General features: G+C 44.2%; 10 protein-coding genes across 11 annotated transcripts; 5 read left to right on the top strand and 5 right to left on the bottom strand.

The window, feature by feature from the left end:
• The first annotated feature begins 31547 nt into the window (after positions 1 to 31547).
• Positions 31548 to 37988, top strand: LOC131284202 (uncharacterized). The gene is made up of 2 exons (XM_058313057.1): positions 31548 to 36459; positions 37918 to 37988. Exons 1-2 carry the CDS (start codon positions 31548 to 31550, stop codon positions 37986 to 37988), a joined length of 4983 nt encoding a protein of 1660 aa, XP_058169040.1.
• Positions 37989 to 39966: 1978 nt separating this feature from the next.
• On the top strand, positions 39967 to 62491 carry LOC131288666 (integral membrane protein DGCR2/IDD-like). Its single transcript, XM_058317825.1, has 4 exons — positions 39967 to 40027; positions 53020 to 53168; positions 60523 to 60603; positions 62324 to 62491. Exons 1-4 carry the CDS (start codon positions 39967 to 39969, stop codon positions 62489 to 62491), a joined length of 459 nt encoding a protein of 152 aa, XP_058173808.1.
• Positions 62492 to 74556: 12065 nt separating this feature from the next.
• Positions 74557 to 75072, top strand: LOC131288055 (large ribosomal subunit protein bL34m). Its single transcript, XM_058317156.1, has 2 exons — positions 74557 to 74691; positions 74767 to 75072. Exons 1-2 carry the CDS (start codon positions 74669 to 74671, stop codon positions 75014 to 75016), a joined length of 273 nt encoding a protein of 90 aa, XP_058173139.1. The 5' UTR covers positions 74557 to 74668; the 3' UTR covers positions 75017 to 75072.
• Positions 75073 to 75511: 439 nt separating this feature from the next.
• On the top strand, positions 75512 to 76364 carry LOC131288053 (zinc finger protein 239-like). The gene has a single exon (XM_058317153.1). It carries the CDS (start codon positions 75525 to 75527, stop codon positions 76344 to 76346), a length of 822 nt encoding a protein of 273 aa, XP_058173136.1. The 5' UTR covers positions 75512 to 75524; the 3' UTR covers positions 76347 to 76364.
• Positions 76365 to 76532: 168 nt separating this feature from the next.
• On the bottom strand, positions 76533 to 78424 carry LOC131288052 (small ribosomal subunit protein eS6). Its single transcript, XM_058317152.1, has 3 exons — positions 78327 to 78424; positions 77746 to 77953; positions 76533 to 77666 (listed from the first exon to the last, which is right to left on the bottom strand). Exons 1-3 carry the CDS (start codon positions 78330 to 78332, stop codon positions 76717 to 76719), a joined length of 1164 nt encoding a protein of 387 aa, XP_058173135.1. The 5' UTR covers positions 78333 to 78424; the 3' UTR covers positions 76533 to 76716.
• Positions 78425 to 79119: 695 nt separating this feature from the next.
• LOC131284201 (histone H4 transcription factor) lies at positions 79120 to 81176 on the bottom strand. The gene is made up of 4 exons (XM_058313056.1): positions 80886 to 81176; positions 80172 to 80817; positions 79787 to 80103; positions 79120 to 79707 (listed from the first exon to the last, which is right to left on the bottom strand). Exons 1-4 carry the CDS (start codon positions 81174 to 81176, stop codon positions 79120 to 79122), a joined length of 1842 nt encoding a protein of 613 aa, XP_058169039.1.
• A 387-nt stretch (positions 81177 to 81563) lies between these two features.
• On the top strand, positions 81564 to 82727 carry LOC131288054 (large ribosomal subunit protein eL36). Its single transcript, XM_058317154.1, has 3 exons — positions 81564 to 81636; positions 81921 to 82052; positions 82363 to 82727. Exons 2-3 carry the CDS (start codon positions 81930 to 81932, stop codon positions 82579 to 82581), a joined length of 342 nt encoding a protein of 113 aa, XP_058173137.1. The 5' UTR covers positions 81564 to 81636; positions 81921 to 81929; the 3' UTR covers positions 82582 to 82727.
• A 2650-nt stretch (positions 82728 to 85377) lies between these two features.
• On the bottom strand, positions 85378 to 88485 carry LOC131289685 (secretory carrier-associated membrane protein 5A). Its single transcript, XM_058318983.1, has 6 exons — positions 88292 to 88485; positions 87965 to 88191; positions 87585 to 87842; positions 86328 to 86662; positions 85998 to 86250; positions 85378 to 85924 (listed from the first exon to the last, which is right to left on the bottom strand). Exons 2-6 carry the CDS (start codon positions 88019 to 88021, stop codon positions 85775 to 85777), a joined length of 1053 nt encoding a protein of 350 aa, XP_058174966.1. The 5' UTR covers positions 88022 to 88191; positions 88292 to 88485; the 3' UTR covers positions 85378 to 85774.
• A 632-nt stretch (positions 88486 to 89117) lies between these two features.
• LOC131289684 (bystin) lies at positions 89118 to 90938 on the bottom strand. The gene is made up of 4 exons (XM_058318982.1): positions 90639 to 90938; positions 90439 to 90568; positions 89570 to 90370; positions 89118 to 89499 (listed from the first exon to the last, which is right to left on the bottom strand). The coding sequence occupies exons 1-4, from the start codon at positions 90907 to 90909 to the stop codon at positions 89247 to 89249; spliced, it is 1455 nt and encodes a 484-aa protein (XP_058174965.1). The 5' UTR covers positions 90910 to 90938; the 3' UTR covers positions 89118 to 89246.
• Positions 90939 to 96870: 5932 nt separating this feature from the next.
• LOC131289971 (protein tweety-2-like) lies at positions 96871 to 138514 on the bottom strand. Of its 2 annotated transcripts, XM_058319328.1 has the most exons (8): positions 138392 to 138514; positions 109431 to 109703; positions 107540 to 107764; positions 104790 to 105032; positions 100767 to 101164; positions 100391 to 100696; positions 99405 to 99574; positions 99281 to 99339 (listed from the first exon to the last, which is right to left on the bottom strand). In XM_058319328.1, the coding sequence occupies exons 1-7, from the start codon at positions 138512 to 138514 to the stop codon at positions 99448 to 99450; spliced, it is 1695 nt and encodes a 564-aa protein (XP_058175311.1). In that variant the 3' UTR covers positions 99281 to 99339; positions 99405 to 99447. The 2 variants fall into 2 exon arrangements, with proteins under 2 accessions (XP_058175310.1, XP_058175311.1); XM_058319327.1 differs by lacking the exons at positions 100391 to 100696; positions 100767 to 101164; positions 104790 to 105032; ... (1 more) ...; positions 109431 to 109703; positions 138392 to 138514 and having other exon boundaries at positions 96871 to 99339; positions 99405 to 99557.
• Between the last annotated feature and the right edge of the window lie 3841 nt (positions 138515 to 142355).

Genomic DNA, 142355 nt, shown 5'->3' with positions numbered 1-142355 from the left:
GTTCCTCCAGCTAGTGCAGGTGAGTTACATTGCCAGTAATCCACTGTCGCAATGCAACAAAAGGGATGAGCTTCGTTTTTCACGACGAGTTGGAGCACCCCGGCGCGAGTTAGGTGGAGAAACACAAATAAATTTTCCCATTACGGCACCGTCCGCTATGTCCACGAGACCAGGCAGCTCTTACTGGCTGAACGTTGGGCCCACCAATCGCTACACTAAACATCGGAAAATTGACCGGATGTTAACCCTCGCTTGCCGACAGCCGGACGAATAGCGGGAAAGAGGAACATTGTTGAAAATTGATAATAAAAGCTCGCACGTGATTGGCATCAACGAACGGGGAGGGTTTTGTATGAGAAATATATTTAATACGGCTACGGCACGTTTGTCTTTCCTTATCTTTTTCCTACACCCATTAACGTTTTCAAAACTTAAAGGGATCAGTTTTGTAAAGCTCATTGCTTTTCACATCGGATCGTGGTGCTTTAATGATTAGATAAAGTCGAAAAGTATTGTATACCTTTTGGTACGATATTTCGAAAGCTTTGCTTTATTCACAGAAATTTGCCGTTTCGGTGAATTCTTAACTACTCATTCCATTTTATATCTTGTTAAATCACAAGGTTTTTTCTATGAACATATGTTAGTTCAAAACCAATTCAATTGTGAAAATCGAAGTCCAAAGAGTGATTACTATGCGATTTCAACCTGAAATGAAAAGCTTTTGTAATCGGGTATTTAAATTCTGTATATCGTAGTATGATTAAGACGATCCAACAAACATTCTATCAGAAATGATATCACATTGGTTCAACGATATTATTTGAACTATTTGACAGCATCGGCTTGAAATGCTGCATGCAAACAATTTTTCTTGATTGCGAAACCAATAAATCATCTCGACATGACCTGTTCAGGAAACATGCATTAATCATCTTCATTGCAACTGCAGATCTGCAGAAGACCCACCCACTAAAGAGACATTGCGCCTCTAGGTAACATAACTTTGCATATTTCTCGATTTGCAATTACAATACAAACGTCCTATATTTATAATGTATGAAATGCCATAAACGATAACGATTTAATTGCATTCATTGTGACAATATTTACCTAACCTCTATTGCACACATCGTAGTGTTTGCAATAACGATAAATCTAAAGGCTGAAAAATCTTTGTGATCGTATCGACATTGTAAGCATGGAAACATCGCTTTTTTGTAGCAGTTGCATGCATGGTAACGATTTGAATATTCTCGTCAACATTCTGCACGTTCTTTCCTTTTCCAACCACTCAAGTCCGGAGAAGCAAACCCTCGTTCTACCGATGGAAATTTTAAAAATAACATTCCCTCCCTCGAAAGCACTGCAAAAGATCAAGAAACTTTCCGCCCGACGATGTTTGCTCTCGAGTGGCATTCCATTTGTCTTCCCATCGGAGCATGGATGGAGAACCACCTAGGGAAGGGGTGTTTGGCGGAGCAACCGGTTTGGGTGCATCCGGGATGGAAAAATGCTTTCGCAAAGAATGTCGAACACCCCAAACAAAACCCACACCGGGGTCCAAGAAATTCTTCCGCAGTAAGGATGCAAACCCTTTTCCGCTGCTGGCCCGCTTCCAGTTTCTTTCGTTTTACTTCCGAGCGGGGTTGTGGGTTTCCGTTCGGACCGTTCGGAAACAATAACGCATCCGGCGTCTTGATTTTTCACTCCACCCCTTCCGCGCCTGCCAAGGGAGTCGTTTTCCCAGCAGAACCATCATCGTATTTTATTATTATGAATTTGATTTTCTCATGGCAGTGTCTTTGAATTATGTGATTTGAATATAAAGTGCCCGAAGTGGGCAGGGAAAAGTCGGGAAAATGGCCCGGCCCGGAAAAATGTGCCACATTCGTTACCCGTTCCGCTCGGTTTGCTGCTCGGAACAAATTTATCATCACCCCATCCCTGCGCCGGTCCGCTGACCACATCGCCACTACTCTACCGCTGACCGGAAACGTCCATCGATGCTCGATTCCGTTCCCAAATCTAACTATGCAACGATTTTCCTGATGGCACCCGCACTGCAGGCTCGTACGTGCAGTGCTTGGGTGGTTTATTCTCCCGTTCTTAGTTTTCCCAACTCCTTCGAACCGTTTAAAAGCTAAAGAAATGCATTGGGACATGCATCGATTTGCGTGCTGGAACGGTGGATTTCTTCTGCCAAAATCCACACGCACACACATACACATACTCCAAATAGTCACCCAATTTGAGTAAGACAAGCGTCTTCATTCGATACCATTGAAACCGATGCTGTGCACGTTGAAGTTTTCGCAAACGATCGAACCCCAAGCTCCTGCCTGCCATTCTGCACTCAATCAGTTTCAACCTCACAAACGACACCCTACGAGTTAATGTTTTCCACGAGCGAACGGCACGAATGGAAAAGGGATGGGAAAAGAGCGACACACCTCTGACACGACATCCTGTGCGCTCCCTCCTTGGTGAAATCGTTTAATCGTCGGAAAAATATTTGAATAAATCGAATTTCGATTGGTGTGAAGTTTATCTTCTCCCTCCTTGTCGAAGGGTATGAATTTTCCAATTTCACAGCAGAAAGATATCGTACCCTTTGACGATCCTCCGATTGCAGAGACATATGCAGTACAAAGAGCATAGCACTTTGCCAACGGAGATGATAAAATAAAATAAAACGGCAACTATAAAATAGAGGTATCCGTTTCGTTGCGCTCGAGCGAGACGCAAAATCGAATCGGTCAAATTGGAAAACGCCAGGCCAATTGTGTGCCACTGTAAATGTGACCCCCGAGCTGCTCATTCGTTTGCAAAAGGATGCACTTTTCAAGCCCGTCGGTCCAGCATAAAAGAATAGATGAATAAAAAACGATAGCAATAAGACCACCGGGCTTAAAAGGGAAAGCTGGGAATTACAATCGCCCAATCGTCGTCGTTTTGTTTCCCCATGGTAGAAACCGGTTCACCGGAGGAGAAGAGAGAGAAAAACTATGCAAACGATTGCCGGAAGAAGGGAAAACTTCACCCTTGTTCGATGTTTCCGACAGGTAGTTCAGGAACCGGGCAGGCAAAAAAGGAAGCTACCGAACAAAGGAGTTAAGTTGTAAATCTGTGAGAATTACGTTCGCTTCGATCGATGTGCCGGAAGCGTTTTGGGGAAAGTCCATCGCACACGGGCTGAATGCGGAACCTCCGGGAAACCTCATGTGCCAGCAGGTTAAGATTGTGGCCTTTTCATACTCTTTCACACACAATCGCCCAACGCCCGCACGCCTTTTGTTTCCGACAATGGAGCAAAGGGATGTTCCTGGCGTGGGTTTTCCATTTCCTTTCCCCCGCATCGGACGATAGAGAATGGACATCAAAAGCAGATGTGTGTGGTGTAGGTGGCAAACCGATCAGCAACAGTTTTCTATGAATGAAAACGAGCCATCAAAGAAGTACTTATGTATTGCCAGTACGATGAAAAGTAAATGTGAATAATTCTTACATTACAAAAATAATTTCAATAACTCGCGTTGTCCTTCCTTTGCTTTTTTCCTGAAACCATTTTCCTATAAATGTTTAATTCGATAAATTTCCAGTCATTTTGGCCGTGATCAAAATTGCTTACAGTTCCGAAAATCACTTCCATTGACACCTAATAACATCACATCCACATTTGCCGATGTTGGTGAATCCGCAAAACCGTACTCCTCTGCTGACCAAACCAGAAAGTCGAGTAACATAACCGTTTTTCCCCATACATGTACCAATGTTAACCCGTCTCTGCCTCATTGAACCAGTTTGGAAATTCACCATAACAATCGGGAGGGATCTTATTTTCACCCGCTCGTCCGAATAATTACGCCTACGCCAAAAACCGAGATTTAACGAGCTTTTCCGCTCTCCGCAAACCGATCCTGCGAAAAGTATCCTTTATCCATTCCAAACGCAGAATAAAACAAACAACCAGCTCCACTGAGCTTGTCGTTGGATAGTTTTCGCATACCAAAATTTATCCGGTGGTTTCACGAGCACACCAAAACCAAATGATCATTAAAATATAACATCTGCAGCACACGCGACCCCATCCGATGACCTTCCCACTCGCCAGTCTGGTCCGCGATTGATGTGAACCGCACGAGCATGAGCATAAAATGTTCCCGATTTGATTGGCTGATACGATTCCCACTTCAACGTCGATGGATTTTCGGTTCGTTCCAGCTGAACAGAGGGAGTTGATGGTTTGATTCGCTTTATTAAACGAATGCGCCGGGAGGGTACAGTTTTTCGGTGCATCAATGGCACGAATTGGCTCAATTTCGATCATGCAGGAATTTTTGTTCTATTATGGAGCTAAAATGTTCATACACTCTATCGGCAGCCGAGTGCTAAATGAGCCATGCAATGGATTCCACAGATTTCGATCTGTAAATTTGACTATAGGCTCTGCAATTACTCGTGTGGTATGAAATACTTCTAGAAACATTTTTGTTTCCATAATGAACTATAAATAAATGTATAAATGTTGTTGAATAACAATTAAATCAATTCGGAGAGTTTTATTTGATCAAAGTCCAGGATTTGCTATTATTTTTCGATGAATCTTCATGCATCATTTACGAGTTGCCCAAAACTGTGTGTCCAGGAAAATCAGAGGACATTGATTGCCTTGGCAGAAACCGACTCTCGTGCTCTGCTTCAATGAATGCCCAAATTATTCCTGGTTTCAATTCCCACTTATTCCAACAATAGCCCTTCCTACAACAGGTGAACGAAGCGTGAAAGTACATAAATTACGTGCGTGTTTGTGGGTTTTCTTTTCCGCAACATCAAACGGCCATCATCGTTTCATATGCAATGCGGAACGAACTCCATCAAGGGACTGTTGCTGTTTTTCCTCGAATCAGCAAGTTTATGGTCGAAAGGCCGACCGTTTACGATTCATCTCGTCATGGATCAAGCAGCTTTCCTAATGGACGTTTGATTTTTGCCAACGAAGAGTATTTCAATGTTCGCCCCCTTTTCTTTTACGTTTCACTCTGTAAAGTACTTCGAAAACAATATTACAGGGATTTGATAAGGGATTTCTATTTCTGAAGCTTTTTATTACCACGGTGTGGCATGATGTAAGAGTTATGAAAACAAATTACTTAAACTGTAGGCTGTTTCAGCTCTCCATTAAAGCTAAATTAAGAAGATTTCGAACTATTTCGCTTGAAACCAAGGGAATCAAATTTCAATCTACATCTGGTATCTGACCATTTCTGACGAATTTTTTACATCCATTCCTCGAAGATAGCGATCGATCATATCGGAAAAAACAAAAATACCTTCTTCAAGCTTTCACCTTAATCCATGCTCCCTCTTAAGATAGGAAATCAATTTGGCCAGACCACAACTTCCGAAAAGCTCCTTTAGGAGTGGTACATCCTTTCCCTAGGTCTAGACACGGTTTAGCTTTCGTTCGATCTGACAAATGGACACGAACAAACTCGGGAGGAAAAACACATTAATTTTGATTTAGGTCCATTTTATGCGATTTCCCGCCCTTCGAAAGGACAATCCGGCCTATTGCGCTCCCCGAGGGCTTCGGCGACCATGTTTAGTCGGTCGTAAATCAACATTTGGTCGGTCGTAAATCGGACGCCCCCCTTTCGCATCGGAAAATCCTTTAAACTGGAGCGTGGCGCACGCGGCGACCGTGAGGAAAGGTAATGACAAACTATTACGCTCCCAATAAGTCCCGCTCCGGGTACTTTTCGAGTAGTTTTTTCGCTGATGAAAATATCATCAACCCATCAAGCAGCCAACAAGCTCCAAAGAGACTCTTTCCGGTCCACTTACCCTCGGATTGCGCACGGTGGAAATTCATAACGGAAAAAGATTCAATCTGCCGGTTCACCGAAGGGATCCAAAGTCCGTCGGCCGGTAGAGTGGAAAAGATTTGTGACGCGGCACCGGCAGCGTTCCGGTTGAGAAAAGCCCCCGTGAAGGATGATCCAACTAGCGTAAGTTATGTGACAACAGCTTCGAGGATAAGAGCGCTTGGGGCTCGAGAATACGAATTCATAAAAGCGGCTTCCGCTCGTGCTGGGAAGGAAAAAAAACAAGCTTTCCTCCGCTGCAAAGATCGATACGACCAATCAAAACGAATTATCACAAACAGAGACCAATCCTCGGACGTACGAGCGACCGAATAACGAAAAGACTTAAGGATAGAAAGAGCAAAATTCCGAGGGTGAAATGAGAAACCGAACCTTGCATAGCGCACCGTCCATCTGCCGGCATTCTGGTCGAGCTCGGATTCGGAAGGAGTGGAATCTCGTAAAACTTCTCCTTTGCTGCTCGGCTCGCTGTAGGTGGGCGATTTTTATGATGATGGTCCCAACGGCGAAAGATCAGCCCACCGTTTTTGCACAAACCACTTCATTTTATGCTTTATGCTTTGCACAATCTAGGATGAACCGGTTCAAAGCGTAGCTCGACGTTCGACTAACGGAATCGGTAAATTGAAAGTTATTAAACGTAGAGCGAATGCTAGTTGTCGTACACTTCTTGCGAAAGGACGAAATTTACTCGTTGCTGGACAAACATTCCAGAGAATCAGCAGATCAAATTATAAAGATCTCCTGCAAAACACCGGAATCTTCTTGTTTCCACGCCATTAATCCTCGGAGAGTGCTTCGCACAAATGACTTACCCGGTTTTACCGCAGCGCAAAGTTATATTCAAATAACGCTCCGTTCAAATGAGTCAGTTTTCTAACGGTAATGAAGCCATAAATATGCCCTAGCAAACCACTCGCTCGCACCGCTTATTTATGCGCCTGTCGACGACGCTGGATGGCGCCGATTGTCAACGGGACGAACGAAGAAATTGCGACTCTTATTTCCACCCATTTGCATCCAAGATTGTCGTCCCTTCGGGATCACCTTGTTTATGGTGCAATCGCTTCCTAGGTGTCACTCGGGCTGCAACAATGTTCCTCAATCAATCTGAAAGGACTCTTTCCATCTTCCTTTCGATTGGGACCAGAGTGTGGGTTTGTGTATGTGCTAACTTCCGGCGGTAAAAGTCATTCGATAAGCTGCAATTTCAACGGTAACGTTACGACCACCATTGGCCATTAGCTGATGGAAACTAATTAAACTCTTCCGAAGCATAAACATGTTTAGCAACGGGTGAATGCCCTGGGAAGAATAATTGATGCACTGCAGCAGATGAGAGGTGGAAAGATAATCTATTTCTTGTTGCGAGTAAATTAGTATTATTCCTGTTCCAGAAAGGAATATCTAGTTCCGTTTAGTTAATCTTCAACAAACTAGAATGTTACCTGGTACTGGTAACTTGAATTAAATGTTATTATTTTTTGCTTACGACTACAATATCTGAAAAAATATATTAACACGACGTTCTTAAATCCGAATAAAATAATCAAGTGAAATAAAGCAACATAAGAATATTTAAATACCAGATAAAACCTTATACAAAACAGATATTATTGAAACAAACATTGTCTTCATCTATTTCAAAGAATCCTACTCAGCCCGTGCCACGCTTCGGCAACGCAACCATAAAAACCCTTGCTTGGCATCGAAATCAGCGTCAAATGGCGTGCAATAATTAAGTGGATGCATTATTTAGCAGACGTTACACGGTTGGGTCGGCACGGAAACTATAATCATTTTCCTACACCAACGTCCCGGACTAGTGGCAAGTCTGCCCGACGTTATTTGCATCAGGGATTTACCCCCCCCCCCCCCCCCCCCCTATTCCACCCGTTTTCCCTAACCAAGTCCGCGTTCCTTCCAGTCCGGATTCAAGGCGCTAATCAATGGCGAGTCACATTGTCACGAGCGTAAAACAGTTTTTCACCAAGACACTGGCATTGCCAATGGAGTCGCGGTCTAGTGCATCCAAAACCCGACAAAAAACAGTGCAACGGTCGTCGATCCGTCTCGGGAGGAATTTATCTCCGCAGCATTTTCGGGACATCCAATTTTCATTCGAGAAATATATCCAAATTGTGACACCGTAAAATCAAAGATTCAATCACAGGGGATGCCTAAACTGAGCATCTATAGCTACTTTAGAAAAAAAGAAACCTACTAAGAAAGATGGTTTGCCTCCTTCGAACGTCATCGGACAGACGGAAACGAACGGAAAAGGGTGAAAATCCGCATAAAAATATGATTGAACTACAACAAATTGATCTTGAGGTCAGAGAAAAGCAAACGAAATTGAACAATGAGCAACCAATTTATTTTCTTCCCCTCCGACGTACATGTATGAATATCTTTGTGCGTTTAGCCAGTACAATGAAAGAAACCCCAACATACAACATTCGATATGAGAAAAATATCTTCTGAAAAGAGTAAAATCAATTTCAGTAAGCTGCTCCACTTAAGACGGCTGTGGTTTTCTTCATTGTGTGTCCTTTTTTGCTTTGCCTACTTTGCCTTTCGGCACGTGTTGAAAGGCGGTGAAGCCAAGAGGTCCTGGGGAAGAAAAGTACCGGCGCGTTGACTCGCTTTCCCGGTACAGGTGAACAAAGCATTGATTTTCTATCAAAACCATGTTCACACAAATGCGTTCCTGACAAAAGGTGATTGAGATACTGTTTACTTCCCTTGCTCCCGGCACGCCAACGTTCTCCACCCTATTTTCCACAGTGGTAATGCCGCAAGGAAAAATTATATTTCCTTTACATGCATGCGATCTCGCTATGAAAAGGAAATTGCTTCAAAAAGCAAACCCATGCGAGGCGAGTCGTATCCCATCGCGCGCGTTTGGCTTCATTCGAATACCCCGTATCCCATCCCCTTCAAAAGGATTGCTTCCCTCCACAACTGACAGAGACCTTAGATATTTTTGATTATTTTCCATATTTTCACGGGACGTCAACAACTCCAGCTAAGCTACCGTTCACCGCGGCATTGCAGGAAGCGAATGAATCGAAAAGGATTACAATTTTTCCGGGGTTTTTCTTATCGGCGGAGTCTTGGATTACACAATGGGAATTACGCTTCGTGGCCTTATGCTAACGAATTGCTCTATCATAACAACAACCCACCGGTCGTACTTGCCAGAGGCAACCGTTGAATTGTTCGGCTTGAAGCGTCTTCGTTTCTATTCGTTGGAGAACATCATTTGCCAACAAGTCGATGACAACGACATTGAAGCAAACATATCGCACTATGTTGAGCCATGTAACGGTAACCATGATGAATGTGAAACTACCCTTTGCTTTAAATTCCTAACATTCCATTCGATAATGCAAAATAATTTCACTCCTTTAGCATGAATTTCACAATGCGGGAGAATGGTTCCTATGAACAACCTGAATACCTCGCTTTTTTCTTCGGTCATCGTTGCGTCTCATCTATTGCTGCAGCAGCTGACCTATCTCCCAGACACAATAATGATGGCCATTACAAAAGGGTCACCGCAGTCTCAGTCATGATTCAATTCTGCGGGTTTTCTTCAGACAATCTGGGGAATAAACATAATGAAGATGGATTGGATGCCAGCACTCCCAGTCCCTGGCGGCCAAATAAGGTATGCCATTTTGGATAGCAGAGTTGTTTAAACAAATTTTCGGAAAATTCGTCTGATGTTGGAAAAACGTGCCCAAGAGTAGAGTCCAGTACGGACACACCAACAAAGTAACCGACGAAATAATCATCAGAGCAGATAGAGTTTAGACAAAGTGCAGGTTATTTGATGTCTTGGGAAGCATTAACAAAACAAAACTCACATGCGACGAAGTTGGAGCTTACAGAAATGTTTTCTTCTTTTACCATCACTGCATTATCGTTCAACTCTAAATAAAATGAGGGCTTGTTGTTGTTTGCCATAAGATTTCCATCTTTTCCAGCACTTCGACACTCTTTCGACAACGTCAATGCACGTCGAATAGGTCGATGAAAGTCGGACGTAGGCCCCCGAGGGCCAACCTGTGACAAAATAAATCACAGTTTTTGCATCTTCTGGTGGTTGTAAACTTCTACTTCACTTTCTCCAACACAAGTAGTCCACTCTCCTAACTGTCCGGTGGTGGTCGACAGAAAGTACAGAAGGGAAAACAATAGCAAAAAAAAAACACGCATCCACTTTATGTTGTGGCGACTGTGCCCTTTTGTGGCCGGTCAGTGCTGGACAAAAGATGAAAAGCGAATAAATTTCACACAATTTAGTTTGCTCCGGGGCCCACACGAGTGGACCGTTATCGCTGGCAAAGGGTGTGGAAAACTCAGCGCCTGAGTGCTGCTTGAGAGATGCTTTGCGAAAAGTGTATTCTCGAGTAGGAAAATAACGTTATCCAAGCAAAGGGTAGCTGGAACACAAAAATATTCCGCACGTCTTGGATTTTCATTTCGTTTTTATTTGCAACCCGTTGTTCAGCTGTTCTCGCTATCCCTCCCTCTTTCTCTCCGTGCATTTGACCAGTTTTTCCCCGGCGCTATCTTGCGTTTTGATTTTATCTCGCCACCCCCTCGAGCACTTTCTTCGAGCGCCCTGAGGTGAATTATGGCGAGCAGTGTGACCATGTTTCGAAGCCGATGCATTCATGCACACACACACACACATACATGGGGAAACCCCCGTTGGGGACAACTTTTCTGCACTGGAATGTGCAAACGCACTCACCATAAGCAGTCCAGCAGTCCGTGGACCACCTACTCGGGTGACTCTCGACGAAAAGCTGGAAATATGGAAACTAACAATCTTTCATATGCAAATTTTTGCTACAAACATGAAAAACTGCACCACCGCCTCAAGACACACGACGTTCCATACGGCCTGCCCCTGTTGTGCCTGCATAGGAGAAACCCTCTCCGGTACGGTGCTTTTCCGAAACACACCACATCCGGGAGGTGGGCTCGTAAAATAATCAAAATATTCTCCATCCGCCCTCTTTCGTGCAGTGCGATCTTGGATTGGGGTTTCCGGTGCTTTCTTAAGTTTTCTTCGTTCGCCTTGACGACCCGTTCTAGTTTTCCTACCCTCCCCCACTTTCCCTGATCAGTATGTCGTTCTCCGGTCGGGACCACATTCAATTCAATTGAAAGGAAGCTGTCAGATTGAATTCTACTACCGCCAGTCGAATGACACGGGTACGGTTTTCCTGGAGTAGATATTTTTCCACTTTACTGTGTTTTGTTGCTTTTCTTTTGCTTTTCCTTTTTTTTTTTATTGTGCATCAAATATATGCGCAGCAAAACACTGCGGCAAAGAAAAGTGTCAGGCAAAAAAAAAGGCGAATGGAAAACAGTACGAAACTTTCTACACCGACACACATATGCAAACTGAGGTCGTTTAATTAAATTCAGAATTTTCAAGCGAAAATTCAATTGAGGGTTTCTACCAGCACTCTCTCTCTCTCTCTCTCTCTGTTCCACCCCATGCCATTCTGATTTTCCCTAAAAACCCCCCTTGCGTCTGGTGCGTTTCCCGAGTATCACGTTTTTTGATACTCGAAAGAAAATTTATGAAGCACGTTCGTTGATCTGCCGCATGCCGATATGCATATATGAACCGGCGGGTCCGAGGTTCGAGAGTGATTTTCATTTGCGGTTTTTATCTCTCCCTCCCCCACCCCTGTCACTCTCCCTCGAAAACGGATTTCCCCCACCGAGCAATAAATATCAAATCAGGTGGAAAAAGAATAGCTTCCGACTGAATGGGCTGCTGATTGCCGGAAAAAGGCGGCTCATCGTTCGAAATGGTGAAAAGCTAAAGCTTGATGTGCGCTGTTTTCCGATCGGGTGAAGCTGCAGTAGTGAAAGTTATCATGTGAGCTGATGGAAATGTAATTAGACCGAAAAGCGCTCTCTAATTGACGGACACATTTTGGCAAACATACATGCAAAGGTTTTTCGTTCCGCCAAAATAGTGAGTCTTGCACAACAAAATTATGTTTAAAAGGAAGTGAATCATGTGCCAGACACAAGTTCGGAAGAGGATCACTCACTCTCGTCACAACAAACAATTGAATAACCGAAGGGGAACAAAGCAAAAGTAAATCCCTGTTGCCGTTTAACTGTGATGTGAAGAAAAGAACATATCATTATAATGTGACCTCCCCTGAGCCCTTGACCCCTTCCCATCGCATGTAGCAAATGGGGAAAACCATCTCCATTATCGCACGAACGCGCTCGGGGAGAGAAATCCCATCGCCCACGGCAGGACACGTTTCTCGTGTCTCCTTTCGCCCTTTTACCTTCACCACCGGCTCGCTGCAGCTTGTTGCAGCATGCTATTACTAAGATAATAAAAACTTTCTGCTGCTCTTCCCGCCGTTTCGTGGCGGCGAAAAAGCCAACGAACCTCGTCGGCATCTCCGCAGCTCAGCTTAGTGGCTGGTAAATGGACCAGAAAAAAGGATCGCCCATCGTTTCGCAACACATTCGAGTGTGCTTGTGATCCTGCCTTTGTTGTTGCATTCCCGCACACCATTTTCCCAGCAACACCCGCGCAAAAGGCGAACAAATGCAGATGCACTCAACTTCTTCATACCGTGGTTTCCATTTTTCATGAGTTTCCACCCCCAACCCGAAAGAGGGGCTCGGCAGAAGAGAAAGGGTGCAACTTTCCCCGTGGCACGTCCGAGCGTGGACTTTTTCGTGCCACATTTATTCCGTGCGCTTTCCCTTCGCCGCCCCCTCCCCCGGTTGTGGGTGGGCGAAAAGGCGATGGAAGGAAATGATGTTACAAACTTTTCACATTTGTCATTTCTTTTTGATGTGTATATATGCACTTCGGTGCTTTGTAGTATTATTTTCATTCTGCCGTGTCTTGTGCACCAAAGTGAATGAATAAATATGATTTGGGCCATTTCTAAGTGCCCTCTAAAACGGGGTATGCATAAGATAGAAGTTCGTAAAACTTCCTTATCAACCGCGTCATAGAAAAACGATTTCTCATTCGGGCACATTTTGAATAATAAATATCCATTTGCCGGCATCGGAAACAATGCACACATATCCTCGTGCAAGATGCGCGTACGTAATTCAATCCGAGCTGTTTAAATTCCCAAAATTGTGACCACAAATTTCGGTTGAACGACATACATTTTTGGGTAGCGCTTTCCCGGGAAAATCGGAAGCCACCACGTGCGCTCGGTGGATGGAAGCCAAAAGATGGCTGATGTTACCCTTTTTATGCGCTCTCACCACTATCATAATCCTTGCATGCCTTCCGAGTTCCTTGCCTTTATCGCTCGGGAACCACCATTAGTCAACAATCAGCAGGTTCCGTGGCAACGCCTTTCGGGATGCCCATGTCTAGCCATGGGCTATGGGAAATATACCGAGGCAACGCGTTCTCCTTCCCCCTAAAGCGCCAGATGCAAATTTTCACCAACAACCTCGACGGTACGACGGATAAACGGTGCGCGTTCGGACAATGTATTAAAAAATTCATTAATTCTGTCCACATGAATAAATGGTTATGATAATGCACTGTGTCCGGCGATAATTTCTCGGAGCCCCGACGATCGGGGAGATTTGGTACGCTGCCAAAGCAGCATCGGAGGTATTCAAAGCCGCACCAGGCGTCGTGTCGGTGTCGTCATCTTCGTCGTCGTCGTCGTCGTCATTGTCGCCGTGTATCCCTCGGAACGTGGACGCGTTCCCCTAAGGACCATCGAGAGAAGAAATCAAACGAATGGCGAAAACGCAAAAGGGCTTACGACACGCTCTGGCGATGGAGGTACTGGCGGGGTGATGATGATTTGGTCGCTGGTAATCACATCGTTCGGACCAAGGGTTTCCCATGAAGCAGGAAGTGTTCATCCAGGGAGGGCCAAGGGGTACTGAGGGGATAAATCCAGGATGCTACTTTTTCTCTGGACTTTTCTCCATCACCAACCTTGGTCTCATCCACCGCCATTTTCTCCTACCGGAGCTACACTCCCTGTCGACCGGAAATGTTGCGGATAAGCCAAATGCGAATGGCCGAAAAAGAAAAATGACCTAGGACGGGTGGATAGGAACCGCTGGCGGAGGAAGACTGGGTCGAAGTTTATTCTTGTTTGCCCACGAGGACGAGGAGAAGAAGCACCGACATGCGGGGGGGACAATGACCGGCGGGTAAAGTTTGTAAATTATCGCCATTTTATGCACACAAACGTTTCCGGTGAATGAGATTATTATTACACAATAATTGAGTTTCGTTCGAACGGACCTCCCATAAGTGAACGGATATTTGCGTGAAAGGAGGGATTAGGAATATTCTGCTTTTGGGATAATCAAACAATTCGAATTCGGAGAAAAATTGAATCGGATCTTGGGGAAACATTTCCCACCGAAACCCAAAAGCAAAGGCTGGTTTTATCCGCTTTGTCGAGGAAAAAAAAACGGGGACCAAACCCAAAACCAGACCACCGAAAGGAGCGCACGAGAATTAGAATTTATCGTCCCGGACCGTCAGCAGGACAAGCGACTCCTTTTACGACTTTCCCCGTGCCCCAAATCTGTGGCTCGTTACCGAAGGCACAAATCTCAATTCGATCAATACTTCTCTTTCGCTCCGCTACGATTCACGGTAGAGTCAGCGTGGAAAAAGGCGATCCCACTGCTTACCGGTTCTGTTGTGTCATCCACGAGTGCGAGCGGGAATGTAAATATTATGTTACAATTAAGAAATATCGATAAATAGATCACGACTAATAGCGTCGACAAGTGGAACGAAAGGCGGTACGAAGTTGCGGGGTGATTTATGCCCCCCGGTAATACCAGTTGACTTGCTTACTGACGGTGGAACTCGACAACAAATTCAGTCTGCAAATGTGAAATGAAAAACTGTGAGTAGATAAACCATAAGATTTTCACCAGAAAATAAATCTCGAATTAATTGAAGGTGTTACCTTATAATGAATTAAAATGGCTCATAAACCTTTTGGCAAATTGTCTCTAGGATAAATAATATAAAAGGCAGACGAGAAACCTCTCGTTAGGAAGATGAAATAAGAAATTCTTATGCAAAACAAGCTTCACCAACCACTATAAATCAAACCAATGCATAATTTGTTTGTTAATCTCAGTTCAAATCCAACGAAAAATGGCCCCACAAGAAAAAGGGCAACCAAATATTTAACACACGATATCAGTATCGATGACCGTACTCTCACTCCCAAAGCCACATAAGTTTCGCATACAAACGCCGAGTAGATCACGCACGTAAGGCCAAAATATGTGGCCTATAACTCAGCCTTCAAAACGAACGCTATAAAACCGACCCAGCAGTGGCATGATTATTACAAAACAATCGTAAAACATTACGTTGCGTTCCATTCGTAGATTCCATTTCTCCTCCTTTACAATAAATATTTCGTCAAAATCTGGATCTCGAATCCTGTTGTCGTAAAGCGAAGGTGGACCACAACCTACGGTGTTTCCGTTTTGCTATAAATCTCCGAAATCGATTTCCTTCCGAGTCCGAGAACAGTAAATTTTGATGCTCCTTCCTCGGCATCGGTTTATTCTCTCGGTTCGGCTTCCTTGGCGCATTGGCGGGCAGTTCCTTCCAGCTCGGGCAGACAATCGGTAGAGACATTCTGCAAACTTGAAAGATTTGAAAGCGCCGGAAGAGCAAGAGAGAGAGAGAGAACCCCCAGCAATGGTCGATACGATCGCAATTGTCACAAATCTGTATTATTTGTCCACCTTTTGTCCGTGCCCTCTTCCACCGGCCGAGTCGGCCACAGGCCACATCCGGTGCGTCCTTCCTCCACGAGCCACGGTCCTCTGCCTTTTGCGGCCGAAAGAATAACGAACGAATTTTACGATCAATATAATTTCAAGCCGATCATCCAATTATGTAAATTGAAGTCGTAAAAGAAAGGAGAAAAGCCGTAAACTGCACCATCATTCTATGCGCCCCTAACCTACGCCAGCCTCACCACATGTCCATGCATCCGTCTTTCGTGACTGTCTTTCTCGCCTCGGCCACGTTTCAAACTGCCGTAAGCCGGGCATTACTCGACGACTTTGCTTTCGAGACAACGCCGAATGTCGCGCCGAGGTTGTGCTAGGCGTGGCTCGAGGCGGGAGGCTAAGAACTCTTGGATCTTCACATCGTTGTCGGCACCGGTTGCTTGCAGCCGATGGCCGTACCCGTGCGGCTTTACCGAACTCCAAAGATTTATCTGTAAGTTGGCATCAATCCAGACCGGTGTTATATGGTTACTCTATACGTCGAAAACGGAATCGGATGAAAAATAAAACGCTGTCTTAAAGGCTAAAAGTTATTGTATTCTCACAAAGGCTATCAAATGTCTTAAGGTAGGGAAACAAAATTTAAAGTCGTGGGTCAAACTACTCAAACTTGAATTAAAAAGAATTTTACACGAAACTTATACCATAGTGAATGGCTCAAAGGGTCTTCTATTGCGTTGAAATGGGTCCTTCATCGAGGTTTTCTTTCAACCCGCCAAAACTTCGAAAGATTCCATGACAAATGGCGCTACCCGGTGATCCCCGCGTTTTCCCAAGGTCTACTAAACGCAACCCGACGCCTTTCCACACATCGACAGGCACACGAAAAACAAAGAGCAACAAACGTCCCGGGCGAAATATTTACAAATTGGATTACGAGTACATAATTCACATTTTGTCACCCCTTTGGCCGGGGCCATAAATAACACCGCACCGACGCTGTGGCGAGCACGACGCAATGGAAATCGACAGGCCCCCCCTTCGGTTCAATCCCGGTCCCGGGAAAAGGTTTCCATGAGGCCGAAAGTGCGGACGGGATGGTGTGGAGCGACTTTTCTGCATGAACTGCAAACAGGATCACTCCGTGGGCTTGAAGTTGGTCGGCAGCTGTCACGCTTTTACGCAAACATATGCTCCTCCTATGTGTGGCTTCGCTTTCGTCAACAGCGAATCCCGAGCTCACTCCGGACACAGGGGGAATCCGTTCCGAAACGGTTGAAATTCGCTGGAAAATGCACAACAACGTTGGTGGGTTGACAATGTGATTATAAGCTTTTAAGTTTACTCGTTTAAGGTCTCTGGCCCTTTTCTGGGAAACTAGGGGCCATAGATTATAATGCTACTGTAACAAGACACTTATTCTTAGGGTTTAGTTTACTTTTTAGATGAAAGAATACATTGTAGAGTAAAACTATCTAATCTTTGTAAGTAAAAATTTAGAAGGAGCTCTACAAGCCGAAATCGCACATAGTTTCAGCGCAGTATGATTCAACCTAGCTTTGGAGAAATTGAACATTACGTACTTTTTGAGTAGCAATCAACTAGTGAACTTTTTCTGCCAAACCAAATTAAACTTAAGGTGAACTTTTGTGTACAAGTGAGACAAACATGAACACTGCAAAAAACTTCCGAATCTATCCTATGGCCATTGCCGTTTTGGAACATTGCCCAACGATACCAGAATTTCAAAATAAGTTAGCAAAACACTGATTGTTTATAGCCAGACTGCGATAAGACGTAAGTGACATTTAATTTGAAACCGCTTGTGGTATCTGCAAATTTATACACAGTTTCTTCTCAGCATTCCAAGTTTGCCATATAGAAAAAATCTTACCCAATTTTTTAACCTCAATATCGCTTATAATACATGTTGGTACACGTTCTGTTCTGTTCCTGTGGTAAAAAAATACTTTCATGGTTCGTCTCGTCGTTCTGGTCATGGCTAATTATTTTGTCCCAAAACGATTTTCACCCAACGGAGCAAAGCTGTTTTCAAGCTAATGACTCTGTATCGCGGTGTAGAAAATTTATAGCCAACGTTCGTTCCTCTTTTTCGATGGCTCCCCGATGGGAATACACCAAACCAGAGAACCCAAATGTAAATGCGCAAAGGCATGCAACTAATTTATAGCTACAGAATGCAACCAGCATGCTTCATCGGTGCAATGCTAGCAGCCTAATTCTCGGACCCATAGATGACGAGGAAGTGTGGCCGAGTGCGAGTTGCAGCATACGTTGTTAACATACGTTTGCCAAGCGTTGAGCAGAGAGTTTAACGCCAGCAGTATAAAGCTTTTCTAAACAAATGCTTCGCACGGAATGAGCAAAAGGTCGATTGAGCAGCGCAGAGGTAAAGCTGTTGGCAAAGTGAATAACTCTAAATCAGGCGTACCCTGAACGGTGTGAACAAAGTAATAAAACAAACAATTAAACACACTTCAGCCACGCTCGGTGTTATGATCGTGCGAATTAAGAATGAAATCCTGCACTACATGGTAAATAATTTACCATTTTCGCATTGCCAGGGCAAACATTTCAACCGAACAAGGTTAGAATATTGTACACGAAAGATATGACTGACCTTATATATGAAATGGCATGCGTTTGAAAAGAAAATTTCGTGACGTGATCAAATGTTTCAACAATTAAATTTCACTTGATCCTCTATTTGTAATATGCCTTTCAAAATAATATATTATACCAAAGAAAACAATAACCCTCCCATCATCTTCGTTCCATCAGTCTACCCAATCAACGAGTAGCAAAATCAGATAGAACTCTTCACCATCTCCAATGGACCCAGATTTGATGGAATTGAAAGCCAGCCGAAAACTTCTTCAATCATATAATTCTTCCGAAAAACGACTCATCGCCCTTGCTTACCCTCTCTCTCTCCAAACTCTTTCATGGACTGCTTGACTGATTGATTAGAAATTCTGATTATTTCCGTCCTACGAATTTTCACCTTCGGGCCATTTGCCGTTCACGGGAAGAACTTTTGTTTTTTTTTTTGCTTTATCCTTTCCTTTTGCGCTGCAGTATCAATATTTAATCGAGTGCCGAAAGTTTCACCAGGCTGCTTATTGGCTTACGTATTCGCAGGGACACGAGAAGGGAAACTTTACCTTCCGCGCTGGTTTTTGGGCGAAACAATTGGCAGGCCGCGGCCGGTCGGAATATCAACAACCAGTTGCGCCTAATCCTCCGGCGAAGATTGTTTGGCCATGGACCCTTCGGGCACTTTGACACCACGATGGACTTTGATTGGCACCAACTTTTCACTTACCAGCAGCCTAACCATCCTCGTGTCGACAGGGGCTCCGGCATGAATAATGTCCGTCCGTCCGGAGCAACCATTGATTTTCTTAGCACCGTAAGTAAGACGATTTAAGCAGATTAAAGACGTATCGAGACCGGTACAGCTTCCACAATGGGTAGGTTCACTTCAGATAGGCGTGTTGAAAATTGCTCAATAATGCAAGGCTATTTGAATCAATCGCTGCGCACATTTTCCGTCATCGAAACGACAAGAGTTTGCGTGGTAATTTTGAAGCAAGCCCTTTGTATTTGACGTCCATAATACCGAGTAAAGCCTGCGCAATTCTGGACGACGCGATTCTCAAAAATCCACCCCCCCCCCCCCCCTCCCTCCCAATCTCCGGCGCTCGTCCATCATCGCTTGCACTACATAATTAATTTCCAAAATAAAACATTACGTTAGCATTATTTCCGCTCGGTTGGGTTTCACGTTTACTAACCACGCTCCCTACATGCTCGCGTGGTTGATGGTTGCTGTAAAATTAATGTTTCTGTCCAGTGCTGCAAAACTGGACAACTGCTGTCCAGGCTCGACACAAACTCATAAGCACAAGCAAGCCTTATGTTCGGTTCAGCTAGTGTTTCCAGAAATACGCGTAATTTGTCAACTCATCAAACCCGGTGCACCTTCGCAAATCCAGTCCTCGTTTTCGTGTGTTACATCAGGCGTGTTCGGCGTTCGGCGTAAATTAGATTACACAACCAACAGTATTAATTCAGGGTAACGAACTTTACGCTAGTTTAGATTTTGTCCTCGGGGAAAATATGTACGAATTTCCGCACCACAAGCTGGAGCTGTCAACCATACAAAAATTGGTTTAGTCGAATCTGTAATCGGTAAATCATATTTGTAAAATTTGTATATTTACTCTATGTTTTTGGTAGTTAATTTATCGCCAACCTGATGTATTTGAACTCCATCTGGAAAATTGTATAACCACTGCAGTGAAAATGGTTCACGACAGGTTCGCTGCTAGGATAATAAGCTTTAAGTTTAATCTTCCAAAAGCTTGTATAGTTAAGGCTTGTGTCCTTAAAGCTTTTTGTTTTGTTTCCATAATAAACCCTAGTACACTACATATTCAGCAAAGTAGAAGCTTTTGTCTGGGAAGCTTTTTTAAAGCACACTGCGATGTGTCTGAGTCATACGAAATTCTAATTTATTATATTCTTAAAACACCTTGTTCTTTTTGAGTTTTTTCTATAATATTTCGTTTCCTGATTTATATCTATTTGATTTCGAAAAATGTCGGCTAATTAGACTATGGCATCTTTTTAAATACCTCTTCTTCAATAGTAACCAAACGTTTTTATTTATATAGTGAAACTATCTAAACACATAAACACAAAGCAAATACAAACATCTAAAATCCTGTGACACTAGTTTTGCATATTGGCACACGTGCGATCGGTTTGACACATTCCAATTTCCGCAGTCAGCCTATGTCGGCAGACATAAGAACGCACACGTGCCCTTCAACCGAGTACGACAACCCTTTTCAATGTCACAGAGAAAGCGGGCGTTGTAATGCAATTATCGTCTCTTGTTTGTTTTTCTAAACGAAGGTCTTTCTGTCCCTAAACTTCCCCTGTAAAGGCTTGTGACCTACACTCAATGGTTTGGTTTATTTTTTTTGCAAAATCGGTTCGATTCAATGACGAATGTTGTTGGTGTCGTTAAAAATGGATTTTAAAACACTGCAGAAGTAAAACAGTTCGAGAATAAAAAACGATGAAAAATCGTGCATAAGTAATTTTATAATGTATTTAATTCAGTGCAGACACGTAAGTGTTTATTGTTTGTAATCTCTAAATCTGAATCTAAATCTCTATGCTTCTCATACTGAATCAGATAAGCCCTCGCGTCTGATGTGATTTTTCATTTAACGGAACTCTTTCATAGCTTATCAGATTTTCAAATCACCAAACTCAGCCTTCGTCTAGGTTATATTTCCAATACACCTCGAGGGTCTAAATGAACATTGCAATCACACTGCCAAAGCATAAGGAGATCAACGAAAGGATTGAGAGTGTTTACGTGCCGTTCCCGAGACTCCGTAACTCGTAAGCCGCTTGTATAGTCTGTGTGAAAAGTAAAAGTTCAACGCAGCGAAAAAATACATCTTGAACTGAGGTTTCCTGGCTACTGGAAGGGCAGTCTCACGAAGGTACACTTTAACTAATATAAAAAAAAAAAAAACAAAAACAACCACAGCCAACCGAAAACGAAGAACGGGACGAGTTGCTCGAAGTGATAATGAAAATTCTTCAACTGCTGGGCTAAGTGAAGCTAATAAATTTGTTGAAGGACTTTCTAAGATACCCTCGCAGCTTGGAAAGTATCCTTCTAGCAGACGGAAGGAGCGGCTCAATTTGCGGAAAATAAGGAAACACTCGATTGAATGAAGGAATGAGGTGAGCAGAGGACACGGGGCTCGGTGGAAAACTTTCCCGGCAATTCGAACCGATAACCAAGCAAAGGTCAGCCCATGCGGAGCCAACGGAACGATGGGCAGTCTGACCTTGAAACCCATAATTTCGAACTTTAATCTTATATAATTTTAGCGTCGTAGTGTCTTGTGAAATCGATTGGTGAATTTGAAATGTAATGTACGGTGAATTTTGTGTTATTTAATTATTATATGTGCACTCTTTTGAAAGCACAATTATTTTGGAATCAAAACTAAAGATTCTTTAAGAAAGAAAGATGAACAGACACGAAAGCAAGAAAATAAATAAAAGAAAGATAAATGAACAGACACAAAAGCAAGAAAATAAACAAAAGTAACGATTTGCGTGGCATAGGAAATTATTCCACCCAGCGTAACACTGCCATATGATTGACAGAAAGGATGAAAGTTCAGCGAGACGAACACTCTCCATTACACTCAATCTCTTCTTGGCGCCGTTTCCTGGAACTGTCTCATGGGCCCGGCAGAACTTCGAATACAACCATGAGGGCAATCTGTCTAAACTCAGTGCCGACCGGGAACGAAATTTCACTTGCAAAAAGGTTGCAGGTGTAAGCAATTTTCTCGCCATTTGTTGGGTTAGCTGCCGTTGACCGACATTCCGACCAGCTGGATTCTTTTATGCTACGGATCAACTTTTCAACCCTAACCGCAGCCGGTGGCGTCGGGCAATGAAAAATCGTTTGAAGGAGGCAGTGAAGCAGAATACAAATAAAAGCTGGAAGACAGACGTAGGCAAAATGTGAAAACATACAATCGGATCACTGGCAAACCGGATATCCAGAGGAAGTACAAGCTGTCTCTTTGCAAGAAACCGTCTAAATAGTTGTTAAGATGCGGATGAAGTACATACAACAAACACGCTAATACATAAAAGTACCCGACAATACAGCTAAACTTTGAACTGCAGTATGACGGTATACACAAGGTGCAAAGCTTTTCCTAACTCCCGAGAGCAACAGAAAACTGAGCGAATGTAGTGGAGCAGCTGAGCAGCGGGCTGAGTAAAACGTAAGAGTGGCCACAGTGAGTTCCCAACCTCATGTTTTGATAGTCAGTGCGTTTTCACTCGCTACGCCGAAAGCTCCAGCACGAAACAGACAACGTCTCTCCTGCAGCATCGTGACGTCAGAGTTATGACACATCACCATGCCACATCCTAACCAAGCATGGAGCTCCGGACCTGTCGTAAAGCTCCGCACACCGGTGAACAAAAGAGCCGGAAGCCAACCAACGTCACCCATTCCGGTTCCAATAGGTATTTGAATCTCGAAAAAATGCCACCCAACACCAACGAGTGTCTGCGAACGGAAAGGCAAATTCCGTCTGTCAAAACAACCCGTGACGGTAAGCATCTTTTTAAAGGGGCTTACTCGTATCATCGCTGCTTCGCCGGTTCAGCGAAATCGTAGCGTGTCCCAACTCTTGTGCCCGTGTTTTTTGTTATTTATCTTCGTCTCATCTTATTTTAGAAGCCCACTTTGTGCTATTCATAGCGTTTCGTACGGGACTAAAGTTTCGTTTGGGTGCTTTTTTTTAGTTTGAAACACTTTCACAGGCAACGGATGTTTGTATTTGAGCCTTTCAACATTCTGGAATGGTAACCTCACGCCACTGTGTTCCCACGTGTTTTCCATCTGTAGGGATTCTTGTCGGAATTTCATAGGATTCAAGTGGACCATGCAGCAAGTCAAGCAATGAGAAAATCAGTTCTACTGTCACCAATTTACCTTTTTCCTAAGCTTTGATTTAAACATATGTTTAATTGTCACTTTAAGTCCTTTGCAAGTCTTTAAGACCAGATAATTTTTAAGTGTTTAAGAGATCTATTAAACCATGAATTTACAAATAAGTTAATTTAATAAGTAATAAGGGTTAAATACCTACCAATAAGCCCCAAAACTCCATTTCCATGAAATCTCTATCACCTTCCCACGTTGCCACTTATTCCAACCAACCAGTTGTTGGGAATAATTAAATGTTGTTTACCTTCGACGACGAGGTAGGCGCAGCAAGCAAGCAAATGTTCATAGTAATCGATAACCACGCCCCTAAACATTAACCCCGTCTCAGTAACACGACCCATGCACTGCCCCCCCTCGAGCTTCCAACAAACTGTTGATGACGACGGCCCGCGAGCCTCGCTTCGGCTTTCAACGAGGACGAAATTCAATTTGTTCGAGCCACCGTTAATCAAACAGAGGCCCAGAACGCGCCTTCGTCGACACACGCCCCGTCATCCGGCAACCACCAATTCTCCGATGATGCTGAGCTTAAATGGTGTTTGCCGCAATTTGCTCAACGTTCCACTTTTCTTTGGACAACGGAGCTGATAAAATCTAATCCCCAACTCAAACCATCTGCGCGACCTGCGGAATATCTTGATCCATTCACATGGTTCCAACGGCTGGTTTCTGCTTGCATGACCATCTGCTAAAGCTGATGACAACACGGCGGTGCCTCGTGAGATTACAATACACACAATCGTCCGATCACGGGAGGGGTAAGATGGGAGCATCAAAATAATTATGTTCACTTTGCACTGATCGGTAATAAAATGGAAAGGGAACCATTAACCGGTTAAGCGTATTTACCTTGCTTCTAAAATCAGCAAACGACCAACAATTTCAAGGAACAATTAATTTAATTCCAAAACATGATCCAAAAACATGCTCTAGGGGTTTTTTTTAATCTGTAGAAGTAGATTTAATTCGTCGAAGTCGTCTGTCACGTAGGTTTTACCAAGAAGCGAAACAAACGGCCTACTAGACGCTTCTTTATTCCACAAGACTAAAAACCGTTTGAAACAGACCTGTAGAGAAAATCAAGTCTGTATTTTGTAGAAGCCTCCCACCAATAGTTCGGACGAGATATAGAAGAACAGCTTCAACAAAATGAGTAAGGTTCACTTTGATAGTACCGACAAAACAAATTGCCGGCTAACGCGTCACAAACGGCGTTCGGCGAATTTGACGACCCAAATACCGGTTATTCCTCACGGCGATCCCTTCTCGTGCAGTAAACGACCAGGCGCCTCCATCGGCTCAAAATGAGTGCCCAAAGTTAACTCGAGGTGCAGACCGCAGGATATCCAGCGGGGAGAATGAATTTGCGGGTACTAGGGATGTTTTGGTCGCTCTCAGTAGCTCATACTCCTGCCAGCACAGGCGAGACGCCGACTTTTCGAGAAAAACAAAACACATTGACAATCCGGCTGAGCCGAGAGAGCCAGAACTGAGTGGAAACATTTGCCGCAAACGTCCGATCGGAGGGCATACACCGTGAGCGAACAGGAAGAGACAGCGAAGCACGAAGCACGAGACGTTGCAGTATTTTGAAATGGCTTTCAGTTGCAGAACTTCCGCCGAGCGAGTCGGACGCGTGCCAGCAGCGGCTTCGGAGTGGCGCTCACTGACGCAGTAGTTTACCGTTTACGGGCCGCGCAATCGTACGATCGGACAATCGATCGAATTTCCCAGCCCGCTACACGATCGAACACGCGGTGGATGTGGTGGTTAGTTCTGGTGGTGTGCAGTTAGTTTATCGCCAGCGAGAGCATTCGTCTGGCGGATTTGATATCCGCACCGAGTTCCATCGTAGGTGGAAAACCCGTGACCTAGAAGCGACAGTTTAACTTCCAAGTGTCCAAGAAGACGTGTCGGTTTGGTCGGGAAAACCCCCCAATCCGGCACCACAAGCATACACACACGCGCGCACGCTCTACCTTTTCCGCTCGCTCACTCTCTTGCTCTCGCTCTCACAGCGCTCCGAAAAGGCTCCGGACTGCGGATAAACCACCAGACGGTTGGACGCCTTCCGAACTGAAGCGAGTTGGACATAAACCAGGAAAAAAAACAGCCCCATCCTCCCGTAGCATAATTTACCCACCTTTCCCCTCCACTCCCTCCCATTACGGAGCCACCAGCGAACCGAAACGGTGAGGTGTATTTCACACTGCGGGCATTCGGTTAAGGGAAAACTGCGGTGTCCCGACGGTGTTACTGCATTGAAACGTGCCACGAAGGTTCAAGCGGGGGTCACGACAGACCATACGGGCGAGTTTGTGTGCGTGTGTGTGTGTGTACGCATGTGTATGCTCTGTTTATGCGCACGTGAGTAGGCAACGCTAACGGGTGTGTGTGTGTGTGTGTGTGTTTGTTTTTGTGCTGCAAAGATTCTGTAGATTTTGCGTGTGGAGGTCAGCCAATGTTTGTCGAACCCGGCCCCGACGCCCCCTGCCAACGCACCTCCTGGCCACCCATCGACGCGAGAAGCGAGATGCCGAACTGGTGATCAGCTTTCCCGAGAGCGCCACCGACATCCGCTTTCCCGAGTTTGATAGCAAAACTGACAAAAACATCCAACGAAAAGCATAATGATTATTCGACGTTGTTTCTTTCGCTCCGCATTTAACGGAACCAGTGGCGGGTATCGTGCGTGATTTATGAAAACAACAGAGTGCCCGTGAGCATTGCGTGTGTGTGTGTGTGTGAGTGCGGCACGTGTGCAAAAGCCTTTGTGTATTTTGTCAACCATGGCAAAAGATGAAAACATCTCAAATTTCCTCTTTTAATCTCGTTTTCCAGTGAGTGAAAATGAAAATTATGAAAAAACCGTGAATATGTGTGCATAGCAAAAGAAAAATGTACGCCTCGTCGGTGTTTGTTTTAGTTTGCTTTGGTTTACTTTACTATTTTAAAAATCGTTTTTGCTGCGAACAGTGAAGCTCAAACAATTGTAACGCAACAGCCGTCCCTACTCGCCCTGGAAAACTCGAACCTACCCGGTTCCCGGAAAAGTAGGATTACAAATAACACACAGTACAGTAGGATAAATAATAACAAGACGGTAAGTTTCAGTCCAACTTACCAACGAAAACCAACCGAGTGTGTGTATAATAAATGAACCAGTTCCGCAAGGTAGCGATTCTAAATTTTAACCATTCCCGGTTTTCGGTTTTCCACGAAAACGAATACAATTTTCCCCACTCCCTTTCTCCCGCCCGGCAGTTCGCGTGTGCTGCGCAACATGAACGGTTTGGGGAGGGGGGGGGGGGGGGGAGAGGGAGGGAGGTTTGCATTCAAATTTAAATGAAATCTGCGGCCGTTTCTGTCGCACAACGCGGGCTCGGGCAAGTAAATAATGAAAAATTTGATCAGGGACTTGCAAAGACTCCAACGAAAATTAGACCCTCGTAGATGTTTTCAGTTTGTTTCTTTTTTAACACACACACACTCATACATACATACAAACCCTCTTGTACCGAAAAGAAAAACAACCATCCCACCCTGCAGGTCCCTTTCCTCTTTGTGAAACAAACTCGCGAACGGTAGGGAAACCGTGTTAGCTAAAAATACACACCGTGTCATCGCATCGACCGATCCTCGGTGCTTCTCTGTGCGCTCGATAAAGAATCCCATGTCACACGGGAATGCCCACTGCAACCGTGCGAATCATGTCCCCGGTCGCCCTCAGACGAGGGATTTGCGTGTGATTTCGAGGTTTCGGGGTGTCGGATGATTTCATACGGTTGCTTTCTCTTACGTCTCCATCACCTTTCAACATAGATAGATAGATTATTTGGATGCTGTTGTACTACTTGTGACGATTGGTACAGTTTGTTAATCCACTTCAAATGTTTTTCTACACTTCTTTTATTTTTATGAAATGGTTGAAATTTCATTCGCGTATTAAACAATGTTTTCTTTGGACACTTTCCAAAATGAATTCACCTTTTGAAATTTACAACATTATTTATACAAAAAAAGTTACAAATTTGTGTCAGCCTTACCCATCGCATTTAAAGCTCCCTTTAGTTTTAGAGTATCACACCCCGCACATGTTTGGCAAACTTCATCGCGCCCCGTAGCTTGTTTTCGTACCGTGGACGGCTGCACGGTGGTGTCCCCGGAGGACATTTAGTCGGGCCCCACGTCCCACATGATCGAACGTTCACGTCACCACGGCCGGGTGCAATATTTCAGCGTGTAACGGACACCCGACCCCCAACATGGCACCTCATTCACGAACGCCCGCTTTGGCTGCTCTGGTTGGAAACTTTGGGAAATTTACCCGGCGGGAATTAGGCAAAATGATGTAGACGAGACCAGCGCAGTTTTGACGACTAGTACTCGATGGTGTTGCCCAGGGGAAATTCCGGACCCACCAGTAACAACATCACGGAATAATGCTTCGACGCCATCATGATACCCGGCGCCTTAAGGATTCGGCGGATCCATTCATGACTATAGATAATGCAAATGCATGTGAAAAGGGGGAGAGTCGGGTTGCTGGAAGTAAAATATTCATCTATTGCTCCCTCCACATGCCCTAGATAGCAATCCTTGCCATACTTTTATGCGGTAAAATATTTTCACCAGCAAAATTTCTTCCGTAGTTAGTCATCAAGTAATACTTTGTCTAGAATATTAATTACAGACCATGTTGAGTAAAGGCTCCATTTCCTGTTCAAACGTACGGTACCAGCATCGAACGATTCCATAATGCGTTGTATGCTGATGAAGGACGGAAACACCTGTTTGAATCTCATGTACTTGATGCGAAGGGTGAAAAACACGATATCGTACACCACTATGTGGATAACTTCTGCTTTGCTATGGGAGCACACTTCAATCATTCAGCTGCGCCGGAAAAAGATATAATTATCCTAACAACAGAAAAGGTGTCATTACCATTCCCCTGCCATCTCCCTGCTTACCACGTATGCTGTTCGGGAAGCGATTTCGTGACACGGTCCCATCGAGCCCAAATGCAACCCACCGACAATCAAATGCCGCAACCTTAACGCCCCCAAACACCAATCAGTCATTTGCTAATGAATGTAAAGACTACTTTCCTAAGTTCGCTGCCAGTTCGTGCGTTTCACCGCACCTCCCCTCATTTGCCCCGGTGTCTCGAGAGAGGCACGGTGGAGCCACAAAAAGCGGTTCCTTGCGAGGCGGTGTCATATTTGCATTTCCCCTCACTTCTGCACACATTTCTCCCTCGCGCGGGTTGCCACATAACACTGTAGCATGGAATGATCAACAATTCTCTTTGCTTCCTGTTTACCCCGATGCCCCCCTCGTATCTCTCCTTCACGCTCCCTCTCCTTCCAACTCTAGCAGAGGTTTCATGGTGGACCAGTAACCTTGAAATGCAAACATCACACTCCCACACCGGCATTAAGCGGGACCATTTAGGAGCCAGAGAGCAAGGACGAAACCCGAACGCGTTTGGGAACTTGGGGACGCGGTGGGCAGAAGTGCTAACTCATGAATCGTAATTTCCGGCATGGTTCGCTGGAATTACGCATTAATTTTCATTCGGATTGAGGGAAAGTTTTTAAATTCGATTTATTCAGCTTTTTTCGCACGATGATATGATTAAGGCGTCCTCTTGGAAAACCGCGTAGCAACGAACGCTCGCGTGGTTGGGGGTTTTTGTAGGACGTTTCGAGATTTTCGCACTGTGGCGAGTGGCTTTTGGTTTTTCCAGTTTTCCACCGAAGGCTCTCATACATATTCAATTTATTAGTCCAAACACAAGGGTCAACCGAGGCGATGTGGATGTTTGTGCACAACTAGTTCAGCACCGAAAAGCGGAAAGCTGCCATTCCAACGTCGACTTTGTATCGATCGATCTAACGAATCGATGAGTGGTGGTTACGTCGCTTGCTGGCGGATGGAAAAGCCGATCCGCTCGGGATGGGTTTTCCGACAAACAATTTCTGTTTGCTTTTCATCACCTAACGCAAAGCCATTGGCTTGGTAAGCTGAAACATTTTTTCGGAAGATTTCCATTATGAACATGATTGAAAGATGCTGATTGAAGCTAGTTCGGGGAAATCTGTATGAGTTTGTTTACGTCTATCTCATAACGGAGCGATCCCCAGTACCGACAATGACGTCAATTTGTCATCGTAGTTGCAGGCAAGCAAACCGATGCATAAACAACGTAAAACAGAGACTTTAAAACCGCTTGCCAAGACACAAACACACCCATCATCAACGGTCTGGGATTTATTTATAGTGTCTGCTAACCTTTTCAAATAAGACTTTCCCATCGAGTGGCTGCTCTCGGGCGGAGCGTTTTGTCTTATTTTAGAACTTTGCCTTGCCATTCCCCTTTTCGCGTACGTCTTTAAACCACTGAACCGGTACGGTTTTTTGTGACCTGAGCTAGTTTAATGGTTTATAGTGCTTCGTCGCCGGAGCTGAAAACCGCAACACCAAGCCAGTTTGTGTGGCGCTATTCTCTTCGTTGGAGCTGCCAAACATATTTCCGCCTCCAAAGTAATGACGGATGGGACGACCCGAAGTAAACCCGAGAATAAACAAACGACTTCCTTGCACCTGCCACCGTTCCATCCTACCCCGGCCACCAGAAACTGAAGGCCTTTTTGGCTTCCATTGCTCTGTTTTGCTCCGACCGATTCATCAAAAGCACTCGGTCACGCATCTTTCACCTAATGGGCATTTTTGGCGTAACATCCGCACCCGAGTGTCTGCCTCTTGAGAACCAATTCTAATCAAGTGAAAGCAATAGAAGTGCTTTCTTTTGTTCGCTCCAAAGAGTAAGATAAATATGTACCCCGGTCTCCCGGGAGGGACGTTGACGACGAGTGTCTACTGTTCTGTGTAACCTGAAGGCGATGAAAATGTCTTCCACGACGATTCAAGTCAAGCAATCAAGTAACTCTTTGTAAATAAAATACGTTAGGCTACCTTTTAACCGGTTGTGCGGAATCCAGGAAAACAGACAGAAGCTTTCAAAGGAAAATTCTATAATTAAAAAAGTTAATCTAATCTATTTGAAGCAAAATTTCGATCAACAAAGAGGTGGATATTAGATCCCCTAAACTGCAAAAAATATCCAAAGTCTTATTCCAAGTCATAACTGCAAAACTCCCCGCCAATTTGCGTACGTCGTGATACGAAAAGAAATTTCTTCACTGATCCAATGTCATTATATTAACGAGGAAGGAAAATAATTGGCCATCAGTATCCAAGCTACTAACAAGTACGTAGTCAAGCAGTTGTTGTTGAACATTTTCCGCCCATTGTCTTCAGAAATCGCCATAACTCAACCCACGCCATAACTCTGTCTCTTAGTTTCCATACCCCCAATTATCCCTATATTCTATTCGCTCGAGGTCAAAGGAGCGACAATAGGAGCATTTGGCTTTGACCTTTCAGTTTCGTCACCATCACGGGCGGAAACTCAGCATGGAGTCGAATTTTGGCACAAAATATCTCCCCTCTCTACACCCGATGGCTTTTTGTGGCAAAATATCGTTTACGCTGGGTGTCACTTTGTTCTTCTCTCACTACCGTCATGAGTCTGTGCTGGTTTTGTGGTAAGCATTTTGAAAATGATAGAATAATTGTACAGTGAATTACATTGTTCTGTTCCTTTATGGCTATAGACAATGGTCAGGAGTAGTTAAATCGAATTTGCGCTTTTATAGCTAAGTCTAAAACTGGGCGAAAGCGAACGAGGATAACATAGGAATGTGTTAGCGCCGTAAAGTAGGCAAAGGATGCCCCAGTAGCACAGTCCTTTGCATAAGATAATTATGTTACCAGTAGTAGATATGTTAGTGATAGCTAAGTAATAAGTGTTTGTGAGATAAGATCTAGCGTTAAGATAACTTGTAAGATTACATCAATAAATGTATTTTAGTCTAAGCTGAACCATCGACTTGAGCTATCGGAACATTGGTCCTTCGAACCGGATAGAATTTGGATTCTTGTAACATTCATCCGGAGTAAACCGCGTTAGAGAGTTGATTCGCGGAAAGAGTTTGAGTTCAGTGGATGGTAGTTAGATTCACTAGTTCGTGGTGGTTGCCGTGGTGAAATTGTGACCATTGGACCTGTACGTGAACGACCGTGTCAAGCGGCAACCAAATCCAGCAAAGCGCGCGCGAATTTGAGTCGACGCTACAGTGTGGCACAAAAAGTTGGCGGTTGGCGTATAAGGATTAGCGTTTCTCGGGACAAAAATAATAAGGAAAATGCCCGTTTCGGACAAAATGGTGCGTCAGTTGAAACGCGTATACAACGACAAGTTAGCGGGAGTTGATTTTTTTTATGAGTTCGTCGAAAATTATACCGAAAACCAGCAGTGCCAGATAAGCAGCCTCCTCATTTCGTTGGAAGAGGCTAAGAGTAACTTCGAAAGTGCGAGAGAAAAGTTACTAACGGAACACGAAGAATGTGATACGGTGGAACTTTTGACCGAAAAACAAGCCTTCTACGGGAAGTTCCATCGGGTGAAGGGCTTTCTGTTGGAGAAGCAAGATGGGGCGGACGGCCATAGGCCGGCTGCAAATAGTACAATGGCGAATGCAAGTTTTACAAATTCGCAAGTGAGGCTTCCCAAAATCGATTTACCGGCGTTCGATGGTGACAAAACAAAATGGATGAGCTTCAAGGATCGCTTCACTGCAATGGTTCACGATGCAGAGTTGTCGGACATAATGAAGCTGCAATATTTGTTGGCTTCGCTAAAAGGAGATGCTGCCAGGTTATTCGACCACGTAAAGCTTGTAGAAGGAAACTACAACAGTACGTGGCAAGCGTTGTTGGATCGGTTTGATGATGCGAAGATGCTGAAACGGAACTACTTCAAGGCGTTGGTGGATCTGCAACCGATGGCTGCCGCAACGGCGGAGGAATTGACTCGTATCGTCAACGAATCGAAGCGCTTAGTGCTTGGGATGGACAGATTGCAGGAGCCTGTATCTTCCTGGGATACCCCATTGTCAAGTCTGGTAAGATACAAGTTCGACGAGCAAACACTAATGGCTTTCGAACTTATTGCAGCCGAGCAGAAGACGGATACCTTTAAGGCATTGATGGAGTTTTGTGAGCGGCGCATCAAGATTTTGACAAACTCGGTCGTCCACACGCAAAACAGGATCGATACGAGGCCGGCAACCAGGGGAACAAATCATGATCATCAAAGTACTCGAAAGCCTACACAAAGACCGTATCCAGCTTCAATGTCCTGTGCAGCTCAGACAGGCAACATGCTCAGAGGGTGTGTGTTGTGTAAGGCCGATCATCATATCGCAAGATGTGAGAGATTTGCAAAGATGTCGTTGTCAGAGCGCCAACAGATTGCGAAGGTTGAGTCTTTGTGCTTCAACTGCTTGGGAAAGGAGCATCAAGCAAGATTCTGTAAGGCCCAGTCAAGATGCGGAAACTGTCAGAAACGACATCACACCTTAGTATGCAACAAAACCAATCCGATTACCCCGAGAACAGAGAGCAGCATAAGCGCCACCACGTACATACAAGCTCCAGTTGATTCGCAGCCTCCACAAGAGAAAATGATTTGGTTGTCAACGGCTCAGGTGTTGATTTGCAATGATGAAGGTAGAGAATTTCCAGCTAGAGCGTTGCTGGACCAGGGGTCGCAATCCAACTTCATGAGCGAACGGTTGGTACAGCAGTTGAAGCTGAAGAAAAGGCGACTAAATAAACCTTTGTCCGGCATCGGAGCAGTTTCGCTAAAGGCAGAGACGATGGTGGGAGCTACCATGAAATCACGAGCGTCAACCTTTGTGTCTCGAGTGAATTGGTTGGTGCTGCGAAACATAACAGCCAACTTTCCAGCGCAAACTCGGAACACGGAGTCTTGGAACATTCCCCAAGCACTGATATTGGCAGATCCAGCATTCTTCCGGAGTGAGCGGATAGACCTTCTGATTGGTGCAGAGTTATTTGGCGAGTTGCTCCAACAAGGTCAATTAAAGTTAGCACCTCACTTGCCAAAGCTCCTGGAGTCCAGCCTTGGTTGGATTGTATGCGGCAGGGAAGAACGAGTCTCTGAAGATGCAGCTGAGGTCGTCTGTTCCTGTTTGGCTGACAACGATCTTGGGGCAATATTTGAGAAGCTGGTTAGCCTGGAAGCGATACCGGAAGAACGTGTACGGTCCGAGCAAGATGAGGAATGTGAAAACCTTTATCTAAACACAACGAGGCGCACCGAGTCGGGAAGGTATGTCGTTAAGTTGCCCAAGGTAGCCAACTTCGAAGAAAGGTTGGGAGACTCACTTCAACCAGCATTGAAAAGGTTAGCGGCCATTGAAAGGCGTATGATCAAGGAGCCGAACCTGGGTGCCGCGTACAAGGAATTTATGTCCGAATACATCAGACTAGGGCATATGACAAAGGTGTCAACTTATGTAGAAGATAAGATGGCAGAGGGCACGCCACGGTTTTACCTACCGCACCAGGCAGTTTGGAAGACTGATGGATTGACGAAAAAGTGTCGAGTGGTGTTCGATGCATCATGCCGTTGTGGTACCGGGCTAAGCTTAAACGACATTTTGTTGACTGGACCGCGATTACAAGACGACATAGAAGTCATTCTTCTCAGATTCAGGATGAGGCCTGTGGCCTTTGTGGCTGATGTAGAAAAAATGTATCGGCAGGTCTTGGTGGCGGAAGAAGATAAAAATCTACAACGAATATTATGGAGAGAAACCGCCAATGATCCAGTTGGGGTCTACGTTCTGAATACGGTAACGTATGGGACCGCGTGTGCACCCTTCCTAGCAATCAGGACATTATTTAAGATTTTCGAAGATGAAGGGCATCAGTTTCCCATGGCGTCACGCTGCGCAAATGATTTCTATGTTGACGACATCTTGTCCGGCGCAGCGACCATAGAGGAAGCGGGAAACATGGTAAAGGAGCTCAGTGAGTTGCTCAGCATGGGAGGGTTTGGCCTCCGCAAGTGGGCTTCCAATGAGCCAGAAGCGCTTGCAGCAATCACACCAGAGCACATCGCGAAGGCAGGAAATTATGAGTTTGGGACGGAGCCTACAGGTACGGTGTCCACATTGGGCTTGTCGTGGAACACATCGTCGGCCGTCTTGAGTGTTCAAGTTAGGCTACCGCCACAGATCGAAACCCTACGCACGAAACGGCAGGTATCGGGATGCCTCGCGAAAGTATATGATCCATTAGGATTCCTCGATCCTGTTAAGATGAAGGCAAAGCTGCTTTTGCAACGTATAGTAACTTTGAAGGATGCCAAGGGAAAACGCTGGGACTGGGACGATGTGTTACCAGAAGGCTTGTTTGCAGAATGGATGGCGTTCTTTCCCCAACTTACGGCACTATCAAAGATAGAAGTTCCAAGACCAGTGGTAACGGATAGCAGTATGGAAAAACAAGTGCATATATTCTGCGACGCATCGGAAAGGGGGTATGGAGCTTGTTGTTACATCCGTTGTCAGAAAGTTGGCGAAAAGGCGACAGTGAACTTCTTTATATCGAAATCGAAGTTGGTATCGTTGAAGCAAAAGATAACGATCGCTAGATTGGAGTTATGTGCAGCGCTCTTGGGCAGCAACATATATCGGTTAGTGAAGAAGGTCCTGCCGGAAGGAGCGCCTGCCTTTTTATGGACGGATTCCATGACTGTGTGGCATTGGGTGAATTCTCCTCATGGAAATTGGAAGACATTCGTAGCGAATCGCACATCAAAGATCCAGCGGAACGCGGAAGGAGCTCAATGGAGACACGTGCCGGGAGTCGAGAACCCGGCGGATCTGGTGTCTAGAGGTGTGGATCCGGAGGCACTTATCGACACCAAGCAATGGTGGTCGGGGCCAACATGGCTCTCCTTGGAGGAAGAATCGTGGCCAGCATTGCCAAACAATGCAAAGGCATTGGAACCTACAGGAGAAGAACGAGCAACAGCGGTACTAGCCTCTTCGCTTGACGAAGAGAACTTTAGTGACCGACTCTACTCCCTGTGCTCCACATACACGAAGCTGCGCAGAGTTGTGGGATATTGTCAGCGATATCTCCACGCTCTAAGGTCGCATGCAAAACCAACGTCAGAGGAAATGGCACCGTTGACCACGGAGGATTTAAGGAAGGCGGAGTCAACGCTTTGCCGCTTGGCACAGAGGGAGCAATTGGCGGCAGAGCTGGACACGTTGAAGAAAGGAAGGAGTTTGCCGAGTGCTTCGGACTTGAGGTTCTGCGATCCATTTCTGGGCGAAGACGGATTGATTCGTGTCAAGGGACGGCTTCAGAACGCGCATATGAGTGAGGCAGCAAAGCATCCCATAATAATTCCCAAAGGGCATCCGTTGGCGAGGTTGTTGGCGTTACATTACCATGTCAACTTGCTTCATGCTGGGCCACAGTTGATGTTGACCTCATTACGACAACGATTTTGGATCATGGGAGTGAGGTCAGTGGTTCGGCAAGTGCAGCGGCAGTGTGTCAGCTGCTTCAAGAATAAGCCGAAGCTGGTGGTGCAACCAATGGGAGAGTTACCTGCAGCAAGAGTAGCGGAAGCGAGACCGTTTGCCATATCGGGTGTGGATTACTGCGGCCCAGTGTACATCAAGGGCGGTCATAGGAAGGCAGCACCCACAAAGGCATACATCGCAGTGTTTGTGTGCTTCGTTACGCGGGCAGTGCATCTGGAGTTGGTTTCCTCTCTGTCCACGGCAGCCTTCATAGCGGCACTCCGAAGATTCGTGTCGAAGCGAGGATTAGTGGCTGAACTGCACTCCGACAATGGCACCAACTTCAAGGGAGCCGCCAACGAACTGCGTAAACTCTATGATCTGCTTAGTTCCTCTCAATTTCAGGCAGAGGTAACAACTTGGAGCAGCGAACGAGGTTTGAAATGGAGTTTCATTCCGCCCGGAGCTCCCCACTTCGGAGGACTTTGGGAGGCAGCGGTTAAGTCGATGAAGCGTCATCTACATCGTGTATTGGGAGACGCAGCTACCACGTATGAAGATATGGTCACGCTGTTGGCGCAGGTAGAATGTTGCCTGAATTCGCGACCTATCACTCCGATGTCGGATGACCCTGCAGATTTGGAAGCACTTACACCGGGCCACTTTATCACGGGTTCAAATATGCAGCAGGTCCCGGATATTGATCTGCGGGATATTCCGGAAGGCAGGTTGAATCATTGGCGGGTGATTCAACAGCGATTTCAGCACTTTTGGGCTCGATGGCGATCCGAGTATCTGCATCAGCTGCACGTTAGGAATAAGTGGAGTATGCCTGCGACGGCTATAGAACCTGGAATAATGGTTATCATTCGTGATGACAATATGCCACCAAACAAATGGCCATTGGCACGAGTGATAGAAGTGCACCCAGGGAAGGACGGTATAGTCAGGGTAGTTACTTTGCGCACAGCTCAGTCGGATAAAGTGAAAAGGCCAGTTGCCAAGTTATGCGTACTTCCATTTGAGGGCAACAGAAAGGAAGGAGGAAAGGTTCAACAGTGTAAATAGTTTAATTAGTTTATAAAAATTTGAATTTTTATGGTGGTCGGGATGTTAGCGCCGTAAAGTAGGCAAAGGATGCCCCAGTAGCACAGTCCTTTGCATAAGATAATTATGTTACCAGTAGTAGATATGTTAGTGATAGCTAAGTAATAAGTGTTTGTGAGATAAGATCTAGCGTTAAGATAACTTGTAAGATTACATCAATAAATGTATTTTAGTCTAAGCTGAACCATCGACTTGAGCTATCGGAACAGAATGTTTTGAGTAAGCTGATATGAACTTAAATCTACCAGCGCCCCCAGCTATAACCTTTTGTTATGACAAGTCTCCCTGTCTGCGTAATTATTCACGTTCCACCCAAACAACCAGCAGCGAAAATGGACAGCATTGTGGTTGCAGATGCTGTAGGCGGTACAACCACATTAAATAACGTAAGCACACACCTACCAACTGCTGCCAAAAGTAGCTGCCGCTTTGCCATGCTGTCACTGTTGCTGCCAAGTTCGGGCCCTATTGTTGTTAGTGAAGACGGGAGAAGAGGAAGAATGAACCGTGATAGCGACAGAAGGCTGACTGTAAGATGAGAGAAAAAGGTAACCGCCACTCTACCACACGCTGTCACTGTTTGCCTCGAGTGACATCAATTTTAAAAATACCGACGTCGCGAACGACAAGCAAAACAATGACGAAGAACAATCAGTGAAGCCTGTAAGTTAGCAGCTGGTGATAATGGTTGGGAGTTTTGAATATTATTCCGTAGTCACACCATCGACGCCAACGCCACCGGAACAACGTAATACCTGTTTTTCTTTTGCACTTTCGCAATTCCGTTTCCGGCCACGGCCGGCCAATCTTTCCAGCGGTTAATACTCTTAGCATAAATATTTGTGTGCTGTTGCCTTTGCTGTTCGCACCGGGAAAAGAATATATAATCTTAAAAAGAAGATAAACAATCACGAAAATTCCCAACCACTTGCTTTCCATAACATTCTAAGATAAATTGAAATCACGTTAATCTTAGCGTCTTTATTCCTGGGAAAAGAACATCTCCCCAAACTACTGGAGCTTATCGGTTGTGAGATTATTTCATTTTGTTTCTTTTTTTGCAATTGTTTTGCAGTCCCAAAACCGATCCATCTGCAACACATTATGTTACGCTATCCTCTCTTGCCACGTGCCGATGGGAAATAGGATTATGTTTCATTTAATGTACTTCAGAGTTTCTCCCCAAATTCGAGTTTTTATTTGCCTTCTAGGGGCAAATGTCTCGCTTTTCTTTGGATTCTTTTGACAAGTTAATACAGTAAATTGATCAAAAGATTAAATGAAACAGACCAAGATAATCAAATCTACTGGGAACTTCTCGTGGATAGCTTACAATTTCAATTCAGCTGCCGTTCGAAAATCTGAATAAAACTCCGAACCAAACCGGATGGGAACGGTAGAAACCGTCGCTTGGTTTGTGTTGGTAGAAGCAGCATTTTTTTTTATTGTGGCACGTGGGTCTGAAATATGGTCTTTGTAGTGGGATTAAATTTCGTATTAATTTGTTTGCGCCATATTTACCCACAAGCCATACAATCATGCTTCCCCCACCCGTATCGAATTCGATACCGTTTGGGACGAAATTTGATTGCTTCGGTTGATTTATTTTATTATATTTAGCTTGCCATCTCCGTGACGTTGTGCGAACATGGTTGAATGTTTTATGCTCGATGTTTCCACTTTACACTTTATCATATTTTCCCTAGCTCGGATTCTCTTTATTTCTTGAGCTGCATGTTTTTCTTATCAACACGTTCTTGAGAACACCCTGAGTGGATTTTATTTATCTATCCAATACCCAACATAGCCCAACAAAGCGAATCGTTTTGCGCCTTTGCCATAAATCATTTTTAATGATAAATCAATCCACAACATTATCCCCACCGGTATCTTTCCCTTCCAACGCTCATCCGGTATTACACAACATTTTGACATTTTCTCGGTCATTTCTCTTCGTTTCATCGTCTTGGCATTTTTAGTTCCATGCTCGGAACATAGATTAGCGTCCATTTGTTTATCTATTCATGTGCAAACGTAATCTACCATTCGACACGAATCAGAAACAAACAACACAAAAATATCCGAGCCCGAGCAGCACACCTGACATGATTGATTTTTACTAAATTTTACTTTCCTTACGGTTCCTTTGTCGACCGGTGTCTTTAATTACAGATTTGCGTGCGTGGGAAAGGGAGGCTCTTGCTCCGAAGAAAGTTCTCGGAAACGACATTTTCTCACGATCCCGCTGTCAAACGAGGGGCGGGCGAGACTTGGCCCACATCAACCAACGGCAGTTAAAAATGAAGCGGAGAAGCAACTTGCTGGTGGATGAAGAAAAGCAGGCCATGCTTCAACCTAGTGGATTAGATGAAAAGTGATACGAGCGAAAATTGATCTGCTTTATTCGATCCCCAGTGAAGGTGTATCAATTTAAATTATTGCGTTAGTAAAATATTCTAAAGAAACCAACAGTGTTTGTGTGTGAGCGTGTTCTGCGTTGAAGGGTGTGAAATATCATACAAGAAGCATAAAACCATAGCCACTCAAACCGTTGGCAAGTGAAAAATGTTGTCCTAGAAAATGATGAATGAGCTGTAATTGCTTTTGCTGGTAAGTGTTTGCCAGGAACACTAGAGGGAAAATAAGTGCACCTGGTAGTGAAAAGAAGTGTTAAAGTGCTATGTAAAGGAAAAAACTAATGCACCGTTCCATGGAAAAAGAAAATTTCATCAGCAAACCTCGCGGAAAGCGGTGTGTATTGTTCAAGTTTCATGCTGAGTGGAAATAATTTGAAAATTGAGAAAGAAAAGAAGTGAAAAACCAGATCATCTCCCGGAAGTGTAGTGGTGCAGCTGGCACCCGATTGTCGACGATATCGTTTCTGGGCAGTTAGATGTGTTCAAAACAAGTGAATCGTATCCAGGCCACACTTCCCTACGTTCTGTTTCCCTTCACCGGTGGCAGCATTTCTTGGTCCTCCGCTGCTGGTAGCAACACCTAGACAACCGTGAACTACTACCTTTCATACCGGGAGGCGCACCGTGGGCAATTGAGATTCGAAGCCCAGATCGACACCCTTTTCCGCGGAATCAGCACCAGGGTGCCCGGAATAGCGTCGGCCACAATGAACCGGAAGCTGCATCTGCTGGCTGTGCCACTGCTCAGCCTGATGATGGGCTATGTAGGTGAGTATCGCGTTTTGGCGATGGTCGGGCTTCTGTTTCCGTGATTGCTTTTCATTTACCTCTTTTTAGATCCATTTTCCAACCGCGTTGAAGTGGAGTTTTCAGAGTATCATAAATTGCCTCTCGTTTTTTTTAATTTTTCTTCTGAGTCCAATGAAACTGAAAGGTTCAATGTTCCGCGAAAAGGATAGAACAGAGACTGTGAATTCAATTTACTTCTGGGCACTCACGTACAGGAAGCAGCAAAATATTCTGAACTAATCCGGAGATAGTGGTACTATTTCGACATTTCCCCACACAAGCTTTCCAAGGTGGATGTCATTTTCTACGCACAGTGGCTTTAGTGTCCACTCCCTAATGGGGCCTAAGCCAAGGTCAAAAGCTATCGTTATGATGAGAGTTTGGTGATCAAAAGTTGGCCGATTTGTGAAACTTTTACTGAAGACTTCCGCGAACCGAAAGTATTAAGTGGTCCTGGTTAGCTTTAGAAGTCAGAGCTCCCAAGCTCGGTAAATCCGACCAAACGCACCGAATAACTTTTACAACTTTTGTACCTTCACTCTCAACGCAACCCAAATGTCGTTCCGTGTCGTGCGACGTTTAATTTCGATCGTTAGGTCACCGAATGGTTTGTATCTCCCGGAACTCGTTTAACTTCGCCCGCTCAAGCCCTTGGTCGTGGCTGTGACTGTGGCCTAGCAGTGACTTCGTTGGTTTTAGTGAATCCCATCCGTAATCCTGTGGCTAATTCTCCAAAAAGTCGTACGTGTGACGCAGGACATACCTTTCATTAGCATTGCCCTTCGGCAATCCTTTCGCAGCAAGCCGATCGGAACGAACTGCAGAGTTCTCCGTAGAGAGTACACAAACGAGCTTCACAAAGGCACACCTAACTTTCGAGTGGCTTCGAAACTTTATCCACACACACTCACACATACATACACACATCGAAGTGATAGTGAGTGGATAGAAAAGTGAACTCCTTTATCGACTCTACTAATGGACGGTATGGAAATGAAGCATTTTTGTATGTTTAGCGAAGAAGATAAATATGTTTAAACTGTTCGCTTGAGCAAGAGTTTGAATGTTAATTGCAATAACCTTTTAAGTACTTTACAAACATTTGAAAAAAAGCATCGAATAGAGATGATACTGAAACACATCTTTGTCTGATAACTTGATTGAAAATTTGATGAAACAGATGGTGTTTTTCAGGCTTAAAAAATAATAAGGACTGTGCTCATTCCCTTGTCAGTATTACTTTGAATACTCGTTCCGCCAACCTTTTATATCAAAAAACCTGTCAGAAGCTTACGGACAAACGGCTATTTAAATTTCTCTTGGATGTTTTGGCTAGTCCATTAACTTCACTAAGCAAAGAATTATGGGTTTCATTATTGTCTTGTCAATCTGCAATCCACGTATGGTAAAACGTGGTCCATCAAAATGTAGTCAGTATCGTTTCCTTCAGTGTCGAGGAAAGTTACTTGCTCTCTTATCCATAGCGACGAACGGAATCGGTTGGTCTTCTCCTATTCATCATCCTACATTCATGCATGCATGCTGTTCGCACTTTACTTCACACGTCGGTACACACTGTCTGCACGAATCTCGGCAATGGGCTACACACTTCTTCCGAAGGGCTTAATGGACCCTCGTCGAAGGACTAATTGCGCACTTCAGCCCACATACGTTTAATTTACCCTAACTAGCCGGGACGTACTCGTCGACGTCTCTTTTCTGCGTATTGCCTCCGGAGAGAAACCTCTTAACCTATTGCCGTCTTCTGGTAGAATTCCACCCAACCACACTGGCCGTGACCGCGTGCGTTCCCCACTCGACTATATCAATGTTTTCGTAATCTTCCTGCACGTGCTCTTGTGGTGGAGCGGTGCTTATGTGCCGGGAGTGCATATATGCATCCCGTAAGGTGCACTGGTGTCGTTTGCTTTTTGTGCGGCTTTAGCATCGGTTTCAAGAGGGCTCTTACTGCTTCTTGCAGCAGGCAAATCTTGAAAAACCTCCTTCTGAGATCTCGTTTTCTTTGGTCTTTTACCTCCACTCTGCGCAGACCCCTCGAGTCCAAAAATGCCTCCAGGCGGGTGTTTCAGTTAAACACCAGTAAGCAAATCTCAAGTGAGTAGACCAGCGCCGGACGAAGCGTGATGGTAAAAAGTGCTAGGCAACCCTCCTATGTACACTCTTATATTTTACGGCGCATACCCCACTCACATACGCAGGGGCATCAAGCTTCGGTAAAAGAAAAGGACGAAACTTTCCCCGTAAGCCAAGTGAGCCCCTTTCGAGTGGGCAAGAAGGAGTTCTGAAGGAAAACACAAGATAACTGCCCGGTTCTTAAGGCTCTACCTCAGCGAAACCGTTGAGCCACTAGAGCCTGCTTCTTGCGGAGTAATAAAAAAGTTTGCTTGCCTGACCGTTTTTTTTTTTTTTTTTTTTGCAACGCCCTGAGTGTCCTCTAGCTGGAACGGGACACTTTTCAAGCCAGCAATAAACATTGTTGACAGCCACCTCCAAGTGCCATTGTGCTTTTGCGCGGCGCTTAACTCGAAACATTGTTTCCTTCCGGTGATGGAGATGCAGGGGGTGGAAGGGATGACGCAACGAATAAGCTGCAGAGGAGCAATTGGGCACGTAAAGTCGTTTTTGTTCTTCTGCGCCGGATGTACACCATCGTCCAGTCTTTTCCGTGCCAGATCGAGCCAATCCTACAAATTTTTTCAACTTCCTCTTGCATGAAGCTCACTAGAGCTTTTTACACCAGACATCTCTGAAGACGCGTTCATTTGGAAGAGTTTTTCATGGAGCCCAACTCAGTGGAAGCTACATACAATACCATATAAATCTTCACCAAAATAGCACCTCTCCTCATCTCCGTCTTCTGTAGTTCCTTCCCATTTGAACTCTTTTGAGAGCAGCCTATAATATTTTTCGAGAACAGCAATAAACTTGCATTGATGGAAAACTTTCCCAAGCTTCAAGCTCGAACGATGAAACGAGAAAATTTGATTTGTGATCTAAATTATCTCCAGTGCAGACTCGTTCCACTGGACCAAAACCCGGTGCCCAGGCGGGCCAGACAAGCGAACGATTTGGCTAATATCCAAAAAAGGCCTCGAGCAACACAGCTGGTCGGCACAGTGTTGAGCACTCGACATTGAGCCCGTGGGATCTGGCAAAGTGTCGAGTTTCGCAAACTCATTTATGCTTCCACGTTTAGAATTACAGTTACGTTGGCAGAAGTTCAAAGGTATTTCATCAATTTTGCAACGTAATTCAATTTCTAAATATTAGAAATCATTATCAAAAATTTAGCACACGGCTTTATACTTTAGGTTAAGAGAAGGAATGCTTGCAGTTTTTAATGGAAAACGTTGTAAGAAACATTGCAATTAAGTTATTTATAACTTAACTACATTTTAATTTACATTTTCAAGCACAAGAATGATCCACAGACATCTCTCTAACCAATGTCTTAAGCATATTGATTATCTTCTAAGCCAACAGACACCCAAGGCGTGGAGAAATCAATCTTAACCGAGCGTCGAAACGAACGATAAAGGTTCATTTATTAAAGGCTGAGCCGTCTACTATCTTCTGCTTCTTCGAAGAGACATTGAGATGTCTATCCGTCGTTCAATTACGATGTTCCATCAATGCGGCGTCGTCGGGAAGATCGACAGCCGACGCAAAACGATGGTCGGCCCACCACACGCGAATACGGAAACTCGCCCCGGGCAATCAACACGCGGCATAAATTATGCAAACAATTCACAACTCTATCCGCTTCTCATTTGCTTTGAAGGTTCGCGTCGACATCAACATCGTTTAGTCAGTCTATCCGTGCGATCGGTTCGTGGAAAATCTCCTCTCGACGATATCATTTCGCCCCCGTCGATGTCACTGTATCATTCTTTCCGTACCTTCGGTAAGTGATTCGAACTGATGTTGAAGTGTTTCCGAACGCAGGAAAGTCGTCCTTCCGGGGAACATAGCGTGTGCCATGTAAAAAGCTACTCTTGCCGATGCGAAAATCCCGTCAATCAAAACCAGAAACGCACCATACGGGATCGGAAAAAAGGGTGCAAAAAGCTTTTAAGTACGGCACTGAGCGGCTGTCAGCTGGAAACGCGTTGAAAAGATGTTAACGACCGACATTAACTCACCGTCCATCAGCAGCGACTTAGCGTCACGATGGAATCGATTTTCGTCCCCCCTTCGAAACCCTACCCCGAGGGGAGGTTTCCCTTTTGCGAGGCGTCGATGTGAGACCGGTTTCTTTTGATCACCATTTTGCTCGCGGCGATTGCGAGTACAACGCGCCCAAAAATCAATCGAGTGCCCGACCCGTCAACAACAGCTTCAGCTCACTCGAACGAAGCCACTCGCCGGGAGCGAATCCTTTCTCGAGTGGGATGAATTTTCATCCGGCCCCTGGTTGAGACAGCGAGTTAAGCGCAAAATGCACCTCTGGAAGCGACCCTTGTTTCACTGGCTTTTCAAGAACCAACTGAAATGCCGACAAACGAACGAACGAACGAACGAGCGAACCTGGAAATCGATTTTAACTGACCTCTTTTACTATAGCAACGCAAGCAATCCAGGTAACGGGTAGCCTCGGCGGGGTCATGTCTTACAGCACTCGAACAAATCACGGTCATCAACGTTCACCTCATCGAAGGTAACGACAATATTGGTACATACTTCCGACATCGTTACCCGCCGCCCAAACCGGCAATCAACCGGATGAACCGGTTGGTATGTGGACGAAAACATAGATGTGCTGCATAGGCTTCCCTCCCCGCATCGGTTGTCAACAAGGATGTAACAGATGTGTCTTGTTAGTCCTGTTTTGCGCTACTTTGAATCCTCTATTTTTGCGACTTCCTTGTTTTTTCCGTTTTGATTCACTAGTTCAAGCTGTTTCCTCTCTTTTACAGTATTGCTGTCTGTTTAAAGTTACAAGGCTCATAATACGTAAAAACAACCTTGCTCCAATTCGTGTGCCAAAATTTAGGGTAGTAAAGGATAATGGATTTAGATGAATAATTCAATTTAAGTTTGAATTATGTTCACCTTTAGAGAATCGGTTCAAACATTTAGTTAGAATTGTTTTAATTCTCCATTTGAATGTTTGTCATTTAAATTCTTGAATTTGTTCTGAAATTGAATGTTTTTTTTTTCAAGGACTCAAGGAGGAAGAGGTTTTGTTTCTTTTTGTATTCTTCGTCACTATATTGAAATGAAGAAATTGGTTATCTAGCGACTTGTTCTACCTATTTCTGTTCCAATTGTGCGTATAGTTAATACCTTGCCGCTCGATGCGTTCTTTTTCCCTCGTTCGGGAAAAGCAAAAGCACAGAAAAATGCTGAGGTTCGTAGAAACCATGTGCCGCGCAAATACCACCTTCAATGCTGCAGCGTGTTTCCGACATCAAACGCTATTTTCCATTACACATTCCTGCGTCGCTCGCAGGCGGTTTCGCAGAAAATTTGCATACTTTTCGGCAGAAAACTGCTCCCCGTAATGAGACCGGAGCATCAAGCACGAGCTAAAGACTGCGCCACTTATAAGCATCATCGCATCAGCAGTGGCTTCGTGGGGGGGCGAAGTCGGAACCGGAATTTTGCACCATCCCAGGCTTGCTCCACGACTAGAAAACATCTTCCGACGTCAAAGACGGAAACGAAAGAGATAAATTCGAGATAAAACTCGACACTGGAGCATAGCATACCAGCGGCCAACGGTGATAGTAGCAAAACCCCTTTCACCGAGCGTGATTCTCAAGAATTTGTTCCAGAGGCACGGCAGGATGACAGGAATAAATTGTTCCACACACACATACACACACACACACACCGAGGAAGTCACTGCTCTTGGCGCAATTCTCAAGCATCGCTCAAGCAGCAAGAGTCGACGGAAAATGGCCCAGCAACGCGACGTCTCGACGTGTGGAGTTGGATTTCGTTCCGTTAACGCATGGATTGTAATTAAATTAATATTCCTTGGAAGTGCTTGATTCCGCAGGCCCGTGGAACATCCCGACATTGTGCAGCCTGTTTGTCGGCCGGTTCGGTGTTTGCTGATGATAAAGTATTCAAGATAGTACGCCTGCCGACGTTCTCGGGTGCTATTCATATCGCTTCCATTAGCCGAGCATAAGATACGTTACACTTGTATACAGCTTAATGCCATTTCTGGATTACAAATATTTATGGGTGATTGTTTAGTAATGGAAAAAGGGAAGAAAACTAAAAGCATGTAGGGCTGACTACAAATTCACAAGTTAAATGATTCTTTAAAATAAAAGCTTTTGGCAACAGACATCATTTTACCAATTCCGTGACATTGAAGAGCACACAACCAGGAACTAAATACACACCCTTTTTTGGGGTGATTCACCTATCGAGTTCTCAGTGAGTCTTCGTGGAAGGTTTATTTGGCTTTTTAGTTAACCTAACACACCCAAACACTTAGCATGGGTCAAATTATTTCCATTATAATAGCAACAAAATGGAGTTAACAAGCTCCGTGAATTGATTTCTTTACAAAATCGAATTCATAGAAATGCACTGCAAACTAGGTCAGTTGAACAGAACCGAACTCGATCGGTGAAATTGAATTTGTTTGGTCCCGCGCAATCCCTGCTTGGTGTCCCTTTTGGTTTTCTCTGTTTTTTTCTCTCGTTCATTCCTCCATTCCTTCCATTTCACCTTCCCAAAATACAAAGCTTAATTTTCTACAAAGAAAATCTCTACAGAAAACGTAACAGTCAACCCAAGCGCCCCCGAATTATCTGGGAAAATGTTTGTCTAGTCAGTGGCCCGTAACCACAAGGTTCGCATGAGGCAATCGAGAAGAAAAAACATGGTAAACGAAAAGCTTGTCCAATAAATTTGTGGTTACCCGTAACGCAACCCATCAGTAAATGAAAACCGTCTCAAAAATAAAACCGTCTCAATACTTTAATTATCAGACAGTTTTTATAATGGGATCGGAAGATGCTTTTCATGAAAAATGTCCTTGTCTAACCAGTTCCTATTTTAAAGGAAATTACTGATAAGCTATTCTACCGGACTAATCCTGTCCATGTTTCTACATAAGATTGCGGAAACGTTGCTTCGTTCCGCAGTGAAGATACGGTAAAATATTCCCCTTGTATATGCGAAACCTACCCGAAAGACCTTCCTGGAAGCGATGAAATATGCACGGCACATTTAGCAGGAACCTAACACGTGTGTCCACTGGAATGGCCCTGCTTACATTTGACCCGTGATAAAGCAATGCATAGAGCATGAAGCTACACGCTTGATCTGCTCATATAAGGAGACACTATGTAATCTTCTTTTCTTTGAACTGTAAAGTGGCTAGCGATACGATTACCCTTAACTAACGCTTATAATATACCGGAGGACAACACAGTCCACGGTTTGTCGGGGCAAAGCGTGTGGTGTAACGGTATGGATTACGTTCTCTAATACTATTTACGCACAGAGGGTAAATTCTGTATTCCGGTTTTCTCAGCTGAATTATTTATTTTACCTTTTTCTCAAGGAGGGATTCGTGCGAAAGATTTTAGAAGAAGCTTTCCCTTTGGTGCTGTGGTATGTAGCTAAAAATAGCTCCAGGTCGTAAAAATAAACCTTGCATGAAGATGGGTCGGCTGAGAATGTATAATTTATAAGAATCATTCAACCGGTATACCTATATCGCAAGCAAGGGTAGAATTTACTGATTGAGTCCGGGGTGTGAGTTACATAATATTTATAATACAGCACATCTCACGAAGGCTTGCAATTCAGAAACATTTCACGTGCCACAACAAGTTTTCTATAATTGCAATAAAATATTCAAATATCGTATGTCTATTTGCCAAATTCTGGTTAAAAATGAAATTTGGTTTATCATCTAATTTAAAACTCATTTGCATTATTCGTTCCATAATTGCTAACAAACCATATTTTGTTTTTGGGATGGATTTTTGAATCAAAATGTTAATTTAATTCCATGAAATCGTAGAATTTTCATCGCGGTATAGTAAATCAATGCTTATCCCTCGGAAACCTTTGTCTATGGCAATCTCTTTCCCGTATCACCCCTCATTCAAGCGGCAGAACGATTGTTATCTTCTCGCATCCCAACAAAATGATCATAAATCGTTCCATGAAGCGCATGAACAACGATCCAATTTTCTCATTTTCGCAATCCCCAGCTAGGCGAAGGTACTTCTCTGCTGTCACTACTTTCTTGTCACCATTCATATGACCTGCCGACGCAACAATAACATCTTCAAGGCATAAAAACGAGGTCCATCGTGTTTCTCCATCCGAACCTCGCAGTGAATTGGCCTGTACGCTTTGCTTCGCATTCTTTGCTCGCTACATTCATTCCAGGGTGCTCATCATTGCCAAGGACGCAGCGGGATTGCTAAATGGCGCCATGGCACGCTTTTTATTGCCCTTTTAGCACACTGGTTCTTTCCATCCCCGATGTTGTGTTCGGTTTAACTTAACGGCTGGCCGTTAGAATATTTCTCATGCGGTAAAGAAAAGTGTCAATGTTAAACGTGTTTAGTAAAATCCACACCTAAAACGACACACCAGGCGCCTCCATTGTACGATGATGTACCAGGCGTCTCCATTGATCCATGACGTACCAGGCGCCTCCATTTGTTGTTTGCTTCAGGCGATCATCTTTCACATATGTTGTTCTGTATCAATTAAATAAGTTGCAAGATCATAAATATGCAGAAATCACTCTCTTTCTGAAAAAACACCCTTAAACTACCATCGACACGCCTGGGTTCAGCCTACTTATCCGGAAACTTGTAACCATCTTCCCAACACCAGTATAAGTTTAAAGCCCACAAGATTCCACCGAGTTCCCAACGGCCACGTACCAGGCAGAAAGAAGATTGTGAAAAACAAATTTATTTTCTCAGCTCTCTTCCCTATTCGCGATTCGGTCATCTTTTATACCGGATCTTTTGCCTCGCCGGTAGCGGCGACATCAAACGGTTTGTCGCAGTTTTTAAATCACTTCCACTTCCGTGCTGCTTGAGGCACACTTTTCCTTGATCTAGGATATTCACATTTCCCTTTTATTTAAAAAAATAAAAAAAACCGAACAGCAAACATCTGCATTCCTGCCGAGCGTGTAATGCCCACTCACGGGAAAAATAGAACTTTCCGACATAAGATATGAATTGGCACCATTGCAGTGGAGTATTCTCCCACGGTTGCTTCCGCGTTTTCTCTCTACCGCAAAAAGTCTTCACCTTGTGAACCATATTTTCTATCCACTGGCCTGGCGAAGACACGATGTCGCGGCGGGTCGACGAAAGATGTGTGTCAATGTTGACGTCATAATGCCGTACTCCCATCAACCCTTTCAATCACCGTTTCATCCTGCATCAACATGTCGTTTGCTTTCTGTTGACTCCTAATATGTTTTCCCTCTTTGAAAGCTTTTTTGACTCTCCGATGGTAAACTTTCTGTATCTCCCCGCATTTCAATGTGCACTCATGAAATGAGTGACTTCTTTCAAGAGCAGATGGAACCCATTTTCACACCAACAAGATCGGAGAGCGAATACTCTAGAAATCTGAGAGCAAGCATGAGCACAGTAGTAACAAAAAGTACAGGACAGATGAAAAGTTTCAGTTTGCCGGTTATTTGCCAATCTTTACTATTTCAGTACATTCTACCTTCATTTGACTGAATTAAAACTTGTTTGTCATACATCACCAGAAACTCCTTACAACGTTTGTAAATCATGCTGAGAAAGCATTTTTCTTGATTCTTCTGCCTGCGATGGACATTTAATCGATATAAGTACAGTCAGCGCTTGTTACGGTCAATCAAGCAATTACCCCTTTCTTCGCTCTGCATCAAACTTGGCCGTTCCTAGACCACAAACGATCATCCCTTGTTTCTAATATACATAAAGAATAGGTTGATTAGACTTGTCTATCAGTAATTAGCGTATAGATTGAGACAACGACAATGTAACCGAGTAACTTGGAAAACCTATTGTGTGGTGTTCTTATAGACGCTTAAGGGTTTAACCGCAATCCATTTGTTCAGAAAATGGCACCGAAGCATCAATCATTTACCTATCCTGTTTGAGTGGTTTTATTGATTTCAATTGCTTTGGTAAATCAAAACAATTGGTTTGCAATATGATTTCAAAGACAAAAGAAGTAATTAAGATTGATAGATTTGGTTGTAATGTTAGTGGTAGTTTTGGAAAGACGGTTGTAACTATAATAAACCTAATTTCTAACCCGTTTTATTTAGCATAACATCTTAAAGTTGCTCTAAGTTCAAAAGCCAAAAGATAAAATAGGAGATTTTTTTTCTATCGACAATTGCAAACAGAAACTTTGGAAAATTCATTAGGAAAAAAAGTCTGCAGAAAAAAACGGTAAAACATTTACAACGCTTTACAGAACATTGTTAACGATGTGGCTCGCTATGCTAGGACCAACTTAAGACAGTTTTATTATAAGATACAAGATCGATACTGGAAAGGTTTTTCAGGATGTACAACATCCCATTCTACCACGAATCTATTTTCGTGAGAAGAGCTCTAAAAATAATCGAGCTGTATTGGTTTTTCCTAGTGTGATGTCATTCAATGACCTTCATTTTTTACTGTTTTGACCTTCCATGCTCCCGTCATCATGCTAGAGAAGACTATTAACTTTTGGAGAAAGGAAATTTAAAACATTGGGTTTTCTTTCCGCAAAAACTTTGAATGCAGAGAACTGGTTAAATTTCATACATTTATAAAAACCAAAGATGTATTAATTTTTCCCTAAAACAAATGTTAAATAGTTTCTCAAGTCACAAGTTACCAGTTCAGTAGTAAGCGTTAACAATGCATAGCTTTCTTGGTGTAGGGTAGAAATCTAAGCCTCCAGCTGTCATCCTTCCAACATAATACAAATGAGCCGCTTTGCTGCCTCTTAGATCACGCTTCCTCTGAGCGCTTGAGCTCTATAACAAATGTTGCCGTATTTATCACTGCTCCATTAGCTGTCCAACTAGACGGCGCCTCGCCGTGAACCGTCCTATCCATCTGTCCCGCTTCCGGTTTATTATAGCTCGCGTCCTACACTCTCCATCACATCCGCCACATTTGTTTCGGCTCATGGCGCTGCTTGCATAGCTAATATCTCAAATCGCTTACTTTGCCACCTACGCGACCGTCACGTTGCTTCCGGGTTGTAAGCTCCGAGTACTTGCTTACCTTGACCTCCTTGCCAAGGATGTGGTTCCTACTTTGTGAGTGCACAAACTCAGAACTAACTGCGCTTCTTTCTGACATGAACATGCGATTAATTCTGAAAGATTCCTATTCCGAAAACCCCACGTCGGAACGAGATCTAAATCCTAGCTCTACCGATTTATCCTACAAACTTGAATCTCCATTCCAAGCAAGGAAGCAATCGTTCATCAACTTTGTGCCACGCACGTACACTCAACGTATGTTTTTCCCCGTACACTCCTGTTTCTTCACATTTTACCTACCCAACATATCGTGTAGTTCATATTCTAACCCTATGTCTAACCCCATGTCTAACATGACAAAATTGGTACTTCCGGATGGTGAAATTTTCCATGCAAGCTGATCCTCTTCGAATCCCCTGGACTTTTCCGCCAACTACCCCAACTCCATCTCGGGGAAACATAGATTGTTCATCTACCGAACCTCTTAAATATGTCAGCAAAAGTTCATGTCTTTCAAAATCCATGTCAACTCAGAGCAGTGCATTTTAGTCAGAACGTTACTGGATAGTTATAGTACGAAAGCACCGGTGAGGAATATAGCGTAGCCGGGCTCCAAACTTGACCTTCTGCACAACAAATGTTGACAGATGTCAAGAGGCAGATGTCGTTCCGTAAACGGTTGATGCATAGTTCATGGTACGACTTTTCTTGAAAGAATCCCCACAAAAACTTTCCAACAATCTACATGGAAACCTTAAAAAGTTTTCAATTATTATTTTGAAGTTCCCGTCGCGTTTCGCCATCTCTTTCATTGACCGAAACTGCTCAATGTGGCCCTTGCTCGGAAGACATAATTATACAGTAATGATGCTCAAAATTAATCATCATCATTTCCACCGGCTCGAGTCCGTATAATTTTCCCCGGAAAACCACAGCTTTTCCAACCGAATGGTTGGAAGTGAGAACAGCGCAATCTATTTCTTTTTTCCTCGAACTCCGTGATGACACGAACGCCATTAAGGGTGCCGAGAGCTTCGGTGCTATTAATTATCAACGATCTACCAAGGAAGACTTGTCCCATTAATGAGTCGAAACGTTGGGTGCGCGCGCTGGAATGGCTTCCTGGTTCGCGCTGGAACGGTATTTACGGTGCAGAATAATATTCACCGTTTTTAGCACGACCAACTTCCTCCCGATACAACTTTCGCACAAGTTCAATTGCAGTTGCAGTGATTCCTCGATCTGAATCGCTAGCTAAAGGTTGCGGCTACTCAACCGACAAAAATGTCACTGCATACCACCTTGCGATGGAGAAAAGATTTGTTGCTTTTCGCAAAGCACATTGCCAGCGTGGGGTGGAAATATTTTGCCACGATTTTCTCCGAAGTTTACTCCGCATGGGAGCTAGTACAGGTGCACGTTCTGCTCACTTCTACAACAAGTTATCGTAACTGATCGGCTTAGCGGCGCGGTCGAGTCGTCACGGTACAGAGAATTTAATCGTGTCTTTAAAATAACGACCTTTGCAAGCGGCAGCGGAAAATGTGCAGCCCAGGTGGATGAAAAGAATCCGATTTTTCCAACCGTTTCTCATTCCTTCCTTACCCGAACATTAAATAAACCTTCCTATCACGTATTGCTTCTCCCGTGCTAATGCAAACACACTTATGGAAGACTCTTTCTAAGGCCCCCGGTTCATCTTTCTGTTGTTTTCTTCTTTTCCAACTCCCCTTTCCAGCTAGCTTAGAAGAGGATTGTGTCGACTTCCAGGGAAACTCGGTCGCACACGGTCTACTCTACGTACCTGGACCGGGCGTGTGCAGCCTGTGCGTCTGCTACCACTCGGAGCCGCTCTGGTGCAAAGCAATCTACTGTGATCCTCCTTATGTAAGTATTGGAATAGGCCAACACTCGTTCACAGGATTGTCCCAACGACTGCAATCATTCCAGCAAACATATCCTGAGCAAAAGTTTCGATCAGCTTCAATAAACACTAGGAAATAGGTTGTTACATGCAGCACCGTAGTGCTTTTATTTTTTCGTTATAAATAAATTCATTCAATTTGATTTTATCAGCCGTTGGCACTTATTTTTGCCTGATTTGCACCAGATTTTGAATTTTGGGTTTCCCTCTAACTCATCTGAGTTTGTCTCGTGATCATCTGGTTTAATCTCCTGATTTAAATTGTATCCCTATCTGAAACTTGCTAATTTTACATGAATAATAAGATAAACCTTATTGTTTATACGAAAAATAGTATTATAGTGATCTACAAAAAGAAAACTATGAAACAATTTCAAAACATTGAGTATATTTGCCAATACTTGAAAAATATACAGCAACAATTTTTAACAAACAAAACAAGCGACCTTTAACAGTTCTAGAAATATATTAATACCCTCAAACTCACAGCCTCTGTGCAAATTTCTAAATACGCAAACAAAAATAGTGTCGGAAAATCGGTAGAAAATACACGGTATTTGCCACAAGTTAGTTTTTAAAAATACTTTAAAATGCTTGTCGTGTTAAAAAAACCGCTTAACCATTGTTTCAAAAATGATTGCGTTTGGTTAAACGAAACACATTCCAATCTATTTGAATTATCGAGTGAAACTCATGCATTTCAACAGCCGATATGTTTGCGTAATGAAGTAACTGGTCGAATCATGCATATGGAATCGGTTTTCGTAATGTGGCCGCAAACGAAAGCGATCGCCCTCCATTTTGACGTTTTATCACCGACGTGCACCACATTCCGTATAACCATTTCGGAATGGTTTCCATTTGGCTGCTAATTAAAGGCAAACATTTCCATTCGAGTGCAACAGTTCGCATCGATTGCATTTTAGATAATAAAAGCATTGTCGGTCCTGCTGGTCTGGTGCCTGCTGGAGGATCAACCAATCCTCTACACCCAACTGGTATGCGGTACAGTAAATGTAATGAAATTCCTTCCCCAATTCATCCCCGTCCGGGGGCGGTGGAGGCGTGTTCCGAAACCCGGATATCGATTTGCATACCATTTCTTTTCGCTACCGAAGCCGGAGATCGATAAAACGTTAGCCCGGCTGGTTATATTTTTCCGTAGCGCCAAACCGACTAGCACAAGGGAACGGGAGGAAAACAACACCGTGATTTACGATGGCGCTCAAATGGTCCGTAAAAAAATCACATAGGCGGTGGAAGACTGTGTCGGTGGACGAAACCCGGCGCACAGCCCAGCATACGTCAATTGTAAACCGATGTTGCTGAATTTATGATTCCGCGGAAATATGGTGGCTCGTAAAATTATGCATACATTTTTAATGGCACTCTCAGCCGCATGGCGCACCGAGTGGAGAGGAAATTGAAATTATATTACGTTCACTTAGCGTGCCGTTACTTCGCGCACCAATTGGAAGCCACTCCACAACACACTAATTTAAGCAAGTGGAAACCATGTCGTACCAGATGTTCGGGAAATCCCATCGGTAAGGTACGCAGTGGAGCGAAAATTAATCTCCCTGGCTTGAAAACCTGACGGAAATCAAAAATGAATGTGTGTTCTTGTTTTTGTTTCATGAACGTTAAAAATCAGCATTTTATCCAAACAGAACCATCCCAAATGCCAGTTCGTGCAACCTTTGGGAATCTTTCAAAATTCAACGAAAGCCCAATCAGATACACGCTGGAGAATAAACAGTACTGCTTACGGTTGGAAACTGATGGTTCCTTTTGCACTCATCTTCCGAACGCTTTCTTTTACGTTCACTACCGAAGGACTGGAATAAAACAAACAAACTTTCTAATATGATTCCCCAATTAGCATATCGTAAGCTATGTTCCCATTATTCACCCCATTCTTCAGGCTCTTTGGACCGCCTTTTTAGCCCTCAGGGTGCGTAGGACAGAGCTTAAAAACTATTGAAACCACACTTCAAGGTCACGATGCGGTGAGTTTTGTGTAAAAAAGTTTTTTAGTGGTAGCAGTTAAGGTTTTACATTTTTGAGTTCACTTTTCGTTTCGTTTGTGACGTTCTAATTAAAAATGTAAATTACCCGTAATACAACTCACTCAGCGCCTGTCAATGTTTATTTAGAGTTGTTCGTAATGAAGGCTTAAGGAAGAGAGTCACTGCGGGTTGTCTGATTGCAAACTATTGATAAAGCTAATTTGGACTCGCTTCAGAATTCGAACGAAAGCCGAACACGTGAAACGTAGAAAATGATTCCCGGACCCATTACCTTAGTTCCTTTTTTGTAGAGATTAGCAATGCCGTCGCACAAGTTAAAAATAAAGTACGGAAAAGTTGAGCACAATAAATACTTGACAAAGAGAGTTGAAACAAAACGCATTTTTAATGCAATGAAGAAAAGTGTAAAATTGAGAGGAAATTGTTCACCATCCGTCTCAACTTCTGCCGAACGAACGAGAGTACCTTCAAACTGGTCCCAATTGTCAATTTGTTGTAAAACAAACAGCTTTGTTCGTTCTCAAGCACTTCACTCTGTTTGGAGCATAAAGAAAAAAGACGCTCGAAACACTCTGAACAATCTGAATGCACAGCTGCACCGTGCGGAAAAACCGTACGGTCCAACGCACGGTAAACGTAACTTTTTTTTACCATAGCTCACCTTCGGGACATTTATAAAAACCAACCACGCTGACTCGGTGGACCCATGAGTGTTTCACATTTTCTGCAAACATTCAAAGATTTTACGGGATTTACTCTGTCTTGTTTTGTTTCCTTTTTCCGTGTTTTGTTTTAGCTGAAAGCATTGCCTACAATAGCTCGCGCGACAACGGCCATCGTAGCTCTTGCTGGGTAGACCGGACAACCATAGTGACGTAATGAAAAACGTCCCAATATGTGCCGGTAGTGGCATGCGTTTTCCCTTTTCTGATGGATGCATTTTTTATTTCTTTTCGTTCTTCTGAAAACGTTCAAACACTAGGCGCCTCCATCAAAACTAAGCAGTTGTAGTGAACGCAACGAGATGGTATAATTTTGCTTGTTTTTCTGTAAATTTTGCTCTAATATATAAACGTTTATTAAATACTTTCTACGACAAGTATTAGAAACGAAAGGTGTATGGTTTGGAACCAAGAATACAGCTTTAAATACTAAAATAATCAATTGATTTTATATATTTTCGTACTCTCGGTATGATTATTATATCATGCCCCTGACAAACACGAGCCTAGAAACCTCAGCACTTTATCATTCATTGTAGCATTAGTTGATCCCTCTATCTATAAATGTTATGTAGATATTGCTGGTCACCTTCATCATATATCCTGTAATATCCTCATTCCCTCAGCGACCACCGGTGTAACTTCAAATGCATAAAAGGATAAATTGCATGCCATGCTCGTTATCCCCTGTAGCGTTAGCCTCTGAATGCAACGATTCATGAAAGAGAATGGGCGATCAAAGCATTCTGCAAACCGCTCCATTCATCTAGTTGCACCTGAAGGGATCGGATTGGCACGAGAAGAGCTACATAATCTCGCCATCATCTTGTCCCCGATTCCACTCTGGAACGGAGATACGTGCACCCACACACAGCCAACGGTGCGTATCGGAAACGATGGAATCACCGTTTTAGATCCACCGTCAACACCGTCAGCATCCGGAAGAGCATGTAAAACAGCGACGGAATGCACAACTTCTTTGACGCGCTTCTTGTGCAGTCTAGGACTTCATCAAAGTTTGCCTTGGGTCGGCAAACACCTGCACTGCAAACTTCGGTGCTCGTTGTGGCCACATGAAATTGATTTACCACCTGACCAATGAGACCTTTTCGCTCGAGGGCATGGACAAGAGGTTTCTGAAAATTCAGGAAATGATTTAATCAGAATTTTATATTTAAAACCTAATTTAATTAAAACTAGCTGTTGTTGTTATCATACAAAGAATTTGTTTTGGTGCTTTCGTTGGTGGAATTTATTTTCACACGTTCTCAGAAATTAGTAATCATAGATTATTCATACTTTTCTCAACAATTCTCACAATCCAACAACCATTTCAATCGAAACTATCTGAATTGTCAGATCCGTTTTACAGCCAAGCATACTTCTCGGAAGGAAAAAGTGCAGCTTCTGGATATAGATTTCACTTGCCGCATTCACTTCTGACAGCGGAAAACACGGCACGCTAACTCTGGCTGTTTGTTGATTTTTTCCAACTTGTTGCTCGTTTCACACAAAAAAAAGTCCCCGCTGCATGCATTGTGGCAGCATACAAATGCAAACCTTCCACACCCCTAGCCCCGCCGGGAATCCCAGCCATATTTTCCAACTCTCACGATACGAACAATATTTATAACCGGCGAATCGATGGAAAACTGCAGTGATGCATTGGCTTTGTACATTCCGTTCTCGTTATCGGAACAGCTCTTTCCCGGTGGACTTTCTCGTCGTGGTAACTTTTCCAACCGGAGACAGAATGGCTGGAAAGGAAAGTTTGTTTTCGAGAAGAAAAAACAGTCGTTTGTTATTTGCGCGCTGCTAGATTGCACACGTTTGAAAAATATTCCAGCGAGGGAACTGGCGTTTCACTTCGATCTAACTTGACCCGATGCAATTTTGAAGGCATCCGCGCACCGCAAAGCTTACGGGAAGTTTTTTTGTGAAGAACAATCAAATACTTTCCAGCCAAACTTTCCACTATTTCCATCCTACAACTAGTTTTTTTCGTGCCCTTTCCTTCGTGAGTTTGTACCAATTTGTGTCCATTTTATATGATATGCTGGGTCGCTCAGCGTTTGCAGTATTTTTTGTGCTTCCTTATTTGTCCGTTGTAATGGACAGATCAAATTAAATAGCCCCATTCTGCCGTAAATGACTGGTGCTTCGTATGTTATCCACGTGAGTTCGCAGGGCTATTATTAACGGATCCCGTTTCAAGCATCACTTTTCAATGGAAGCTATCGGGTACCACAGAAACTCCAGTTCGCTAATGGACCGTTTCGTCGATGACGATAATTATCCTAAAGATAAATTAAACTGAAACGAATGCCATAAAATGAAGACCACGATAAATTGCGTGCAATCGGATACAGCACGGTATTACAGTGATAAAATTACACTATAGTGTAGTTGGAAACATGTGTAGTCTAATAAAAAATAAAACAAACAGTCTTTACAAACCAAAACTCTTCTTTGAGAAAGTATATCAAATATGATTCTCCACCGAAGTACCACAGTGTGTAATCAATTCAATTTCGTAGAAAAATACTGCTTTTCTTTCATTCCATTTCAATTAATTACTCGCCACAGCATCGTCAGGACTCTCGGAGTCCATCAATATGACGTGATCAAGAGTCTGCAAGGCGGGAAATAGGAAATAGCAACGCCATTAGTTGTAATCAACTTGCAGCACGCATGTTCCTATATTCGTGGTATTTCTCACAATCGCTCGGCAACATACTCACGCGCTCTGTTGATAACCAAACGGAATAAAGATCACATACCAACCAGGAGGAGCCTCTCGAAAAGATTCCCGCACGGAATGAATTGCCAATTACCTTTATTAAGATAGTGTTGTGGGCTAAAAATAGAACCCGGGCGCGTTTTCTCCATTTTCCCGATTGGAAGTGGGTTGTTCGGGTTGCTTCCCCTTCCCCTCATCGTCCCAGAGTAATATTGCTTCTAGCGATTCAACGATGCTGCCACAACGAGATTCAATAGATTGAACACACATTTGATGGGAAATCATGGCTGGTGAATGAAAGAGGTTGCCTTAGGGCAAACGGCTGATTTCAATGCAATCTTTATGCTATTCGATGAATACCAAATTTTTCGGATTCCGTCAACGTGCTCGGGAGATAGAAGTTAATGGTAAGAATCACAAAGAAGTACAGCAGAAGACGGATGGCGTACAAGCTTTCTAGAAAGAAAGTGAGTAACTCCAGTCATATGTGAATAGAATAAAGCGAACAATGGCCATGTGGGGTTTTGGGGTAAAGTTCATGACAGTAGAAGTATTCTAGAAGTTTACACAGCTAACAAGCCCGTATGATTTCCCACTTTTTAAATAGCGTTTCTGTGTGCACTATAAATATATTGTGTTATAGCTTTATATACGAAAAACATTAAACAATTCAATAATAAACTTCGATCATTGCATCTCCGACAATCATACTGTTATCAGAGTTACCGGTATAAACTCGTGCTAATTTGATAGAGCACTCTTTGCACAATTCTTTATTTTTTACTCCGTTTTACCCAGTAAAGCTTGATTAGTTCATAATGCATTGAGAATACTTTCTCAACAACCACGATAAAGCTTCTGCCATTTCCCATCTGCGACTTTCACTCCCGGGAAGGATTGTTTTGTTGGAAGAAAAGAATGATTTCTCACGAGCCACGGTTGGGAGCACGAGAAAACATTTTCTAGCGATTCTTTTAACCCCGTTTTCGCTTATGCCACCGTCATGCACACCAACGTGCCCGCATAATCTTATCACAGGCCAATCAAACAACATGCAAATGCAATTTTCCACCAGTTCCCGCAGCGAACGAAACCAGCGTGCGCAATAAACAAATCTTCCTCTCCACCACCACCATGGCGCTACTCAATTATCCACCAACCCGACGGTTGTCATTTCAACCGGAAGTACGGAAGCACACCGAAGGTCGCTCGGGAAAAATAAATGGTCGAAACATCGTTCCGTTGCTCGGGCCCATGCTCGTGAAACCTGTCGGATTGCGCGGGCAATTACTGCTAATCAAATTCTTCTCCACTAATTTGCCGCCGTCTTGCACGCCGCGGGTGGGCCGTCCGTTCGTTCGTTCGGTTTTGCAAGAAAATCATTCACCTGACGCATAATGTTCGCTCCCGGAGCTGCCCCGGTGCGTTCGTCGATTGCGGGCGCAACTTGTTTTCCGGTGGGCGTCGGCGGCTTTCAGAAAATCGACAGTATCAAGCGGCGTGGAAATGATTTGCTTTCACCATGCCAGACACGATCGGGAGGCATCTGGGCGATGCGTTGTTGATTCATTCGGATTGGTTTGAATAACTTCGAGCGAGCGGAAAGGAGGCTTGAGAAACAATTACTCTGACGGGCTTTTTTCTGCTCCGGTGACGTTCGTTCCGCGCCAAGGTGGGTGCCGGAATTTAACCGGAAAAACCTGAGCTTTTCGAAGAACGACTCATATTTTATCACCAATGATCCAAATAATACACCATTATAAGTATGAAATTAGGTAATTTAATAATCCATTGGATTAATCCACTCTTTGTTTTTTCCTTGCAGTTCTGTAAAAAGTTTCGCGTAGGCGAACGATGCTGTGAATTTGAATGTCTAGATCCCCCCGGAGAGGACGAGATGTATCAGGTAAGACTGAACTTAAAGCACAGTACCGAAGTGATGCATAGAAATACTTTCCTCCAGCTTCCAGCCGTTTAAAGATCCACATACGGGCTCAACATTCTTGCTAGCCCTTTTCGTTCTCATTTTAATAGTCAAAAGGAATCATTTTCCACGCCACATTGTAACGTGAGCATGCTGCGGAAAACCACCGCATTCCATTTACCAAAAACCACACGTAGTAAAAACCCCCACTCCCGTACCGTCGTAGCTCAGGCACGATAAAGGATTCATTGAAATCCGTTACTTCATCATTCATTCGTGTGAATTTTCATTTTATCTTTGGTTTTCCTGGAGGTAGTTTATTGATAGAAAAGAGCAAACAGGGCGTTCGGTTGGGGGCGTGAAATGGAAGCTTCCATGTAAATCATTCCACCGTTAGCAAGATTTATTACGGTTTAAAAAATGCTTTAATTGATGAGGTGATGGAAGAGCGTAGAACAAAAGATCTGAAAGATCGCTATCGTACTGGTTTGCACAAAGTACATTCAGATGATTATCCTTTATTGACTGGTTAACGAGAAGTAGAAAAAAAGACGTGACGTTGCCACTCAAATTCCCGTCGTTAGATAATCGCACATTATCATACTTCGATTGCCCTTTTTTATGCGAGACGTTGCTTCCACTCGCTTCAAGGAGTGGTCTACCGATCCGATAATGCATATAAAGCCTGTCTCATAGTAAATTGAGCCAAAGAAAGCGCGCTACTGTGGCGCCTCTAGTAGCGTCAGCCGGAAACGAATATTTTTAGTAGTATTAGTGAATAGTAACAATGAAGTTGTGCAAGTTTCAGACCAGTACTATTGTTTTTCGCTAAATGCCGTATAATGGAAATTGAACGACCAAAAATAAATCCGCACAAAATACTATAGCACCAAGGCAACTGAGCAAATTGAATATACCGGGAACCCATTAAAATAAAAAACAAAAAAATGACAAATATTTTTCTTTTGTACAGTTTTACATGAGGTTTGTTATAAAAATATGTTTTTACTATTTACGTGTTCCCTGTTTTTTTAAATATACGTATTTTGTTTTTGTTTCCTGCATTAACACCCATGTCGTGGAATGGGACACCGTTTTCGCAACCTCCGTTCACTTCCTCTTGCCAAGAACATCTCTAACTGTTCCAACACTTCGTCTAAAATGAAGCATTGTGATTGCCCAAAGTTTTTCGATGGGGCGAAACTCTGGGAAATTTGGTTTTGGTACCAAATGATCTTATTGGCCCAGTACCACTCCAAGACAACCTTGGAATAATGGCAGGTCGAAAAATCGGCTAAAAAAAGTACGTGAATTTATAAGAACAGGGAACACGCAAAAAGTAAAAACCTATTTTTATAACAACCCTTATGTATAACTGTACAAAAGAAAAATACTTGAAATTTTTCTTTGCTTTGATTATGGATTCCAGGCCTTGTCAATCTGTCCACCGACGCTCCTGTTTTTTGTGCGGGCTCAGTTCTGACAGTTCAATTTCCATTTTACGGCATTTCGCGAAAAAAAATATTACAGGTCTGAAACTTTCACAACTTCATTGTTACTATTCACTAATACTACTAAAAATATTAGTTTTCTGCTGACGCCACTAGAGGCGCTACAGTAGCGCGCTTTCTTTGGCTCAATTTACTATGAGACAGGCTTTATTTTTCTTCCTCACGTCCCGTTCTCTTTCTCTCTATTTCAGGCCCGGCTCCGGAAGCGGGCGGAGATCCTGGCCGGAAACGGCGCCAGTCCCCCGTTATGGTCCGGCAACGGGCTGTGGTCACCGGTGAGCAGAGTCGTGTCCGGCGGGGTGCTGCTGGTGGCGTTAGTGAATAGTGTTCGGCAAAGGATGCTGCTGCTTCCCTCATAGCTTTACTGAAGGTACTGCTCCGCTTTACCATCGTTCCTCTGTTGTGCAGCAGCGTCATAACACACCGCGTGATGCGTGCGGACGAAGCGACTGCTACCACTACTACTAGCGGGGGCCAAGAGCCGGCCCTACCTTTGACTAAGTGAGCGAATGTTATAGGATATCTAAATGCCGCATACCGGATCAAACGTCAGATTCGGTGCGGAAGGGGGGGTGCGTGTATGTACAGATTTCTGCTCGAGGAATTCGCGACGGATAGCAACATAGCAAGATGCAGAAGAAGAAGCCAGTACCACATAACAACTTTTTGTAAAACATAAAATCGTGATTACTAGTCGCTACATTAGAAAGCAGAAAAGAAAACGAATATGAAAACTTATAACAGCAAACAAACCAATCTTCAAGCAAACCGAAGAAACAATGGATACAATTAGTAAAATCATAGTCATTAGAAGATAGTTTTAAAAAACAGGCCAGAATTGAGAGTGCGAGAGACTTAACAAATCGTCTTTAAATAAATGAAAACAATTTAAATTATGCTGCAAGTTGATAACTATTTCCTACAAACGAACAAAACGTGGGTACAACCTAACTCGATTTACTTTCTAGCTTGGAGTTGCATCTTTCCTCAATCTTAAAGTCTATTTTTCTCGAGCAAAGACCGAAATTTAAAAACATAAACCCCAATAATAACTAGCAGAGTTATCCAGCTAAACTACAAATTGTCCTAGTATCACATACGATTAGACTATCACTTGATGAGAGAAAAAGTATAGACTGGGGTGCTAGTGAGTTGTAAAAGCAAGGGGATTGGGCAGCATCGGGAAAGAGAAGAAGTAGTCGTTTGAATTAACATTTTAAATTCTTACAAGTTTGAACAGTCAAAATCACCATTGCGACGAGGATCGCAATGCAGGATCAACTGAGCATTCCTTTTATGCAAAACAACACTTGACTAACATTTCACCATAAGTAGAAACATATAGCACCCTCTTTGATAGGTGATCCATTTCTGAAGTCCACATCAAAGGCTTAGATTCCATTTTATAACTTGAACGGTTTCTGCATGAAGATAAAACTTTATCACTGTTAATCCACTGGACTATGATACTCCGGTGCATATTAAACATTTAACATCATCTGATTCTACCAAAATGGCATATTTTCATCGAATCTTCTGTTAACAAGATGTTGGAAGCAGTTTTAAGATTTTTATTTTTACTGTTAAGTAACCAGTATAAAATTCTTAGAGTGAAACAACCGAATATCGAATTATATCCATTCGTTAAACATCTTTATTTGCGCACTCCAAAGAGCTAAGATATGTTCATTATCTCCTGTCTAATAACAAAAAGAGGTTTCGATATTGTAGAGAGTTTTAACCACCCAGCGAGTCGTCGGCCCAAGCTCGTACCGGGAGTATCCTTTCCAAATGCTGCTTCATATTCCCTGTCCATCCGATAAGAGAATGCTGAGGTTACACCATTCAGTCTTTTACTGGAAGTAATTCGCATCGGTCTAGGTTGCGCATGAACGTTTCTTTGGAATTGGATTGTTTCTCTCAGGGCAGAGTCCCTCCGCTGAAACCCAGAATTTCGCCGCGTCTGTCCAACCCGTAAAGAAACCAACGTGGATTTTCTCGACTCTGTCGGTAACTGGTGGTTGGCAAGCCCTTGAAGCTTTCTAGGAACGAAACAAATACAACTCCCCACGATCGATGAAACCACCATGGCAACCTTTCGATGCTGCTGTCACCGTCTAGCGAATGGTTGCAAAAATTGGAAAATGAAACGAATCTAGCCCTCGGGACGATCCTTACCCTCGAGTGGACGATTTGCATGCGGTACGGTCGGTCATCGATTGATATTTTGCATGTCAATATTGGTTGTGAATCCGCTTTGCATTGTATTACTGCGGGATCTGTTGGAGAGCCCAAACCAATAGGTAAAGTCTTATAGCAATTTCAGTGATATTAAAAAAGTCTCTTTCTTCCAAAACGCTAGAGTTCAATATCGAATATCGGTCGCATTCTCAAACTGACTAAAGTGAAAGCTTCAAATTAGAAGCAAAACGAGGTTTAAATTGGTGGAAATCAAAAGCTCGCATACTTTGATGCCCTCCTAACGGCGATGAATCGATTAATAGAGTTCTTTGGCTTGCTTACAAGCTAACATAGCCACCTTTAAGCGGAAGCTGCATTCATTCGTTTTTCCGAATCGTTTTCAGCAAACAAAGTACGCGATTGTGCATGTCCATCAAGTTCCCATCAGTGCAGACCGATGCTGCTCTAACGTCAGCACCAGCGTAAATCTAACTCTCAAAGTAAACGAACGCAATGTACGGAGGCAAAATTCCTACATATCCGTCGTACCTGCCAAGTGGATATCGTGCAGACGTCACTTCCATTCGTTTGGAAACAACGGTGAGCAATCAGGATCCTCGCAACAGCGGAAAGTGAGTCACGTTGATGAGTTTTCTCCGGGAAAACCTACTCGGCGTCTCACCGGTTCCATATTCTGAGAGTTCTTTTAACGACCCTGTTGGCGCACCGTCATGACCAGTTTTTGAGACTTTCAATAAGCAAACCCACGACTTAACAACGGACGGTTTCTTCGATAGAGAAACACCGAGAAGGAACCACATTAAAGTTAAATACACCGACGTAATGGCAAACAACAATTGCGTTTCTTTGCGTACAAATTGGTTTTCATTGAACGGAACATTTTGGCCGCCGTTTTATCTTTCGGCTACTTAATTTCCCTAGGACATTACCTCGTCCCAGTTGGAGATCGTTTGATGCTATCGTGGTTACTACGAGAAGCAATTCCGTCCGGCACGTTAACCTACGACTGACCATCTTACGCCCATCGGTTCCGGTTGGAAGCAAACACACAATTTCGTTTTGTATTAATTCCCTCGGAAAAGAACGATTCGGCGGCTAGGACAATGCAGTCCACTCTACAAGATTGGATAGAGTGCGTTCAGCAGAAGCGGGTTTTATTTGGCCCGATTCCTTCTACTCCACCTGCTCTATTTTGTTGTTCCAGCAAACATTGGCAACAAGGTTTCTTTCCAGGAATGCCTTCTGGAAGTTGTCCTCCGATTCCACACAGTCGCACGGATACACATATCATTACTTAGGCAAACAACAGCCGCATCCAACCTTTCTTCAATTTTAAGGACACAACACCCCCCCGTCGTGTGATTCAAAATAAACACGCAAATCTGCAATCTGCCTTCCGTTCCATCAACTTCCGACGTGCTAGGACTTGGGCAAACAAGTCTCATCCGTAACGTTAGAAAAGCTACTACCCCTTAAAAATAAATCAACATCGCCGAGTCCTCGGCCAATCGTGTGTGACTAAACGCCAACATCCAATTCTGCGAATTGTACAAGCGGTCAAAAATTCATCGGATCGCCTTCTCGACCTAACTTGGTCGGCGTGGCACGCGGCAAAGAAAAATCGATTTGAATGACGTTTCTTTCCGGACCCTCAATCGATAAGAGCCCGTAACCGTAATGTTCCCTTTTTTTACCTTTTTAGCCGTCCCGTTCTGGGTAGGAAGATACAGAAGAGACCTGAAGTTGGGCGGACTTAACCCTGCAGGGTGAATTAAAGGCAAAATGGGAAGTAAATCGAACGGACCAAGTTCCTCAAACGGTATCCATGGCAAGGGTGGACTCGCTCGTTCAATTGAACCACGAAATCGAACGGTCTGAACATGTCAATGGGGAATTGAAATTTAACTGGGCCGGGGTGGACGGGGTGACATTTTCGTTTATCTCATCGAATTCCGGAGCAGCTTGGGGACAGTTTAAAATGGAAAGGGGTTATATTTAGGAGTTGTTTAACATCGCTGTCCAGAAATAGAGGAATATTTTGGGATGATAAGGTGCGGATATGCCTTGCTCGAGTACCCCCGGTACCGTTATCACCCCGGGGCCATTTTGATGCGCTTGACAAATTGTTAAGTGGTAGATAGAATTCCGAAGCGCTCCCTAAAGAACCGAACGGATGTAAGTGACGGAAGCGAAATTTTCTCGCAATGCTCGAAGCCTTCGTTTGTCGTACATCCAACCACGCACTTTTCGCCCCCACAATCCGTCCCAATTTATAGCCGTACGCTTGGCGGACATCAAAAGTTACATTTTGCAGCCGCGATTTATCAAACACAACGCGAGGCGCCGTTACGCTCGAACCATGATTCACGTCCCGCTCTGACCAAATTAATGAGCGCCAACAAATCCGAGTGTTTGTGTTCTTTGATGTCTGCTCGAGGAAAGGTTTTTTGTTGCGGGAGTTTATTTATTTTTGGATGTTTGTTTTGTGCCTCCACATCGATTTTCTTGACGTCTGGCGTACAACCAAAGGCTTTTCTTTGGCTTGCAGCGGGACAGGAAAAATGATTATTGATTTCAACTCCACGGAGCAGAAGCGATACAAATGGCATTCCTTCGTGTTTTAATCCATTAGCTTGACGTGTTTTATCATTTCCCAAAAAAAAAACGTCTCGTTGGAATCTCTTTTCTTTCGGTTAGTAGAATTGTGAAGGTATTTATCGTGTCACAAAAAAGATTATTTTCATTTTTGCGTTTAATCCCTTTTATGATACAAAAACCACCTCGAAGGATTACTTACGCGTTATTATTCCGTTTAATTCCGGGTACCTTTTACCTGCTGAAAAGGTGTCAGTACACGGTGCTATGAATCGGAAAGCGGTGATGGGACTCAAATGTTGCCCATTCGAAGGGCACGATGGTTTCTGGGAGGGTTTTATATTGAATTATTCTCGGCTTAAATCGATCCGCCCCATCAACACCCAACCCCACGGGTTTGCGGAATAATGTTGGTCCTTGCTGTAAAGCAGAGTGTTGGGTTCCTAAAAATAAAACCGAACGTGTTGGATTTCAGCTGGCCAGACCCAAAACGCTTGTGTTTTCCGTCGTTGTTGACCGCTTTTTCGTTAAACAAAGTCACACGAAAAAGAGAAGAAAAAAGCAGTCCACCAGTGCAGTGTGACATGGAATGAAAAGAAAAATAATAAAAGTATACCACAAACAATTTCATTGTTTGGAAAAAAAAAACGTAAAAGAGATACCAAAACATCGAGTGGTGCAGAAAAAGTTGCTACAAAAAGGACAAACGGACCAACGGCAACCAATCGACCGTGGCGATGTAGAAAATGTGGGGATCAAAATTTGGCACCCATCCCACCCAACCCAAGCCAAGCTCGATAAGTAACGGTAATCCAGGCCGGAAAAACGGGCCCCGACCGGGCGTAGGTTCACCAGACGACCATTTATGTCATCGGTTTAATATGTCCACAATTGAGGAGCGTTTGTCGGGGGGTGGGAAGCGTGCGGGTGTACATGTAAACCGGTGCCAGGGATATGTGTATATTACCAGCATATCGTTAAAGGCCACGGGGCAGCTTAGAACGGCACAAATAAAAGGCAACGGCCTGGACCGACGCAATAAAAGCCAGCATGGCGCAGAGTAATCGAATTTTCCGTTAACCTCACTTTTAAAGCGATACTATTTTATTCCCGTTTTTTTTTTTTGCGACCTCCACGTTTCCGCTCGAGCGCCGCATGATGGATCACTTTGTCGGCAAGTTTAAAGAATCCATGTTTTCTCGTGCCCCCCACCCCTCCACACCCCTAAGACGTGTACGAAAATGGATCACTTCCTTGCGTTGGCTACACTTTTGACCCAAACTGTCCGATAAATGTCACTCGTCGTGTCAAGCCATACATCCTTACTGGATTATTGTTACATTGAATCATTTTGGACACATGGTGGCTTTCCCGCTGCTTAACAGAGTTTCCCGAAAAATACTCTTCGGAGCTTCTTACAGCTGTTATCGATGGAGTAACAAGCGGAATGAAGGCGAGCTGTCTCATTTAATTTTACGACCAACTCATGTTTGTCACTCTTTCCGATCCATTTCCATTCCATGTGCTCTGGTTTTTTTTTTCGGCCCGTTGTTGGAAGCGAAGGGAAAACTTTTTATCACCCCAATCAGAAGAAGAGGCCGCACAAAAAAAAAAAACGGCCATGCCATAAAATTAGGACCGCACGTTCCAGCAGCTGGTTTTGCCAATACATCGAGTGGATTATTAATAAAACACTAACGGTGGTTCGACAGGGCGCCAGCTGGCCTCGGCTTCGGGCCTACGCATTTAAGTTCGCTAATGGACCAGCGTGTACGGAATGCTGTACAGAAACAAACTTCCATCCCCAAACACAAACACACACACACACACACAAAACTGTGGAAAACAGCCAGATACAGTCTCGTCCCACCAGACAGCGGATGGCGAACATCTGGCGTAAGGGAAAAGGATCCGCGCGGGGAGTAAAGAGTTTCTTGTTTGCTTGTCTGAGTTTTCCGCTGGCAATCGATATTTGTGGTGCAAAATTAAAATAATATAGGAAAAGTTTTCACCGCCACGTCGGAGCGGCTGCTCTTCGCAACAGGAAAGCACACCGAAGCCAAAGTTCCTTATTACCGGCGGTGATGGTCTTACCGGGGAAAAATCCTTTTAAAATCCCGTCCGCTGTCGATTGAGCCGTACGTAAAGGTAAACATAAAATTCTTTACATAGGATGCGCTAACGAGCGTGTGGTGAAATATAATATTCATAGCACGACACCCATGTTTCTTCTCGTCCGTAAAAAAAAAACGAAACCCCCACATCTCGTAGATAACTTTATCCACGCTCCGTCAAAAAGGGGTTCCCGGTGTCCCCAGGTCCTGGTTCTCGGAATGTTCCTCCATGGGGGGTGGCACATGGTCGCTAGCAATTTTCTTTTTTTCCTTTCCATTTCGTTTTTTTGCTACAAGGATTTCCCGCAACAAAATCCACCGAGCGGTGGAAATTCGGTCTCATCAATCACCATTCAAGACCTTGTACTGTCGCTCGCGGCTTGGAAGGATCCGACTCGCTTTCCATCGCCCCCTCCCGGTGGGACGAAGCATTATGCAGCGTGAACCGAAGCGACCGGATAAGGAAATGGAACGATCTTTCCGGGAAAACCCGGTTTGGGCTGCGGTTTAGGTGCAAATGGTAGAGTAATATTATGAAAACCTTTCTCACTTGGTGACGACCTTGCCGCTATTGTCACCGGCTTTTCCAAATGCGGACGGAACGAATAACATGTGTGTGTGTGTATGTGGACGAGGAGAGAATGAAGAGGGGGCTGGAAAAATGGTGTGTTTGGGTGTAAAAATCGACTCATGGGAACTGCGGTGGTTCAGGTGGATTACCTTTCCCAAATGACAGTTCCGTTCGGTGTTTCTAACTTGACTTCGTGGGGAAAGTTTTAACACGCAACGATTTTCCGCAAGCCAGCCGAACCTTATGTATGAACTAAAGGTTTCTTATTACCCTGATTTAAAAAAAAAAACCAGCACGCTTCTATGCTATGCTAATTCGGACCGGTGACGGTAACAATCCTTTCAATAGCTCTTTGTTTTCATACGATGAAGAATTGCTCTTTTCCTCAGAAAACCTGAAGAACTCCTCCACACTTTGTTATTATACAAAGATGAGTTGTTTTGTTCCTCGGAGAACCTCGTGGGGAACCTGCCTTCATTATCTGATCATTAAGTAAAAGGAAAGGGAGGAAAAGAACTGAATGAAGAAACAAAACAATTTCTGTTTCACATTTTTTGCAAAGTTTACGCCAACAACGCTCAACGCTTCACCAGGAAAACTGTTTCACTCTATTCCCGGGGAAGCTTTTTTAACACCTGCAAGTTTTGTGGAGTCTTTTTTAAAGATCACCTGCTCCAGGTATGGGTGAGAAGCGCCAATAAATATTAACCATTGCAATATTCGTGCATCCGTCAGATTTCGCTAGCATTTTTCTTCACCACTTTTCCGCTTAGTGCGATTCTTTGGTGAAAAAACTTTTTGACCCCGTATCGCATCCCGATGCCAATGGTACGATGGGGGCGAACTCGAAAATCAAATAAATAAACACGAAATAAACGGCTGAAAGAAGAGCTCAGGTTAAATGGGAAGGTAAACTGTTGATTCGAGACATTTTGAGTTTTACAACGGAATGAAATAAGTGAGGAGGGGGCTTTTTTCCTGGAATCGCACGCACCATCGCCCATGTACTAAAGCATGAAGAAAACTTGGCCTTTCCTTAAGAAAAGTTGAAGATGGCTAAGGCGGCAAAAGTTTTGCAAATCATTTTTTATTTTTAGGAAAATAAACCGAACGGCAGGAGGAAACTGATTTATAATATCGTTAAACTGTTTTATTTTGCCCCTTAATTTTTCCTTTTTTGCATATATTAAAAGTTATAAATCGTTGATTGAGGATACTGTTAAAATTTCACGAGATGTTATTCACTAACGCTCAACCAAAATGTCGTTACTACTTCAGATAACCGATTGATCGGTATTTACAAAAAAACACACACACACAATTACGCACATTTCATACATATTTCCTATACTGTAAATAGAAACCCACTTGATATAAAACAAAGAAAAACACAAGTCAAATCAACCAAATACCAAAAACCAAAGTGATCGAACATGAAAAGGTAGATAATTTAAAAAGAACCCATTAGAACTGTTGGGCCGCTTTCACATGGGTATGTCTTTTAAGAAACATAAAGCTAAGCGAAATTAAACGGTTATCAGTCGATCCGCGGCAGAGAGGAAAATGATGTCCTCGAAATTCTCCAAGGAAGCGTTTAGTAATTTGTTCCAGCTGTTGATTACTTATTTATTACTCAAATTTTTCCAAATGCTCTCGTACAAGTAACGCTATAAGGTGCTTGAAGTAATCATTAGCTGACCATTTAACTAAAAAAGTTAAATATTTCTTGTACGATTTTTGCCTGGTTACATTCTATTCATTATTTCTGACCACGTTATTCTTCAACAAACGAGTCGTTCCAATTTGCCAGTCTACGGTGGACGGCTAAATTTTGCTCAAACTTGTTGTCCCTCGAGCATGATTTGCCTTTTTATTTTGTTTGGGACGTGGAATTTGCTGACAGAAAAACGACCAAAACTCGTGAAAAAATTTGGAATCCCGCGGAAGACAATTAACATACAAAAACAAAGCACAAACCTAAATGTAAAGTCATATTTGGGTTATAAATTTCTGTTTCTGATGCTCTAAATTAGAAAGAAAAACATACTATAGTATTTAGCTTTACATCTTCTTCCATCAAGCCACTGCGACACACAACGGTTTAGGAAAGTAATGATAAACGAATAACTAACCCCCTCAAAGCAAACAAATACCATCCAGAGTTTTCTAACGAGGTTAAAGCTTAGTTCAAGTGAACAGACCAGTGATTATGAATTGGAAAATAAATAGCTAGTGAATCGTATGGCACGGCTTTAACTAATTGAGAGAGACTTTTAAGATTGTGCAGGACTAGGAAGGACTATAAAGCAATGGGCAAGGTATCGTCGAAAGGGCAGTGTTATTAAGACGATGAACAATTAAGAAACGTCCTGTTAGAAAGATAGAACGAAATGTAAAGTAATAAAGTGCGGTGAACTGGCCAAAACTGTGCTGCGAAAGCGTGTGAAACGAGCGGGAAAGAATAGTTGATGGTAGATTGAAGTAAATGATTAGTTGGAAAGGTCCGAAGCTTAAAAAAAGCGATACCAAAAAAGAGATTCCTAAAATAAGAACCATCGCAACAAAACGTACCAAAATAATAAAGCAAATCATCTAACAACAAAAAAGGGAAAGCTGCGGTGAACGAAGGTCCCGCACTTTTCTGGCTGAATTAAAAGAGCAAAGAATCACTTTCCGATGGGTAAACAAACTTCAACCCAAGTCCAAATCCCAAACCCCCCCGTCAGGCACACGACTCGTTCGCATCTCGGTGATCATTATTTCAGAATTTTGTTCCTTCTTGAAAACCAAAAAAAAAAAGCGAGAAACCCTTCTTAGCAATAATAACAATTATCATAACGGCGATCATTATTATGCAGATAAGGCGAGACGGAAAGGTTTGAACGAGCTCGTCTACAAACACGCTGCGTGATAGATTAGGGATTCCAATTTCGGAGATAAACCGGCGAACGTCTGGGGTCGTGAAAAAAATTAAAAAACGAATGTCGTTTAATAAAGTGACTGGAGTAATAGCGATCGATACAGTTACGTAGGGAGAGCATGAGGAAATAAAGCATTGCACATTGAAGGTCAATGAATGAACAAGAACAAGCATAGAAAACATACCGAAAACGATATAAAAAAAATCCACAGTGCCTTGTTTGCACCATAAGCTTTTTACGCAATCATGTCGCGCCGAATCGTCCTTGGAAGCGCTTTCCGAATTGCGTGCTTTTCCGTTGTCAGTGTTAGCTGGATAAGTTCGACAAATGTTATTAGTTTATGCGTATAGGAAAGTAGCTCTTATACGGCGTAATGTAAGTTCAGCTGCTTTTGCAAGTTTGGCCAAAGTATTTAATTATGTGTACGTGTGTATACTAGTAAAGAGAAGAGTAGTAAAATAAGAAAGAAATTCCGTCAAGCCACTGACGCTCCAAGACGCTGGTTGTACGAGCTGGGTGTAGTGAATTTTCATATGACTTTATCTTTTAAAGCAGATTAGATGGATTAGCTCCCACACGGTTTGATGTTGAAGGATAACAACAGTGCATATCGCGATAGAAATTTTTAAATCAAACTAAGTTACTTTGCTCTGCTTGCTGATGCAACGGATACACTGTGTGGTTCCAGCGGAGCTGTGTAGAAAGTCCTGGATGGATGGTAGATGGAGAACGTAACAATAATATTTAACTACAACCACGAACTCCCAAATCAGCAGTAACTCTAAGAAGCAGACGCTACAGCAACCCTCTCAAGTGGTCTAACTTTACTCCTTACGGCCGTTTTGTTCGCAAGAATGTATCCTTATGGCTCAAGTGGAAAGCTGTTTTCCTATTGGATATAGAATAAGGAGTAGAAATATCAACTGATAGCAATTGGCAAGCAGTGAAACTGCGGACAACCAAATATATCGCTTAGTTAGTTTTCTAATGGCGCGGCAACGAGGTGACAATTAAAACCAGATAAACGCATGTAAAATAGTGTTAATTTTTCAGCAGTTATTTAGAACCTTGGAGTGTTTTCTCTGCTTTTCATCATTCGTAACAAAAATTAACGTAACACGGCCAATGCCTAGCATTGTCTCAATAACTAGAGAACCCGATAGCAGCAGTCCAACGGAGCTACAGTACACTGTACACTAACGTCTCTTCAAAGAACTTTAAAAAATTGCAGCAAGGAAATATTTAAAACCTAATGGAACAAACTAGACATTCGATAGGTTTTCGATAGAAAAACTGGATGTAAAAGAAACACACACAAACACAGACTCAAAAATCACAGTAGGGCAGATGGGCTTAAAATAAAGACAAATTGCAACATTCTGTCTTTACAACTCAACCTAAATGAAGCTTTATTGTTTTTTTAACTGGAAATTTTCACATTGACAGTGGGAAGCATAATAAAAAATCAGCTAAATCAACGTAGAGATAAGATTTGAATAAACATCTGCGAAACAAACTGCGAGCGATCAATGCGACGGTACCGTGGGTTGATGAAAATGGTAAAATATTATCTAACCTTACGCCGATGCGTATGCTTCGTGTACTCTGCAGTCAGTACATGAAACCGACAAGTGAAAAATAAATCTAAAAAAATGCATTGAAATCTTAACTAAAAAAGGTAATTAACAATGAAGAAAAAAGAAGTAAAATAATGTGGGAAATAAAATTTCTCTTCTTCCTGAAATAACATTGTTTCTTTCGTTTAATATTTCATTTCAAATTTGTGAAAGAAAATATACAGCCTCAGTACGAACTTCGATCGAGTTGATCCGATTGAATTGAGCTGTCAATTTTCATTCTCGTCAAAGGTATCGATCCTTTGACTGGCGCTAAATTACAACAACCGAATTTATACCTACAACGATTAACTTTTGAACTACAAGACTAGCTGCAGTGTTTCTAGCTTTGCTCAAGTTACCTTGACCATAAGGTTGGCAGTCTAATCAAGGTTACTCGAACGAAGCAATATGTTCTTAATCAAAACATAAATAAAAATATCACGAAGCACCACACGAATATCAAAAATCGGCCCAACAGAATTAAACAACACACTCGTCGCATAGAAAATTGAACATGGCTTTAGTTCGATCGTTCCAGTGAGTATCCCTGCTAGCCAAAGCGAATCTACAATCCGTATTTACTCACTACACGTTTTACGTAACCCTCCCTAGGATTCTGTTTCCAAAGATACCGGCAATGCCTTTTTTCGCCGGCAATCTAGCAAACACCCTGACGGAAGCCACGGCCGGTGGGGCCTGGGGACTACTATCAGCACGGACAGTGATCCGCAATCAGTTTCCTCGAGCAAGGGAAACTAAACGTGTACGAGTGCATGGTTGGTGGAAAAGAATATCCACCCTCCCTGGCCGACGGGTGCTTATGCGTAAAATCTTGAAAGGGCGTCATGTTCTTGCACACTAGTCGCATGTGTTGTATATTCCGCTAAAGGATTTATCCCTTATTAAAACCTAGCCTAGTTCCACGCATGGTGCAACATTGTAAAAATGCTTTGCATCAAAGTAATGTTCCAGTTTTTTTTTTTTTTTATTCAACGATGACATTTGTTAGATGACAACATGATGTAAACAATAACAACAGAACCGTCATGTTTTGTATAGATCCAACATTTCATTTCCATACCAGAAAGTGTTGAAAAACGATGCCATTTACTTCAATATGATCAACGACGAATATTTTTTTGAGATAACAGTCCCGAATTTGGCAACCTGTTGTCGAATATGTTTGTCTAATCAAACCAAGTGGAACATTCAGGACGATTATCTGCAATGCGCGGATATCATTACGCTCGCCGAGGCAATAAAAGCCATCGCAAATATTACGGTAAGGTATAAAATCACTAAAAGCGCCCACACAAACAATTACTAGGAAATTGCATACAATATATTTCTAGATTGAAACAAATGAAAACATGTCCAACAACCTCTGTGAGCTGTGTTTCTCCCGGTTGAACGATGCGTACAGCTTTATTTGCGATATTCGTAAAAACAATGAGACCATCTGGACAAGATCCCTGGCCATTGCCAGCACGTCTGTCGAAGAACATACCATCACGAAGCAAGTGGCCAATCAACCCAATACGGATGAAGTGTTTGACGAAGCGTCGGATCAACCCATCCGGGACGAAGTGTCCGACAACGATGGATCCGTATTTCTAACCGAACCCATGAACGCAGTAGACCTTGTAGTGCAGGAAATAGCTCCTGCCAAACGGATGGCCGTAAAGCGCCGAAAGTTAAGTCGCCCTAAGAAAGAGCACCGGTGTAACAAGTGTGGAAAAATATTTACAAGAAAATCAAATCTCGACGATCACGAACGATTGCACGCCCAAATGAAGCCCTATCGGTGTGAATATTGCGACAAACGCTTCGTGCAGAACGGCAATTTGCGTATGCACCTTCGGATACATACAGCAGAAAAACCGTACCAATGCCAACTGTGTAACCGAAGTTTCGCGCAATCCAGTACGCTGAAAACGCACATAAAATCCCATGCGGATATTAAATCGTTTCTCTGCGGCACGTGCGACAAATCGTTCATATCCAAGTCCGATCTAGTAAAGCATAAATTATCGCACTCGGATAAAAAGGGTTTTAAGTGTGTCATTTGCCAGACAAGGTATTTTACCCAGAAAGTGCACTTGCGGTGTCATCTGGAAAGGATACATAAGTTGTTCAACCACCAATCGTTGCTTTTAGATGGTACGTTGCGTGTTGCGCAACAAATGGAATAGAAATGGTTTCATCAATAAAAATAAACTTCACAAAGATTAAAAGAAATATTTACAAATTTATCGTAACACCAAAAATAGTTTCATCGAAAGAAAGTAGAATAACAATCCTTATAATTTCGGATCATGAAATTATGAATGCTTTGCAATCGAGCGGTCGGTGAAATACAAACACGTAACACACACAAATGAACACCTTATCCGATCCTTTATCTTAACCTCTGTGTATTGTTTCTCTTCATATCAGTTACGATTAAATTACAAAACTCCTACTGGCGGCAGACCCGGAAAGGACACCGGTGCAGGCTCAGAGATAGAATCGGAGTTTAGTGCCGGCGTGCCATAACCGTTTTTTCGCTCAACGCTCCTGCTTTTACTTCTTCTTGGGCGGTTGCTGTTTCTTCTCCTTCTTGGCCGCGCTAGCCTCACCCTTGGGCGCTGCCTCAGGCTTTCGCTTCGGCGCTTCCTTCTTCGCCGCCGCGGGCGCATCCTTGGCGGGCTTCTTCTCAGCCGCAGTCTTCTTACCCTCGGTCTTCGGGGCCGACTTCTTGTCAGCCTTCTTGGCGTCCGGCTTAGCGCCCTCCTTCTTGCCACCGGCTGCTGCTGCTGCCGGCTTCTTCACCTCCTTCTTGCCGGCAGCATCCTTCTTGACGTCCTTCTTAGCAGCGGCATCCTTCTTGCTGGAATCCTTCTTGGCGGCATCCTTCTTGGAGGCATCCTTCTTCGGCTCAGCACCGTCCTTCTTGGAAGCCTCCTTCTTGGCGGCAGCTTCCTTCTTCTTGGCAGCCGCCAGCTCCTTCTTGTCCTTCTCGGACGTTAGGGAGCTGCGCGAGTCGCGCATCGACGACAGGCGGGAACGGCGGCGCACGCGCTCCTGACGACGGCGCAGGGTTATGATGCGGGCGTACTCAACCTCGGCCTCGCGGCGTGCCTCCGAACGGCGTTTCTTCACCAGCAGACGGTGTCTCTTGCGCTGCAGCACGACTGGCGTGATCAGGCGCTGGATCTTCGGTGCCTTGTGGCGCGGCTTCTTGCCATCCTTGGCGGCCAGCGGGCGCTTCACCACGAACTGACGCACATCGTCCTCCTTGGTCAGGTTGTACAGCTTGCGGATGTTGTTAGCGCGCTTCGGTCCGAGCCGACGCAGCACATGCGTATCGGTCAGTCCGGGAATGTCTTTCTCGCCCTTGCGGACAATGATCAGAGCCAGAGCCGACAGATTCTGATCGACGATGCAACCGCGAACCGACTTGCGCTTACGCTCTCCAGTGCGACGGGGACGATAGCATGAATGTCCCTTCTTCAGCAGCAGACGAACACGGGCTAGAATTAAGCAGAGAAACGGTGATGAAATACACTGAAACACGTACGAAAGAGACCACCCACCAAAAGGGGTACTTACTGTTGGTCAGCACGCCCTGCTTCATCGGGAAACCCTGCTTGTCGTTGCCCCCGGCAATCTTCAGCACGTAACCCTTCCATTCATCGCCTAGAGGATCAGCAGAGACCTCAGCGCCCATGCGCTTGTCGAAGAAGAAACGCAGGCTATGATCATCCGAGGGGATGTCAAACGTCTTTTGGGCTCCCGTTGCGGGAAACGATACGTTCAGCTGGGAATCAAGTTGTAAAGGAAAAAAATGGTTGTATTATTCAGCATTATGTTGCGTTGCACTATGCGCGAAATCACAACTAAACATAGCATTCGTAGCTCGCTCCCGGGTCGAGGCACCGGATTGCATGTTCGCTTGTCCACATTCCATACACACACGACCGGGTTCCGACTGTCAAATATCCCAAGAACGACAACGAAACACATCAAACACGCGCTGGCCAAATCATTTCCTTATTTGCGCTTCCAAAATGGTAAATTCAATCACTTTTCCATCAAATTGCCACTCCTGATACTAACTCACACTCCGAGCAGTACATTATGGTAGGATTTTTACATTAATTCGGCGTAAAATGCCTGCAATTCGGTCGTACCTTCATTTTACACGTCTATTCCCATACACTCCAGAAGAGTAAAAAGGCTGTCAAAATGAACGGATTCGGCCAAGCTAGACTGCTACAGTCAACTTCCGTTTTCCGTCTACTTGACGTTTACGAATCTGTCAGCTGTCAGTACAAAAGTGAGTGCGGTCGATGCTTGACCATACGATTTCGTCGACTTTTTATTTTTACGAAGACCGGCAAACACATTTTTTACAAACAGTTTATGCGACGATTTAATATACTTTCAATACATAAAGTAATTGGGGGGATCCGCGACAGCCGGGCGGTAGCACCCTTAGATCGCCCCATGAGCGCCGGGGCTCACCACCTCGACGGCGTGGGTTCGAATCCCAACCGAGACCGGACCCCTCCCCTGTACGAGAGGACTGACTATCCACGTACAACAGGGAAACAAGTCTCGTAAGCCCTTAAAGGGCAGGCATGACCAAGAAGAAGAAGAAGAAGACATAAAGTAATTATTTCATTACAGATCGATTTGATAATGGTACGAAACATCATTCAATCTTCATACATTCCAGATGTACATCAATCTTCCACCACTTAGTAAATAACATTTAATGGTACATGTGGTAGAGAGTTTCAGCCTAAATAGGTAATATTGGAACGGGTAAAGACAAATTTCGGAAATATACACAATATACAGAACATGAAAACTTTGAAACCTAAAACACATCTAAATTCTTTATTACGGAAATAAGCTCTACATACAATAAGATGATTGAGCGATAGTTACTATGAAAACCCACAAGTTAGTGAAATAAGGTTAATCGCTCTTCAAGTAACGCTTCATGACAGTGAACTCCTGCACTTTTTTGGACTTGTTCGTCTTCTTATCCTCTTTCGATTCTGCGGATCCTGGTTTTTCTTTGTTTTTGAATGATTTTATCTTCTTTTTAACGCTCACACTTTCCGCCACTGTGGTTTGCTCATCAGACTGATCGGTGTTACCTTTCTTAAATTCCATACCCAAATCAATGGCTATTTCATTTTCTCCAACCATTTTTATCTCTTTGATCGACGTTTTTACATGCTGTGCAGTATTATCACCTTCAGCGACATGCTGTGCAGTATTATCACCTTCATCGTCATCATCATCACTTGAACTCTCTGCTTTTTTTTCGGCCTTCTCACGGTTTTCCTGTTCTTGCTTTTTGTTATCAAAGTAGTGTTCCACTTTGTAGAACCCGTCTTCCGTATCGATCTTATAGCGATACCGAGAGCATCCCGGTTTCGGTTTAATTTCGTGAGTAAAGTTTAGATGCTTGGAAAGAAGCCAGCCGGAACCAAATCCTGCTTCACAAAGGTGACACGCGTAATGAGGCGGTGGAAGGTGGTAATGTTTGATAATGTGCTGTGAATAAAATACCGAAACAAAAGAATGGAATGAGTTAGCGTATTTCACGTCTCACGCTGGAGTTCCTTGGACTTACGAGCTTGAGTGAACTTTCACTCCGGAACGTTGCGTTACAGCCGAACTCGTCACACCGGTACATACGCACCGTTGAATGTCTATTCATATGCTTTTTCAACTCCGACGCAGTGTACGTCCGATATTCGCACTGCGTACATGCCATCGGACGCAACTTCAAATGTATTCGATTTAAATGCATTATCATTTGACTTGGTGCCGTGAACTTTCTTGGACACCTCGGGCACGACACGTGGTATGAATGGATGTCGGCATGGTTGTTGAGCAGGCGCTCAGTGGTAAAGAATTTATTGCATTCTTCACATTTGAACTTGCGATCTGTAAATTGAAAGGTGGTATTGTTGTTACACAAACGATAATCACATGAGCTTGCACGAAATACTTACATCGCAGATCAACTTGTCGAAAGCAATGATTTCTATACATTACCCGCTCAAAAAACATTGTACCACAATTAAAGCACGCGACTTCCCTTTGTTTTGTGTGCTTCCTCAAATGCCTCAAGCCAATAGCAAGTTTGGTTAAAGAAAACGTGCAGAGTGCCCACATACAGGCAACTGGTTCCGGTAGAGATTTTTTGCCGGGCGTCGCCTTATCGTACAAGTGGTGCGCTACATGATAGTTAAACTCCATAATTTTATCGAATTTCTGTCCACAACTTTTCCACTCGCAGGTGTAGCTTAACGGAATTTTGCTAATATCGTTTCGAGTCCCGCTGTCGTAGTTACATTTGGGAAAATTTGCCAACATACTCAAGCTGGCACCGTGAACCTTCAGCTTCGTGTGGTAGGCGTGTACGTGCACATGAGAGTTGAAAATCGACTTATCGTTACTAATAAAGCAGCACAGATCCCAGCTGCATGCAAATACATTGTTGTCTTTCTCGGTCTCCTCCGCGTGCATTTCAACATGCTGGAAATATCTGTGGTCCTTCCCGGTCATAAAAACACACTTCTTCCACTCGCATTCGTACTTGAAACTTTTCCTTTTTTCGTCTTCGCTCAGTGTACTCAACTGCTGCCTGAAGTTGCTCTGGAACGTTAAACATCCTCATTAGCGTCGTTTGGCACGGCTTGGACAACTAACAAAAGAATACTTACCATTATAGAGTCAACCCATAATTGGTTTATCTGGTCTTCATCTTCCCTTTCACCATGATCTTCATCGTCAGAGGGGGGCAAGATGACCTCCGCATTAACCCGTGATTCAATCCATTCGTCTATTCTTTTATTCAAAAACTCTTCCTCCTGCTTTACCTTTGTGGCCAGTGAGGAATGTCCTTCCTCCACAGTAGCACCCTCGGAAGGATCCAATGTCGGTTTATCTTTCTTACCCGGACTATCGTTGGTCGTGGACGACGTTGACCGTGGTCGTTTTTTTGATTTGCCCATGGTGTAAATGCCTTACAATGCTCTAAATAATGAGAGAAAATGTGCTTGCCGGTACACACGGTACAGTAACAGACGCCGAGTAGAATACCACTAAACACGCGGGACCGAATTTTTACGTAAACAACGACCTTTGACAGAATCGTGTGCTTTTCATCGATTATTGTTTTACGGTTCGTCGATTAAACAATATTATTTAAACAATTTGGTTTGAAACATTAAATTGATCCATTATTTAATATTTAACTGAAAAATGTGTGAATAAACAATAATAAACATGCTTGAGGGGAAACAAGATGAGTTATAATTTCACTTAATATGTTTAGTCGATGAACAGCATCGACTGCACTCGCAAATGTCGCCCGTTTGACGCTGTCAGCTCGACTTCCGACTTTTCCATCCGACAGCGCTTCGCATCACGACTGGCACTTGGAGTTCTTTTCCGGCTGTCACAGACGAAGAGGTAGGATGTGGTCCCTGGGAGCTGCTCAATTTTTCACAAATTTCCAAACGAGGCGCACCGACGTTCGTGCGGAAATGGTGTTGTGTAAAGTCGTGCCGCTCTTGAGCTTGACCGATAGTGGAAAACGTGGAATATGTTGCCTAACCAACACTATACTAACGTAATGTTTTCGTTGTCTTTCGCCCATCGTGTTGCATTTGGTTGCTCCGCTTCCCCTGCCCTGCCCCCGACGACATCATCGTGTGTACCTCTGGCGTATCAACTGTGGGGACGACGGCATTTAGGACGGAAACATGGCTCCGAGGTACGAAATGTGCGTCGGCCTTAGAAAAGGCCACAGGACCACCAAAATAAAGCAGCTGCAGTACCGTGGCGACCGCAAAGTCAAGGGTATCCGCCCGTCTCGACTGAAGGGTGTAAGTATTAAATGATGGCACACTGTGAGTCCCGATTGTTTCCAGAGTGAAACACAATGTTCGTTACCATGATGAAACCTCCATTAATCCATTCACAGACCGTATGCATTTCCCTACCGTCCGCAGACTGGCCAATGTTCTATTGGTCGGCTTCTGTTGGCACGGTTTGAAAAATCATACTCGATGGTTAAATTTTGGATCTGATACCTTATTTCTACTTCAGTTTTAGTTAGAGTGACTATAGTGTTGGGGAAAAGCAATAGGAATTAATGCGATTCTTCCGTTATCTAAACTTTATCCTCATATACAGATTCAAACGAAGCATACCAAATTCGTGCGCGATTTGGTCCGTGAAGTCGTTGGCCATGCTCCGTATGAGAAGCGTGGTATGGAATTGCTGAAGGTGTCGAAGGACAAGCGTGCGCTGAAGTTCCTGAAGCGACGCCTCGGCACGCACATCCGTGCTAAGAGGAAGCGTGAGGAGCTGTCCAACATTCTGGCCCATATGCGCAAGGCTGGCCACAAGTAAACATCCGTCTCCGCTATTGTCGGTGGGAAATTGTTGACGGCCGCGCGAAGATCGGATGCACGGACGAGCGTTGGATCTTCTTCTGGTGCGTGTTTGTGTAAGGATTATAACATTCTTGAAGAATAAAAGCTAAACAAGACTCCTAATAGCAGGGTTTCTTTGATTGGGAAAGAAACATGATACAACATTCAGTCAATTGTCATCAATTTCGGTATTCGGAAATAGGCGAGGCTTGCATTATATTTTCTTCCAGCATCTTTAATGTTACATCGAGCGATTAATGTTAAGATGAGATTTGTTTGTTCCGTAACGAATCCTTGTCTTTACCACAATTCCACCGAGTTTAGAGTTTAATAGTATCCAATTGATCTGGCTTTGATTCTCTCCGAAAATGGGGGTTATCTATGAGGGATTTTTTAAGCTTACGAACGGCTACGGTAACCTAGTCGTTTTTTTTTACCTTTTGTACATTGAAAAAGCAATTAAAGTACAGTTATCATCATCGCTTTATAAGTCATTCCTATTTATCAAGAAATGTATTATAAGTTTATGTTACTTGGTACGACTTGTTACCACACTCCCCTCGTGCGTGATCACTATCCAAGCAACCGTTCGTGTATTGTTCAAAGCCTGCTCGTCTAAACGATAACACAGCATGTAAGATGGAAAGCATTTCTTTCCGTAACCATCGCATGATTTGGGAAATGTGTGCTATGTGATAATGTAAACTGAATAAAACCTAATTACTGGCGGTCCACAGTTACGTTTCTTACAACTCATGTGCCTTTTGCGAGACGACCTAAACGAACCTAAAGTCAAAATTGCAAGATTTAACATCCAAAGGATAGTACGAATGCGATGCGGACAGCCAAAGGAAAATGTTTACGAAAGGACACATGAAGGACTGCAGGGACTGGACACTGTGGCGATAGGATTAAATGGTATATTGCTCTAGTGTATCTAATCGTAGACACCGTAGAAACATGTAAAAACGTTGCCAGGAATGAACGCCAACAAACACGTGGAATAATACACGCAAGAAAATATACGAGCTATTAGAGAGAAGGGTGATGGACACATGCATCATAATTTGTCGTTAACAACGGGTGGTAATGGTTTGTAATCTGGTTACGAAATCAGCGTTTTTCTATTTCGATGGTACCTGCACTGCAATGACTTTTCGGCTCCTGTTTTTCTTCAAGGAGCGTTTTTCTTCTGGTTGAAGTTCAGCATTAGATAAACTCTTGCACGTTGAAGATGGAGACACAGATCAGGGACACAACATTGCATCGAACGGGACCGGGGTTTTCAATACGGGCTAGAATGTACACAGTATACAAAGGTGATGTTATCAATCATCCTCTAGCCAACATTCAAATATAAGGAGGGTAGTTTTGGGGATTCCTGGGTGGTTTGTATGGGAATCCGAAGAAATTGTACCTTGAATGGAGACTACTTTTTACTATTACATCGTAGGACATTTTTTGGATCGCTATAATTCCAGCTTACACGTGGAAAGGGATGGTGATCTTCGTTTACGAGAAACATGCAAGCATAACAATATAGAACGTAATCATGCATGCAAAATTTAAAAAAAACTAATTTATTCAATGAGAACTACAAATCGGAATGATGCAAAGAAAGAATGGGAAAATGAAGTCAAATGAAACGTGCGTGTCAGTTTATTCTACCCACTGACGAAGACACAAAAAGTAAATTTAAAAATAAAAAGAACAAACTAGCACTGTAGTATTCTTTATTCGTATAGTAGTGTTATTTTTGTTGTTTTTCATGTAGTAAATCTAAGATAAATATAAACCATAAGTAAAGTTTCGTTATCGTTTTGATTATTTTTTTCTTCTTTCGTTTCGTCCACGTACGGGTCTCGTCTTTCTTATTTTTTCATGTTCCACTGTTTCTTGGCATGGTTGATTTTATGCTTTTCATCCAAACCTAATTATATCATCAAAAGCATCTAAGATTAGTGTTGCTGCTGCTCATAATGCACAGTTAGGAAAGTTCCTTTGTCCTTTTTGTAAATTAATTCAGTGCGTTGGAATAAAACGTACAAAAAACTCATGTTTCTTGTTTTTAAATTTTGTTGTTATCATTGCATAGAATACCTAAACAACTAATTTATCAATTATTTGGAGTGTGTCTCATCGAAGCTTAAATACTCAAACGTGCACATTGAGCCAGTGTATCCTTTGTTCAAAACTTAAGTAACGACTGGGAGAAGCAGCATTTACTTCGTGCTTCTAAATTCTTTTGGATAGTTCCTAACTCAAAGAAAATCAACAGTAGATGCATTGCGTTGCGCCGGTCTTTGATATTTTTACTTCTTGTACACTGTCACTTAACCTAATCGTAAAGGCCACAACGTAACTGTTACTCTTGCCAACTGTATTTGCTTCTCATCAGTTGGCCTAATAAACATCTGGGTTTTCATTTTTCAAATCAGTATATAGTTCACTAACTGTCACACAAAGTATAAAGAATCCTGGCGATAAATGACGCATACCACGACAAATGGGGAGTGCAAGTAATCTCGTGTTCCTCAGAGAAAACAAAAAGGTCGCTTCAATATACTAATCTTATGACTTTTCACACGGCTAAGTAAAAAATAGCCGTAATTGAAAGAAGAAAAATAATTAAGGGTAAAAATTAACGCAAATCAAACGAAGTAACAAAAGGAAAACAACTTGCCGACCCAAGGTAGGTCGGTAGGAAAACGATTTTAAACAATCTTAAGGTTCGAATGAAAAATTCACACGCATCACAAAACGCAGTTGAAAGGAAAGGCACTATAATTAATGATATCTTTAGAAGAAATGGAAAAATAATATTGACAATCTCTAGGCATAACGGGGGAGGAAACAGCACGTTGGGACGGAAATGCTTCATCTAAGGGCGTATGGGGCGGTCAAATTCGTAACAGTCGTACCAGAGGTCCCAAGGTACCAAAAGGAAGGGGAATAAATCGCAGTGCAATTAAATGGGTTTATTTTTCTGTGTTAATCGGGGATGTTTGATTGGAAAAGACGGCCCTAGATTCGGTGTCTGGTCAAGGGGCGCAATCGTTGTCGCTAGAACCGAACTAACACAACAACGGTGTGTGCAGAGTGTGTGTGTTAAAAGTGGACGTAATGAAAAGATGGAAGAAGGAGAAGAAAGGGCGAAACCACGAGTGGATCTAGTACCTGTTCAAAGTGCTCTGAACGGAGGCGCGGGCGGCACCGGCTGCCGCGTCCCGCACGATCGCATTGCCGAAGAATTGATTCTGGAACTCTTCACGGGCCTTGTTCATGGTAAGTTTCTCGCCGGATCGGTAGATCTGGTGGACCTGAGAACGAGAACAATATTGTTTAGCACGGTAGACGAAGGAAATGAAACCAAAAACCGACGAAACTACGTACCTTTGTCAGCATGAAAATATTTCCTGCGGCACAGGTTCCGTACGCAAGGGCGATGCACATGAGGAACAGCCCGACGACGACGCCCCAACCGGCACTAAATTGGCTGATGGCCATGATGACGCCACATGTGCCCGAACCGGGAAAGCCGACAGTTTGAATCGTGGTCACAAGCGCTTGGAAGGAGAATATGAAGAAGAACATCATAAAGTTGAAGCTGGAGTCCGTCTTGAAGGCCTTATATGCTGGACGATACCTATACAAAATGGAAAGAGAGGACAATGGCATAAGTCAAAATATTAAAGAAAAGGTGGTTTGCCACGGGCTACTTACCAGCAGAGAAAAGAGGCAGGGGTGAACAAGACGGCGTAGAAGATGGCCAACCCGAAGGTGCGAACTTCCCCCGAGTGGATCAGTATGACCAGTCCGCCGAGAATGTTAACCACCATCACCAGCGCGTAGAACATCCACAGATAGTAGAGTCGTTGGACTACCTTCTGGAACTCGACCGGAATATCGACGTTGATGTCGTGGTAGAAACACGGCTGCACCGGGCACATAGACGGCAGCGGGGGCCAATTGTTAGGGCGCTCGTTCGAACTGCGCATCATGTTTGCTTCCCGACGCTCCAGCTCCCGGGTTTTTCGCTCCAGCTCTTCTTGCGCCCGCTGGAGTAGAAGCGAAACAATAGCGAATTTAATATTCGATATATTATAAGTATTGACTAAGCCATAATCTATCAGTGAATAGGTGTTTCTGCATGCGATCTTTTTTTCTTCAATTGCTTAAACATGGATAAAATGACCCCATATATTTTGGTATGCGTGAAATGAAATTTGGAAAACTAAAATATTTAATACAATTTGACAACATTTCTTCCTTTTCGAAGAAGTAGCGACAAAATTGAAAATCAAAAAACGATCTTAATTAACCCAAATGCCATAAACCCCACACACCGGATGGGGAGATGATTAGTCATAGCACAAAAACAACTGCACCACCAAACTGTGTGCGTTTTCATGTTTTGATAAGAGTCCTATCGACGACACTCGGAAAGTCATGGAGCTTGAGATGATTGTCAAACCGTGGCGCAAAAAGAAAGGAAAAGCTGTTCAATCAATCCAATAAACTCCATGACAACGAGTATTTGTCCTGTTACTGTGGTAGATAAGACCCTTTTCTGGTCGATTTGTTGTCTATTATGACCTTGCTAAGTAAAAGATTAACGAGGAAAGGAAATACACTTTTTTTGTTGAGAAACTAAATTCGGTTAATAATCATTTGTACGCAAGCAAAGGATGATAAAATTAAATAGTGGGAGTGAAAAATAGCAAAAATAAGCTATGAAAACACGTAGAACATACCCGAAGATCCTATCGATAAGGCAACGATGGCAAAACGTGATCACGACGCCGATTGAAATGTCCACGAACAAGCGAATTTTCATAATTTCGTGCGTGTGCGATGAAATGTAATTGACAGAAAAAAGACATTAGACCATAGTTCGAGATTGGTGTGGTTACTGTAGGGAGGTGCATTAGTTTGTGTCCGTTAGGAACTCCCTGCACAACCATCATCCGTGCTACGTACCTCGAGCTCAGCGGTGGAGATTTGAGTCATTCCGGCGGGTTTACTTCCGCCAACGGACGTTGCGCCATTGCCGTTGGCCTGATACTGTGCTCCACTCGGATTGTAAACCGGTGGGGACTGTGTGGACGGGTGTAGGGTGGCCGGCTGATTCGCACCATTGGTACCGAGCACATTGCGGTCATTATCGAATGGCCGATAGTCGTCTAGTGTCTGTTGGAGGCTGGTGGTGTTTCTCGTTATCTGCTGTATTGATGGATCCTGCAAGGGAGGGCACATAAACGGAAATGTAGAATGAAATGCACAATCATCCCCTACAACGGTGCGTCACCCCGATCGTACCGCTTTCCAATGAAATCGATACCAAATCGATCAATACTTACCGCAAACGGGTTGTCAACCTCCGGCTCGCCGAACGGATTATCATTCAATCCAGCCATTGTGTGAGGAATTGGCCAGTCGTTGTCGTCTTCGCCGTCGGATGTTCAATCTGCTAAAGACGCAATCTGTGTGTCTGTGTCACTCGCACTTGTCAGCACAAGATGATTAACCGAATGCACTTGATTGTGGTGTCACTTTCTTCCTCGTATATTTTAAAGATGGTAGTAGGCTAATCGAAGAGTAGCGAAGAAAAAAAACGTTTACTCACAAGCGATACACAGAAAACACAGAACTAGAACGCAGAGGCGTTTCGATCGATCTTGGGGTACCTTTTTCTCTTCTCAACCCACAACGGCTACGTCACTGGAGTGTTATCAGTCCGGCTTCGTGTAATTGAACGCAACTAGCGTTATCTTAGTCAACACTAAAATCCTTTGTTTCAACTTCCAGCATCCACTGTGCAGGGAAATAACATTACAGTTATATTCTGGAACACGAAGTACGTCTCACAACTGTTAGTAAAGTTGCTTCGTCTGAGCAGCTGGAAAGCGATATTCTACAAACTCTTCCCTTTTTTCCTCAGAAACCAATATGCATGAAACATCACAGGTAGATCGGTCTTTTTGTTCTTGTCAAACTGCTGTCATTTTTGACATGTTCTGTCTTCTGTGGAATTTCGATTTGAAAATGGTAACGAAACAATTTCCGATAAAAATTATTGCAGTTTGATTTAACACTGTTTAACATGTTTAAAAACATTTTTGGGTTTTTATCAACGTTTCCCACGTTTTTTTTTCCAGCAGCTGCGAGCTATCATCGATGTTTATCAAATCAAAATTAGAACATAATGGCAATATTGAGCAATTTTTAGGACGATGCCCAATTGTCGACGTCGCTGTGGTTGGATGGATTGGGTCTCCTTTTTAATTATTTGTTTAGAAGAGCCGACAGTTAAATCTCTTTCATTCCTTTTTCAAACAAGTAAGTAATGGCTAGGGGGGACATAGGGGTCCGCGACAGCCAAGGTGGACCGGACCCTCCCCTGTACGAGAGGACTGACTATCCACATACAACAGGGAAACAAGTCTCGTAAGCCCTTAACGGACAGGTCGTTACGCCAAGAAGAAGAGGAAATCATGACTGAAAGTGTAGGGGCTTATCAGCAGCCTTAATTTTCAAAGTTCTGCTTTCAAACTTTTATTTGTTTTCGATAGATGGATAAATATCTTGTTAAATGAAGAATATTGCCAATAAAACTGTGACAAAACAGATAACGTATCTATCTTAAACATCATCTTCATCTTCGTCATCATCATCGTCACCGTCGCTTTCCATTTCTTCATCATTTTCGCTGGGTTTCGATTTCTTCACAAACGAGTTTCCTGACGCATCATCATCCATCGGAGTGTAATCATTGTCCTCTTGGAACTCCACATCCGCCTCATGCACCAGACTCTGGCCAATTTCCACATCGCGGCAGCGTCCAGCTATCAGCTCTCGTCGGATTTCTGGGGTGATTTTCTTGTGGGACTTTTTCCTGCGAATGTCGAAGCGTAATGTTAATATCCTTTATATTGTTTAATTTTAATTAATTTTAAAACCCTTACCTCAACAGCTGCATCAAAGCATCTTTCTGCTCCGAAGAAATATCATTCTTGTACCACTGGGCAAAGGATAGCAAAGCCTTGTGCCATAGTGTGGGTAGTTCTCGTTTATCCTGCTCGAACTTGAGAAAATGGAAAACAGCTGCGTCAACGACGCGATATGGTAGTGCATAGCGTTTGTCTAGAATGATGCGGATAAACACCGAACAGGCACCGGAATATTCCATTTCGCAGATTTTGAGCAAGCAAGCCGAAATGTGAAGAGCCGGAATCTTGGTGGTGCTAATGATGCTGCCAAAGATAATCGCTTCGCGTAAAGTACAGTCGCCGGACTCAAGGAGAGGCAGGATGATACCCTTCATGAAACCAGCCGGTTTGTACAGCGCTAGCTTCAGCGCCCGGTAAAGGTAAAAGTTCAGCCGACCATACTCTGCCAGGTCATCACGTACTCGTGGCAACAGTACAAGATTGTAGAAACGTTGTGCCATGTACTGCGTCAAACTGGAGGAAAATATTCTCACCGCTTGGAACATGGCAGCGGCACTCCAATTTTGTGGCTCCGTAATGTAGAGAAACTGCTCCCAGTTTCGCAGCTTCGGAATAAGCTTGAATGCTTTCGGCATCTTTCCGTTGCGGTAGCGTTTCAGTACGTCCCGCACGCCTTCATACATTTCACGCACTCGAGGATCTATCTCTTCCAGCTGCAGTGATCCGTTGTCGGTAAACTGAGTTTGAATTTCAGTTTGTTTTTCTGATATTTTTTCTAGAATTAAGTCCGCAAGCGTACGTGTCTTCGCTCCATCCCTAAGGATACAGATAAAAACAGTATTATTATTAACAAGTTCATCACTAGGAGCACGCTTCAATCTCACTTGTTCTGAAACATCTCAAATGCACGTTCATCTTCCTCGTTGATTTTGATATCATCAAACAATTCCTGTCCATCGACATCGGCCTCACCCTGTCCATCTTCCAGGTCGGATTCATCGGAAGATCCTCTGTCTACAGGGAAATACGGACAAATATTACACCGAGCTGTTGCAATTGTTCAGCGAATAGATTGTTGCCTTACCATCCAATCGATGCCTCTTTTTGACCGTAGACGACTCCGCTAGCGTTGGCCCAAACGAATCACCGAGGAGATTTAGTTCGGCTTGTTGTTTTCGAGCTTCCTTCAATATCTTCATGGACGACTTCGAGTCAACGTAATCGCGTTCCTCTGCACGCAGCCGAACCTTCGGTTGTTTCGATTTCTTCGATACCCGACCTTCATTTATTTGGTCTGCGAGGGCAGTGCTAGGCCCGGGAATGCTTTTAATACGATGTGTTTTCGATTTGCCCATTTTACAATGGATAGAAACAGTATTTTAAACACCGGGCAAACAATAGGCGAGCGATCCAAAACAAAACCTCGTGCGACTGATTTGCACGAAGCGTCAAGAAATTGATGTCAAATGGAATTGTCAAACGATTTCGTTGAAATATGAAACACCCTGTTCCCTTTGATTGTTTATAAACAGTTCAAAAAGTGTTTTGCGACCAGCGGACCGTTTTTTGATTTAATATCAATCGAAATGATAAAACGGGCGTTTATTTTATGTACTCCCCATGGTGACGCACTAATACACAATGGCAAGGTACACAAATGTAAATCCGAAGGTATGTGTAGAATATATTTTTATTGCTGTCTTGCTTGTAATGATACAATCGAAAAAACTGTAGATGGATTAAAAGAATTTATCGTCGAAAGAGCTTTACTTGAAAACGTTGGCAATGAACCGTTCCTCGTCATGATTGATGGTACAGTGTACAGCATCCCTACTGATGAATACATTCCTGTGCACGAAGACAAAGCACCTCTTGGCGGACAAGATCCTACACTTAAGTCATCGTTAAAAACTCGCCACCAGCAAACAATATACCAACGGTTCGGTAATCTGAGGTGGTCTGTCTCGGCGACGCGAAAATTTATCCAACTCCTTCGCCAATGTGGCGACGAAAACGGGCAAAATGCATTCGTCACTAAGCGTGATATATGGCGCTACATTGCTTCGCAGATGTCCAAACGTGGCTACCAGTTGGATGAAACACAAGTGGAAAATCGTCTTAAGTCGTGCATCGAGTGTTTAAGAACTCCTCTGCCATAAATTCACCTACAAAGAAATCCTTTGTGATGCACCACTTTGGGAGATATAAATGTCTTTTTTTAATTTATTCTTTTTCATTTCCTCAATATTAAAACCGTCCTAATGTATGTCTGATAGGGAACTGCATGAATTATTCGCCAGCAAACGTGGTACCGCGGGTCACTTATTCATTGAAACCCTTGATGAGCTGATAGCCGATACGAGGGATGATCACTTAGACGTTGTTAAGTTGAAAATCAGACGATTCACTTCGTAGATTATTTTGACCGCTACACTCGCTGGTATTCTGCCACCCAATCCGAAAGATCGAAACGATCAACTCTCCCCATCTGTTGCATAGGCCTCCGTCATAAGCTTGAGGCAACTAGCTTGATGGTAATAGAGAGTCAGAGACTTCGACAATTTTGTCCCCCGGCAGATATCAGTAATCCTTCCCCTACTTTTATTTAAAAAACCGTTACCACGCGGAATAGCAAGCTAGGAGGTCTACCTTCGCGGGGCCTGTTTGCTAGAACGCGCCGTAACAGACGTGAAAGCCATTTCGACGAACACCATCTACAGGAAGAGCCCCCGGGAATCAATCAAAGTCTAATGAGCACTCTGGAAGAAATGGAGGACGCCATCTATACCCTCAGTCAAAAAATCGAAGAAGAGTCGTTGGGCACTGAAGAACTTCTACACGAAGTGCGACGATTAGCTGCGGCTAGTGGCATTATTAGAAAGAAACTTACCGAACGATCTTTGGGCAGCGAAAAGGCTAACATAAATTGAAAGAGGCGAAACCTAAGCCTCGCATGGATTCCTAATAAAGAAGGATGCACGCCGGAATTTTAATTATTTTGATTTGTTTATTTATCGACTTCGCGTTCGTATGTTCGTGTTTGTATGGAAGTAAAAACTAACTAAATACGAAAAATCTATTGGTTTTACAAGAAATAGTTGATGTACAGAACGACTGAAGTAGATATTAAATAAATATCGTCTTAAATGATAACGTTTCGAGCCACGTGGATGTACATGTAGTTTGGCTTGCGTGGATACGTTTACACGAATAAACTTCAATCAAAAAGGCTCATTGAAGCTGTTTTTCTGAAACTTTCCCTGGCGAAGGTGATTGGGACAAGTTCATTCAGCTGGTTGACTACTGCTGATTAAAAATAGCTTACCCTACAAAGTAACGGCTACAGATTGAAAATTAAAAAACAAAAACGTCCCAACACAACAGAAACCAAACACGACACCAGAACGTAACGCGCTCATATAGTCTCAGGTGACTGGTGTGGTTTACCCTTTCTTCGGTTTCGTTTGTGTTCTATTTATGTGTAGTTTTTAAATCTTTTCTATGCAAGATGGCACCCTTCATAAACTAGCAACATCACACGGCTTAAACAATGGGCCTACATTCAACGCCGATCCACTCTGACCAACCCGATATCTCCCGAAGGGTTGAAGGTCTGGCCCACGGATTTTGGCGCATTGTGGACATCCTCGCATCATCCTCTTTTGACGACGATGAGCTTTCGTTGCGTTTACCCCCTCCTCTTCTGCACGCCGCCCCATGCGATTCTTATTGACACTATAATACTAATATAAGTCCTAAAAGTTTTGACATATTCTACACTGTGTTCGTCAAACATTTACCAAGTGCTTGCAGCTTGGGACCTTTTTTTTCCTACGTTCACCTTTCTTATGTGTATTATTTTTTTTTCTTAACTGTTCAGTTCCGCTTTCCATAATTTCTTGCACATATCTCGATCCAATCCTCAAAAGGCTACCGAAGGAAAAGTTATTGGGAGAGTAAGTAGACGAACAAAATCGCTTTTTGATCTACGAACCCGAATGAAATCGGTGAGAAAAAAATGAAGCAGAAGAGGAATAAAAAAATTGGAAGTGAAATGCTGGACGTTGTGCGTTATTTCTATTGAAACACTAACATTTCGGCGCTGTCCAAAATTCACCAACTAATCATAACGTCATTCTACTCTAAACCTAATGTTTTTCACCGATGAGCATTATGAAAACAGCAAATAGCACATGTGGCCAGATCTTTCCCATCGCTCGAGAACTTTTCATTTACCTATACGTTAACTCATCGTTTCAGTCCACCGTACTCTTTCTAATTCAATAGATTAATACAACTCTCATTCCTTCAAAATATCTTTAAATAATTGTCTTTTGCTGAAGTGTAAGTGTTTCTAATTACTCTGAGCTTATGATTCGGCTTGTAAAATACTGTAAAGTTGCGCTTTTATGCTGTGGCATCTATGTGTGTTGGAGCGTCGCAGGGAAAAACGGAAAAGCATTTAAATTCCCCATAGATTCGTTTGCGAGAATGGTGCGAGAAGGTCTTGGTTGTACTGAAAGTCAAACTCTGAAGCTCAAACTGCATCTTCTTATCTTAAATCCGCATTCCTTTCATGTCTTAAACAGTAGTAAATTGACCCAAAAATCGTGCACGTGTTTGCCTGACTCCTCCCTCGTTTTTGCTTTTTCTTTACAGCCCATCGTTTATTTGCGTTCTTCTGTGTGATTTTTATCCATGAACGTTCAACGGAACAGAAAAAAACGAAAACTTTAAAACTGTGCATGGTCTAATGTCAACAAAAACACGATTGTGACTATAACATTCCAATTGATTTTGCATTCTATTTCTTTCGTATTTCCATTTTTCATTTGTTTATTCCAATCCACTGTTCAGTTCAATTGTTTTGTAACCTGTCCTCCATTAACCGACGATTTTGTATGATCGGTATTTTTTTCTCCCCATTATGTTTTCATCAACAGTTGCTAATGATTTGAGCTGAGTTTGTTTTTTAATCGTTAATCTTTTTCGTTCTGTGTGTTGCGTGCGAATTATTTTGGTTTGAATCTAACATTCTAATTCTCATAGAATAAATCTTAAATCGACTTGTAACTTCCTTGTGTCACACAACAGACCATCTCTCCATTACGCGTTCCTCCCAATGCTTTGACTTCGTATTCCTGGCGATTTTACTTTAGTTTTTGTTATGAAAAAAGTGTTTCGTCACTAACGGCTAAACTATTTTGTTTGTTGAAAAAACCCCCCCCCCCCCATACCTTAACCTGTCCCGATATTACCGGTTGTAACTTTATAATGCTTCAATCTTTTTCATATATATATATATATATATGCTTAATATAAGTTTTTACGATACATACGTCTATCGTTTTTGAATGCAATATTTTCAACGAGAGATTTCCTTGTTGGCTCCATCAGCTATGATTAGAATTTGATTTGCTTTGAGAATGAATGAATGGTTTTTGCTTTTCGTTTGCTGCATTGACCCGCTGTCGGTTAATTAGGTCTGTATCCGTGGGTGAAAGTGGATTCGAGTTCGTTTGCGTAAGTTTGTTTTAGTTTTAAATTTCTATTTACTATTTCACCTGTAGTCTTTCAGCTACTCTGGAATTTATTCATACTTATTAGTGGCGACTCATTATTTTAAACTTTAAAGTTCTATATTACTTTTTCATAATGGGATTTGGTATAAAAATGTGTGTATGTGTGTTTTCATTCGCCTTCTTCCTACCGTTCATTTTGTTTGCACTTAATTCTATTACTCACACTGCTATTACTATTTGGAACATATTAGGAAAAAATTAAGAGTAAAAAAATCACCAAAGATGACGCAACCATAAACTAGATAAGAAACTGACAATAAAACCTGCACGTTTTAAACATTCTTTTAAAAGGTTATTTTAAAATGCTCATTAAAACGATTTTTTTCATTTTTTCCAAAGTCAGTAGAAATTATGCAGAAGCACAAACTATTATGACTAAATATCTTTTCTTAGACAAAATTAAAAAAACAAATGCAAGGTACACCTGTTGGAATCAATCTACCGAGGACGAACGTTGGGGCTCATCATGTTTGTCTTTTCCAATTACAACTCTCAATTGTCTCAATGTTCGAACACGACTGGTTCATTGCTAAATTTGAATGTTTTTAGTATTGTTCCATCATGCTTTATCTCTCGTGGATTCCCAAATGATTTTTTTATATAACTTGTGTTAGATGCTTCATTGTTTGCATTTGTTTGCTGTTGTTGTTTCAATGTTTCACTCATAAGTCTTGATTTTGTTTCATAGTAAAAGTTTGACCCTTCTATTCGATCCAAACCAAATTCTTTTACATTCTATGTATCGTTTCTTATTCATTGTGAGTTAGTATTCTCTTGCTTCCATCAAGGAATGTTGCATTGTGGTAATGTGGAATTTTAGACCTTATCCTTTCGCGGGACTTCTGTTTTTTTTTTGCGCCAGCCAACTCTATATGAACTTTATATTTTAATTCTTTTTTCTGACTTTTCGTTTGCTTTGTGTGAATATCTTTTTTTCGCTATTTTTTGTTTGTTGTTGACATTTTTATGATTGCTCTACTTTACTCTGAAAAGACAGTATTTGATAACATTAACAGTAAAATTGATCGCTTTTATTCCGATAGCGTACCTCCTTTTCACCCATTCTGTCGCATTTTCTTATGTACACCTATGACATTCATTCCATCAACAATCAGCCTGTGTAAAAATTGAGTTTTGGTTCGTGAGATTATTTTGCCCTGTCCGCCTCCACCACGCCTGGTACTGCATGGACCACAATGCCACCTTTTTTTTTCATTCGGCTGTCTTGTGGTTGCCTATTTTCGTGTTTTCGATTTGTTCGTGGCTCCTGTTTTATTTCCGTCGGATTTTTTTTAGCTCTCCCTCTATCTGTTTCTCTTTATGATTTCTACTCCTTTCCGATCTTCACTGTGATAAAATACGCATAATGCATAACTGGATTGGCCTCCCTTCCGGACTTCGCACACTTCCGGTTTATTGCTGACACGCCTTCCATCGAGTGGAAGGGAAAAATGTCGAAATTTTCGCGGTTACGTATCGTTCCGGTTTACGTACGAGAAACATTTTTGTTTTTTTTAATGATTTGCATCGAGTTTCGAAATGTTTGTATAATGTAAGACTACGAGTGAAAGATAAAAGGATCAGAAAAACATGTCTGACTGGAAGAAGAAACGTTTTCCTTTTAGCGCTCGCGATCAAATTGCGTGTTATGATGCGGCTTGGAGGAGAAGCCTGCTCACTCCGTTCTCCGGTCGCTCCACCTGATAATCTTCCCGGGTTTTCGCTTCGCTTCGATCAGGAGTGTGGTGTAAAGTCGAACTTAGGCGGCATAAGAACAAACTTAAAAGTCAAACCTTTCTCACAATTCTGTCACCGAGTAGAGATCGTTGTTGGCCTGCAGACCACCGCGCTGCAGTGAGCGGTAGTAAACGTTCGGGTTTTTGCTGTTGGCCGTTGCGCTGCCGTGGCTAGAGTCATGATGATACTCGTGGCTGCTGTTGCGATGATGATGGCTACGTTCCGAACGGTCTCGATCGCGGTCTCGGTCCCGGTCCCTATCACGATCCCGATCGCGATGATCTCGATCACGTTCTCTATCACGATCTCGATCCCGTTCCCGATCCCGATCTCGGTCACGATCTCGGTCACGATCTCGATCTCGATCTCGATCCCGATCCCGATCCCGATCTCGATCCCGATCCCGATCCCGATCTCGGTCTCGTACGCGATGGTGATCAGGATGATCTCGGTCACGATCCCGATCACGTTCTCGTTGCTCCCGTTCCCGCTCCCGTTGCTCCCTTTCTCGCGTTTCGTTGGGACGTGTTTTACTGAGGATGCTCTTCGGCTGTTGCTGGTGTTGACCACCGCTGCTCGTTGAGCCGAACGAGTTCGATTGACCCTGTTGCTGGTATTGTTGCTGCTGTTGCTGCTGTTGCTGCTGCTGCTGCTGGGGATAATGATGATGATGATGATTTTTCGGAAGCGTCTGATAGTTGGCCACCATTGAGCCACTGGGTGGGGGCGGTCCACCACCGCTGGACGATGAATGATGGCTTTTCGCCTTCTCGATATTGCTCGGCTTGGAGTGCGGTATGTGAGGAGGTTGATCGATACTGCTACTTCCACCGGAGTACGACCGATTGCGGCTGCCGGAGCTCGCAGATTGATTGCGTTCGTAGTTCATAAACGTACTACTGCTGCTGTTACCGGCGCTGTTGTTGGCACTTGCCATTGCTTGCTGCTGGTGCTGCAGCTGCTGCTGCTGCTGCGGTAAATGCTCCCGCTGCCAGGGTTGCTGCGTGAGCTGATGGTATTGCTTGAAATGCAGCTGGTTCTGGAGCTGCTGCTGGATCGCGTTGAAGCTGCTCGTCGACATGCCACCACCACCGTACTGAGAAGCATGGGAGGAGGATTTACCACTGTGGGCGACTACGGCTCCCGGTTGCTGGTTGCTGTGATGGTGATGGTGGGACTGGGCGGAAGGTGGTGGTGGTGGTGGTTGAGGTAACGGTTGCTGAGGCCGCGAGGATGGCAGTGGTGGGCCAGCACTGGAGGACGCTAGTGCCGCAGCCCGGCTCTGGTACTGAGCATCGTCTTTGTGGCGATTCTTCGGTGGCAACATCGGTGGGGTCACTTTAGGCGGTATCGTGGGTTTCCCTGTGAGCGCTGTCGGGGTTCCGACGGACAGTCCGCCGCCACTGTTTTGCTGCTGTAGCTGCTGCTTGTGTGGCCGTTGCAGTGAACGGTATTGGTTCAGGGTAGCCGCGCACAGCGGTTGCTGGTTATTTTTAATTGAGCTTCCACCGCCACCACCACCGCCGGCACTTGTGGGAATGTCCGGCAGTGGTTGATTAATGATGGATACATTCGAGCGGGTCGTTGTCGTTGAGGCGATGGACGGTGGTGGACTAGCAAACGCCGATCCTGCCCCTGTCTCTTGATACAGCTGATTTGTGCTCGACAGCGACCTGTGATGAGTTTGTTGCTGCTGCAACTGCAGCTGTTGTTGTTGCTGCTGCTGCTGCTGTTGATGCTGTTGCTGTAATTGCTGTTGCTGCTGTTGCTGATGAGCTGATTGCGCGGAATGGTGATAACTCGCCCCACTGCCCTCGCGCTGATGATGGTAGGATGATGTATCGATGCTGTAGACCGTCGGCGCATAGCGCTGCTGGTGCTGATTATCCAAGTTGCTTTCCTTCTTCAGTATCGATGTGGTCACCGTGGTTGGTGCGGTCGATGTTTCCGTGTAGCCACTGCCCGGCTTCTTGTACGGTAGTGTGGCACAAGAGTACGACGTCGACGACTGTTGGCTGTACTCCTTCGACACCGTCGAGATGGCGAGCTTTGGTTCGGAACGCTCCCCTCCTCCTCCACCACCGCCACCCGATGCGGCCAATTGACGGTCCTGGTGATGTTGCTTGTATTGCTGCGTTTGACTTTGGCTCAGTATCGGTTGCTGAACGTTCTTCAGGTTCGGACTTGGACTCGTACCGGAACGGGTACCTGGTGCTCCGTGATGACCACCGCCAGCCCCACCCACACCACCTGCGGTCGCGCTAAGGCTCAGGGATCCTCCGTAGCGCCCACCGTGCCGCAGAGTAGCACACTTGTTCACGTTCGCCGTGACATTATTCACTGTATTGCGGATTGCTTTTGGTCCGATGCTGACGTACTTTGGGTCAAACCGGTTAAAACCGTTGTTGGAGATGTCGCGCGGATCCTTATCGGAGAGCGTTGCAGTTGATGCTGTCAGTTTCTTATCTAAAAACACAAAAAAACATCATCATAAACCGGTTCAATAACCTACAACAATGGGGTACCCTTACCTAGCTTATTGCTGCCTGCAGACATATTGCAGGCAGGCGATTCTCAGTAGAAATCATTCGATTCGAGTGTTTTGCACTGTTTACTCAGGGTGGCGTACTTGCCATTGTTGGGCCCTATCATTGGGGCATGTTGTGATGGCAGTCGGCCCAAGGTGTGGTGTCCGGACACTCTGCGGTGAGAGGAAACGAACCGTATAGAAAAAACACGGATATTAATATCGCACAAACAACTTGTGGTACTATTTACAAAATTATTGCTAGTTGCTAGAAACGTATCGTAACAAATTAATCCTAACGCTTCTTTACAGTGCAGTAGCTTCAGTTCGATCAAAATATAATGCAAACGTGTTCAAAATGACTTTCAAAATGAGTGTGATGGTGCGAAAAGCAACTTAAAACATTGGACAAGGATGTAAAAGTAACGTGTGAAGAGCAATTCGATAAAGCGAGGGCTTTATTATATACAGCAGAAGAGAAAAAAAAATGAAAATTACAAATATTATGTAATGACTGTGTTGATGAAACATTTGATGTGGGACATTTAATGACTCTTCTATTCTATACATCAACTATATTCAACTAGCCTAGGGGCAAATTATATTAAAGATATTTTAAACTGTAAAAAAACGGGACGTTAGGTATCTTATATAATTAATTTATCTTTTGATATGTAACAAGATTATTTTATAGGATTCGTACAGAACATGTTTGAAACTATCCAAAATGTTCGTACGTGAAACTCTGTAATGCTTTACAAATTTGAGAATTGATACTCATGACGTCGACGTAAACGGTGTCACAAGGTGTGCAAACGATCAAACAGATCGAACTTCTTCCGGTTTCAGGCGGTTGCTTGAAATGTAAAGTAAAGCATCGAAATAAATGTCTGTGGCCGCAAAAGTAACTCCAAACGGAGTATATGGCCTCACAAACCAGACAACCGAGAGGGGTAACTTAGGGCGAAAATAAGAACAAAGAAGCCATGCCTGTTATCATGCACCACAACGTTATAATCTGGTGGCGGTGACTCATCGCCACTGTAGGATGCAAACCCGCGCATTCCGTGTGTGGTCCCGTTGCGGCCGCTGGTCGGGATGAGGGTACCGGTAGCCCCGGCAGCCCCGACGGCCGGCCCGCCAACCGTCGAACCGTTGGTGGTGGCCGTTTGTGCGTGCAGCAGCGTCCGATTGACCGTCATCGTGCCAGATGCGATTATCGGTGCCGACGGTGAGGCGTTTGCTCCGGCCGGGAAGAGTGGAGTCGTTTCCGCTTTATCTTCGTAGCCGGGTCGTCTGGAAGAAAAAAAAGGGTAGCTGTTTATAACGGGTTGCTCGGTTTGTCGCAATCAACACCAACACCTACTTTTTCGTTAGATAAATCCACGTGTGCGAATCGACACACACGAGCAGACTGAGGATGGCCGCGGACACCAAGCTGGCCAGCAGCATTAGCGTCAGTCCGAGCAGGCCACCCTCGCATAAGCTCCGCGTAGCATCGGCGTAGTGTTCGGCGACGGTGCGGCGGTCCAGCATCACCGAGAGGGCCGTCAGTTGGCGCTTGCTGTCGTCGAGCTCGCCGTTAATTTTGTTCACCTTCGAGCTGATCTGGATGCCCGGGTACAGGTCCATGCCGATGCTGTTGACCGTCTCGAGCGACTCCTTGGCGCGATCCACGTGCACCTTCGACTCGTTCAGCCGCAGCACGTACCGGTTGGTGCCGACGGTGCTGCAGTACGTATACTGCACATCTTTCAGCTTCGGCTGCAACAATAAAACCGGAGAAAAGACGGATGTTTAAGGTTAATGTGTTCCGGGCTCGTTTCAGCTTGCGATTTGGCGTGAGTGTGAGTGCGCACGAAAAGCTTCAAGGTTGGTCGTTAAATTCCTTCCCTAAATGGAATCCATTTTTGGCGGCACGCGAAACTTTTACTCCTACGGGGACGATGATAACGGTTCGGACTCACGTCCCTCCGTACCGACCCCGTAAACCCTTGGCCACGGTCGCTTTCTAGTCGTGCAGGATATCATTGGAACTTTTTTCATTACGCCCTGTGCCTTCGATGGGGTTAGGGACCGCGTGGATGGAGCTCCAGCAGCGTGCTGTTCAGTCACAAAAACTTTGACCCGTTTGGAGAACTCTTTAATGACTCCGGCCCGCGGTAGTTTTCTTGCGGTTTTATGGGAGCGTCCCCGTCGTTAAGCTGTGGTGCCCCATCGTACCCCCTTCTGGGTCGACATTGGGCCCCACCGGGTGTATAAATAATACACATCATTTGGCGAAAAACGGAAGCACAAAGATCAGTCGTCGATTGGCCGGCGAGTATTTCCCGGGGTGGGAAATAAAATGTGCACGGCCATAATCGGTAATATGGTACGTGGTTTATTGAAAACATAATGTGAACGGTGTTAAAGGGTTTGTTTTTATTATTGGGTCAAATTTATTATTCTTATTAAAAGTTTTCACCTAAAATGGTCCCTTTGATAGACATATTTATTAGTTGTAGATATTGAAATTAAGAAAAATGTCTGCAAATTACAGTTAGCATTTACTTTTCAGATGAGATCTATGGTTCAAAAGATTTACGAAGTTAAACGATACAGTCTTATGACATAATATCCTTACAATGGTATTTACTTTTTCCATCAGTGCGGTATGTTAAAAATAAAAAGCCACCTTAAAAACCAACTCCATTAGTTAAGTAGTACTTTACGTGAGAAGGCAAAGTGTTCTATCTTGCAGTAAATGAAGTTTCTTTCCTGCAAAAGTTAACTTCTGAGACGACTTATAGCAGAACCACTACGAGCGACAAAGGAAAATTATTTTCGGGTGAAAAAATGAAACATGGAATGAAAAAAAGAATGTGCTAAAAATGGCGCGAGTGTGAAATGTGTTCAACTTCAAAAAAACCGTCAGCACATCAAAGTTCCTCCGAAGCAACACTACAACACGGGAGGCCAGAGAAACGGAAATGATCCCAGTTGTACTTCGAAGGGTCCGACCTTCTGCAGCTAGTCCACAATTTTGTTCGTTTTTTGATTTTCCACTAGAAAGCGAGCACTTCATCTAACACAGAAACGCGCAACGAAGTGTTGTAGAGAGAGCCATCCTTGGTGGCTTGGAGGAAAAGTGGACTCGCCTTTCGGAATGTAGACACCTCCCGGAGACCTCTCGGTCCGCCACAGCCGGCGGGTCTGGCGAGTCGGGCTCGCAAGTTATTCCGTAAATCTTCACCCCACCAAGGGAACGACCGCGCGCTCGTTCCAGTTCGCGGGATATGCATTCTGGAGGGAGTTGGTTGGTCCGCGCGCCCGCTCCCATACATCTCAATCTCGTCCAACTTTCAACTTTATTATCCAATTAACGTTGGAATATGACATAATGGAGATAATTTTATATCTTGTTTATCTTCCCCGCCGGTTCCCTTTTTAGACCGCTGGGCGAAAGCATTCCTTCGTCGGCCAAGGATAATTGAGATTTGTTCTTCTTTTGTCGATTGCAGTCTCTTATTTGAAGGAAAGCTGGACTCCGTCCGCTATCGGGGATAATGTTTGTCAGCCGTGCTGCCGGGACGGGACGATGGGAACGTCATCCTTGGCGTGCACCCTCTTCGAAGACACTGTGGAGTGTAGAAGGGAATTCAAATGATTCCGAACCGAAGGATCGGCTGGGGGACGACCGAAGCATTATGAAATTAGTAAGTCACAAAAGAGTTTTAGAATGACCCCAGCGTGGGGGATATTTCTCGGAGTTACAGGGAGTTTCGTTACGGTTCGTTTCGGTTCGAGAAGCACCCAAAAGAATTAAAAGTTTTACGCATAATGCTTAAAAATCGTTAATATGAGAAAATCTATTACAGATAAAATATTGTAAAACTAAAGGCACCTGCTACAGTTTGCTCTAGTTGTACAGCAAAAAAGCCTCCACTACAAGCTTCGTCCTCCGTGCTCGTCCTAGTTGAACAAAAGCACAGGACACCCTTGAAACAAGGGGGAAAAAAAAGGAAACGCCAAACCGGCTTGCATACGATTTCCATGACAAGTGGATGAAACAAGATGAAAAAACTTGACAGTCCTTCATCGTGGGCAGTATGTAAAGTTGAGCCGGTGGATGGATGCAGTCAATTTTTGCAGCACCGCACAGTACGAGCGACGTGCAGCGCCGAGTAATTGCGCCTCTCCACGGGCTTCCTCTTCCAAGGCTTTTCATTCCCGAACTACGAATTATCGTTCGCCCAGATGGCGGAGAAAAGCTGCAAAACCCTTTGACGGTGCACAAAAACACGAAGGAACTACCACCGGCAGTGCACAGGGAGCGAAAGACAAATACATCTCGAATGCATGTACAAAAAACGGGGGTGTGCAATGGGAGCCTGAAGTGACGCACAAGGGTGGTGGGAAGTTGAATGAACGTGAAAGCACTCCGTCACACGTGGAGGGTGTCTATGCGCGCACGTACACTTAACAAATGCGGTAGAGATCGGCCCCCACGTAACGCGCGCGCCTATTTCAGGACTTTCCCGGGTTCCTTCTCCGCACGGCGATGCAACTTGCTTGTGTGTATCGCAATCTGGCCATCGCCTGAAGTTTGCCTGACGTGAAATGAATCCTTTTGTGGGATCCAGTTTGTTTAAAGGCCCCAAAACGCCCAAGAGAGTAATGTATTTCCGCTTGCTTCCCATCGTTTCGTGAAGTCGTTTTTTCTCCACCTCCGAAGCTGATGGTCTCGATTCTGCCTCGTTTTTTTTTTGTTCGTTCCCCGGCCAGCTCTACAAAAAGGCAATAAAAATCGAAAGATTACCTAACCGAGATTTAAAACACTTTCCGAGCAGCAGATATATTAAAATGCTGCGTCCGCATGCTGGAGCGAAAATGCAGAATGAAACGCAAACGATGCTTCAATCCGCATCCGATACGAGAAGGATTCGGGAATGAGCAAGGGGGGTTTTAATGTTTCGCAGAGTAATGCATACGATGTCCCGGGACAGAAGTGGGCCGCACGGGTGTCCAACATTGTTCGCCCATTTACTATGCACTCTGACTTGTGACCTCCTTTTCAAACCCGGGCGGGCTGGTGTTACACAGCGGAAGAAATGTGTCAAAATGTTTCCCCCAAAACAGGGTGTCAGCCAGCATGGACAAGGGCCTTCATTGTTGTAAACAACTCGATGGGATGCTATCAGCTTCATTCGCTTCTATCAATTTGATCCCCACTTTTTGTATCCGTGTACTACTTTTCCCTGAACGATGTGTAACATGCCTGTTTACTTCTTCCTTGTATTACTTATTCAAAGGATCTACCGTTAAAAGGAGGCATTAAGTTCGGCACGAAGAAATTGGAAAAGGAAATCCGTTTCCGAGAGAGAGAGACGAAAAAAAAAATCCTTACATGGCTACAGATGAAGTCGTTCGGTTTCATGCAGAAATCACCCAGGGCGACGGCACTGGCCAGGTAGATGCCGGACAGCAGCCAGCACACGGTGACGGCCAGCAGGCCGCAGACGCTGAAGAAAATCAGGGCGCAGCGCGAACTCCGCGTCGCTCCGATCATCAGGATGATGCACAGCAGCAGCAGGAACGTCAGGAAGCCGAGCGTTATTGGCCACCGCAGCTCCTCGTAGAACTCGTACGTCTGCAAATGGTGGAAGAAGAAGAAGAAGAAATAAAAAACGATGCAAGGCTCGGGGATGAAATTTTTATCGATTTCTGATGGAACACGGCAAGCACTCTGACGGAAGGTGGTGACGGCCTTCCATAATAGAAATGTTGCGCAAAGTAAATGGAGCCCGGGCTCGGTTTGAAACGAGCACGGAAAACACAGTTGCTGAAACCGCGCTTTTCGCTGAATGATTGATAAGCATTTGTTACCATACCGACGGAAGAGCAACCCCGGTGGTCCTTGCGGGAAAAACGGTTGCGATGAGTTTATGGAAAATCAAGCAGCGCTTCAACAATTGACGAAGGGGCAACTCAATACAATACAACACCATAAACAATCGTTCAACAAACAGAAAAAAGGTGAAATTGAATTTTTCCATTTTTTTTCTCTCGCTTGTCTCTGCGGAAAAATTCAAACCGACAACGTTCTAGCAGGAGCGCGCACATAAACGAAAACTAAATGTTTAGAGGAATCCCAGCGAATGGTGGAAAATAGTTTTTTGTATGCCGGTGCGGAAAACGGCTTTAATTATTAATTAGGAAAAGTTCTGCTTTTCGACTGCCGTAAAGAAGTTCTATTAGGAACTTTTCAGTTTTCACCAAACTTAAAACCTGGTGGGTATTTGCGTCAGCAGTTTTTTCTCCTTTTCTTTCAATTTCCATCCCCGTTACAGCTAAGAAGAGCAAACATCTTTTCTTGGCCATTGCTGAACCAGAGCGAGGGCAGGTATTTGATAAAGATTTTACCGATGAATTAATCAAACTCGAAGCAATTGATTTTCCGGCACGTGTAGCGCGCGAAGGATAGAAAACGAAAAATTCAAACGAGAAATCAGTTTAATGGAATGTTTCTATCTCACTACCATGTTCCGGACATTCTTTTTAACTACTAATGGAGCGTGCAAGCGGGAGGGAAGGAACAAAGTTCCACCGCAGTGCCATCGTGGCATGTTTCTTGTGGCGAAACCTTTTAAGCAAATTTAAATTCTTGCACCTGAACAACCGGAGCGAGCGACGCGGACTGGCCAGTTGAGCAATTTTCTTGAGGTTACAAAAACACATTTTAAAATCGCACCAATGTTGGGGACAACTTCACAAAGAGACTAGAGGGAGGGGGGGGGGGGGGGGAAGGAACAGCTGGACGGAAACTTTCCGTCGTTCAGGTAAATGCGCGGAAAATCGAAACCTGATGGTGTTATCACGGGCGTATCACGAAGAAAAGTAGCACTATGGCTACGATAACAAGCGGAAACTTTTCGCTTTTCCGTGCAAAGAGACTTGCCGGTTTGGCCCGTAGTTTCAATTATGTATGAGGACACGATGAAACATGGAAAAATGGTTACCGTTTTGGTGGGCCAGGAGAGAGGCTTCAGTTGATTTTTTCTGCTATTTTGCTGCAGTTATAGATTTACATGTTCTAACAAGTTCTAAGAATAATATGTTAATTTAAAGTGTACAGAAATCCGTTTCGTTTAATTTTGTTTTCCAAATGAAGGGAAAATGGTTCTCAAGTCGATGCAGAAGTGTTTACACTAGCTGATGGACCCACAATATCAATCCCTCCCTCCTTGGGGGAGAGGAGGTGAAAAATGCAAGCGACACCATTTTGGCAGTGAGGCGTGAATTTTTCATCTTCTGACAGTGCTTTTGTCTTTCGTCCGGACGCGGATGGTATCGGGGGACAAAACATACAATCATGCCACGTTGGTGGAAGCAAAGTAATTGTTCTCCAGGGCACATTCATGTTTCGTGGCTGTGGACAAACACATTGGCCGAGATCGTTGCTTGTTCGACACCTCATGAGGAAACTGTGACGTTTCAAGCTGGTTTAATGGATTTCTATTTGGTGCTTGAGACTGACACGTGTGTGATAAAAATGGAAAAATTTCGAATTCACATAAATGTTCTCAAACTTATTTCATTCAACATCGAGCTCGCAAGCTAATCGAAAAGTTCGTTAATGTTTAAACTGAACCCCTTTGTGAGCAAAAGCTATCATCTCGCAAAGCGTGGTCCGCAAACTATCCTCATCGGAATACCACAATGTAGGTCAACCGCCAGGGGAAAAAAATTGAAACAAGAGATGCTCAGTCATAACCGAAATGATTCACCCCCGGAGTCATCCATTCTCCGTGGTTTCAATATAGCACCTAGAGTGGTGAATTCAAGTGTTAATATCGCCAGCCTTTCGGCTTTGGGTTCGCATAGACGAGAGAGCGCGGAAGGATCATCCGTCGAAAATAGTCCAGCAGCACTTGAATACTTTAGTGTACGGTGGCCCATTTCCACATCGACTCTTTTTGGCGAGGTGTCATTTCGTAAGTGTCGAACAAAAGGTTGCATAACGGCATGGTAACGGAGCGTTCATTAATGCATTCGTCGGAGTGAAAGAATTCGAAAGACGGGAAAATTGGCAAAAATTCAATCTGTTACATATCATTTTTAACACACATAAGAGACATCATCGTACGGCATACTTACATCCAGAAGACTTTTCAGCGTAATATCCGTATAGGCCGGTCGCGTAAGATACACGATCGTCTCGAGCGCGTTGATCGCGAACGTCGTGTTGTCCTTGGCCATCTTGACCGTGTCGTGCAGCATGTAGAGGGCGGTGACATTCGGCCGATGGGGCGGTTGCTCGAAGATTTGCTCCAGCTCCGACAGGACCACCTTCGACTTGAGGTTATGCTTCACCATTTCCGTCTGCAGAAGAAAAAGGTAAGTGAAAAATATGCTATTATTACCGAAGCAAGCCACAAATTATTATTCCCCGCATAAGGTATAAGGAGGGATGGTGTTTTTAAATGGTGTACGTCCAGCATAATGGAAATTGATGAATACAATTTACTTGCACAACGCAGGATGGTTACGCCCCATCTCGACTAGGGTGCAATGGACCGGGATTTTGTTCCACAATCATCATCGGGCTTAAGCGAACAAGATTAAGAGGTTGATAAACAATTTCCGATGCTTCCATTACTACAGCTGGAAGTCGCCGGACATACCGGGTGGCATGCTGGTGCATCCATTGGGGTGGGTGTCTACCACTTCGTGGCACCCAAGGTCGGTATAGCCAAGGGTCAGACAATGTTTTCCTCCCGCAAGCGTCTGTGCGAGGGGAAGAAAACACTTAATTTGGTGGTGTAATTTGTTGCCGACGCTAGAGAATAAAGATTAAGCGAGGGCCGTCGAGGATGCTGGGTAGCGAAATGTCACCGTACTTCGTCGGTGACGCCACACAGTTCAGGTCATTGTTGTGATGCATTTGCTTCGTCGTCTTCTCGGAGGGTTGGATTGTAGCGACAAGTGAAATTTATATCATAGCTATAAGCCGACCCCCTTGGAGAGATACTAAAAGATGAGTCCCTCACTTCACAAGAAGGAAATGAATAATCAATTGGAGTCGTTCATTATTATTGTATCTGCCACGAGAACCTTGAAGCAGGGCTAAAATGGAACGGAAATTGAATTTGAACAGGCAAAATGTTTGCTCCACACTTTCTTCTCTTGAGGAATTCCAAGATTCTGCGAAAAATCTCTTAAATCAACGCTGTTAAACATTCGTCCGTTGACGCACTTAAATGCTGTATCAAAATCCCGTGAGGTATCCTAGTACTCCACAAACTAGACGCAAATTCAAACTAAAACCATTCCTCTCTAAAACCAGATTGTCGTGTTCCCTGCTGCGACCAGTTACCGGTTCCATTAAGGGGGAGATCAGGCGTGAAAAAGTATGCCCAATCGAGCGACTACTCGAAGACCTCCCAAATGGCGCACCCAACGGTGACTTGTACTCGTAGTCACAAATTACCTCATACTACGGTTTCCTCCCCGTACCGCCCCGTTGGTGGTGGAACTTTGCATAGATGTACCTAGTCTTGTGACACCAGCCAGTGTACCTAATGCGGTGTGACCAGATTTGCATTGATTGGAAGAGACGGTTTGAACTGCGATACCTCCGCTGCCCGAAGTGTGCCCCTTTGGAGGGAGGTCCATTTTTACCTTAGGAGGCCTTCTTTTCTCGAGCAGTTCCAGTGGAGAATCAAAGCAAAATACAAATACCATATACGTAGACGAGTTTCTGGAGAGACATCGTTACTGCATAGGAGTGAAATCATTTTCTTCAACAGAAACCACCATGATGTCACGATTACTCATCACTCACGATGTCTTAATGGTGAGCTCGAACTATGGGCGTTCTGTTTATGTGAAATTCCCATCCGTCATGATCGCAACTTGAACTGATTTCGGAAACAAGATAGTATCTGTTTAACCACCCTATATGAGCCGTTTGTGACTGAACGATGTATTTTCGGAATCTTAAGCAGCGAATAAAAAAACTTGTTTAAAGTGGCCGATGCCAACTCACCTGATTCCGTACGTTGAGTATCAGCTGCTCGATCTTGCGCCCGGAGCCAAAGATCTGCAGCACGCCGTTGTGCAGGTCATCGTTGCCGTACAACCCGAGCCCGATCGCCGCACAGCAGATGATGGCGAAGAAGATCAGGGTGCACTTCTGGCAGCCGTGCGACTTCGGCTTGCGTGGTTTGCGGTCGCAGCAGCGTGTCAGCAGATACAGCAGCAGAAACACGAGCGAGATGATCAACAGGGCGGCCGGTATCGACGCCAGTATGCCGAGGCTCTGCGAGGAGAAGAGGAGGGCGAAAACAAAAAAACGGATACGTTTGATTAGTATGTATTTTGCAAATTTACACCTTATCGCGGGTGTGTGCCTGGGAAGATTGTCAAAATGTATGAAAATTATTTGCCATGTAATACGCTGGGTAGTGCTAAAAAGAGTTGATGCGAAGGAGCGTGGCTTCCCGCGTTCCTGGCGGAACATTGGGGCCATAAAACGCCCGGAGGGTTAGATTGAAATCAGGCCCCGTCGCTATCCTGGCCCTCGGGTTGGCCCGGGCAGAGCATGCTAACGAGCAATAAACTATGCAGAATTACATTTACGGCCGCTCCGGTACACTCCACACTGCACGCGTCGTCGACTTCGTGGGGTGGTTGGGACACAGTTTTCTTCAGACTTCCTTCGGAAGGCTCGGGTAGGTTAGGGTAGCGATAACTTGCCATCGAATGGGTGGCAAAAAAGCAATCGGAAACGGTGCCTGCAATGTTTCGATGTGTCGTAGAGTGGGGAGGAGGGGTTTGAGAAAAGAGTTACCGAGTCTTTTACTGTAGGCGGAATAGGGAGGCGCGCACCATGGTGGAAGTCGCTCGAGAAGACAACGTGCTAGTAGTACGTATTTCTACCGAGAAAAGGGTCTCGTGAGAACTCGCTCTAATGAATCCTGGACACATTTTACTCCAATCAACGATCCGTTTTCTGCACCGAATCCCGTTCGCTACCCGATCTCCCTCCGTCCCTTATGTCTCCTTCGTAAAGGTTTTATATGAATATGATGAGGACAAATCAGGACAAATTATTCATAACCCTGGGCGACTGTCAGTTTTTCTTTGGCGGAAACACCGGCAACAGCACGATTCCGGTTTTTTTTGGGCGGTGAAAAAGGTAGGGGCAAGCAAGCGAAGGATGGTGCGCGGTTCCAAACATTATTTTCAGCTACAACGAGTCCAGAATAAAAAAAGGAAATCTGAACATGCAGGGCATGACCAAAAACATAAAGCTTTAATAGCCTGACAACGCCGGAAGAGGGTCCCGAAAAGCCTTCCAAGCGGTGTAGGCGTATAATCCTTCCTGTTTAATTATTGAAGGTAAACAAAAATTTCGCTCTCTGCCAGACTTATCGATTATTGCGTCCACTGCAGCTGTTGGAGGAAACGACTCAGAGGGTCTTAAAACAAGGGAAAACCAGGATGAGATTGGGAATTGATGCACAACCCTAACTAAGCGCTGGTTACCCGAGAAGCATTCCTCATTCTACCGATAAAGACCGGTAAAGAGTATGAGCCGAAACCATAAAAAAACTCCTAATGCCATGTGTTTGCGTCGAGTTCATGGTAAGTATGCTCCAACGAATGCCAAGGCTGGGGAGTTCCGCTGAAGACCCAAAAATCCTACCATTCCTTGTGTTTCGAGGCCAACAAGCTTTGGTGACCCGAATCCCGAATCCCGAGGCCCGTTAAAAGCGTGTATATACCGCTACTAATATCCGCATTATTCCTCGTGTTGTCGAGAAACCCTGGCACCCGGGTTCCCTTTTTTCGGAACGTCCAAGACTTGGGAACGACACACCAGTTCCACCGATTGCGTTGACGAAAAGGGTGAAACTTAATCCCGAGTTTCCTTAATTGAACTTTGCAGAATGTGAGGAGGAGTTGGTTAAAAACTTTCCTACACCTCTTCCTGGTGGTTCCTCAAGAAATACGGAGTCTCTGTTGCTCTGCTGCCCTTCTAGAGCTAGCGGGCCGAGATTCTACCGCCATGAGGAATGGGGGTTTAATTACGCTTTAAACTAATGTTGCTGCACGCGATGGGTTTTATGCCTTAATTCGTGCACACGCTTTCGGTCGGTCATTTCTACACCTAAGGAACGACGGTGGGTTTGTCCGGGTAGGAGCTTAGTTTGTACGCCCCTAAGTGCCGCTGGACCTGTGCGACAACCGTTCGCGTGGCCCCGAAAGGAAGGTAATCGCATCACGAACACAGAAGAAACAACATTACCGTATGCCCGCAAGAAGGAAATGTTCCGTGTTTCTGGTTTGCGGTTTTTCAGATGCAACTCCATCACGCAAACGCTTCACCTCTCATTCGTCGTGGAACGGTTGGGGAGAAAACCATCCAGCAGCAGCTGGTACTGGAAGAACCTCGCTGGAAACATGTCGCGTAAAGAAGGAAGTACAACAACTCATTAGTGTCCTCCGATGTGGAGTGCGGTGGAGACTCCTCCTTGCAATGAAAAGCGTCTCGATCACACATGCTCGAACCTTAAGCGCATTTCCTAGGGACTCCACAGAGAATACCTCAAAACCAAAAATAAAACACATATCCCGAGCGAAAGGAACCTGTTGGCCCCGGGGATTAGCTTCGTCGGGAGTGGCGCGTTTATGGCTTCCATTTAAGTTACGATGACCTAATCAGGTAGAGCGCGCTTAGCCGTGGCGAAAGCCCGACGAAAGCCTGGGTTAGAAATAATGGGCCCCGGGACGGGCGGTGAAATTCTTCAGCCCATTCCTCGAAAGCCCGTGGCGCTGCGCCAAATTCCTCGACCACAAAACCGTCAGCGAACGACAGAAGCCCATGGACGGAAAATGGCGGATGGAGAGCATGGACAAAGTTCAGCACGGCCAACACACGACTCGCCGTACTGCCCATCATAATGATCGTAATAAAAACATAATCACATCTCTCACACACACACACATATATTCCACCGTGAATGTGCAAGCGTTAGAATTTTCCGGTCACGGGAAACGTGCCGATTCTCCGGGCTCGACGCCCGGTTCCCGGTTTGCCAAGAGCCTGGACCGGAAATCACGCCGGACACATCAAAAGCTGCCCACACATTAGGCGGTGAATTGATTGGAGCGGCAAATTAATTATCTGGCAGAAGAATAATGCGCCATTCGTTAAGCGCTGGGGCAGCGTGTATTCCGAGCCGGCCCCATTTTTGTTTCCTCTCCTCCGTTCATAATTCATTAGACCGTGTGGTTTAACGGTTGAGCCGCATGGCACCTCCGCATGGTTCGGAAGTATTATCGCAAAGAATTATTCGATGAATGCGACCATCGTTAAACCGAAATGCGAAAACAGTGGCGCAGAAAAGATAGAGTTTCTATTTCGTCCCCCCGCTTGGATTCCATTGGTGTGCGCACGAGTCAAAACGAATCCCTAATGGAGGACTAAAATACTTGTAATTAATTCCATTTGTCTCCTATTTGAAACGTTTGCTCTGCAATCCGCATCATGGAATAATACATCGGAAGTTGTAGTATCTCGCAGAGGAAGGAAACTGTGCACCGGGGATTTTTCTTCTCTCCAGTGTGCTGCCTTCTCTTTCTGCGTGTGCTCCGAATGGGCCCAGGAATTCCGGTGTACGAGTGGCAAATGCTGCGCTACAACAGAGGAGGAAGTGTAAACGAGCCGCCCGATTGCACAGAATCAAACAAGATCGTGCTCGAGCACGTGCAGGAAATTAAGCGGAAGTCGTAGCTGGAGCTGGCGGACCGGATCGGTTTCGGAAGGGAAAATCGAAGAACCTCAATAGAAGAGCGGGGAGTGGTGGGGGATGAAAATGGATAGTACAGAACACACACACAGTAGATAAGAACGGCACAGCGCTGGTGGAGAGGTGCGGCAGATTGGCACAAAGGCAATCCCTTTTTTCCCGGCGGTCTGTTATCAAACCAATATTCAAACGTGATCTCATTCCTATTCTTTGCGGGATGTTTTATATGTCGGGCGAAGTGATGTTGGAATTGTCGACATATAAAGACTTCATCGACACTCACAACTGGCCGGGTGGCTTTGGCTTTGGCAGGGAGAGTTACATGTGGCTCGATCGGAATGTGAGGCATCAGGAAGCAAACGGCGGTCCCATTGTGCAACGACACAGACACAGCAGCCTTCCTTCCCGCCCTCACTCTCTTCTTGGTGTCCCGCCCCCCGCTGATTGGAGTTTATTTATAGCAGAGTGCATTTTTTGTTCGCTCCCAACCGGATGGATATGTTTTCCCATCCGGTGGTTGTTCGCCCCCAGGAAAAAGCATTTGCCCGCCTTTGAACCCTTCCCTGGCCGACGGACGATGGACGGATCTCTTGAGGTGGAGAAGCCCATTTTCAATGGATTGCACTCACTCCGGCCATCGTCCATCGGGTGGTGCATCCTTGAGCGCTTTTCTGCTACAAGTGCCACAAATGGAAAAACGGATTTTACCCGTTAATTGGCTTTTTCCTTTTGGCTGGAAGCGGTCGGGCGGGCGTTGGGGTGGGCGAACGGAAAGGCAAATGCAAATGCAAATATATACAGTTATTATTAGCGAGCAGAAGTTGCTGGAGAACGGGGTGGAAAATAGATGTTTTAGCGTTCGAAGTATAAAGGAAGCAATTCTAAGCAGATAAGTTTCGCCAGTTCTCTATCGTTTATTTCAAACAGATTCAAATCCTTTCAATATACATAAGACCAGATTTTGTTGTGACGTCAATAGTTGGGAGCGAACGACACACAATATTGGGTTCAAAGTCGACCAGCTGATTTTGAATTCATGCCCCACGGGTGTCCGTTCCATGTCGCGTGCGGTTAACGTAGGTCAATGTCGACACAACACGACAACGGAGTCGTGGGGAAGGACGTTTGAAAAATGTCAAATTTATCCGTTTGCGTTTGAGTGTCATTTCCTCTATAGGTGTATGGGAAAAGGTGGCAACGAAGCAACAGTCATGTCACATTTGTGTCAACGTTCGTCCACATGACGTGTTGAATCACCCACAGAGTGTAAAGATCCTTGATGTATGTTTCTATTTTCCTAAGAGAAGTCTCGCTATATTTGATTGATTGAACTACAAATATCGCCAACATTTACAAACCATCAAAGTTGAAACATTGTCAGATTTTTATTCGATAGTCAATTAAGGATGTAGAAATATAGGAGGTCTTCCCAGCCAAACTTTATCAATAACTAAACGGCATAAAGCGTGATAGGTGTATGGGTTTTCGTTGACAAAAACGAACGGAATGAAGTAAATGCGCATATCAACGGGAAGCAATGTAAAAAACAAAAATAAAAAAAAGTTACAAAACAAAAAATGGAAACGAATGAATAAACCACAGCGAAACTGTCGCCTGACGTTGCCGTTCTTCTGCGACGCCGAATTTGGAGGGAAAAATATTTGCATTTATAATTAGTCCCCAAATTTAGGACAGTAACGATGTGGCGCTGGGTGCTCGACGATGACGCGAACTGGGGTGTAATTAAGGAAAATGTTTAATTGACAGTAGCGGAAGCGATGGGAAAACAAGCAGTCTTGCAGGGGGTGATTTTTCGAAGGAAATAAGAAGGTATTTACGTTAACAAGCACACAACACAAAATTTCACGTTGACTGCAACCATAACCTGAGTACATCATAATTCTAGTCTGTATCGTTTTTTTTTCGAAACAGAAAAAAAGGTGTTTGCAGTCCAAAGTTCGGCAACACACTACAAACAACTACATCATGAATATGTTTATCGACGAAACGAAATGCGTTCCGACCGGTCCGTTGTTCGTTTGATGGATTTGATGGGGCCGGAATGAAGATGATGTTTTGTTTTGTAGCTTAATTCTAATCAAAATTTCCCGCTTTCCTACAGGTGATCTACCACCACATCATTGGTTATGGCCGGACCATGGAAACTGTCAATCATTTGTTTACCCATCCAAATATTATCGAATTATTTACGGAGGAATCGAAGTGATACGGAGGAAAGGCTGGTACGGGGGCAAATGAAAATTAGATTTCTATTTTTCCACAATCAATGATGTTTTCGCGAGCGGTGAGTGTTATGGGGTTTTCGTTTTCTTCAGGCAACAATATCGATTGATGAGCTCATTTTTTTCCAAAAACAACGGTTGTTTACACAAACACGTTGACCTTAGCATTCAAAATGCCCAACTCAAATAGTTGCTGAAGTAGAAACAAATCTGTTTCAAAATAATGATAAAGATCGTATTTTTTAACTCACACATACGTTGAATCGAACTGGTATTTTCCTACTGCTTTGAAGTATTTCCTATCCACACTCATGCACCAAGCAGGAAATCAGAACAATCAAATCTAATTAAATCAAATCGTGTTCCGTATTTTCTGATTATGCAGTCAGCTTCTCCACTGTATGCAAGCGGAAAGAGGATTGGAGAGGTGAAAAATTAGATTTTATCATGTTCATCTTTGCCTTTGCTCGAAACAGATGTGTTCAGCCATGGACCAATGTAGGTCAAACAGGGGAACTAGCAAACTAGGGGAACGCAAATACGATTGGAAAAGTGAACACCTTAAGCTATGTTTTGGAAAATCGAATGCCACATATCATTGTATTTTCTATTTATAATTATAGATAACACTTTCTTAAGTGCATTTAACTTGTCTTCTCTAACTTTTTCGTATCTGGAGACTTTCATTCACCGAGATGAACAAATGAAAAGTGCTGTGATTAATCATCCTCTCAAGATTTCCAGGAAAATTTGCTACCTTTCCCCATGATTTGTGCAAGTTGCCTTTATCTAAAGGTCAATGATCAATCACCTGCCCGGAGAAGGAAGAAAGCTTACGTTCATCCCATTGATGTTGCCCTTTCTTTTACCATCCACTCGTCCCTTTCAGCGTAATTGAATTTTTCTTCCCGGTTGCTTTCGTACATCCTAGGGAAATAGTGGGCACCCATTCCGCCGCCCGCCAGTAGCCCAAGTTCGGAGACCATTGACCTTTGCCAAGTGGGGTTTGCTACATTTGACACGGGGAGTTCGGCTCGAAGATGGCGTCGGAGGAAGGCCACTCCCGGGATTCGAGAACCTTGCCACTTCTGACAAATCGACTCCCGATTGTTACGTAAAAATGTGGAACAGTTCTCCCTCATCATTAGATCTCGATAATTTAAATCGATTACGATCCATTGTAACAAAATCGGTCGACCTTCGGGAGCGGTGGGGGATGGAAGGAAGAAACAAGGAAAAGCAAGGACGCAGCGTGGATGGATTCTTCAGGCTTCGGGCGAAACGGCTAAATTAAAATAGATACCATCGAGGGCTTACGCGGAAATGAGTTTTCACCCGAACGATTGATCGAGCTCGAGCTGCTTCGCTGAGGAATTCATTTGCCCAACACAATGGAAAGGAAAATTGCTATCACTTCGAATGGTTGCACTTTTCCACCTCCACCTGGCGTTTGATGGAGTCCATTCGTAATAGTGTTTGAGTAAAAATCAAAGATAATGTGGTTGAAGCAAGATGGTTTCACCGTTTTGCAGTGGAAAAGAAAGGAAAACACTACTAACAGAAGAAATTGGTTGGGACTTTTCCAACAGGAGTTACGGTCAGCATCGATCGTTGATTTACAACGTGACATTTTGTAGTTCTCTTCTTATCCATAGAAACACAGAGCGTTCCCGTACATAAGTCCCACCGATCGTGCTAGGATGGAAAATAAATTGCTTACGTTTGGTTTCACGAAGCTTTAGCTGCGAGGAAAGATTGAATGACAATCTATTTCAAATTAAGCAAAATATCGAATCCCAGCTGTTTTCCAACGATTCCACTCAATGTTTGCCACTTGAACACTCGAGAAAACTAATCGTCTTTGTATCGTTTTTTGTGATGAAACATAATCGACGTTTTATCAATGTTCAGTCAAACTAATGTGATAACAAGTTAAAGCAAATTGAACAGTCCATTTCATCTTTCTCCTGCTAAAAGTATCCAGTGTCTTCGAAATTCGTATTGCCAACATGGTTGAACCTTATCTTTCTACCAGACATCAACTCTCCTTATCTTTATCTCCCTCCGGAGCACAGCGATCCTTAAATCCCTTCCGAGAACATCCGATTGTGCTGTAAAATGTGCTAAAAACCCATCGAATTACGGTAATGATGAAATATTACGGTGCCTTATGCTCGTTGACCCGCTGGGCTGTGATTACTTCCCGGTATACTTCCATGCTCCGTCTCTCATTGTACCACAGCTTCCGTCGGTAGTGGAACGAGCCAACCGCGAGGTGGAACGAAATGACTCAGGCATGAGTCACGGCAAACAAAAACAAAAAAAAAACAGTGTCACGAAATGGTCCACAAAGAGCGGGAGACAGGATGACGACAATGGGTGGATCCGTGTGTTCTGGGTTGCTCCCTGGAGAGCTTAAGGGAATTAAGGCGAACAAGGCAAGGCGTACGGCGGACGTACGCTCCAATGGGCAGATTTATCATACACTAAACATCCATAACGACTTCCGATTCGATTGGACCGGGAGGTCTCCCCGTTCTTCGATGTTCCGGTTCCGACCAAACCGGGGGCTCCGGTTGGATTTACTTTTGCACGGTTCCATCCACCTCCCGAGCTCTTCGCGTCCCGGTTGTTGCCCATTATTAGATTCGAATCGATTTCCTTATTAAGAAAGTTCACTTCCTGTCCCTGCTGTTGCGGCCCTGAAAGCGGGCAACTCTTTACCAGCGCCAGATCTTCTGCCGTTGTGGTTCCATTCTTGGAGACATTCGAGTGCTGTTGTGGTACGCCATTTAGCTCCGTTCGATCGTTTTGCGGGAAAGAATATTCACTCTCTCGGTGTCTTGGTTAACTATTGTTGCTTCTTGCACAAGATGACGCTTTGGTTCCATAACTGGCACCCATGACAATGGGGCACGTGAGATTGATTCCAATCGAAATACGGTGCGAGAGGTCGGGGTTGCATGGACTGTTTGTCCCTCATCGTGGGTTCAACTTCTTCCCGAGCTAATCAATTCGTCGATCGGTGGCGTCCTGAGTGGAATTCATAAACGACACCTCGTTGCGTCACGAATTGCTCATTGATCTCACATGGGGAGAGGGAGGACAAGCAATGTTAACAAACAGGAAGCGGAAGCACGAAGCTAAAGACAGCGAGACAGAGTAGAAGAAGCGAACGAAGAAAGCATTAGATTGAATTCCACATTCCAGCGAACCGGTCATTCCTTAACCTTCCTTTTCTCTCTTTATCTTACCCGAGCAGTTAAGTGAAGACACGCGATGAAACCGATCAAGACGAAACCGGACCTGGCTATATTGGGAGCCCACCGCTCAATGAAGCGCACTGTCTTAAAAAAACAACTTTGCTACATCGATATCATTACAACCATTCCTCCACACCGCCACTTGGACAAAGAGAAAGAAGCGCGAATCGCGCGCGGGATAGTAGCAAATAAAAAAGTTGACAAACTTGCTTCAAGGTCAAACAACTGGTGAGGAGCTGCGGCACGCTTATGTTTGCCCGTTGTTTTTTTTATGTCTGCCTTCAGAAAGTGAACTTGATTTACTTGTTGATGGCGAAATAGCGAATGGCGATTATAACGACGACGACGACGACGAAGATGATGATGATGACAGCAGCGTCGATATCGCGAAATGGTATCGTTTAGAGTATGATCGATAAAATAAGCCTGTTAAGCGGTTGGAAGAAGGAAAGAAAGAAACACACACTATGGCACAAACGATTGCAAAAGAAGGTCGTTTCCGTTGATGTGCGCTTTCGTTTGGAAACTTGATTTTGATCGGTCATTTGTTGTTCCTTAACCACCGTCTTGAGTGCCTTGAGCTTCACCGAAGGAATGGCCGTACCATTTGCGAAAAACAGGTTGACGATCGGAATTAGGAACTTGTTGCACAAGGACTTCCTCCTTGTGCCGGTTATAAGGGTGAAGATTTATTAGCTGTCGCAACCGGGGTTTCCAGAGCTCGACGGCGGAAGTGAAATCGAATCGATTCTTGCCAACACTTGCATCGTTTGCTGGTAGAGATAATAATTTCTGATTTCGGCTCGCACGTATGTTCAAACAAGAAATTGAAGAAGATCAGATGACAAAACGTTTCCATTCTCTAAAAAAAACCCAGGAGAAAAGGCCAGTTTTGTGCAGTTATCAGTGGGAACCCTTATCCGTTAATGGACGTGTCGACAAAAAGGATGTTTGTGGATAAACATTTGATCTAGAAAAAGGAGCACCGGCCATTGGTTCATGATCGTCTTATCGGCTGGTAACGGTTCCCAATAAAATCCAACACATTGTACCGTTTGCTGCCGTCGGGTTGTCGCGTCATTGCGTAGGCATTTTATCTACTTTTTTTTCCCCCTATACTCCACGCTGCACAAGATGTTTTCCACATTCGGCTGTGGACACAACGGCCAACGCACGCAGCTGGTGGTTGCATTATCTTATCTCCAGCAAATACGGGCCCCAAAAGGCCTCTGAACTGCTCTCCTTGCCCGGGAGATGACTGCCCTCGCCGTTAATTCGCCCCATTTTGGGTTGGACGCTGGCGCTCTGAAGCGTGGACTCCTTCTCCTCGAGGAAGCCCAGCTGTTTTCACTTCGTTGAGTGTCGATTGACGATGAAGTTGTTCCGACATCCGATTCCGTGGAAAAAGCCGTTGAATCATTGATTTTTTCCACCTCCGCGTTGTCTCACCCGCTTGTGAGGTTATTGGCCAAAACTCCCCACCAGAACCGGTGGTCGCTTTTTCTGTTCTTTTTCACACCCACAAGCGCAACGAACCAGGTCGTGTAAGAGTCGTATCATTATTACTCACGACGATGCCCCCTGGACCCCGGCACACGCTTGGCCGGAGGGTACGCCGGAGGTCAGTTGATCGACGTTCGGGGTTTGGCTTATGTTTTCGGTGTCATAAATCACCGCGTTCGTCGTGGCCGATGCTGTCGTTTGCCAAGCATTGCTTCCCGGGCTTGTTTTAGAAAAGCGATTTATGATGAACTATAAATAGGTGTCCTGCGTTCGAACTTCGATATGGCTCCGGAACTTACCTAAAAAGAGAAGGCAGAGGAAGAAGACGTATAAATTAATAAATTTGTCAATTTGACGTTGGTATAGTTTTTGTTTCTTGCAAATAATATTTATACGCGTGTCGCGATTGCGAGGGTCAGTAATAAACGGAAATTCATAGGCGCACGAAAATCCTTCCTGCTGGCCTTTCCACCTCGGGGTTGAAGATCGCACAGAGGCGTTAGATCCCCGGATTCGGGTCGATTGTAAATGTGCGTCAACAGTTTACAACTTCACCAGACCCGGCGAGGGGCTGTGCCTTCAAACGCCCTTCCACGACAACGGAAACGACGCTGTCAACGAACTGTTATTACTTTATTTTATTTTTGCAAACAAAGCTTTTACCTCAGTAAACCCTCACCCCCACATTCTGCTTTGCTAACCCTCCTAGCAGGGACCGATCGTTCAAACCGATGCAATAAAATTTAGCGTCAAATAAGCAAAAGGTGAGCGGCGGCATCGCTCATAAAAACTGCGTTGCTCATAAAACAAAATGTGGTCACCGCCACGCCAAGCTTCGACAATTTATGGCGTGGGAAATTCTTCATTTTTCACGCCAACAATTTACGTACTGAGGCGCGTACTACCTTTGCTACTCGTCTTGTATGTCACCACCATCGCCCTTTTTTGGAGAAGGTTTTCATGTACATGGGATTACGTTTTGCCGAAAGAAGATTCAGTCACCCTTTCCGGAAGCAATCACTCATGTGGATATGCGTTTCATACCAAAGTTACTTTTCACTTTCTCACACGTCGTGTGACATACGGATAGGAGAGAGTGTTGAAGATCAAGATCTTAGCTTGGAGGAATATTTCAAATAATTCTTCTTTTTCTTGGCGACCGTGTTGGTCATGCCTGCCCGTTAAGGGCTTACGAGACATTTTCCTTGTTGTACGTGGATAGTCAGTCCTCTCGGATGGTCTGGTCTCGGTTGGGTTTCAAACCCACGCCGTCGAGGTGATGAGCCCCGGCGCTCATGGGCCAATTTTCCAACCGATAATAAATTAATCTTCCTAATTATTTGAAATATTCCACCAAGCTATAAACACTATCTTTAGCCTAAACGAAGCGATTTATTAGTTTGAGCCATTTTTGAAGATAACGACGTATGTTTATCTGTTGATATTCGACACGAAACATTCTTGTCCGTTTTACATCGCTCATAGTTCCTCTCTTCATGATTTGTAATTCCTTAGCGAATTTTCATCTACTCAATACAGGAAAAAAGAATATTAATCCACCATCGCTGCGTCGGAAACCGGAACCCGGGGAAAGTTTGACAAATTGTGCGCAAAACGTGTAAAGATATGTACATAACCATAAATACAACGCAAACACACACACGAGTCGCCTTCTCCGGTCCTGGAAGGGACCGCATTGAGCGGGGGTGGTTTATGTTGCGACCGAAAAATTGAACCGGCAAGCATTACCACCACCACCGGGCAAGGCAGGAGAGGAGCATTGAAAAAAAAGAACGACTAGAGAGATGGATCGTTTATGCGCAGCATGACTACAAACTCTCTATTTATGTCGCCTTACATCGGGGTAAGCGGACGGACGCGACACTCTCTTCGTCTTCTAAATCCATTGCCAACCAACCAGTTCGGAACCAGTGCTGGCCGCAACGTTACTCTCGCTTTTCCGTCGCCATTCTTTTCTCTCCGGCCGGGGGTTTGGTCGGTTTATTTATTTTTCCCGCCACCGTTATGCTGGTGGAACGACACGCGGCATTGGAAGCGGCCACACGGAAACCGGGAACACATACATTATTGAAGGAGGAAATGAAATTTATGAATATTTATGCTGCCAGCATATCATGTTGGTGGCGATGCTTCGGGCCCCCTGCCCGAACAGCAACACACGAGACGAACACACAACCGGTTCTGTGTCGTGTTCTCGGCCGCGTTGTTGGTGATCTCTACTCAAAACGACACAAACCCACCAACCAACCACACACACACACGAGCGTCGAAAGTCGGCGTATTTTGCTTTCGGTGTTGAGATTTACAACAGCATTTACAGATGAGAGTAGCTCTCTTCCCTTCCATCGCCCTCTGTGTCCGTCGCCCTCGACGCGATCAATGGCCACTAAATACGACACCCCCCGACGGTGGAAATGCGAGGAAACGTGTGACGTCGACGCTCTGGAGAGACGTTGGACATGCTGCACACGGACGCTAATGCGGCGGGATGAAGTTTTCTGCTTTCTTCAGCGGACCCGGTCGGTTTAGCCGGTCCGAAAGCCACCACCGACAGCGGAGAAGAGCTCGCTCGAGGAAAACACGACCGGATTAGGGCCCCGGCGTGACCATCAGGCGTTGGAAACACACATATGCCAGGGCCTGGGGTTTCGATTTTACATACGCGCGACGTTTCTTTCGCTCCCGAGCCTCGAGGATCGATGATTTACGGTTTCCGGTAACTGAAACACGGCGGCAACCATTAATAATGCATAGTAAGAAAATATTGATTCACGTCGAGAGACTGGAGAAGAAATGGAGAAAAATGTCCAGGTTCCATTTGAGATGGTGCGCGCCATACGATACTTTATTTCTTGTAAATCCAGCCCCCAAGACCATCTGCAAAGTGAGATGTGTGTAGTTCCAAAAGAGGACTTCAATTGTTTGGCGTGACAAATTTATTGGCAAAAGCATAACACTGAAATCCCTTCTTAGAATACTGGTTTCCCCGTATCGAGGGAGAAGAATGACGATAATATGGGAGTGTAAATAACTCATAACTGCATCCAACATGGATGAATTCTCGTCCCAATGGACCCGCGTTAAAAAAGGGACACCTAAGGAAGATTGACATTTCTTTATTCCCGCGGGTGAAAATAAATCAATGCGACGAGTAAAACATTCGGAGAAAAAGGTTCCCATTGGTTCGGGGAATAAAGCTTAAAAATAAAGTACAATCATATCGGGAGAAAAGCTGTTTGATTGCATTAACAGGCGGTACGTACCTTCATCTAGCGCCCCGTTTGCGGGGTTATACGGACTCCATTTCCACTTGATTCCGTTCCGTAAATAAAACACTGCCGCTTGACTCAAAGCGCTAGCAAATCGAATAAAATCATAAATTTAACTTAACGCAACTAGCCCTGACGCCTGACACATCGCGTTGTCGTGGGATGGACGATGTTTGCGGACACCCTTTCCCCGGGGGCCTCTGGAAGAGTAGAAGAGCGCGATGGAGAGATGGTACAGCGAGGACCGTCACTCATTTCTCTGGCCACAGCGTCGATGACGACGAGGACGACGACGACCACTGCACATACTAACTCAATTTCTTCTAATTTATGTGAAATCACGCATTGTGTGTGGAGGCTTGAGGCCAAGTGCAATCGTCCACACCCCTCGCGGTGAGAGATGGTGGAGCCTGGCTGGCATGCATTTGGAGCTGGTGAGAGTTGAAGGCTAACGCAATTGACAATTACACTTCATCGAAGAACGAACGGGCAACACCCGCGCGGTGGGAAACGGGTGTTTACGTTTCAAAAGCGGTGGTCAACAAACCAACCACCCAACCGGGGTTGAAAACCTCCCGCCCATCTGGTGGTCCGGAAGAGACTCCGGCCGGCCGAAGAGCAGCGAATCGCCGAGATGCTAGATGCTGTTCGATTTTTCTCCCATCCGGCGGCTGACGTCATCGAATCGGAGGAGATAGTGTGACGTAGACGCCGATGCTCGGGACCTGGGTCCGGGAAAACTAAAACTAGGTTAAACCACGGGAGCCATTTATTCATTTCGAAAGGGCACGCCCGAGTTACAATCGGGAAATATTTTAAAAGTCAGCCTTTTTTGAGGTCAACAGCGGGTAGACTTCCGCACAAGAGACAAACCAGTGTTAAAAGTCCAAATGTTCTCACCAAGGTATTTGTTTCCCGCTTACAAAACTGCACCTTTGTGCATGGTGTTGCGAGATTTCAGTGAAACGTAATACTTTTTAAGAAAGATCAAACTCTCTTAGGGTCCAAGGGTCTCGAAAAGCAGCAGGAGAACTCGATCTTCCTGGAGCGTTCCACGCCAGAAGCACATTTTCCTGCACAGAAACGATGGCAGCTCTCAGCTGGAGGTCATCAGAATAATCAATCCCATACGATACGGCATGTGACATTGCTTTAGAACCATCCATATGAACACTCGAAGTCGTTGTCAATGAGCCCTTGTGATTGTTTTCCAATCTTTAAAGGTCTTTCTTTTTGTAGGAGCTGTTTCAAACTGCATATTCTTTTCGGTACTCTACCGTGGGTCTCTTACCGATTTGGACTTCCAATGATCTCCAGCAAAGGCATGGCGTCAATGGCATGTTTAAAATAACCTTCACTCGGAAACCTTTTTCCTCGAGCTGTAGATCTACACAAAGACCCCGACTGTGTGAAGCCCTCAGCGCTTTGAAGGAGAAGAATTTCGGATATACAATGCTGGTACTTTCTTCAATTTTGAAAGCAAAAAAAAGATTGAGTATCGAACCATACGCAAGCAACATCAAAACTGCATCGAACAGCAGCTTTTAAACATTGCTGCATTCGATTTGGTATTTTGCCAGAAGGAATGCGAAAAAGAAATGCTTCTTCTGTTGGGCAAACACACTCCTAGCTTAAAAACTCGTTGGTAGAATTTTGTTACATGCAATAGGAATCCAAACAAAAACAAACATTTTTCTGCTGATACAGCAACTTTCGGAAACATGGCGTCAGTGTTTTTGCCTGCCTTGTCTGCCCGGAACCTTTTATCGTGATGTCCATAAATTTCCCAACGGTTGTTGGGCGCTGCCCATTTCTCCATGTAACATTACATGATGCAAAAGATGGTGGAATTATGCCAAGGTACTCACGAAACACTCGACCGATGTGCTAGAGTGGAGCTCTTTCCCGGGCGAACATTTCCAGCGTTTTGATCAATTAAAACTCCACTTGTACCTCCATCAACTTGCCAGAGACTCGGTTCGATGATAACTTCATTCAATATCTAGAAACTCTACTCCCAGTTTTTAATCCCACTCGGGGGGAACCCACCCGAAAACCCCGAGGCGGGGATCGCAGGGAAAAACCCTTCGGAAAGTTAATCCAGATCTTCGAACGGGGCCTCCTCTTCGTGGCACGTGACGGGGAGGGGGTTTGGGATCACGTTTGTGTGTCTGCATTTCGGTTCAATAAACTTTCTCTCTGTGCCCAACCGTTCGCCCACGTTCCACCATTCCAGGCCGGCCAGCCAGGCCAATGCGAGGATTGCACTCTTCGCCGTGCCGCTTCTTGCATTCCGGTGCAGTCGGACCAGTCTGAACCACTTCAGTGCCATTACGTGTACCCGCCCCAACGGGAAAGAGGCGGCGTTGGCCATATTTATTGGAAACCCGACACTCCACCTTTCGACCGGTTCGATCTGCTCGAATATCAGAGGCGCGGGCAGCAGCAGTGACCGCAAACGGCACACCGACACATAAAAAACAGAGAACCGATATCCAAATGGTCTCGAGATACCGGAAGGTCTCGAAAGTTTAGAACAGACGGTGCGCGCCCGACGTCTGCGGCGTTCCAACAAACATGAAACGGGGCATTTGTGTTTCCTGACGTCGCAGTCAGCGACTATGTAGGAATGAACAAGTTGACTCCAGATTGCGCGGGTAAACAATAAAGTTGCTGAACTATTCCACTGGAGTAAGTAAGAAACTATTCGACTGGATTCTTTTTTAATTAATACATTCTGGCTCTGTAGTCTGCCCAATCTAGTTAGAATCACAACTTCTGGTACAAACTCAGTATCGCAATTTCTATAGCCACGTCGAGAAAGGTTAGTCTTTCATTTATATTGCTTAATGATGTCTTGGTTCTTTATATTCTGGATAGAACCCTGCAGTTTCAATAAATGGAACATGGTTGAACCAACTTCAACCGGAATGTGTTGGAGAACATATCAGAGGTTTAGGAAAATTGTATCTCCCTTAGACGATGAACATCCACCACGCTTCTCTTTCATTCACTCGACTGTACCGGGAAAATTTGATCAAAGATTAAAAAACGGTTTCAATGTGTGTGTTTATGTACAGCGTAAAAGGAATGGACCATAGAGAACGGGGGGCCCATTCGGTGTAGAGCCACATATTTCATATGGTTGCATCCGCAATCGGTGGAGACGGCGACTATAACCACGAACGAATCTCCGTTGCACTCCACCCAAGGAGAACCGGGGAGATCCGTTACTTCGAGGCGCTTGCATCTGGCGGGCTTCTGGTGGGATAAACCAGGCGGGTGCTAGACCACTACGCAAACATTGCGGCATGAAAAAAACCCCAGCCACCGGACGGCACAGACACGCCGTGTGCTGTGTGTGAATGGATTTTACGGCGACGGTGTCGGCGCTTGTGATGAGTTCTAAAGATTTATAACGAAACGGAAAAATAACCTCCAACAGCAGCATCCCCCATGGAAGGTTAAGGGATTGGATCCGGCAGCTTTTCTTCGTCGTGGGGGCTTCTCGCATTCCTCCCCCCGGAGGAATCAGCGTAATCTTCACGAACGTTTGGGGACAGAAAAGACAACATACAAGCACACGCACACGTACGTACGAGGCTCTCCGCAAAACGTGAAGCATGGAGGATCTTCCGAAATAATAATCTTCTGACTGCAACCAGGGATGTAATAAAATGTGCCTGGCCCATTGCCCCACACGAAGCGATTGGGGAGATATTCGGCGGGTTTCATAGGGCTCTAATTTCCGTTGCTTTGTTTCGTTTCACTGATCAAAACTCATTAACGCCGTGAATTTGTCGACTTAGCACCCTTCCGTCGATACAGTTAACGGTGTGCCGCCAAATTCCTCGGGGTTCGTAAATAACTGTCAATAGAGTTGAAATTAACACGCCCGAACTATTACGGGAATGTTATTTCTCACAAAGTTCAGTGAAATCGATGCACTTACAGAGCATTTAGAAAACTTTTGACTCTTCGTTATGAGAGAGCAAACCGCAGTCATCAGTAACGCGAAGGCCTATCTTCAACAATTCTTCAAGCACTCAAAATAGCGCCAATCATCCAATTGTACAACGTACGGATTGTTTTAGCCCTCGGTAACAATCTTCATCTCTTAAAGTATTAAACCAATGCAGAGATATTGGGAACGAAGCGGTGGTTTGCAACAATTGGCATTGGGTAGTAACTGGCTTGGCCTGGTTATGCTTATGCGCAAATTATCAAGAATAAATCCGCAAGATTTTCAGCCAAGACGACCAAGGGTCCGTCGGATGGATTAAGGTTTGTCCGGGATGTCGGTCAAACGAGGTGAACGAAACACTGGCCGAGAGTTTGCCCTAGATTTGCGATAAAATCTGGAAGAGGTTTTGCGTCGCTGTAACGGTAGAGCTGTATGTCTATGCAGGGGTAACATTTGGATGAGGACAAACAGATGGAAGAAAAACTGTTGGGATTTAGCTAAATTCTTCATGCAAAGATCCAGATAGAAGTTCCACGACCACGTGTTTATGCATGAATATCTAGCGAATTGCTACTTCCTTTGTGACTTTCTTACCATGAACCGAGAGTGAACCGTTTCGCGCGGCTAAACTTCCGTCTGGGAGAGTATATTTTGCCCAAAGTAACGCCAGCCAGGGGCAGCCGCCATTGGCAGAATTGGTCAGTTTTTTTTCCTCCAGCTGTGAAACGTTCACATGGTCGAAGTCCCGCCGCTTCCCAAACCCAACCCGTGCAAGTGAAGAAAGCAGCCATAAACAAACAGAGGGGAGCGCAAAATGTACATAAATATTTGATGTACTGCTTAGCCCTTGCGTCGGTAACGAATGACAGACGGCGACTTCGGGCGGTGGAGTCGACGACATTGGAATAAACAGAAACTGAACGAGGTTAGGGTATAGCTAGCTGCTAAAGCAATGTATGATGGACCGCCTGGAAGGTGGACTGGATAAATTCATGGAACATCTGGCGAAGTCTGTGATCCCTAGAGTCTGTCTTGCAGATCAGAATGTTTTCAACCGGACATTGCCAATTAGTATGTCTTTAAAAGACGAAGGGGGTTTTCACCGGTCCCTCTAGCTTCCTTTTCCCAACCTCTGAAAAGAGTAAACTTCAATCGGGCTTAATCAACGTGACCTCGTTGTTGCCAGCTTACTCCCGTTTGCTGAAATTTAATCCGCAGGCAACCCCTTGGGGTGTTGCTTCTCCTGCCGGTGCGGAAAAGAAAGCCCCTGCAGTGATTCGAGATTCAGCATTAACATTTTGTGATTAATTACCGTTAGTCGAGCGTTTGAGGTTCGACATGTTTTCCGTGTTTACCCCTCCACACTCTCGGGTGGGTTGCAGAGACACACAAACACACTCGAATTCGGTATTCTTAACGCACACCAAAAAAAAAGAGATACCATCCCCCCTCCCACACGGGGCGCTCCAGTTAGTGGCCGAAAATCAACGAACCCGAAACGCCCTGCCCGCCAGCCATTTCCTCGAGAATACGCTCGCTCTCGCGCAGGGCTCGATTACGTTCCCGCTGACGACCAACTTCCGGTCGCGAGGTGGCCGTCGGACAAGGTAACCAACCCAAACCGCGAGGTTACCCGGTTTCGTGGACTGCTTCAGAGCGATTTCGTCAAATGTCAGTGCCCAAGAAGTGCTCCATCGAGCTCCATTGGCTTAACTCGGCGACGGAAATTAATATTTATAAGAGCCAAATTATTTTCGCTCTTAATTCTCTGTTGCTTTAGCAGTCGCTTCCTATCCTGCTTTGTCACGTGAGGGCCAAACCACACACGAAGAAAACTACAGAACTGGTTGAAGAGTCTCCCGGGAGAGTACTACTGCTGGGAGTGGATAGTTTCGTCCGGAAAATCTGTCGAACGGAATTTTGGTATCCCCGTTTTCACGTCACGTTCCTACACCGCGCACAGAGGTTCAGAGTCCGGTCCTTTGGTTTGACTTTTCATGAAACCAATTTTCAAACACTTTCTTCTATACGAAAAAAGAATAGTTTAATAAGAAATTTCCAGAATATTACTAATTTTAAAGCACAGTTGTGAGAGATATCGCCCGTGAAAGTTGCGCAAAGTGTAAAAAATTAAGTTTTTTTTTCAAATATTTGCATCATGTTGCAAATTTAATTCAGATTATTTATAAAATATTTTCTCACACTTGTTATACATTGTTGAAAAGGAAATTTTGTTGGCTTTCTTATAAAATTATAAAAAAATAAAATTTTATCAATATATACTGCCTTTTTTTTTTTAATAAATGAAAAACTCACACAACATTTTTGATTTTTGATTTTCGCGCGTAAAATTCTTGCCAAAATCATAAGTAAGTTGACGGTAGCTGCAGGCAACGAAAAACTGTATACACAATTTGGACGACCGGACCGTCGCTCTAGCTGAACCACTGTGCCGCGTACCGAATCAGCCATGATAGAATAATGCTCGAACAGAGCTAGGCCTTATTAGCAGAGAAGAGGAACGATAGACAGACCGAAAAACAAAAACGGAAACAACAGGAAAATGTAACCGTTACGCAAGAACACCCCGTTAGGGTTCGGTGCTAAATTTGGGGCAAAAGATGGGATCATTTCCCAAAATCAATTGGATACGATACATGGTAGTTAAACATCATCTTTTCGATCGAATGAATTTGTAAATTTTGTGAAAGAACCTAAAAATAACTTCAGAAAGACTAAAAATGTGAAAATAAAAGGTACGGCTACAAACAGAAAAAGGAAATCCCGATTAAGGAACCTAGCGAAAACATATTCAACAAATAAAACACAATTGAGATGAAAGAAAGCCACAGCGTCTTTGGCGGAGCCTTTTGCGCCGGATGGAAGTGAAAGTATTGTAATGCAACACATACACCTCTCTCCCTCTCCCCCCCACGAGTGGGCGCTCGATTAAGATGGCGTTAGGTACGGAACCGTTAGGCGATGCAACCGAGGGCGCGAAGCAATCAACCCTTTGAGATTGGGGATTAATGGGGTTGACTGGGGGAGGGGTCTGTCCGAGATCTTTTGATCGTGCGGATGTGTTCGAGCGAAACAAAGAGTGAAGCAGATAGGCTAATGATTGGCAGGAAGACTTTTTTTCGTAGGAGAAAATAAAAGGGTACTCGAACGCGTTCACAACAACCGATTACGTAGGATGGAAGGGTGCATCGGATGAAAGCATTTTTAAGACGCGGATAACCGGCTTAAGTTCATAGCTTAGGATATTTATGAGCTCATGGTAATTTTTCTTACGGATTCAGATACGAGTAAAGTAAATAAAACACTAAAAGCAGAGTTTGGGATACAGTATTGGAGGAAACAAGGTCGAAACTTCATTCCATTAAATTATTCAACCAAACAAGCGGATTCAAACGAAACTGCACAGTTCTCCATCGGTGGTCAACAAGGTTAAGTGAATCAAAGGAAGTCCCTTCCGATGTAGATTTGACGATAAAATCAATTGAAAGCAAATGCCGGACCACGTGAAACGCGAATTGAAGGAATGAATCAAATTTTGAACGACTCCAACAAGGCAGCTGCGCTCGTCCGTTTTCTCTCGTTTTGGTTTTCGGTTCAAGACTGTTTTCTTACATTTAGGTAAACACCATTAGGTCCGAGCCAGTTTTTCGGGACAGTTTTTCATCACAAAAAGTGAAAGGAACGCCGAGAAAACATCATCGAAACGAAATGGATCGACACAAACATCTGCTGCTCGAGATGCAGGCGAGCATCAAAACATAGCGCAGCATAACAAAGTGTGTGTGTTTGTGTGATTGTGAGAGGTTGGTGGCATATGAGGAGCATGTAGATGGAACAACAACAAACACAGGCCACTTCTTCTTGAGTGTGAAGAGTGAAATTTATGTTCACTATCAGCTCTTGGCTTCCATCTTTCCACCTTTTGACGAGCGAAAGGAAACAACCTCACCGGAAGCGCCTAACGAGGAAAGGGAACATTCTACGATACCCAAACTCACGCTCAAATATCCCGTGCCTCCGTGTTTTCATCTTAATTTATAATCTTTTTCACCCGACGCATGAAGATCCGTCCATATGCTAATGGCAATGAGTGAAGATAATGAAGACGACGCTGCGAGATGTTGTAGTTTACGTTTTCACCGACACATTCAAAAACATGTGCGCCAATGTTTCCAACCCCTTCAGCCCGACCAACCCCCAACAAATGGGAGTCGGTAGAGTCGACATTTTATTTCCTTTTCATAAATCTGGACAATTTTTTCGTTTTTTTTTTTTGTTTTGTAACGCTGCATCCAAAACGAAACTTGACTGCTCGATGATATGTTTGCGGGCGATTTAAACCAGAAAAAGGATGAAACACGAACAGGCAAAAAATTTTTTTTGTTCTTTTCTTCATCCAACAACTTACAAAGAAAAACGTTCCACGGCGAACCAGCAACGGTTTACTTCTTCCAACGCGAAGGGGGAAAAAACCTACATTTGTCAAAAAACGGTTGTAGGCTCGTCACGTCTCTTTGCTAATGGGAGGTTGCCTCCACCTTTTGCCTGGAAACTCGTTTCACTGCAGAAGTTTTCCAACGAGTTATTACTACAATCACACACACACATACACACACATAAGCATGCACGTGGGCATTTGATTTGGGTGAGTGAAGTATTTTTAGAGTGCATACACGACCGCATCATATGCCTCTAATTACGCCGCCGAGCAGCAAACGCGAACGAACGAAGCAAAAGCGACGTTTTTATGGTGCATTTTTTAAACTACGTGTTCACAATTTTAACCAACTTCCTTTCATTCAACAAAGCATCAGGGAACATCTTTGACCGTAGAAGGAAGCATTGGGAAAAACAGGAGAACTCTGAACAATATGCTTCCTCTTGCTTCTTAAGGAGAAACGCACGAAGCTCGATAACTGGCCAACAATTGATTGTTAGAAAACTTTGATGGACTATTTGGTTGGACTGTTTTACGACCAACGAGCGAACGATTAGTGCTAAATGATTACACGGTTATGGGCGCACGAGGTGCCCGATTTAACTGCCGACGGAAGGCATTAATCAATCCCAACTTCTCGTCAACAGCTGATAACGTGTGTTTTGACTACACGAATCCGACTTCGAGAGTAATTGGATGGAAAATTTGTGTAAACGATCGCATTAAAAAGGTTTTTGCTCTTTTTGATTAGCGATCAGCGTTGGGTGTTTTGCTTTCGTTATCGATATTTCAATCTTAACCCAGTGATTAGGAAGGGTCGTTTATGTTTTGCTGAAAAATAATTCGATCTTTCATCCTGAATTTTACCTTACTTTCTCAACTCTCTAAATTTAATACGTAACATCATCGCAATATTGAGGTTTGAATGGTGAAATTTTGCCAGGTGTTAACCCTTTCACGACCAAGGGAAATATTTTTCCCATCTACAAAACTCGCTACTGTTTGTTAACTATTATCAAAACGATACTTTTGAAACGAAACATCAAAGAAAACATTATGTCAAAGGCGGCAAATGTCTTTCTGAACGATTAAACAAAAAAGAACTATCAAAATTAATTGCTCCAAAACCAAACCATTCGTGCGTTCAACCAACAACAAAAACTTAGTATTTGGCAAGTTGATGAATTCACTATTTTTTTGATAGAAATGGCTAAGATCTTTTTTTTTAGAATTTCGATTATGTAATTTGTAGTGGAAAGCAAATAAAATAAATTCCGATATCATAACTGGTCATTTATTGACTTTTATGGTTCATAGGGAAAAATATTTCCCATGAAATTATTAAAAAAACCTACACATACTGCTAGGATTTTCTGGTGATATTCTCTTATGTTACACCCCGAATAGCCAAAATATTGTGTTGTATTGCCAATTTTAGTCTTGAATAGCTTACGGTCCTGAAAGGGTTAATAAGACCAGTGATAAAAATTGCTCAATATAATACTATTCAACATTTGTTCCACGTTTAAATGTCTTGGCTAAACTAAGCAGGACAAAAAAACCTTGGGGAAGTATACACATTACTCAACAATGTCCGCAGGACTTTCCGTTGGGGGTGGTTCGTATTAATAAGTGTTTGCGTATGCAAGATCACTGTGAGCCTCGGACGGAGTCAGCGTTTCGCAAATAAGTTGTAACCACACCAAGCGATAAGAACGAAACACAAAGCAATCCCATATCAGACTTGCACCAGAGAGCCTTTGTGGCAAAAGAGTGACCATAACCGCTGTTTAAACTTGCCTGGAATTCCCGGTGGCGGGAACGGGAAAAAGTAGCCCAGATTCGACAAAATATCCAGCGGGAACGAGCTTATTCGTCCGATTTGTCAAAGTGAAGCTTTGTTTACGTTTTAGTTTGTTTACGTGATCTAAATTGGCGGCAGGTAAAAGTGGAATTGTGAGTCATTATCAAATATAAAGTTTATGAATGGTGTTGTTGAGTTCCTCCTCCAAAATTTTGCGTCGAAGACTACTCGCATTTTGGTTTCTCTCCAACAACATCGGCCGCATCTATATACGTTGCCCATACCGACGTTGTTGTAGCAAGCGAATGAAACTTTTCATGAAACGTTTCAATTAAGCAAATGCGTCCGTTCCCGCCGGGTCGTAGTTTCGCGTTTTTTAAACATAGCGGGAACGAAATCCGTTTTTTTCATATGGAGTTTCCCGTCGTCCAGCGGGATTCCCGCGGGACGGCGGGAATTTTCGTGCGAATACCGCTGTGTCTAGCCGTCGCTATAGTTTCGTTGGCAGGAAGTGCTAGAAAAAAAAAACCCGATAGATACCGATTTCCGAGACCACGACCGGCCATGATGATACACTGCACATTGCACATGAAACTGACCTCCCTTCGATCTGGGGAAAAATGGCTCAAGTGAGACCGGTGGCTGCGGTTCCGGGATATACTGGATGCTTCGGACCAAAGGACCAGGCCGTGCCCTTTTATCGTTATCTTGCGGCACACTCTCGGTTCACGAGGCCGCCGTTTCTGTGGCCGATTCCAGCCGCTTGCAGTTTGCAGTTGCATGCGCTGCAAAACGTGCCCAAACACATCGCCAACCGGCGCAAAAAGGGGTCCCGGAGCAGTCGAGAAGAATGAACGAAGACGTAAAGGCGTCTGTGTGCTTGCGCGATATCGAGCGACTTCCGGGAGTCGGGCCACGGATTGCAGCTGCAGCCCGGAAGAGCGCACAGGGTGGCGGCGGATCACTTGGATATCACGTACGATGGCCGCTACTCGACGGTTCAAACGCCGGATGCCACCGGCACGTGATCTGCCAGGCCCGATGGCACGCCAATAAATACATCCCTCGGAGTGTACGCACACAGTCGTGGGCCAGTGGCGAAGAAAACCGCTCCCCTCTGCTGCAGCGAACCACGGGATCCAACGGTCTCGCGGCAGAGCTAATGAAGTGTGCGAAGATTTGGGTTTGTTTTTCGTTCGACATTCATCCGGCAGGGCACTTGAGAATTGGGGAGGATCGTTGGCCGCAGAGCAGGGCCGGTCAGGAGCGAGAGAGAAAGAGGGGGGCTAAAGTAAATGAGCGCTGCATGGGCAATCAAAAACCGCGGGCGCTTTCCAACGCGGACCAGAGCAACCGCAGGTGGCTTTTGGCTTGGTAAAACGGCAGAAGGAAGGAAAGAGAGAGGAGGGTTTGGGGGGTTGGTGTAGATTGCGAAACGGGAATTTTATGCTACTCACGCCCAATCAAAACTGGGCCGCAGCGAGATTTCGGCGCCTTCGGTTCCCCCGTTGAATCAATGCGCTGTGGATTATTCTTATAGCATGCATTTGCTGAATCATAGTTTTCCAAAAACTTCAAACGAACTGAGCCGGAATTTAGCAAACAGCACAATCTAATCGGGCACGGTTTTGGTTTTTTTTAGATCTGGGTGCTTTTATGTTGAGCTTGCGTCCAACCGAAATTTGTTTCGGAATGCAAAACAAAACGACCGCAAACACTCAACCACACTTGAGACAAATTTTTCTCAAGCCCAAGAACCTCTAAACGGAAAGAGTGGTTTTATCTTCCGCCGTGAATGTTATCGAGCCGTCGTGACCCAATCGAAGCCATCCATCAACGTCGCCCAGCGGAACTCGCCGGAACCAATAGTTTGTCCGTCGATTTTGTCGATCGCTCCCCGGTCGGTCTGACTCACTTTGCTAGCTTGCTGGTTTGCGTAACACCGTTCTCCGTCGTTGGAATGGCCGGCGGGGTTCTGCGGTCGATTCCGAAGAAGGCCCCGAAGATGCCGACCCGGGGGCATAAATGTGAGACCGAATTAGGAATATTACAACCATGCGTGACCGTTAAAACACGGAATTCCGTGTGCCTGCTTCCCGATGGGACAGTGTCGCGAGCTCTTATAGTCCTGTTGCTTTAAATCTGCCCCTCAAGCCCAACGCGTGTTTGAGGACCGTGAATCGTGACGTGCTATAAATCCCTCCGCATTTCTTATTTTTATGTGCTAAAACCTAGCGTCGCACACGCGGAGATAGTTTTGAGGCGAACAGAAGACATTTTAGGTGAACTATTTTCGGACCTCTGTTCCTTCGGTTCCTTCACGGCTCATCGTTCGATCATTGCGTTTGGCATTTCGATCACCCGACGGGGATCGCAATGGGAGGAAATTTCACGGGTAGAGGAAATGTGTCTGCGTCTGAGGAGATATTTATGTAGGCAAAAAAAAACTACAATTCAATTACGCGGTCGAGAGATTAGACGTTGTCGAGATTGTTTATTTTTATGTCAACACATAAACAGAAGATTGATATCCACACGTCAGGTCCGGATCGTTTACTTGTTTATTTTTCACGAGTACCACTTTAAACAATGAATAGAATATTAATTTTAAAAGTCAATTATTTAACGAGTGTAACAATAAATCGAGTTTAATCAAACCGAGTATTACAATATTCCCCATCCAAAGGGTTTAATTTATTCCTCTCCGACTAGAACTCAACTAGTTGCAACCTCGAAAGCGTGAATCGTATCACGTTTTCGGTGCTAAATGTGTCGTAAATCAGCTCGATGGAATTGACGATAAATTGGTCCAAAGATAAGGTGTGCTTTATCGCACGGCTACACTTAAACAGATAACCTGTGGCAGACCATTCCTCCCGTTGGTGGTCGTCCTTGTGTTTTCCCTTTGCGTGGAAAACGGCGTCCCCACGTGTTCCAACAAACGCAAAAACAAAAAACGATCGAAAATCGATTCAATCAGCTAATTACAATCACGCGGAAATTCAATCAACTAGCCGGGCTCCCCGCACACGTCGTTATCAAAACCCGTCGTCGTGAGCGACTCGGATGCTCGGCACATGACAACCTATTTTCGCACCATCGTCATCGATCGATCGTTTCTCGCAAAGTGGAAAATCAAAGGCGGTGGTCCAAAATAGCTCCCGTGGGGGAGGGGAGTGGGAAAATTGGGTGTGAGGTGTTGCGGGGGCGTGGGCTGGGGTGGGGTTTGCCCGGTGCCAACGGAGCACATTTTCCATGCTGACGTCCGGAGCGTCATCCCGAGGGGGTGGGATGTCCCTCCCCTCTTCCACCCTCACCACCCATGGTAGTGGATGTTTTTCGAGGAAGTTACTTACGTCACAACAACAGCATGTTGGGGTGTTGTCATTGCGACAGACCCACGGTAATTGTCGGACGGTGTGTGTTGTGGTTCAAAGTCCCTGCCAATCGGTGCGGGAAATTCGTCAGGCATCGAATGGTCCAGCATCCTTTCGTTTTTCGGGGGTAAACATACCACCCCAAAACTCTCGGCGTGAAAAACGTTCTCTCGAGCCCCTTTTTTTCGCTCCTTTGATCCATAATCGAACGCTTCAGATCTGTCAAAAGTTGCTTAGGTCTTCGATAAGAATGTGGAAAAAGGCAAGCATCAAAAACAAACAAGAAAAAAAGGACACGACAGAACTGAGAACGTGTGAGTGTGTGAAGGGCTGGGCGAAAGAGAGGAACGAACAAATTTTTCCTATCCTCGCCACGAACAAGAGAGTGAGAAAGTCGGTTTCCTTCAGCAGTTAATTACCGCACGTGTGGTGTATCCTGGAACAGTCCTGCTCTGCCTGATGACACGCATACACAAGCGGATGGATGGACAATACACATACTTGAAAAGGTAACATAAAAAGATGTTTCTTTTTGTGGAGAAACATTGATTTTCAATTGTTCCCACAATTGCCTAATGATTAACGAAAGGACGATGTCGGGATCGCACAGGAAGTAAAATCCGGAACCGAACTGTCGAGATAATACAAATAATAATTCTATCCTGATACACGAACACACATGCAATAAATCCTCTCAGTGCGGTAGGAAGGATTCTCGCTTGTTTGTGTGTGTGCGTGTTTGTTGCAACCTTTGCATCCGAGATGGAAAAAATGGTGCCATAAGGATGTTGTCAAAAAACCAATAAATCCCCACCAGCTCGCTCGCGTTTCGACAGTTTTGAGAAGAATGTGTCCTTGAGAGTGGAAGGGCAGCAGGAAAGATGGAGATCAAATTCAACTTCCACTAATTTATTATTTCTCTCCCATTCCATTTCTCACGGCTTCGTGCGATTTTCCTGCTTTTCTGGGGTGGGTGTTAAGAGCGAGAATTGCGTGGAATCTTGCTTCTCTGCCGGCTGTGGATGCTGTACCAACACAGGCAAACGGCCGTGTGCTTGTGCAAAACAATGCCGAGGACGAGCGAGTTTGGCTTCAAATGTGGTGATTTTTGGTCCAAGGAAATGTTGCCAAACAGGACATTGGTTTCCGTGTGCTTAAAATGCGTCCTTCAACGAGGCAATATTGGTTGATGGTTGGATTAATCTCTCCTCCTCGCAAGTTAAGTAAAAGTCTTCGGGAGAACTACTAGCGTAAAAAGAAAAGTAAATAGATAAAATAATATAAAGTACCTCGATGTAAACGGTGCTGTTCGGATTGAACGTATCGTTGACCCGGTGCAGCGTGATATTAATATGCGGCACCGAGTGCAGCAGCTGCACCAGAAACGACGGTACAGGTTGATGCTGCTCCATGATCACGTTACCGTACTGCATCGTGGAAAACGGCCAACTTTGTCACACTGTACTTCCGGGTTCACTTGCGCGTCGTATCGGTTTGGGCTGCCTCGATTCGGTGCGATCTTTTTTCCAACTTTAAACTTTCGGAACTTCACCTTTAACATCCACCTGCACACACCGCTATTCACTATGCGCACTTTCCCTCACCGACAGGATGTTGCTGCATTTATGCATTCTTGTTTCGGCGGAAGTTGTCGAACATACACACACTGGAAATGAATGCACACCAGAGGCGTACTGGTATCTTCAGTTGTCACTTTTGCTCGACAAAAGACACTACGATTCGTATCCTGGCAACTTTCGTGTGTGATGGCTTCACTGCGGCACCCTTTTTTGGCGATTCTTTTCGAATCCTTCCCGAGTGCACCACTCCGGAAGTGGACCCTTTTTTTTCTTTTCACCTCCTCACACGGTCACACACCGCCGCCGCCGGAAGCCACACACATATTTCATGTTGATCGCGAACTATGAATAGCACACACTGGTTTTATAGCAAGCATGGACACTTTTCCTATCACGTTTCCATAGGCTGTTGAGATTGAAAAAACAAACATTGTAATATTTTTGAATACACTACACCACATTGGAAGAACGGTACGATTTTGTCATGTCAGGAAGTAGGAAGGAGACACAAATCAAAAGTTAAAATTAAAGTGCACCGTTAACTTGAAAACCACACAGAATACGAGCACTATCAAGCAGAGTGTCGACGAATTAGTTCCCGGTGTCAAAACTCGGATGCCGCTTCTGTCAAACGCAGGATGCTGCATGATCCTGGATCTCCATCCGGATACTGATTCTCTTTGCTGGTGTTGGTGTTTCGCTTCTTCGAACTTTGGTGTTTGTTGTGTGGGAGAGAAATCGCCATCATCTGAGCGCCGAAAGCTGCTGTGTGTGCGGGTCGTTTCGAAGGACCAAACAGTGGTACACATCCTTCTAAACACACACGCAATTAATCCATCCATACACACACACGAGCAACATTGGTTCGCTTCCCCCTCTATCGCTCGCACGAGGCACGCCTTGCAAGGATAGCAAACAGGAAGGAAGCTACGTAATCAAAGTAAATCCGCCGGAAGGATAATCCGAGGGTGGTTCGGCCACGTCCCTTCTCCGGGGATGGGATGCTGCACGAAAAATAAAAGGGTCCTGTGGGATAGTTGAAGGAACGGAAGCGTGACTTTTCACACCGCACGGGACGAAAGTGCCGACACACGCGCGGGTTTGCCCCAATGCAGAGGACATTTCGACCACTCCGCAGGGTTTTGAGGAGACTTGCGAACACTTGAACCGCTCTTCATGGAACCGCTACCTCTCCCCTCGGTCACGTTGGAAACCGGGGGCAAAAAGGATGTGGTGTGTCGGTAATCCTGATGGTTTTAGCTCAATGAAATCCTCGGAATGGAGTTTTGCAAGGTGCGGCTCGGAGAGTTTGCGTCGGCGGCTTCTACTCCGAACGAGGTACAGCTGCACAACAGGCAGGATTCTTTAAAAAAAACGCCGCCGTTGTCGGGTTAACGTTTGAAGTCGTCAATCACCGACCCTTGGCCGTCACACCGCAAATTGTCGTGTGCCAATCTTTGACCCGCTTCTTTGCTGCAGCACGAATTTCTCACTCCGCGAGGTGCCGGCTTCAGTCGAAGGAGCAACTTTTCCCTTCCCGAAGCCCTCGAAAACTGCGTGCACATTTCTTTGCGCCAAGACAACGACACACCGCGCTGGGTATTTCAGCATCGTCAAACGCTGCTGGGCTCTATGTCTCCAGCTCGCTCTCGCTAGTTTCTCCAGCAAACCTTCTCGCCTCTCGCTCACATCATGCTGGTACGTGACAACCTTTCTCGCTAGGCATAGGCGCGCTGGCGCACTATTAGATTTCGCTTCCCCGAGGCTATTTTACACAGACCGGGATTGCAGGGAGAGATGATGCTGCGGGACAACCGCGTCGCGTGTCGAAGGGCTTCGAAGAAGTCGTTCCCGGTCGTCCCGTCGTTGGGGACGTAGGCCCTTTTTCCCCGATCGATCGAAACTCCAACACCAGCAGCAAAAATCAGCCTTACCGCACGCGGATGGAAATTGAGCAACGCAACGCCTAAAAGTGCGTATTTATGCGTAGAAGGGATTTACGATGAAAGCTGAACTGGTTTTTACACAAAACTCGCACACCTGAGATCCAAGCGAGCCTCACACGTTATTTATTTTTTTTTTGTACACTGCTTGGCACAGCTTACCATGTGCGTCACGCCGAAACACCTTCTTCCGACCCCCAACCTAGTTCTTTCCCTTCCAGCACCCCACCGACAGCTCTCTCCCTCTCTACTATCAGAAGCCACGGCAAACAACGTTGCTAGTAGAGAAACACGACCTTCGCGTCACGCGCGTCAGACTCGACTGAAGCTCCGCTTGATACAACACAGATTCCACCTCGAAACGAGGTTTATGAAATAAACTTTTGAATGGGACGAAGGTACAGATACCTTGGTTCGTATTTTCTGCTGAAATAACAAATTTGTTAATAACTTCATGATCGCTTAACCGATTTGCACATGTGACCCCTCAAATGAAAAGTCTTTTCAAAACAAACAACTTTGTAGAACAATGGATCCATCCATACTTTCAAGTTTTTGAGAAAACTAATTGTGTGGAAAAGAGACAGCACTCTACCGGGAACAAGGTTGATAAACCTCGATTACTAAAAAGCCAAATCTGCCTATTTGTTAATAACTATTGATTCTTTCAACCGATTTTTATGATTGACCCCTTAAATGAAAGGTCTTTTCAAGACGCGCATTTGTATTGAAGGTAGATGTTTCCGTACTTTCTTGTTTGTGATAAAAAACATGTTCGTTACGCGATAAAATACCCGCCGAGGAAGTGCGGAAAAACATCAAAAGGACTTGCTTCACTGTTTCAGTGACCCACGGTGGATTCAATTTGAATGATAACGCTGTCAAAATTGTTTTTAAAACATAATAAATGCTACTCTTCTTGGAATGAACTCGGGTAAATCAGTTAGTCTGCATATTCCCAAAAAGGACTAAATTGTTCGTGTTGTTTGAATAAAATTAGAAGAATAATGTCAACTATATTGATATTCTTATGTAAATCATTCATTGAATTAAACACATTATACGAAAAATTGGCATTAGATGAGCATGTATGATATGACGGATTGGGATTCGGATTCGAAGATCCGGATCTCTGAAAGGATTTGAATCGAAAGATTCAAATCCCTGTAGGGATTCAGTTTTCCCATCACTAATTGGCACAACAAAACAAACTAGTGTTGGCGGAATCGGGTTTCGGAAGATTCGAAGATTCGATCCCTAGACGGATTCCAGACATTCCAATCCCATTTGAGGGATTCTACAGATATGATTCTATTGGGGTGTGATTGATTGCATTTTACTCGACTCGAACGCTGGATGGAATTTGGCATAGATTAAGTTTTTTGCACGGTTTAAATTATGTTCGAGATAAATTTAAAGGGACAACAAAACGAACCGCAACAGAAGCAAGGCAAACAAGTTTCTTAAAGCAAAGCTACAATCCGATACTTCGCTTTGCTTATAACACCTTGGTCAGAATTTGAAAAAAATCATTGAAACAGGCAATTGATTAAAACTTTTTTTAACTGATTTGAACATTACACCCCTCAAAAACTCATTCTTTAAGAAAAACAAATGTTTTATAAACGGATTTTTCTGCAATTCTTGGATTTGTAGCAAAGTAGCGGTTGAGTGCTGACAAGGTTATTCAAACAAAGCTACTCTAGTTTGATCTATTCCCTTGGGTAACC

The sequence above is a fragment of the Anopheles ziemanni genome, chromosome 3 (genome assembly GCF_943734765.1).
Source record: "Anopheles ziemanni chromosome 3, idAnoZiCoDA_A2_x.2, whole genome shotgun sequence".
Taxonomy (NCBI): domain Eukaryota; kingdom Metazoa; phylum Arthropoda; class Insecta; order Diptera; family Culicidae; genus Anopheles; species Anopheles ziemanni.
This window is presented reverse-complemented; position numbering and strand designations above follow the sequence as displayed.

What these genes read in the sequence shown, in the direction of transcription:
- LOC131288666 (XM_058317825.1), top strand. Translation starts at nt 39,967, where the DNA reads ATGAACCGGAAGCTGCATCTGCTGGCTGTGCCACTGCTCAGCCTGATG. An exon ending in CCTGATGATGGGCTATGTAG is followed by an intron (nt 40,028 to 53,019) that starts GTGAGTATCGCG and finishes TCCCCTTTCCAG; the next exon opens with CTAGCTTAGAAGAGGATTGT. An exon ending in GAGAGGACGAGATGTATCAG is followed by an intron (nt 60,604 to 62,323) that starts GTAAGACTGAAC and finishes TCTCTATTTCAG; the next exon opens with GCCCGGCTCCGGAAGCGGGC.
- LOC131288053 (XM_058317153.1), top strand. Translation starts at nt 75,525, where the DNA reads ATGTCCAACAACCTCTGTGAGCTGTGTTTCTCCCGGTTGAACGATGCG.
- LOC131289971 (XM_058319327.1), bottom strand. Translation starts at nt 99,429, where the DNA reads ATGTCTGCAGGCAGCAATAAGCTAG. An exon ending in TGCAGGCAGCAATAAGCTAG is followed by an intron (nt 99,340 to 99,404) that starts GTAAGGGTACCC and finishes TTGTGTTTTTAG; the next exon opens with ATAAGAAACTGACAGCATCA.
- LOC131288055 (XM_058317156.1), top strand. Translation starts at nt 74,669, where the DNA reads ATGGCTTTAGTTCGATCGTTCCA. An exon ending in GCTTTAGTTCGATCGTTCCA is followed by an intron (nt 74,692 to 74,766) that starts GTGAGTATCCCT and finishes AACCCTCCCTAG; the next exon opens with GATTCTGTTTCCAAAGATAC.
- LOC131289684 (XM_058318982.1), bottom strand. Translation starts at nt 90,909, where the DNA reads ATGGGCAAATCGAAAACACATCGTATTAAAAGCATTCCCGGGCCTAGC. An exon ending in AAAGAGGCATCGATTGGATG is followed by an intron (nt 90,569 to 90,638) that starts GTAAGGCAACAA and finishes ATTTCCCTGTAG; the next exon opens with ACAGAGGATCTTCCGATGAA. An exon ending in TTTGAGATGTTTCAGAACAA is followed by an intron (nt 90,371 to 90,438) that starts GTGAGATTGAAG and finishes CTGTATCCTTAG; the next exon opens with GGATGGAGCGAAGACACGTA.
- LOC131284201 (XM_058313056.1), bottom strand. Translation starts at nt 81,176, where the DNA reads ATGGGCAAATCAAAAAAACGACCACGGTCAACGTCGTCCACGACCAAC. An exon ending in TATGGGTTGACTCTATAATG is followed by an intron (nt 80,818 to 80,885) that starts GTAAGTATTCTT and finishes TTAACGTTCCAG; the next exon opens with AGCAACTTCAGGCAGCAGTT. An exon ending in TCGACAAGTTGATCTGCGAT is followed by an intron (nt 80,104 to 80,171) that starts GTAAGTATTTCG and finishes TTCAATTTACAG; the next exon opens with ATCGCAAGTTCAAATGTGAA.
- LOC131289685 (XM_058318983.1), bottom strand. Translation starts at nt 88,021, where the DNA reads ATGGCTGGATTGAATGATAATCCGTTCGGCGAGCCGGAGGTTGACAAC. An exon ending in AGGTTGACAACCCGTTTGCG is followed by an intron (nt 87,843 to 87,964) that starts GTAAGTATTGAT and finishes CCTCCCTTGCAG; the next exon opens with GATCCATCAATACAGCAGAT. An exon ending in ATATTTTCATGCTGACAAAG is followed by an intron (nt 85,925 to 85,997) that starts GTACGTAGTTTC and finishes TCTCGTTCTCAG; the next exon opens with GTCCACCAGATCTACCGATC.
- LOC131288052 (XM_058317152.1), bottom strand. An exon ending in GCAGGGCGTGCTGACCAACA is followed by an intron (nt 77,667 to 77,745) that starts GTAAGTACCCCT and finishes GCTTAATTCTAG; the next exon opens with CCCGTGTTCGTCTGCTGCTG.
- LOC131288054 (XM_058317154.1), top strand. Translation starts at nt 81,930, where the DNA reads ATGGCTCCGAGGTACGAAATGTGCGTCGGCCTTAGAAAAGGCCACAGG. An exon ending in GCCCGTCTCGACTGAAGGGT is followed by an intron (nt 82,053 to 82,362) that starts GTAAGTATTAAA and finishes CCTCATATACAG; the next exon opens with ATTCAAACGAAGCATACCAA.
- LOC131284202 (XM_058313057.1), top strand. Translation starts at nt 31,548, where the DNA reads ATGGTGCGTCAGTTGAAACGCGTATACAACGACAAGTTAGCGGGAGTT. An exon ending in TCTGCGGGATATTCCGGAAG is followed by an intron (nt 36,460 to 37,917) that starts GCAGGTTGAATC and finishes ATTGTTTTGCAG; the next exon opens with TCCCAAAACCGATCCATCTG.